General features: G+C 42.2%; 2 protein-coding genes and 1 long non-coding RNA gene across 7 annotated transcripts; 1 reads left to right on the forward strand and 2 right to left on the reverse strand.

Annotated features, from left to right (window-relative positions):
* Positions 1 to 4097: 4097 nt before the first annotated feature.
* BCAS4 (breast carcinoma amplified sequence 4) lies at positions 4098 to 65541 on the reverse strand. Of its 5 annotated transcripts, none has more exons than XR_014713928.1 (6): positions 64819 to 65474; positions 53780 to 53851; positions 43701 to 43802; positions 41696 to 41830; positions 6535 to 6686; positions 4098 to 4859 (listed from the first exon to the last, which is right to left on the reverse strand). XR_014713928.1 is itself a non-coding variant. In XM_084646465.1 (6 exons), the coding sequence occupies exons 1-6, from the start codon at positions 64948 to 64950 to the stop codon at positions 4778 to 4780; spliced, it is 573 nt and encodes a 190-aa protein (XP_084502591.1). In that variant the 5' UTR covers positions 64951 to 65479; the 3' UTR covers positions 4098 to 4777. The 5 variants fall into 5 exon arrangements, 4 of the variants coding, with proteins under 4 accessions (XP_084502591.1, XP_084502594.1, XP_084502592.1 ...); XM_084646465.1 differs by lacking the exon at positions 6535 to 6686 and adding an exon at positions 24028 to 24077 and having other exon boundaries at positions 64819 to 65479; XM_084646468.1 differs by lacking the exons at positions 6535 to 6686; positions 43701 to 43802 and adding an exon at positions 24028 to 24077 and having other exon boundaries at positions 64819 to 65541.
* A 10551-nt stretch (positions 65542 to 76092) lies between these two features.
* Positions 76093 to 106339, reverse strand: PARD6B (par-6 family cell polarity regulator beta). The gene is made up of 3 exons (XM_084645483.1): positions 106097 to 106339; positions 93662 to 93884; positions 76093 to 78504 (listed from the first exon to the last, which is right to left on the reverse strand). Exons 1-3 carry the CDS (start codon positions 106160 to 106162, stop codon positions 77678 to 77680), a joined length of 1116 nt encoding a protein of 371 aa, XP_084501609.1. The 5' UTR covers positions 106163 to 106339; the 3' UTR covers positions 76093 to 77677.
* On the forward strand, positions 104801 to 111717 carry LOC311529518. Its single transcript, XR_014713832.1, has 3 exons — positions 104801 to 104872; positions 108967 to 109064; positions 111551 to 111717. It is a non-coding gene; the product is annotated as an uncharacterized lncRNA (long non-coding RNA).
* The last annotated feature ends 10179 nt before the right edge of the window (positions 111718 to 121896 follow it).

Consider the following 121896-nt stretch of genomic DNA (forward strand, 5'->3'; position numbering starts at 1 on the left):
CTGTTTAGATGCAATTTTACGAAATGTCTGCGCTGATGTAGTATGTTAATGAGTGCAAACAGAAGATGTCTGATACAAGGCTGCATAACTTGGAATCTAGTAAGAGCAGGTACAACTCCTAAGTTTACTTTTGACCAGTACTTGTCCTATTTGTGGTTGAATAATTAGTAATGAAATAGAAACCAGTGACTTTGGGGCCACTAGCAATTTGTATGGCCCCTTAATATTCCACTTGTATTTGTGTTCATGTATGTGTGTAATATCTCTCATTTTTTTTTGAAGATCTCTACATGGGGCACTGATCTACATTGAGCCCACATTAAAAATGTATTGAAGAGGGGCTATAAAAGTTAGTTTTTTAACTCCCTCTCCCTGGAGTGGGGTTTGGATGAAAGTTTGTTGACCGGAACTGAACCATTCTTTTCCAGCAGAGAAGTGTGGGCTACTGGGCTACACTTAAGTGTCTTCCATTAATGGCACATTTGCCAGTCTTCATACATTTTTTTCCTTTGAATGTTGTGCATTAAACTTTTTAAGTACCTCTCTAGTTTCACAAGTGCAAACTGAACACTTTTTTTAATATGCTGTTTCAGAAATGTATGAACTGAAGTTTAACTTCTTTAACAGGCTATTAATACCACTGAAAGCTTAGACAAGATTTAATGCTCACATTCATTGTGATTCTTGGCTTTTCACTTAATCATAGACCAGTGAGGTTATAGGTGCATATTTGGAGATTTAAGATTTCATTTGTGCTAAATTAACTTTGAGAGGAATTGCTATAGTATGCATAATAGCTTCCTAGCAATGTGATGTACCATAACACCCACCCATTCACCCCAGTATTTGCTTGTTCATGCTGGAAACTGTACTGACTTGCTGATGGTGTATATAGTAGGGTAGCATGGCTAAAGCAAAACTCACTTGCAACTGCAGAAAGTTGAACTTTGGGCATGGAAGTATTCTAGAGCCCTACTCTTGTTCAAAGGGCAGCATATACCAGAGGTCATTGGAAAGTTATTTTAAATATTTTACCTACTATTTATTTGTAACATCCAAATCTTCTAACAGATTAGAGAGAAATCTCTCATTTATTTAGTGTACACTTGATAGCTTAAACAGACTAAAGTGCTAACTGGACAGGATGAACGGTGACTGTTTTCCCAGTTCATACAGGTCTTGCATACAGCAGCTGGGCAGGTTGTTTTTTTTTTAAAACAAAAAAACAGTAGGAGAGTGATTATTTTCTTTTTAAAGAGAGTGGCAAACTTAAGGCACATGCAGTACTTGAAACTACTAAATGATGTTTGGTAAATTGAATGTTTCCCTTTAAAGTAGAAGGACCAAATCTTAGTCCCATTATATTAGTGGAAAGCTTGCCCTTGATTGGAGAGTAGGAGACAAGGATTTGGCCTGATGAAAATAGGACTAGAGCAGCCTTAATATTAAGCTGTTACTTGACAGGAGGCACTACATAAGGATGCAGTCACTACAGGGGTGGGTAGGTGAGAAATAATTACTTATCTTCAGATTTTGGGCTTGTCTTTTAGTGCAGAATAAACTAGCGTGTGAACTTAAAGTACAATAACTATTCTCTACTAACTCCCTGTGTGTGGGTCACTTATGGCCCACTAAGAGGGCCTTTGTGCAATTTGGCTTAATCCACAAATCACAGGCCCTTACGGTGGGTGACAGGACATTTCCTGAAAGAGGTCTTTATGACCTGCCAACATAATCTTATTAACAAGTGTACGCTAAAATGAAAAACTATGTGAAAACTTGAACTTCTACCGTCTTCTCTCTACAAAAGATGTTACCTATGATGGCCTATAAAATAGGCTAAACTCTAGCGATCCGGTATCTTATTTCAAGTCAGGCTTTTGCTATTACAGCAGTAAATACAGCTATGATTGGCATTTGGAACATAATTTTGTATATTGTGGATGTTGGGACTTAGCTCATACAATTAGTGTGTAACTGTAATACTCTAATTGTGAATTAAATTGTTTGACCCTTTAACTCATCTTTGAAACAGAGCATAGGTATCTGAATATCTTCTTGTAGCAAGCATCTAAAAAAATTACTCCTTGTTATCAGATTTAATAGGCAATACGTTTACGGTAATGTGAATTTTTTCATACCCTAACTAGACCAGTGTTTCAACATTTAGGTATGTCAAAGGCTACAACAGGCATTTTATAATGCTAATATTTCAAAGAACTATTAGACCAAACTTAGTCAAAGCTGATACCTCAATTTTAAAAAAGTGACAGTAGAGAGACAGGCTTTGGGGTGTATTGAACATTGATGTTTGGATAAAAGCCTGTCAAAAGCAGTCTTGTTACTTAGGGCTCTTGATTAATCGTGCTTAATCGCACTGTTAGGCAATAGAATATCAATTCAAATTTATTAAATGTTTTTCTGCATGTTCAAATATAAATTTCAGTTACAACACAGAATACCAAAGTGTACAGTGTTCACTTTATCTTATTATTTTGATTACAAATACTTGCACTGTAAAAATGTTAAAAAAGGGTATTTTTCAGTTCACCTCGTACAAGTACTGTAGTGCAATCTTTTTCTGTTACATACTGCACTCAAAAACAAAACAATGTAAAACTTTAGTGCCTCCAAGTGCACTCAATCCTACTTCTTGTTCAGCCAGTCGCTAACAAACAAGTTTGTTTACATTTGCAGGAGATAATGTTGCCCGCTTCTTATTTACAGTGTCACCTGAAAGTGAGAACAGGCATTTGCATGGCACTTCTATAGCTGGCACTGCAATGTATTTATGTGCCAGATCTCCTAAACATTTGTATGCTCCTTCATGCTTTGGCCACCATTCCAGAGGACATGCTTTTATGCTGATGAAACTCGGTAAAAAATGTGTTAATTAAATTTGTTAAACATTCCAATGCAGAAACTACAGAACCTGAACCCCCAAAAAAGAAAATCAACCTTCTGCTGGTGGCATCTGACTCATGATGAAAATGAACATGCTTCGGTCCGTTATTGTGCAGAACCATCAGCAAATTCTCACTTTCAGGTGACATTGTAAAGCAGCAGCAAGGCACCATTATCTCCTGTAAATGTAAACAAACTTGTTTATCTGAGCAACAGGCTGAACAACAAGTAGCACTGAGTGGACTTGTAGGCTCTAAAGTTTCTGTACATAATTCTACATTTGTAAGTTCAACTTTCATGATAGAGATTACACTACAGTACTTGTATTAGGTGAATTGAAAAATACTATCTAGTTTTTTACAGTACAAATATTTGTAAGAAAGAAATATAAAGTAAGCACTGTACACTTTGTATTGTTATAACTGAAATGAATATATATCAAAATGTAGAGAACATCCAAAGATATTTAAATAAATGGTATTCTATTATGTAACAGCCTGATTAATTGTGTTTTTTTTAATTGCTTGACAGCCCTATTACAAATATGGTACTCTGCTTCTTGGTAGTACCAGTGTAAGAACTTGATACATCCTCTACAACAGGCTTTGATTGCATGACACACATTCCTTTTGGATATGTGCTGCAGTACTGTAACATCTCATCACTAGTTCCCACTAACCAATATGGAGCAGTGAGGTGACTTAAACACCTACTGCCACCCAAAAGCAGAGGCATTGATGGTCAGATGCATGTAGCTTCACTTAGAATATAAGTCCATATTTACATACAATTGTACCTTCCATCTTTAGTATTTCACTAATAGTTGTGTTCATATACCAGATCTGATAAAGTTGCTATACCTAGATGCCTGTATTGCATTATTTCTTCACATGTACTGCACCTTACAGATAAGTAACTTGCAAATAATCAGAAGTGACATCTGATTTGATACATTCCTTGTCCTCCCCCCTTTCTGCAACTGTGAGACTTTCTATATACCTGGCTAGCCTAAATTTGACCTCTTCTAGCATACACTAGTCACAAATCCTCTTCCTAGCCAAATGCTTATATTTTGTTTCAATAGACTTATGTTGGGTGGGAAGAAAAACAAAACTTTGTGAGAAGATGGCAAACCTTTTGGCCCTAGCTTAGTAGAAGCTTCATGATAAAACTTCACATCAAAGGGTCCATAGTAGCTTTGCAGAAATTTATTTACACCATTCAAGTTACATTACACAACAGCTTTTGAAGCTGATCCTATTTTCAATGAAAGTCTCAGCCATGTGTAACTTACTGAATTTCCAAAATTGTACCACATTGATTTTAGAGGTTTGAGATTTATCTTGTAAATTCAAAACAGTGGGAGGCTATTGATACGAAATATCACCTAAAAACTGTGGTTAATATCTATAATTAACAATTATATCAAACGTGGAAGGAAAATCACATAACATGAAATAGTTTTAATATGCTATCCACACTGCAATCTGCAACCTTATGTTCAAATACGTAAACAAATTGGTTTCCAAAATGTCACTGCAAACAAAATGAGTTTTTATATATTTTTTTCAGCAATAGCATAAACACCTCCATGCTTAAAACCATTATGAACAAATCTATTCTGAACTATACGTACATTTCTTCCCCATGCATACCGTTTAGGCTCCCCTTAAAATAAGGGAGCTGACTGTATATATAATAAATCCGTAAGCTACTCTTACCCCATCACTGCTATACGTTTAGCTCTTAGCAGAATTCTCGAGATGTTATTCGTCAGGACAAAGCATGAATCATGAAAAAATTTCAAGCAACATCTCCCCAAAAAGCTGCTTATAAGATGAAGTCAGCTACTAGTGGCTTTGATACTTTGTACCTACGTAGTTCGTAGGAAAATAATCTTCAGTTCTGTAGAGTTTAGGCAGGTCATATGTATGCTGTGCTGAGGGAGTGTGCTTCTGAAATGAGAAAATGGGAGAAAAATTAACTTTACCACTGAAAAGAATTTAATTGGTAATATGTTTACCTGGGCATATGTGGGATGCTGCAATTTGTCAACATGATCTCTCACATACCTCAGAGTATATATTATGTACCAAACAAGGGGAGAACATTCCCCCTCCAACACACAATGGCTGGGGAAAGACTAGAACTTAAGTGGTTTCCAGGAGTGTCTGTCCCCCTTGATCAGGGAAAAATGAGAAGGCATGGCCTGAGCTGATGCAGCTCCCAGTGAAGTTGTACATCTTGGGTATGTCTAGGTGGTGATAAACAACTCAGCACTGAGTCTCAGAGCACAGGTCAGCTGACGCAGGCTCACAGTGATATAAAATTGCAGTGTAGGCTTCTGGGCTAGGGCTTGGAGCCGGGTCTCAAAGAGGCACCTCAGAGCTTCGGCTCCAGCCCAAGTCCAAACATCTACAGTGCAATTTTTTAGTCCCATGAGCCCCAGTCAGCTGACCCAGGCCAGTGCAGCTCTACCCTACTAAACCACATTTGAATTTGATCCTGCATCATCTTTTGTTACTTTGAGTACTGAAACAGAAAGTGCATCAGGATACAGGTCATTTTCTATCACCACATTGAATCTCAAACCTTTAAGTCAATCCTTTTAGGCTCTGCCGCTAGGAATTCTCACTTCACATTCCATTCCAGATCATGGTGGACACTGATGCCCAGCATTAGAAAGCTCTTAAGACTTGGAGACTTTATTCTTTTTCTGGTGATTTGGGCAAATCATCGTCCGTGCAGTTTTTAGTCAAATTTCCTAGCCTTCATGTCTCAGTGTTAGGAGTTAATGTGCCATTAATGCAATTTATTTCACGTAGAGTCTCCTGGTCTTAAAACCGCATGCAGGGTTCCTATCTTCCCCAAATTGCCATTTTTAGTGAATTTGCTCCTTTATACAAAGCTATTCTCTTGCAGTGATTTGTATTTTCATTATTCCTCTTTTCATTGTTGTGCCAAACAAGCCATTCAAAAATAGTCAAAAGCATCTGGAACTAATATGCAGCAATAGTTAAGCAGCAGTAGAGAACTGTGGTATTATCTTGACTATTGAAATTCCCTCTCTTGCCATCCAGACTAACTTCCAGGGCTCTAAAAAGCTGTGGTAGCTATACCATATCACCTCATAAGATCATACTGGGTCAGACCAAAGGTCCATCCAGCCCAGTATCCTGTCTACCGACAGTGGCCAATGCCAGGTGCCCCAGAGGGAGTGAACCTAACAGGTAATGATCAGTGATCTCTCTCCTGCCATCCATCTCCACCCTCTGATAAACAGAGGCTAGGGATACCATTCCTTACCCATCCTGGCTAATAGCCATTAATGGACTTAGCCTCCATGAATTTATCCAGTTCTCTTTTAAACCCTGTTATAGTCCTAGCCTTCACAACCTCCTCAGGCAAGGAGTTCCACAGGTTGAGTGTGCACTGTGTGAAGAACTTCCTTTTATTTGTTTTAAACCTGCTGCCCATTAATTTCATTTGGTGGCCCCTAGTTCTTATATTATGGGAATTATATTCCCATATATATTCTTATATTACCTTCTTTGCATGTTCCTTACCTACTACCAAATTGAAGTCCCAACCCAACCCATCCATGCACTTACTCCACTTACACCAACTTACCTTCTGTCCACTCATCCAGCAGGCTTCCTCATAGGTCTGGTCTTGTAACTATTCACTCCTGGGGGTTGTTCTCTCTCTAGTAATCCTACTTCAATCTAGACCACTTCCCCTGCTTCTTTTTCTCTTTACATGTTAAGCTCTTTTGCCTGCAACTAAAAGCCTGCTGTGAACATTTTTTCAGTGCTGCGTATTTAGAATCACGGAGATGTAGGACTGGAAGGGACCTTGAGAAGTCATCTAGTCCAGTCCCCTGCACTGAGACAGGACTAAATCATATCTAGACCAGTGAAACTTAGATGGAGGTTCATGAGCTGCAGGTGCCTCTTTAATGTGTCTCCTGCAGCTCTTTGCAGCACATATTAAAACACTGCATGAGTTAATTATTTATCAATCTAAGTTACTAACCAATCAGGATGCTTTTACTATGTTAAAATAATAAGACTTGGTCTGTCATTTTGCTGTGAGATAGATATATAGATTTCCCCCGTCATACTCTTAAAATATGTATATATAGTACTATAGTAAATGAAACAACAAATTCATGCTACTTTGGCTCTTTCGGGTAATGTTGATTGCTAATTTGGCTGCTGAATGACTGAGGCCTGAGTATCACTGATCTAGACCCATCCCTGAGAGTTGTTTGTCTAACCTGTTCTTAAAAACCTCCAATGATGGAGATTTCACAACCTCCCTAGGTAATTTGTTTCAGTGCTTAACTATCCTTAGACATTAGGAAAAACTTAATTGTAACATAAATCTCCCTTACTGCAATTTAAGCACATTACTTCTTGTCCAGTCCTTAGTGGATAAGGAGAACAATTTATCAGCCTCCTGTTTATAAGTCTTTTACATATTTGAAGACTTATATCCCACCTCTGTCTTCTTCTCCAGATTAAACACAATTTTTTCTATTTTCCTTGCAGTTCATGGTTTCTAGACCTTCAGTCATTTTTGTTGATCTCCTCTACACTTTCTCCAGTTTGTCCACATCTTTCCCAAAGTGTGGTGTCCAGAATGGACACAGTGCTGTAGCAAGTGGAAAAGTTACTTCGTTCCTAAGTGTAGTATTTTGCATTTGCCTTTATTGAATTTCATTCTATTTATTTTTAGACCATTTCTCCAGTTTGTCAAGATCATTTTGAATTGTAATCTTGTCCTCCAAAGTGCTTGCCAACCCCTTTCAGCTTGGTATTGTCTGCAAACTTTCTAAGTCTATGCCATTACCAAAAACATTTAACAATATTGAATAGAACCAGATCCAGGACAGATCCCTGCGGGTTGCCACTTAATCTGCCCTTCCAGTTTGACTGTGAACCACTGACAACTACTCCAAATGCTGTTTTTCAATCAGTTGTGCACCCCTCTTCTAGTAGATGCCATGGGGATTAGCTAACTGGTCTAAACTCAGATGTGCAAAATTTAGCATCCCAGCAGGACAGGTTCAGCTCTTAGTGCTTAAAAAGTAGATAAAATTACTTCCTTAGGAATTACTGCATGTGGTTGCCTTTTGACCGAGCCCTTATAAAACAGTGCTTTGCATAAATGCTAAAGATTCCCTGACACTTTTCATAAGAGTTCTCTTTTTTGGCCAAGGATATCAGAGAAATGAGGAGGGAGGGGCCCTGACAGTGAGGGTGGGAAGCTTAAACTTGATTCAGTAGAAAACAGGGATCCAGAGGAAAAAAAGGCACATATGGGTGTGGTTAAAGAAATTGGTCAAGGAATATCACCTTAGTAGCTGCAGTTTCGATAGACCAGAGGAAAGCAATGGGGGTGGTGAAGGTCAGAGGGGAAGCTGCAGTACTCAGGACAGGAGATGTTGAGGGCTTGGACAGTTTAGGAGACTGCATAGAAAGGAAAGCTGGAGTTTAGAAGAGTTAGGGACAATTCAGTATTATGAGGATTAGGATTCAGTGTGGGGCAAGGGAGATGCTTTGATTAGAGGCTAGAGTGAGGGAAGGGGTAGTGAGGTCATCCACCAGAAAGGCAATGGGGTAGGAGGAAAGATGCATTTAGACATAATCAGTCTAACTGGGAAAAATCATCTAGAGTCTACTTTATAATCATTAAGTGGTGAGTCACAGGTAAATGTACTGCAGTTAACACCTAAAGGCTACAACCAAGTTGGGCCCATACTACTAGGGACAGTGCAGAGCCCAATAATAGACAGCTGCTGCCCCAAATTGCTCAGAGTCTAAGACAATACCATAGCCGTCTGACTTCATGGATGTTGCTCATATCATGACAATAGTATCTACTCTGCTTTTTAAAAATTGTTTGGTTTCTTAAACAGATTTACATTCACATTCTAACCAGTTCAAGATGACAAAATTGACCAGGGATAAATTTTTCAAAAGCACCAATGTGATTTAGATGTTAAAGTCCCATTCTCCAGAGTATCTTAAGCACTTGTATCCATTTTTTCAAAGTATTTAACTCTCAGAAATCAATGGGAATTGGGTGCCTAAATCTCTTTGAAAGGCAATGGGTCTTAGGCTTTTAAAAATCTTACACTAGAACTAATTAAGGGTGCAAACTGCCACTCTTATACAGTGAGGAAAGTTAAATCTACCTGGAGTCCCCTATGCTTATGTCTTTGGAGAGCACCCTAATTTATGCTCAGCAGCAGAAAACAGAGAGAGGTGTGGGGGAAAGTTAACAGAAAGGAATTGCAAACAGAGGTAGTAACATTGCAGAAAATGTCCAAGTAGAGAAGAAACTGTCTGGCTGAAAAAGTAACTTAATTCAGATAACGTAAGAATAAGATGAGCTACCCATTCTGCAAGGTAACACGCAGGAGACCACACTTGCTTCTCTGCCATGGTGAAGACCTTAACCCCACCCCAAAAAACAAGGTCTCTCAGGGTATGTCTATAATGTGTAGTAAACCCAGGTCTGTGGGACAAAGGCTTGTGGACGCAGTGTTTCCAAGCCCATGCTTGAGCATCCACACTGCACTGTGAACCTGAATTTACAATTGCTGAACCCAGGTGCCTCAGCCATGCTAACATAGTGATGCTGCACTAAAGAGATTTTCCGAGTTGGGTCTACAGCTTGAGCTGCAGCCACATTGCAGAATGACAGGGCTTGGACCCAAGTCACAGAGGGACTTGGGCTCTGACCCACCCCCTTACCAGGGTTCTAGGACTGGGTCCTGAATGCTTGCTGACCTGAATCAAACTAGTGTGTGTGCATGTGGATGGAAGGGCAGCTTGGGGAATAAGCTGAGTCAGAGGTGGGTTTAGTGTGCAGTGTAGACATACCCAAAGGGAAATTAAGAAACTATCCTCCATGGGATTGAGTGCTCTTAGCAACTCACAACGTCAGGCCCTCAATTCAAAGATATAGACTGTTGGTTAGATGAGATCATTTCACAACTAGCATGCTCTTGATTAATCTGTTTACTTACAGTTAATTGCAGTAGCTCTCTGAAGGTAGCTGTGTGCTTGTTTAGCAGTGTGGAGTATGGGGAACTTACTACATAATTCCCCAGAGTACCCTGACTCTCTATCTGCTTCTTGGGGCAATTCAGTGTGTTGTATTGATTTATAAAGCCCACTATGGCCTAGGTACTCTCTTCCTAAGATGCCAATCCCTCCTCTTCACCACAGCAGATGAGATGAGTTGGGATGGTTCTGCTGACACTCCCCTGGTTTGCACATCTGGGATAAGTGGCAGCACATTCTCAGTGAACTGCCCTCTAAGCCAGTGATCTCCAAAGTGGGGTGCGCAAGACCAGCCGTGGGGGTGCCCGGCAGGAGGAGCGCTCCTGGACCTTGGATTCTTCGGCAGCAGGCCGGCGGCAGCTCGGCTCTCCCTGCTCCGTCTTTGGCGGCAGGCCGGCGGCAGCTTTTTTTTTGCCTCCCCAGAGCTGGCCCTGGAGGTGCGCGATTCAAAAAGTTTGGAGACCCCTGCTCTAAGCCGTTAATGTACACAGGCTGGAGGAGGGTGGTTATAGGAATACTGGACCAGTAAGCCACTCACATCAATGATCATGTTGTTTTAGAGCACCTGTGTGTATACGGACCTGAGGGGGAAGGAGGGATAGGCATCTTTAACACAACAGAAAGTTGCAAAAAATGAAATATAAAAGTAGTAGTATTAGAAAAAATAAATAGTGACAGCAGAAGCAGCTGGTCATCAGTTCCAGCTCTGCACAAGGCCAGGCAGACACTAAACCAGCAAGCCAGGTAGCCCTTGGAAACAGTTGCCAGTGACAAGGTGCAGTAACAGTGCAGAGATGTGAATGCAGTCGTAGTGGAAAGTTGAGAGTTTTGGTGGTTTTACAGAGAACGTGGATAAAAGTCGGAAATAAAAGGAGACAGAAAACACTCTGGCTTTTCAAAGTAAAATCATCTGCCCTTCACTTCAGAGAAATCACTGCCAGTGGTTGATAACACTGATTTAAAACCTCTTAAAAGCAACAATACTACCATAAATGACAGCAGTGAAACTTAAGTAATGAAACTGACAAAGGGCCTGAACAGAGGATTTGCCATACCAGATCACATCATTGGCCAACTTAGTTCAGTATCCAACAGTGGCCAATACTAGATACTTAAAAGAAAGATTATTATTAATAATAATAATTTATGATATAGCAAGTTAGTTATACAATGCTGTACACTAGAGTGAGAGAAGAATTCCTTCCTAACCCCTGCAGTGATCATCTGATGCCTTGAAGTATAAAGATCTGTATACCTGTCTTCCCCTTACCATGCTAAACTACAACTACATAAAGTTATCCCATCCCATCCTAATCCCTATTAATCTATGTTTCTTATGATCTCCTGATGCAATGAATTCTGGCTGACTACATGTTGTGTAATCATGCTGTGAATAACTAAAATTATTTTAAATAATTAAAAAAAATTTAATGTCTGTTTCAAATATACCTGCAATTAACTTTCATTAAGGCTCCCCTCTAGGTCTCAGATGATGTTAAAAAAGGATTGCTCTAGTCTGTTCAGAATCTTCTGGCGCAGCTGCTGAATCCATGCCAACTGCTGAGACAAAGATAACTATCCAGAGGACAGTGCTTCAGGAGGAGCAGTTCACAGGAAAGGATCTTGAACAACTGTACAAGTAAGATACGGAGGTAACACAGATACCAGGATATGAGGAATCTCTATTCATGTCACGCACTCAAGGGATGATATGGCTCTTCTGTGGTCAAGCTACAGTGAAACCCAAAGGAAAAGCAATAGCTCCATGCCAAGAAAAAAACCCTGGGAGAATCTGAATATCCAAAACTACAGGAGAAATCAAAAGGGAAAAAGGTTCAAGTAACAGGATTCTTTTGCCCTAGATCACTTGGTTCACATCTGGGGCAAATTAGTAAAGTGCAAAGGATGTTGTTGTATCATGGTGGTTTGATGTCTTTCAAAATAGGAGCCTTCAGTCCAATTCCCTGCGGGATGGCATCCATGCCACAAAAGATACCACAAGTGGCGCTGGCCCTGTCAGTGAGTATAAGCAGCGAGCCAAAGACCAAGTCAGCCAGACGAATGAATTCTGTTTATGTCTAATCTAGACTATAAGGTCCTCAAGGCAAGGTTTCTACAGTTCTATGCAGACCTATAGCACTTCATAAGTAACTAACTCCTTGTCACTTCTATTAGTGCTTTCTTAGACAGGGCATGGGGTAGGACAGTAGCTTGTACTGTTTCTGCCTGTACTGTATGAGAATTGTTGACAGAGGATTTCAGCCTCTCAGTCTGACACCTTTCACCAGTACTGAGAGCACTTAAAACAAAACAAATCCCTCCACACCAAATCTCAAAACTGAAAATTTAAGACTATGTAAAGTACTATAAGGCAAGGCAGGTGGCTTACCAGATCAGTGATGGCTGTCTAGGAATGCTAGCAGCAGCATTATTCTGATACATTAAAAGCCCTTCAGACAATACTCAGCATGACAGTAATAAAGGCACAAAGTATGCACACAGACTCCAGCTGTATTCGTTCTGAATCTAGTCATCATGTGTGATACACGTAAAGAAAAGAGAGAGAGACAGAGTTGCTCCGGAGTTCCTGAAGGGGAACACTGGAAGTGAAGAAACTACTCGATCCACCTGTAGACAGATCTGAAGTGGGATCCACCCCCCACTCCACTCTCAATTTAGGGAACTGTAACTTACACCTTTCAGTTGAAAGATCCCATAAACAGTGATTAGCTGAGGAAGTGAAGGATAAAAAAATAAGGGGAACTCAACATTCTGTAGCAGGAAACATGGGCCTTGATAAAACTAGACAGGATATTTATGATTTGAAACAAAACCATTAGAATTTGAGGCAACCTTTTGCAAAGTGAAGCACATGCAGCATTCTGTACTTACAGGAAAATTCAAAGGAATGGCATGTAGAATCATGCCTGAAGGATTAAAACCTCTGGTGGCAGCTTTAGAGACTTCAGTAAGTTAAACCTTATCAGGAGGCCAAGTTATCTAGGGAGAGGAGCTCTGTGGTTCTGTGTTTTTGAAGCACTGGGGCCTCTACTTGAGAAATGTACCCCAAATACTGTCCTAGAGAGCTAAAGGAAACGTGAAAGTAACATGAGTGTGACCCACAGATGTGAATACAGTAGTATTATTCTTGACAACTGCAACTCAGCACTAGAACAGTATAACTCAGTCACAAGGTGAGCACTTGTTGGTTGTGTGTTCTGCTCAGGAAACCATCCCCTCAGGGCAGCTTAATCCACAATCACTCAGACTTTACTTTTCATCAAAGGGGGAGGGGGGAGGAGTGCGGGCACGTTCCAAAGCCACACTGCACATAGTAAACGTAAGCCAGCCTGTATTAGTTACTGCATAGCAACATCACATTTATGGTGGGTGCTATAGAAAATACCATGCAGTATTGGTGTGGACAAAAGTTATTTTCCTTCCACCCAATAACTCACTCTGTCCCCACGCACAGACCAGGGATCTGCTGTTACTATAAGGCCTTCCTGTCCAATTCCAAACTATTGGTTTTCATAAGTAACTTGCAGTATGGCTATTTATCAGTGTCACATAATGGTAACTACTTCCAAAGGCTGAAAGAACAGGTAGGCCCTGAGCAAAGAGGGAGGAAGAACATACCTCATACAGGGAATGGAAATTAACCATGTAAGCTCCTCCCCAGTGGAAACGGAGTTTCCCAGTACACAAGTGAAACTCAAACCAAAACCTTGCAGCCACCAGACAGTTTTCTTTCTCTGAACCAAGAAAGAAAACTATCAACCACGACCCCCAGATCTGGACTCTTGCAAAGTAGGTTCCCTGTGAGCCTAGCCAATTTCAGGATTTTGTGCCTCAACTCAGATGTATTAACAGGAACTATATTCGCAAAAAGAAAAGGAGTACTTGTGGCACCTTAGAGACTAACAAATTTATTTGAGCATAAGCTTTCGTGAGCTACAGCTCAGTTCATCGGATGCATTCAGTGGAAAATACAGTGGGGAGATTTATATACACAGAGAACATGAAACAATGGGTGTTACCATACACACTGTAACGAGAGTGATCACTTAAGGTGAGATATTACCAGCGGGGAGCGGGGGACCTTTTGTAGTGATAATCAAGGTGGGCCATTTCCAGCAGTTGACAAGAATGTCTGAGGAACGGTGGGGGGTGGAATAAACATGGGGAAATAGTTTTACTTTGTGTAATGACCCATCCACTCCCAGTCTCTATTCAAGCCTAAGTTAATTGTATGCAGTTTGCAAATTAATTCCAATTCAGCAGTCTCTCATTGGAGTCTGTTTTTGAAGTAGCTCACGAAAGCTTATACTCAAATAAATTTGTTAGTCTCTAAGGTGCCACAAGTACTCCTTTTCTTTTTGCGAATACAGACTAACCCAGCTGCTACTCTGAAACCTGTCAGGAACTATATTGAGTCAATTATCCCTCAGACTTAAAGTTCCTGTCCCACACAACAATTTCAAAACTAAAAAAGTAGTAGTAATAAATATCTTGTCCCTAATGCAGATCCATACTAGATCCTGCTGCTGCCTCGGCCTGCAGCTCTGCTCATGTTCCCAGAGCTCCTGAATCCATTTACTTTTCATCTGCTGTGAGCCCACCCACCTAAACTAGCAATAATGCACCTTCCCCTCAGTCCCCATTGAAGGTTTTGCTCCTGCCTATTACACTAAAGGTTTGTATACTTTACCCGCTGGATTGACGGGCAGCAATCAATCCAGCAGGGGTCGATTTATTGCATCTAGATGCGATAAATGGACCGCTGAGTGCACTCCTGTCCATTCTGGCACTCCCCCAGGGTAAGAGGCACAGGCAGAGTCGACAGAAGAGCGTCAGCCATTGACTTACTGCAGAGAAGACACCACAGTAAGCAGATCTAAGTACATCGACTTCAGCTACATTATTCACGTAGCTGAAGTTGCGTAACTTAGATCCACCCCCAGAGACACGTGCACCACAGAGGTTTGAACTCCAAGGACATGAGGGACTGGAGGTGACCCAATTAGGAAAAAGAGGAATCTGATAGTCTGGTAAGAGGACAGGGTCAGCACTAAGGAGGGATGGGTAAGTGATATTTGGTAGGACTAATTATTCCCAGCACTTGATCGTTTTCACATGTATTTAATGGAGTACAACTCTGAGTAGAGCTGGTCAAAAACGGGAGTTTTTGTTCCACAGGAAATGCTAATTTTTTTAAACAATTGTTTTGAATTGGAATGAAATGCTGAAATTTCTAAATTTCCCACACAAGTGAAAATTTTTAATTCAGACCACTAAAATATTTCATTTAGATAACATTGAAATACAATTTCCTTATGGAGAGAGATTTTGTAATTATCCTCCATAGGGCTGTTTGCACCTTCCCCTGAAGCATCTGGTTCTGGTTGCTGTCGTATTGAATATTAGACCAGTGGCTGGATGACAATAGGCATTGCTATAGCACAGGGGTAGCCAAATCATGGCTCACAAGCTACATGTGGCTCTTTAAAGTGCGACTCACAGCATCTCCAACACCCTCTCCTTTCTCCTCATACCAGACTGGGGAGAGAGCAGCTCAGGGCTTCTGCCCTGCAGTAGGGTGGTGGGGCTAGGAGCTTCTACCAGAGATGACCGGTGCCTGCTGAGAGTGAGGGTCAGCAAACCCTGGCAAAAATCTGAGGGCATATGACCCCACACACTCATCACCTCTGCTTCTGTCTAGTGGGGAGGAGGGCCCTGAGCCCTCCTTCCCCACAGAGCTCAAGCCTCAGCAGGCATGCCTCAGCTCTCAAACTTCTGAAGATTGTTGTGTGTGACTCAGAGGGTCAGTAAGTACCTGACTACAGGTCAGAGTCTGAGGGAACCTAAAGACATTCGGTCCAATTGCCTTCATAAAGCAACAAGGACTCTATGGTATGAATCTTCAGCACATCTAAATTTGTCTTCAACACACCGGATTTTTTTTTTTTTTTTTTAAAGTAGGGGAATACGTCTGTTGTCCAGATTTCCATGGTCTCTCACACACACACTTCACCACTGACAGGTTCTGGATAACAGGAATTCTCATGATCTTCCACCCTGCCTGAAATAATTTGATTTTTCTCTCAGCTGTCCCCTCTACCCACAACACATTATTCTCAACACCAAACACACCAATACCAAGATTCTGCAACCTCCCAGGGACAGTCTCTCACTTTAAAAAAAACCAAACAAAACAAGAAAAACCCCACAAATGGAATCGTGAGTCTTGTCTGCAGCCCATCTAAAGCTTTGAGACCTACCATCTTTCATCAGACAAACTGCTAGTATATACCAAGGAATTCAGTTAATATGGCTCCTTTGAGAAGCGTACAAAGGGGTCCTAAATGCAGCAGCACCATATCTAGAAACACTTCTCCTTAAGTTTGCTCGGACAGTAATTTTCATGTCACAGTTATGGAGCTGGCTCCTCAACTATGCCCAGTACCTTTCTCCCTGATAGAGGCTAGTGGCACCATAGGGCTTGTGTGTGGAAGGCTCCAGCTCCCCCCTCCCCTGAAGACATGGCTCGGAATGTCTCCTAGCATGTGGGAGAGAGTCCTGAGCTGCCTGAGTAAGGAAACTTTACTCTCCTTTGTGCTTCTGGAGCAGCACAAAAGGAATTTAACCAAGGACACGGATCTGCCTTTTCATGAGTTAATATCTGCAAAGCACTTTGAAGATTGATCCCAACACCACCTCTGCAGGTAGGTAAGTACTACAGCCCCCATTTCACAGCTGAGGAAACTGAGGCAAAAGGGTTAAGCGGCTTATCCCAGACACAAGCAAGTCAGTGGCAGAGCCAAGATTAGAATCAGAACTCACACCTCTTTCAAATTATTTTTTTAGGGTGCTACAGGCACACACAGCACTTTGCAGGTAAATATAAAGAGGAGGTTCCCTACCCCCAGACACTTACAATTCAGACTGAGGAAACAATGAAAGACTAACACAGAAAGCACAAAGGCAAATAAAAGGAAAGGGATACAACCCTTGCAGGGTGAAGAGAAAGAGGGAATAGATCTGGTGACATCGTAGGTGGCTTCTTATATTTCTGTAGTGAAGTTTCAGAGGAAAACTATAGGTTAAGAGGCACAGCAGGAAAAGTGAGTTCAAAGCTCTGAATGAGGAAACAGACACTATCACAGCTATGGGGCAAACTGCAAAGACCACAATGAGGAATGAAGAGATGTTTCAGCAGGAGCATGGCTTAAGTTAATGCATGAAGGAAGGTCTGAGCGCTGAGGTATAGGCAGGAGCAGAGATGTGCATGGTAAGAACAATAAGCTTGAATGTAATGAGTAGCCAGCCAAGAGGTTTGAAAACAGGCGTGACAACAGGTGGCTTTGTCTAATATTTGCAGCCATAGAAATTCAAAGATGAGCAGCTGTCAATCCAGATGGTCCCTGGATTATGGGATAAAATGGGGTTGTGCTTGCATTTTTTATCTTGGCATAATGAACATTTCATGGGTGGATTTGCAGAACTGTGACCAGAGACTACGCACCCTTACCTCTGACCTCCAATGAAGTCTATCATTTGCACCAACGGAGCACACTTTTTTATACATATACTCAAGACATGGGAGATGAAAAGCAAAGCAACGTTTATTACATCAGGGCAATTTTTCTGATAACCTTGTTTGAGTTACAGACCCACAGCTTTGCATTTGAAAGAAGCAGAAGGCCCATCTGCCTAAAGAGTTATGCAGAAGACGACACCTGGCTTACATGCTCACTTAGGACCACATGCCCACAGATATACTGAAACAAGGAACAACCAACCTCATTTCTCCTTTAGTGGGAGCAAGGAAGACAAATGATTGAGCATTTGGACTTTAAGCCAAAGTAATAGATTCTAATATAGCTTCACTTTCAAGTCTGTACATAACTCTAACCTTTTGTAATCTCTCTAGAACAGAGGTGGGCAAACTACGGCCCGTGGGCCACATCTAGCCCACAGGACCGTCCTGCCAGCCCCATAGCTCGCATCCGGGGAGGCTAGCCCCAGGCTCCTCCCCTGCTGTCCTCCTCCCCCGCAGCCTCAGCACGCTGCACCTGCCGCTCTGGCCCGCTGCTCCTACCAGGCAGGGCGGCGGAGTGACTGCGAGCTCCTGCCGCTCTGAGCAGCATGGTAAGGGGGCGGGGAGGGGTTGGATAAGGAGCCAGGAGTCCCAGGGGGCAGACAGGGGGCATTTGGATGGGGCAGAGGTTCGGGGGGGCGTCAGGGTATGGGGAGCAGGGGGGGTGGATAGGGGGTGGGGTCCTGGGGGGCAGTCAGGGCGTGGGGGTCTGGATAGGGGTTGGGACACACGGGAGACTGAGAGCAGGGGGGTTGGATAGGGGGTGGGGTCCCGGGAGGGGGGCAGTCAGGGGACAAGGAGCGGGGGGGGAGGGAGGTGTTGGATAGGTGGGGGAGTTCTGAGGGGGGCAGTCAGGGGGCGGAAACTGGGAGGGGACGGATAGGGGGCAGGGTCCAGGCTGTTCGGGGAGGCACAGCCTTCCCTACCTGGCCCTCCATAAAGTTTTGCAACCCCAATGTGGCCCTTGGGCCAAAAAGTTTGCCCACCCCTGCTCTAGAAGGCCACCTGCTCAATACTTTGTATAAGCTTCCTTTGCTTCCCACATTCAAGCACTGGACTCAGTCAGTTGATCTGGGTTCTACTCACAGCTCTGCCACTGAATTACTGTGTGAATGTGGACAAGTCACATTCCCGTGCCTCAGTTTCCCCACCTGTAAAATATAGACAACGATGCTGACCCTCTTTTGCTAAATGCTTTGAGAGTTACATATAAAAGTAGCATAAAAGTGAGCTACAGATTACAATTATGCTTGAAAAAAACTTCCCCATGGATGTTTTCCATGTACCCTCCCCCTCCTTCACAAAAAATAAGAAGATCCAAACTTCTGAAAGCATTCAAGCTGTAAGATGTGCACTCTGCTTTGTGAACATAGGAACTGCCAGACTGGATCAGACCTCAGTATCTGGTCTCTAACTGTGGCCAGAACAAGATGCTTCAGAGGAATGTGTAAGCATCCCAGACAGCAGGCAGACATGAAACTGGTCTCTTATAGAGATTAGTGTAAACTCTGAAGCACAAGGTTTAATACCCCTTCCAAACACACTGTGAATACATTGCTTTCTAGCATTATTTATACAGTGCCCGAAAGTGTGACAGGTGTTTTATACATAGTCAAGACGGGTCCCTGTCTTTAAAGAGTTTACAAAGTAAATAAATGACACACAAAGGAAAGGATGGAATTCTTAGTTTAAAAAAACCCTGTTTTCCACCTGTCACCATCCTGATTTGCAACCCTCAAGGCACATGCATTACTCTCCTCAGTGACATCATGATCATATTGCTTCACGCTCCTCTACAACTACCCCTGTGTTGCTGTCTCTTCCTCTTCTACATTTTTATTGTAAGCACTTCAGAGCAAGGACACTGTCATTCCAACTTTCTCTAAAGCAACACCCACAGCTGTGATGCTACATCAGTCAGTAGCTATCCTCCTCTACTGTTCCCATTTGTGCTTGTAGACTATGTTTTGCAGGGGGTCATCTTTTTGTTCTGCATTTGTACAGAGCCTAGCACAATGGAGGCCTGGTCCATGGCTCCTAAGCACTATATCACACAAATACTGAGTAAAAGATTCATTTTTCAGCCTGTCTTGTTCCCTTTTCTGTAACGCTTTACCCCATACTCAAAAGGGTCAGCATCTTTTGGTTCATTAAGAAGTGTTATAATTATAGTCATTTTACAAGGCAATAATCCTCTTGCCAGGATTCTCAATGCAGGTGGGGTCATGGCAAAATGGGGCTTATTGGCTTTTTAGTGGGGAGAGGGAGAACATGGGGATGGGATGGTCAGCCTAGTCGACATCACAAAGCATGGGCGAGAGTAAAGTGAATCGTATCAGGCATATCAGTATAGCAATAGGCTCCAATTACAGGCAAAGTCACTCAGCTACACTTTCTTGTCTGCATTTAAACATTTGGAGCCTCTCACATATGAAACCTGTGGAAGCCCCCTTAGCCTCTTCCCCCTTATTCATTCTGGAGCAGCGTCACAATGAAAAGCTAAACAAAATAATAAAACTCATGTTAAATATGGAAAGACTCACATTGACTTAATGGGAGTTGGATCAGCTCGCTAATAAGTAAGTGTAGCCCCGTGGACAGGGCCCAGCATAACAAGACAGGATTCCTGGGTTCTAGTTCTGGCTCTGCCAGGGATTCACTTTATGACCTTGAGCAAGACCCTTCACTTCTCTGTGTCTCAAGTTTGCCAGCTGTAAAATGGGAACAGTGATGCTCATCCACATTCATAAAGCACTTTGGAAAAGCCGTTAGTATAAAATGCTATGATTTTATTAGTAAAGTGAAGGGAACTCCTGTGACATTTCACAGAATATGGAAAATATGGATTGTGTCCTGCCTGTCAATTTACCATCTACATTTTCTAGCGGCCATCTGTGAAGAATGTGTGTATGTGTAAAAGTAAAATAGATGCTCCTTGCAAACACCCCAAAATAGTATTCTGGTACATTTAAGAAGATATACAGTATTCAGACAGATGAGTAGATTATGTCATGCTTATATATAACCTAATTTTTCTCTTGATAAACTAAGAAAAGAGGAAGTGTACAGAGTTTATTTTTAGTAATGTTATATTAAGGCATGCTACAGCACAAGACCACATGTGCATAGTACAACTTAAAAACTAGTTCAAAAACATACTTTTAAAAAAAACTGTGTACAGATTGTACCAGGATTTGATTCCAGCCCCAGGGACATGCCAGAACTTTGTAAAAAATCAGGATTTCTTAGGAACATTTTTGGTTTTCATATGAATTTCTGATGATCAGGGTTCCAAAAATATTAATAATTATACTAAACTGGGAGAGGCTGCCAAAAAAACAGCATTGGCTAAGAAATAACATAAAGGGGCATAGGTGCCCTCAATTCCCACCAAAGGCAATGAGGGTAGGGGTCACTCATGCACCTTGCAGGATCAAGCCCCCACACTGATCAGAAATTATAGGTCAAAATGTGAAAAATAAGATTCAGCCTGGGAAAACATCCAACAATACTCTGAACACTGATGGTCAATGGGAGGGAGGTTCTGTGAGAGCAGTACTCAGATTGAGAGAGAGAGAGAGTGCGCCGAGGCAAGAGCAGACAGTAAACTGTGTATGAGCTTCTAGTGGCAGGAAATAAAGTGAGTTGAGATTTGGCACAAATGTAAACTTCAAGTCAGTGGCTGTGGCCTGTCCCATGGTAGCCTGAGGGGAGATGTGGCAGGTTTTGAGCACCTGGATCTCTGGCCCTGCTGGAATCAGCTGGCATAAAGATGAAACCCTCCTCCAGACCCCTCCTGTGGCAGGGAGACTTTAGAGGTACCTCTTTGCAATAGTAACAGACTAATGGAGCCAGTTCTCACCACTCATTCTCCAGCCAGGCCCCCATATCCCATCCATTCGGGAACGTAGCCTGTTAACTGTGGAGCAGAGGCCCAGATGCAGTGCTTAGGTACTCATGCCTGCCCAGCTGCAATGAGATGGGTGGTCCCATCACAGAGGCGTTGCTACAAAAAGAAATACAGGTATTGCCTGATAAAAACTGATACCAAAGGGTCATTAATGTGGCCTGAAAATTACCATGGTTAAAAAGCTCCAAACACATCCATATGCTTACAGGATGGAAGGTGCACTCTGGCAATGAAAGAGTTACACAAAACCTGGGGATTGGGGAGGTGTTAACTAGACTTTTTTGGAACATTCAATATTAGTGAATAGTGCCTGAAAGTTCCTATTCAATATGGCAAAGTTCTGCCTGCTAATGAAGGATAAAAATAGTCTGTGTATGCCTATGTGAAAGAAAACACACACACACACCCACACACACACACCCCCCCCCATGGAACTGGCACTGCAGTATGGTTGGGGGATGGGCAGCTAGAAGAGAAGCTGCAGTAATCGCGGCGACTCCTGCAGGCTGAGCTCTACTGGGTAAACTGCACCGAAACGCTATGTAACAGCAACTGCCAGAGACACAGCAACTGCAATCAGCTAAACCAGAGAGAAAGGACTAGAATTTTCCAGGCAGGCCAGGAAGAATCCTTTATTTCTATTGGCTAGAGGACTGCGCGCACGCACAAATACACACACACACACACTCACTCCTCTCTTTTTCTGGAGACTGTCTTGGTATTTTTGTTGTTGGCAAACCAGACTGTTTCAGAATCAGCTTTAGAAATATTTGCAGGTTAGGGTGCCTCTGAAAAGGAGCAATGTGGCGAAGAGGGATTAACCACCACCAAAGATGATCTTGCAGCAATACTGCTATTACAGAAATACAATCACTACACAATAACTTTTCCCCCCCAAGTGTACCAGCTATGCTTCCTAGAGCACTTAGGTACACAACTGAATTAAAAACCCAGGGCGAATAAATTATTTTTCATGCATCTTCAGACCACATTGACACTTGGACTCTGCGGCAAAATGAATGTTACAAAAAAAAAAAAAGTGTATATGCACTGAATATAAATATATTATGAAATGGCTTTTAAAACTCTGCCCTAGAGAGAGCTTTCTGATTGGTTCCCAATGATGTAAGACATCTATAATGCCTGGTAAAACACATAGGTTAACGAGTCTGATTTCTGCATATAAATTCCAGGTAATAAGAGTATCCATGACACTCCAGGAAACATACTGCAGATTAATTATAGTGCTTCTCAGGTAGTTAAAGTCATTGGACCTCAGACCTCAACGCCATGCAAGCTTACTATTGTCACTCACACTGGACTGTCTTATTGCTTATTCACTGTTTGTTTCTGCTGAGGGAAGCCTTATTTAAGGATATGGTAAATCATTGTCAAATTTAAGTTATGAAAGATATACACAGGCACATCTTAAGCTACTTAGCTTTGTCTGGTATGGCATCCTGTGTGAAGTCAATGATGAGCTAGGTATTGTACCTCTTCAAATGGGAAACAGATTCCGTGCATTTTCACTTCTTATTGAATAAAGGTATTATTAAACTGATCAATGCATTTTTTAAAAAAGAGCCCTATGAAAAGACAAACCTACAGTTTGAGAATCCTACACATAGAAAGGGCTTGTACCAGAGCCATCAATTAAATCCTTCTAAAAACTTTTTTTTTGGTCCCAAGTGGTCAAATAATAGTGAATGGCATTAACTCTTTAAATTCAGTGAAGCTTACAGGTTGTCAGCCAATGGACTGTTTAAGAGGACTGTCTGCAATTGCAGCTTCAGTAGTTTTGATAGACTCCATATTCCAAGTAGAGACAAGGTGGGTGAGGTAATATCTTTTATTGGACCAATTTCTGTGGGTGAGAGACACAAGCTTTTGAGCCACACAGAACTCTTCTTCAGGTCTCTCTAATATCCTGGGACTGACACAGCTACAACTACATTGCATATTCCAAGTGCAAGCTCATTTACATGATTACTGCATGACTGGAGAATTCCGTGTAAAATATTAATCGCACAAGGTTTGCGCCATAGCTTGCAGCTAGTCTTCTTTCTACATTACACGACCCTCAGCTTCCAGATATAAACAGATTTTTTTTGTTTCCCAGCATGAGTACAACTGCAGAAGAAGGCTTAGATTTTTGTGCTAAGTACATAGCAGGGAGCATGTTAGCAAGAAACCTTACACAGGGTCTAGAATATATTGAGTTATATCACGCCCTTCCAAGCACCTTTGCTGCAAAATGCAAGTTAACTTATATGAGACAGCCTATTTAATATTTTGCATTCATAGTTCCAAAACAAGAAAACGGGCTACTCAAAAAAAACAGTATGTTGTCCAATTTGCTACCCAAATTTGCATTTGTTCTTCAAATCCTTGCCTAAGGCTTATGGAGATCCAATACAAATATAAGAGCAAACTCTATAGCATAGGATGGGGTTGCAATTATCCATGGTATCACTTCCAGGTTCATAAGGTCCTACAAGCAACATCACTGAGGTTAAAGAAAAGCTGTGTATTATTACCTAATAAGACTGCTCATTCTGATCCTCTTTTCAGCACCATCGTGAAAATGCTAAAATTCGAAGAAAAAAATACGTCACCCATAACCACAATGCCTAGAAACACACAACATTCCTCGATTACTCCTAAAGGATCCCTTTACCACTGAACCTCTGTACATACCATCAAATATTTCAAGTGGAACAAATTCATTAACTTGTAAACACGACTTAACTAACTGAAAGGCACAGAAACCTAGAGCATTGTTAAATCACTTCTAGCAGGCACTGTATTGTATGTTAATATTTGCCATCTGCTTATGTTGTATCTCTACCACAAGAAAAAATGATGAATGTTGAGGAAAGGCACTTAAAAAAACCCAAGCTTGGCTTCTCATCTATAAGCTGTGGGGTTCATTTATTTATTTTACACACACACGCAGACACATAACTGGAGAAAAGAACCAGGGTGAAACTGTCTTTTCAGCTATTGCTGCTTTATAATAACTACACAGGAAAATTCAAAAGAGGAGAAAGAAAAAGGAAAGCACCCGTGCATGCTTGATACTCCAGACAGCAAGAAATTTGCCTCAGGGAGAAGCACTGTGAAAAGGGGTGGGGGAAGGGCAACTTTCTGGGAGAGAGAGAGCGTATGTATGTGCGCACGTTGGAGGCGGGGGAGAGAACTGCTAGGCATTACGACTCCTACAGGCTGAAGCAGAGCAAGCACCTTTCCTGCAACAACATTACATCATAGGCAGAACTGCTTGCAGACCACAGAAAATGGCCATAATTCCCAGCCAAGAGCAGATTCCAACAGACACAACATTCCTCGTCTCTGGGTGCCTGGAGACTTTAAATAATTTTTCAACTCCTACAATGGGAAACTGTTTTCTTTTTTAAGAAATATATCAGTCAAACTTCTTATCCCTATGGCACATCAAGGTGCTTGGGGACCTTGCTCTCTGTAGCCTGGGCAAGGACGTGGAAGGTATTAGGGTAACAGTGAATCTTGTTTTAATCTCAACAAAAAATGTCCTTTGACGCTTAGCATACTTTATGTGGCCTTCAAAACCTAAATGGAGTGTAGTATCATCAACACTCTGCAAGGGTGATCTCCTGCTAAAACACTTAGGCAGTTAGGTGACACAGTGATAGGCTCTATAGAAAAATGATAGATCAGATACAGAGCTCATCAAGGAGTAAACATTCCTAAAGTTATCTGCCACATGGAGAGATTCTCAAAATGTTTTACCAGCAACAAAATCCTTCGAAACACTCTGACTCCTTCTAAAATCTGTCTATACTAAAGAGCGGCTCATGAAAGTTCTAGACTGACAGTTCTGGAGTCTGAAGTTCTCCATCAGCAGGCCAGGTGCATTATGGGCAGCAGCAGGGTAAACTTCCCCTTATCAATGGGCCATAACCCTGACCCGAAGAGATCACCTCTAAAACATGCCTCTCTGCTGTGGCTGGCTGCCAACGAGGAGGACAACGAGCACAATATATGGTGGTGGTTTCTGTGATGTGGATGCTCATCCACTGGAAACTGGATTATGACCCAACAAGCTCCTTTCATGCAGATCACCAAATGACCACTGGACCCCAACCCTGGCTCCCACACCAGGGGGCTTCCTCCAGGGCCCTGGGGGTGCTCAACCCCCTCCCTGCCCCGCTCTGCTCCCACCCCCACCTCTGCCCCACCTCTTCTCACCCTCACTCCACCACGCCTCTTCCTGCCCAGTTCCACCCTCTCCCCCAAACACACCCTGTGCCTGCTCCTCCCTCCCAGTGCCTCCTGCCCGCCATGGAACAGCTGATATGTCAGCGCCTATGTCCCACATGCTCCCCTGGTTGGTAATTGTGACAGACAGGGCAGCTTCCTGCAAAATCTATGGGAGACCATATTGTATTAAGAGTATAAATGGTTTATGTATCATTGTGGGCAGGGATTATATGCACTCTGAAAATAAAAGGGGATGATTAAGGCAAATCACTCAGGTTATAGCACTTCCAGAGAGTTAACACTTCCTGGGGAGGCTTATATGTTTTGATTCAGAACAGGTTCTCCAGAAACCAAAAAAGACAGAAAAGGGATTTTTGGATAAACAGCCCAAGCTTAAACTGACTGGGGGCCTTTGTTCTGGTTCCTGATATGGGCTTCTAACCACAGGGAAAACCCAACTGTGGGGTTTGAAGGACTGGCACCTACCATAGCCCTGTGTTGGAGTTGAGGGAAATGGGTGGTAAGCTTTTTAGCATGCTTGTAGGTTCTTTTGGTTTTATATGCTTTCTCTGTGTTAATGCTTTTTACCTTCAGAAAAAATGTGCTTGCTTAGAGAGAGCTGTGTGATAATTGTAACTGCTGGCAACACGCTGGTCATAGCCTTTGGCAAGAGAGCAAAGCACAGGCACAGACCTTTTCAGCAGACTGGCTTGCTGGGAATATCACAGGGTAGAAAAGGGAGCTGTAAAGACTTAAAACCCCCAGTCACAAGGAAGTGAGATGGGGGTCTCCACTCAGCAGAGGTGATGGCTAGGAACCAGAAACCTTTAAGTGGGTGCTCTCAAGGGACCAAGGAGGAGGAAATATAGGATATAGCCATTATCTTGAAACTGTGACAGTAGTGACAAAGTCACAGCAGGGAACTTGAACCCGTGACCTATGGCTGAAAAGCTCTATATCCCATTACCAGTCCTCAGGACCCTACTGGTCTCCATAAGACTGCAAAGTAACTTAATTTCTGTGGTGTTCCACAGACATGATAATTCCAAATATTATCCACCACAAAATGAGATGTTGATAAAATGTCATTTATCTGTGATCTTACTCTGAACTACTGGAAAAGTTAATCAAAATAACATCTTGCAAACAAAACAACATAGTACTCACCAAAATAAGGAAGCAAAAGCCAGCCTATGCTAATGACTAAAAAGAGAAGAGGACAATTTCAGAATGTTATTCATGTTACAATTGCTAAAAGGTAAGGACATTTTTGGAAGTAGAAGAGGCTTCCTATTTCTACACCAGATCACTCAATAACCTTTCTTCTCCACAAATAAATTTGGTGTCTCTTGAACTCGTTTAGAGTTTCCACCATTTCAATCACCCTCACTGTTGGGGGATTCCAGGTGTTTATGATCTGGAGAGAAGTCGTCTTATTTCAGTCTCCTCTTTATTGTCCTCTTCCTAATTTTTGACTGGCATATTTTTCTGAACCCCTCTGCCAGTAATGGGGGTAGGGGGGGCGGAGTCTCATTGATTTTGTTACCCCTTTCATAATTTTGAAAATTTAGTACGCAAATTGATTGTTCAGCAGGAGACAATTTTGATTCTAGGAGAAATGAGAAAAGCCAATCGGGATATTTTTCATATTACAAAGAGAAAAGACCTATTTTCAGAAGTACAATGGGCCAAATTCATCCCAGGTATAACTCTACTGATATTAAAGGAGTTACAACAAGGATGATTTTGGCCCAGGTTATAAGGTAAACTAAACCATTCACTTACCTATAATCTTTCTTTGCTTTTAGAGTAATTTCATGTTTCATTCTTAACAAGCCTATAGCCTTTACCAGACAAACTGACTCAAAGAAACAATCTCTATGGAACACAAGGTGGAAAGCCACTGTTAGGATCTAAACTGCAACGAACACATACCAAGTACTGAAAAGAACAGCATTCAAATAGTGTGTACATGTATACTGGGGGGGTGGGGGGGGGGCTGGTTTTTTGGTTTTTCTTTAAACAACTTCTGCAGGAAAGTTTCACCACCACATGATACTCCTCTTCAGAAGGCAGACACCACAATATTGTAAAATCAATTTTTAAATGGATTTCCTGTTTGTTTACTTATCTATCCATGCACTTTTGTATCTTTTTCCTTTAAAATACACACACACAGATTATATATATATAATCTTACATTCACACACAAGAACACAATAATTTTCCAAATCTGGGTCCTGAACAAAAATTAAAAGTGATGGAGGTGTGAACAAATACAGAAAACCAGGAGCAATTATTCAAGTAATTCAGCAACAGAGGAGATGACTGGACCTGAAAAGGAGTCTGTTTGTCTACACCAGAGTCTCCCACTGAGAGCCAGTGACATCAGAAATAAACTGACAAAATGCCTTTAGAAGGTGGTGTGTGCCCAAGAAAAGTCAGAATGTCTAAGTGGCAGCGCTAAGCCACTGGGAAATGGAGGAAATAGTGTGTGGGGAGTTAATTGAACATGTGTGTGAGGTAGGGGGAGGGGAGACAGGAAGGTTGTAAAACTCCATAAACCAGATCATGCCACAGGGTAAAGAAAGAGCCCAGCTTTACTAGGAGCAAAACTATAGAATCCACATTCTCCAGAACATACCTGTGCTGAGATTATATTATCCTTCTATTGCCATAGCTGCCCTCCTTAGCCTAAAGTACAAGAAACCCTGGAAGTGGCTGAACTCAGTGTTGTCTGTGTTTTGTTATATCTATCATTGTTTGTCTTTTTGGTCTTGTGATACGCCCGTTTTTGAGAGAGTATGCTTTATAAATCCAATAATCATTTTGGAGGGTAACATTATTAGCAAACATAAGACGATAATCACACAGCATTAATTATGGATTTCAGTTACATTCTTTATGGGGACCAGGCTACACATGATTTGTACAGTACTTAATTACAACTATGCCCTCTGACTATCCACTATATCTTATGTTTATGATATTTAACTATAAAAATATCCAAATCAATTACTACTGTGAGAGCTCAAATTTAGGGCCTGATACTGAAAATAATAAGACCTTACGAGTAACTTCACTGTCCCAGCTATACATATGCTTAAAGTTACTTTCATTTGAAAGTGTTTACGCAGGGTGAGAGTTATTTTCTCAGGCTTCCCTCACATATGATTCTTCCTAACAAAACAAAAACAAAAACCACACTTCCAGCAAGTGGCCATGGAAAATAAACTGATTTACAAAGGAAGTCACTTCTGTTTGCACATTACTTTAGAATGATATTATAGGCATGGGTGTAATTTGGAAGGGGCAGGCGGGCATTGCCCACCCAAACTGCAAGTCTCAGGCAGGTGCGGAATTTGCCCTCCACTTCCAACCCCACACACGGCGCCATTTGCCTGGCTGGAGCTGCCCCCCCACGCAACTACAGAAGTCAAACTACGCCTTTAGGATAGTTACATAAAACTAGAAGTTCCATTTCAACATTACTTCAATGCATCATGCCAAGTCTGAATATAGAAACTATTGTAAATGGAATATTGAGAGTTAGGATTCCCCAATTTTATTCTCAGCTTTGCCACTAACTCAGTGTTTTCTAGGGCTTAATCTCAGTTCATTTATAAAATGGGTAGAACATTCACCTATTTCACCCAGCTCCTGTATTTAGCTTGTTTATTGTTTGTAAAATGTAAGAGATCCTCAGATGAAAAGTGCAATATATTGGGCCAAGCAGACAACAAGCCTCATCAAAGGAGAATCTTGAAGCTAACGTACTAGACTGAGATTTAGAATCATAGAATCATAGAATATCAGGGTTGGAAGGGACCCCAGAAGGTCATCTAGTCCAACCCCCTGCTCAAAGCAGGACCAATTCCCAGTTAAATCATCCCAGCCAGGGCTTTGTCAAGCCTGACCTTAAAAACCTCTAAGGAAGGAGATTCTACTACCTCCCTAGGTAACGCATTCCAGTGTTTCACCACCCTCTTAGTGAAAAAGTTTTTCCTAATATCCAATCTAAACCTCCCCCACTACAACTTGAGACCATTACTCCTCGTTCTGTCATCTGCTACCATTGAGAACAGTCTAGAGCCATCCTCTTTGGAACCCCCTTTCAGGTAGTTGAAAGCAGCTATCAAATCCCCCCTCATTCTTCTCTTCTGCAGGCTAAACAATCCCAGCTCCCTCAGCCTCTCCTCATAACTCATGTGTTCCAGTCCCCTAATCATTTTTGTTGCCCTTCGCTGGACTCTCTCCAATTTATCCACATCCTTCTTGTAGTGTGGGGCCCAAAACTGGACACAGTACTCCAGATGAGGCCTCACCAATGTCGAATAGAGGGGAACGATCACGTCCCTCGATCTGCTCACTATGCCCCTACTTATACATCCCAAAATGCCATTGGCCTTCTTGGCAACAAGGGCACACTGCTGACTCATATCCAGCTTCTCGTCCACTGTCACCCCTAGGTCCTTTTCTGCAGAACTGCTGCCTAGCCATTCGGTCCCTAGTCTGTAGCTGTACATTGGGTTCTTCCGTCCTAAGTGCAGGACCCTGCACTTATCCTTATTGAACCTCATCAGATTCCTTTTGGCCCAATCTTCCAATTGGTCTAGGTCCTTCTGTATCCTATCCCTCCCCTCCAGCGTATCTACCACTCCTCCCAGTTTAGTATCATCCGCAAATTTGCTGAGAGTGCAATCCACACCATCCTCCAGATCATTTATGAAGATATTGAATAAAACCGGCCCCAGGACCGACCCTTGGGGCACTCCACTTGATACCGGCTGCCAACTAGACATGGAGCCATTGATCACTACCCGTTGAGCCTGACAATTTAGCCAGCTTTCTACCCACCTTATAGTGCATTCATCCAGCCCATACTTCCTTAACTTGCTGACAAGAATACTATGGGAGACCGTGTCAAAAGCTTTGCTAAAGTCAAGAAACAATACATCCACTGCTTTCCCTTCATCCACAGAACCAGATTTAGGATATACATGTTTAATTCCAGGCTTTGCCATAGATTTTTTTGTGACCTGGGGCAAATCGCTAAATCCTTCTGTGCCTCAATTCCTCATCTGCATGGTGGATAACACTTCTCTTCTCTCATCTTTTGTCTCTTTGGTCTATTTATATTGTATGCTCTTTGGGGCAGGGACTATCCCTTACTATGGGTTAATAAATACAGTGTCTAACAAAATAGGGCCCCTATCTTGGTTGGGGCCTTTAGGCCCTAGAGTATTAAAAAAAAATTATTAATAATAATAATCTAGAAATATCTAAAGACATAGAATCTATTCAAAAGTGAAAATTTTGTGCCCATTCAAATTTATGCAAATACATCAATTGGGCACACTTAAAATTATGCCTTTGTAAGATAGAGACCCCAATTTCTATGCACAGTTCTCTGAGAAAACTCCATTATAAAATGTAACAGGAGCTTGTGGAATATTCCATGCTGGGAAGAAAATAAGCCACAGAAATATGGTAAAGCAAAGTTTCCATACAAGTTCACCACTAGCAAGAAAGTTCTCTCAGTGAACTATAACACAATATGTTGGGATGAAAAATCTCAGGTGCGATTTGCAGCACGTTTATGCATATCAACAGGACTTTACTAGCTGGCTCCAGGGAAAAAAGTGGAAATTAATGAAGGAAAATGAAATAACCCAAATAGTGGATATACACATCCCATTTCTAGTACAGCAAAAATACCCATAATTATTTCTGGGAATAACTAAAATGGGATTCTGTTGATTACTACGACAGGTAATGAATATGTACACACTCTAGCTGATGTCAGTATAGTGTAAGGTTTCAGAGTTACAGCCGTGTTAGTCTGTATTCGCAAAAAGAAAAGGAGTACTTGCAAGGTAGCCTATTTCCCCTTGTTTTTTCCTACACCTCCCCCTCCCCCCAGACATTCTGGTTAAACTTGGATAGTGGTCAGTTTGGATGAGCTGTTGCCAGCAGGAGAGTGAGAGTGTGTGTGTGTGTGTGTCCCGGAAAGAGAGGGAGGGTGAGAAAGCCTGGATTTGTGCTGGAAATGGCCCACCTTGATTACTATGCACATTGTAGGGAGAGTGGTCACTTTGGATGAGCTATTACCAGCAGGAGAGTGAGTTTGTGTGTGTATGGGGGTGGGGGGGTGAGAAAACATGAATTTGTGCTGGAAATGGCCCACCTTGATTATCATGCACATTGTAGGGAGAATGGTCACTTTGGATGAGCTATTACCAGCAGGAGAGTGAGTTTGTGTGTGTGGTTTTTGGAGGGGGGTGAGGGAGTGAGAGAACCTGGATTTGTGCAGGAAATGGCCCAACTTGATTATCATACACATTGTGAAGAGAGTTGTCACTTTGGATGGGCTATTACCAGCAGGAGAGTGAGTTTGTGTGTGTGGGGGGGGGGGGGGGGGGCGAAGGGTGAGAAAACCTGGATTTGTGCTGGAAATGGCCCAACTTGATGATCACTTTAGATAAGCTATTACCAGCAGGACAGTGGGGTGGGAGGAGGTATTGTTTCATGGTCTCTGTGTGTATATAATGTCTTCTGCAGTTTCCACGGTATGCATCCGATGAAGTGAGCTGTAGCTCACGAAAGCTCATGCTCAAATAAATTAGTATAGTGTAAGTTATGTTACTCAGGGGGGTCAATAAGTCACCCCCTAAGCGAAATAAGTTGCACTGACCTAAGCACCAGTGTGGACAGTGCTATGTCAGCGGGAGAGCTTCTCCCAACAACATAGCTATCGGCGCTTGCGGGGGTTGGCATAATTAAGTAGACGGAAGAGCTCTCTCCTGTCAGCTTACGGCATCTGCACAAGCAGCCCTGCAAGCTCTGTAGCGTAGCCATAGCCTAACTTAACGGCACCTCTTCTCAACATGCTGCTCTCTGCTCTGAGGGAGCTCAAACTGAAGACACAGCAGTCCGGTTTTGGTTGGGTTTGTTTGTTTGGGTTTTTTTAAGTAAGTAGGGCAGCACAGGTTTCATGAGTCAGGGCCTAACCATTAGAGAAGCAAGAGCTAAGGGAGTATTTTATACCTGTAGTTTTAGAACGTAGAGAGTAGCTAGCCTATTTAACAATAGAAATAGAGGTTAGATCCCCAGATGAAGAGAGGAAACGTAACTGATAGGAGAAGAGGAATCAGATATAGTTCAAGGCACCACCTTCTATTTCCCCCAGAAGGCACGCATGTGCACAGCTGAAATGTATAACACGCAGATGCTTAGTCAATAGTGCAGCAGTAGCCACTGCTTGCTGCATTCCTCACAGCAGCAGCCAATAGGAACCCAAGGCAAGGGGGAATATCCACCTCTTACTTTCCCTGGAACCAGCTATGTCTCTTCTCTGCAGCAGCAGCTAATTCAATTTAATTCTACACAGAGCAATGTTCTAAGTGGAATTTATAAACCCACAAAAAATCATCATCAAAGCCTAGTGAACCACTCACTGTGAAGCCTATTTAAAGCTCAACAATAAACACCAATAGATTAACTGATACAGAGCACCTTCAGAACTCAGTAAGTGCAGAAGTGGGGTTTCCACCTTCTGGTACAGATCATACTTGTTTATTTGTTTTAATCAGTCTCATAAAAGCTATATATGTAGCCAGAAGTTCAGGACTTTCTTAGGTAATACACAAATACAGAGCAGAGCAGGGTGCTAACCTAGACAGCATTCACCTAGACTAAGAATTTTTCTACCAGTTTTTATTTATTCATTATATTTCAGTGCCTGCATTTTGCTGCAGTAACTGTCTAGGCCTTTAGGTTAAGATTTTCAGAACTAGGAGCCTAAAGCTAAATTTCTAAATCCATATTTAGGCATCTGTCTGATTTTCAAAAGTGCTGAGCACCCAACACCTCCAGTGGGTTCAGTAAGAGCTGACAGGTGCTTAGCATTTTTGAAAGTCGGGCAGCTACCTAAATATGGACACAGGAGCTTAACTTTAGGGTTCTAGTTTAGAAAATCTTGGCCTTACTTGCTCTCTCTGTGCCCCTTTCCCCTGTGCTATGTAATACAAATGAAGGAAAAAGATTAATAAATACTTTGCCCTTTCCACCCAAGGATCTCTCAGCCCTTTACAGACAAATAATTATGCCTTGCAATATCCCAGGAGATCCGGATCATTATCTTCAGAAATTAAACCAGGGCACAAGAAGTGAAGTGTCTTACCCCAGGATACACAGAGAGTCAGTGGCAAAAGCAGGGGTAGAACACAAGCCTCTTGACTCCCAGTCTTAACTTAAACCATACCTCCTGTGAGTCTAGTATGAGGGGAAAGGACACTGGAAAATGTGATCCTGACATATATTAAATACACACCATCCAGTTACATTTTAAAGGTGATCTACAGAGATTATGACATAACAAGTACCAACGGGGTGAAATGTGAGCAACTGAAAGGGGAAGGGCTACTTATTCAGGCAGTTTATAACCTTGTTTTTGTTAATATTAATTCCCCAGGAAATCAATCAGAACTTCAACCCTGACATGGGGAGAAAACTCTCCTTGACAGACAGAAGAGTTCAATCTCCTGATCCATTTGAGCAGTGGCCTTTCTGTTCAAAGGAGCATATTACTGCCACTGGTAACTACCTTTGTGGATACTTGCCAGCCAGAATCTGGACTGAGCCCACCAACCCACGTCACACAGGCAACCACAAAAAGAACTGTATCCCTGGGATCTCTATCTTAGACACTTAAATAATTGCAGTGGCAATGACTTGTACGCACTAGCAAGGTGGGCTGAGCTTGACCTAATGATGTAGCACAAAGTAAGCTTCATCTCCCATTATCAATCCCCCGAGCCACTTTTCCAACAATGGCATTTAGAAAACCATTCTCTCCCTTAGGCATCAGAAAAAAGTTGGTTAGCCATCAGTTGAAGCAGATGAATGAAGACTAAGTTAAGCAGCTGCTGCTCAAGAGCTAACATTACAATTTTAATGGAAAGGAAACTGCCTATTTTATCCTACCCAGTCTAATAAGAAATTCTGATAATTCATAGAAGGAAAGCATCGTCAATAATTATCATGCTCCTGACAATTGGCATAAATATATCTTTAATATTAACTTGAAAGCTGTTATTACAAAGAAAATGAAAGAGCATTCATTCCTGCAAATGGAATGCAAAGCGAAATACTAATGATGTTGTAGGCATGGAGTTATGAGTAAGTGAGAAGAAAGGAAAAGTGGGAATGTTCCTCTCTCTATATTTTAAAGGGACACTATCAACTAAATCAGGTAAACATGTTTGCTTACAATGTCATTAACATAACCGTATATTACGAAAGATGACCTGTAAAGGGAAGGAGGACTTGTGGCACCTTAGAGACTAACAAATTTATTTCAGCATAAGCTTTCGTGAGCTTTCATGATGCATCCGATGAAGTGAGCTGTAGCTCACAAAAGCTTATGCTCAAATAAATTTGTTAGTCTCTAAGGTGCCAGAAGTCCTCCTTTTCTTTTTGCAGATACAAACTAACACGGCTGCTACTCTGAGACCTGTAAAGGATTATTTTTAAATGGGTTTGTGCCTGTTTTGCTTCTTTATGATGGATAATAAAATCTTGAAAGGAGTTCTTAATTATTTTTTTTAACTTTAGAAATATTATGAATGTCAACTCCAGTCTTCCCAGGTTTTACCTGAGGACCTCTGGGATGTTAATGGAGAGATCTCACACCCTAAAGGGCTGGCGGCCTCAGATCTTTAACAAGAGCTTTATTTATTTAAAATGTTAGACACTGGAGTTTAGTAGGTCTTAACACAACACACAATTCTATTGAAAGAAGTTTTAAAATCCAATATACTTTCTAATATTTTATGCTTTTTTCCTTTTCTGCATTTGTCTCAGCTTTGACTATACACATTGATCAAATTCATTTAACTTTTAAAAAATATATAGTTGGTTTCACTTTCAGATTCCCAATGCTGCAATATTTGGACACAAGAGAGCATTTACTGTTTTTTTTAAAAAGCAATTATCTCCATGGAATTTAATAAAAAGTCATGGAAACATTTCTATTGGTTTTAGATCTTACAGAGAACAGGGGATATTGTGAAGGCCAAAAGAATAACTGGGTTAAAAAAAGAATTAGATATGTTCATGGAGGGTAGGTCCACCAATGGCTATTAGCCCTAACCCTCAGACTGCTAGAAGCTGGGCATGGATGGAAGAGAATGGATCGCTCAATAAATTGCCGTGTTTTGTTCATTCCCTCTGAAGCATCTGGCATTGGCGACTGCCGGAAGACAGGATACTGGACTGGATGGACCACTGGTCTGATCCAGAATAGCTATTCTTATGTTCTTAATTGTTTTACAATTAAGCTGAATCTGAACTGAAGTTTCCCTTTAAAAAGGTGAGTTTTGGTTTTTTAAAGTCAGAGTGATAAGGAATTGCATCAAATGCAAATATTGTAGCCAATGGCTTTTTCTTTCCTTCAATATATTTGCAAAATTACTTTTATCCTTGTTTCCACATGCTGAATGTGGTTTTGGTTGTGAGAGAAGGAATATATTTGGTATCAAAGCTCTAGCGGCTGTAGTGTGGTTTTGAATTTCCACAGTATTGCTCTGGCAGGCCAGATACTAATAGAATCACAGGCTGGAGAGGGTTTTCAGTATTGCCAACCCCAAACATTCAAAAATAATGAGTCAGGCCCCCCAGAATAATATTGGCTTAAAAACCTAAGATTTTAAAAAATAGTAAGTGTTGGCTTCTTTATATTTGACTACTGAGGTTTGGGGACCTTTAGGGTAACAATTTCAAACTTTTCTCTACAACCATAAAGTCTCAAAACTTACAGCTTTCATCAAAAAAAAAAAAAAGTAATTCTCACATAATCACATGAATTCAGGAGCAAGGGCTTTTAGAAAGACATCAAATACCACGAGATCCTTGATAAAAGTGTGAGAGTTGGCAATACAGGGTTTTGATCCACTGAAAGAAAGAGATGGTATTGATTCTTTATAACCAGAACTCTGGTATTTTCTAAACTACAATTCTCCAGTCTCCTCTGGATGGTGGAAGAGCCCCATTCAGCCAAGGGCACGGGTGAAATCTTTAGATAAAAGGTATGAAATGTATCAAAAACCAGCCAGCTTCTCCCTTACAGCCCAAACTCTATTTTTCTTCTGCAGAGTATATGGACTTCACAGGAGAAGGCATTTCTTTTGCTTTGCAATTTCCGAGTGATCTCTTTCGGTGTGACATTATATTTTGTAATCTGTCAGTTTTGTACAGCAATGCATATTTACAATTGGTGTAAAATTGTTTACACGGATGCCTGCAAGATATGTTCTATAAATTGCTAAATGGAGAACTATTGAAAATTATACGTAATGGACAGTTTAAAGAAGCAGGGAAAAAAAAGGAATGGAAAACACAAAGAACTAAGAGTACTGTTCAGATAAGAGTGCTCAAAATTTTGGGAGTGTTTTAACACTCTCTGAAATCACTAGCAAAACTATTTCCTACACTGTGAGAGAGAGAGATATTGCACATATACACCCAGATAACATGATAGAAGAAGAAAAGAAAATGGAGCAAATTTAACTCCATTTTTGACATAGCCATCGGAGATACTATACTGCTATTCACTGAGAAGAACCTGCACATATAGGACTGAAATTTAGAGTAATAAAAAGCTCTGAAGCTACAGAAGTCTGCAAGGAACAACTGATCTCTGCTTTAGCAATTCTGAAAATTCAATAGGATTTCAATACTCCATACAAATACTTAGGGTCACAAACAAATGGCTTCAGATTGTTTTTCTGAAGGTTCATAAAGCAAAAATAAAGAAGCAGCTTCTATATTCATCCTGCTTAGAGGGAAGGATTATAATAAATCCTGTAAAACAGTAACAAAAACTAGTATGCAGTCAAACACCTACTGCTCCTAACCGTATGACCAGAGCTCTGTCCTTGTAGAGCTTTTCAGCTTATGGTGATAGAAGGAGTACTTGTGGCACCTTAGAGACTAACCAATTTATTTGAGCATGAGCTTTCGTGAGCTACAGCTCACTTCATCGGATGCATACCGTGGAAACTGCAGCAGACTTTATATACACACAGAGATCATGAAACAATACCATGATCTCTGTGTGTATATAAAGTCTGCTGTAGTTTCCACGGTATGCATCCGATGAAGTGAGCTGTAGCTCACGAAAGCTCATGCTCAAATAAATTGGTTAGTCTCTAAGGTGCCACAAGTACTCCTTTTCTTTTTGCGAATACAGACTAACACGGCTGTTACTCTGAAATCTGTCATTATGGTGATACAGATGCTTTACGGTTGAGCGGGGCCAGAGCGACACACCTGAAGAGTTCTTACATGCCATACAGGCAAGAACCCAGATTGCCCATACTTCCCACCTATAAAGAACTTGGGTACAAATTCTTATCTCCCAGCTGTTACTTTCATCCTCCAGCTCCAACCCAGACACAGGTCCCTGTTCCTGAAGGAGGAGGATAATCTTATGCTTAAGGCACTAGGCTGGAACGCCAAACACCTGGGCTCAATTTCCAGCTGTGCCAGTATATTCTTGGGAAAATTACTTAACCTCTCTATGCATCAGTTCCTAGCCTATGAAATAGGGAAAGTGAGACCTCTCTATGCAACACTGATGCTGAGAGGATAAATTCATTAATATTTGTGAAGGGCTCAAATAATATGGTGATGGGGCCCATAAAATCCCTATAAAAATGGAGAGGAATCTCTATCTCCCACTCTCCTACTACCTATACAGAAGCTCTGTTTTCCCACAGTTACTAGCATCACCCTGGTGCAGTGCAAGTTACATTGTAAAGTGCTGACAATAATATGCATGAAATTAAGAAGTTCTATCACATTTCGGGGGGAGGGCGGGCGCAGAATACGTCAGCAAGTCTCCATCCATTTCCTGGCTAGCCATGCTGCCCTTCCTCTCCAACAACCCCCTACATGTTCCTAACATGAGGAGAGAACTGTATCAGTGCCCATTTCTACCACAGATTTTACACTTTGCTCAACAAGGCCCTGAATAGACAACTATGAAACTAACCACTCAATGCCCAAAATGCAGAACCACAGATGCAAAAGACCAACAACTTAACAAGTTGCCATGCAGCGAATGGTACCAGTCCTGGATGGGAGAGCCTAAACTAATAGTATGCATGGAGGAACCAAAACTCTGTTTCTGCAGCTGCACCTTGGGATATAGTAACAAAGAACGAGAATGAGATTTTCCCTGCACTTTTCAGTGTGTATATTTAATTTAAAAGCAGGGAAACAATAGGTGGAATGCACCGTCTATTCCAGCCCAGAGAAAGAGGAAAAGCCTGATTTCATTTTAGAGAAATGTAGTCAGTGCAACTCCCGCTCTTTTTCTTCCTGGGTCAAAGTCTAGGCAGCCTGCCATTTCAGAACCAGCCAAACATGTTAAACCTGCCTGTGACACCCACCCACGTTGCAGGATCCCACCTTTGCTATCCTTGAAAGTCTCATCACAGGATTCAGCCACTCAGGATGCTCCCCTCTTGTGCCTTAGCTGCTCAAGATTCAAGTCTCACTCAGTGTGGGCATGGGGGGGAAGGGGGAGGTGGTAATCCCAGACCATGCACAGTTGTCATTTAGTGGCAACAGGCCCCCCAGCACAGAGAACTGCCAAATTTGCTGAGGCACTGCAATGGGATCTTTCAGAATGAAGGAGAGGGAGTGATGAACCATTGGAAGGTGGGGGGTGATACGGGAAGCTGCCGAAGTGCAGGAAAAGGGAAGTGGCAGTTTGGAGCCTTGCGTTTCAGACAAGGGTCGAAATGGAAAAAAAAGTGGTACTCTCTGAAATTCCCACTTGAGACACCAAAACAAGACTCCACTGACAGCTCATCTTCATAGTAAGACGGTCCCTATCCTTTCCTGCATGCTTCAATCAAAGTTATTTATTTTATACAGATGTCAATTACTGACATTAGGATTCAGAGTTAACAACCCATCTGAAATAAACCGGGCGGTTCTCAAAGCTGTTGTTCCACGCTGTCTGCAAACTCAAGCAGGTATCACTATATCAGTTACACTCACTTCATATTTTGAAAGTCTTTGCAACCACAAGAGAGCTAGGGACTTTTCATTTAGTGTATGCTTTCATTTTTTTAAAATGTGCCCAGATAAAAGAACAAGTTCGCCATGACCCAGCCCAGTTCGACTTCTGGATGCAGAAAGAGAGAACCTCAATGTTTTCCCAGCTATGTATATTGTGCTGAAAGTTCATGTTTCCCTACCACTAATATCATCATCATCATTATTATTGTTATAGGTGGAGCTGATAGCGTCACCTATAGTTAAGGTTGCCCAACACTTCCCATTATAAGAACCTGTTGCCAGTTGCTTAAAACTTTACCAAATTTTAACCATTCGGACAGAAATTTTCCAGGCTGGTTATCTGCATCAGGCTGAAATTATTTTTTGTGTGGAAAATAATAGCAAAAACGGTTTGGCCATTTCAGCAAATGAAATCAAAGCAAAAGATGTTGCTTTGCCCATGTTAAAAAAAAAATGCTTAGAACCATTGAGAAGCTCTTGTGCCTCCATGCTTTGGAGGAGGGATTTGAAATTTGGCTGGGGGGTCATGCTGGTGTCAGGGATGTTCCCGTGAGAATCTGATCAAGTTATAATCCTCTGAACAATCACAGTTCAGTCGTTAGAATTTGGCATGCTCTGTCCCCTGAGAGCTCCTATGTGCTGACCGGACTGGGTACATGCCATTCCCACAGCACGATTGGGCATGCTCCATCCCAACATGGCAGGGGGTAAGCAGGACTTTCCCTGTTACTGCAGCTGCCAGGGGCTGCTGCGGCACTGAGCCCAGAAACTGAAAGCCGGCAGATTGTCCCTCTTGTGCTCTCAGTGCTGACCTGGCTGACACACAGGCAGCATGGAGAAGGAGGAGGAAGCAGCCTTTCTGCTGAGGATACAAACTGGACCACAAGGAGAGGTAGATTGAGCAGATTAGGACAAGGAGCCTGATGGAGGAAGACTGGGAGGGCAGGGGATACTGGGACAGGCTGACAAGGAGACTGGATGCTGGAGGGAGGGAACTGGGATAGGGAGGGACTGAGAGCGTGCGGGGCATGGGAGGACAGATCAAATGAGGAGCCAGAGAGGATGGAGACTGGAACTAGCTGGGCAAGGAGACTGTGATATAGACCCAGGGGAAAGAGACTGGGCGCTAGAGTGGTGGTGTTGGTGCGGGGCGGGAAGTGAGAATTGGATAACGAGCTGGGGGAGAAGGATGAAGACTGGAACTAGCTAGGGGAGGAGACTGGGATGAGGAGCTGGAGGGGGAAGAGGAAAAGAGAGGAACAAGACAGCACTGGCCCAGAGACAGGTTTGGAGGGGAGGAGAGAAGAGGGTGCCCACTACAGCACAATTCCTTCCAGAACCTGGAAAGGAAATCCAGCGTCCTGAGTCTCAACATTCCTCTGTTGTCAGTAAATATCACTGAAATCCACCGGCAAAGAGCATGTGCCTCATCCCCCTGTAGTGCTGGTTCACAGAAGATGACAAGTCTATGGAGAGGATGTAATTTCAACACAAGATGCTTATAGAGCATCTTTCATCCCAAGATGATGTACGGATTCTACAAACAATATATGTGTGCGCGCACACACACAGGGGAATTGTTCCATTCATCCCCCCACCAAATGTGGACATCTCTCAGATTTAACACAAAAGCTATTTAACTCACAGCAACACCACATAACAGCTTAGAAAAGGACTTCTTAGCTACTCACTTTCACTACAAGAAATAATATTCTTCTCTTGCACTGGTTAGTTACAATCAATTATCCAGTGTAATGTTTACAACACTTCCCAGAAATATCAAACCTATTGTCTAGGCCCATGCTGGTAGTAGGAGGGAGGAGTATTTGTTACATCACTTTCCCCATGTGCTATAAATAGCTTTCAAACACTTACATTTTTAAAAGAAGGTATAGCTGCAGACTGAAGTAGTTTGCGAACAGCGTGAGACACAGTGTTGTGGTTCCCCTCAGCTTGAAGCACTTGTTCTTCTAGAAAAGAGACATGGCGTCCAACCATTTTAACAAATGCCTGTGGGGGGGGGGGGGGGGACAGAAAAAAATCTAATGAGAATTACCAGCATCTGCACACTGGTTTTCAATACTATCCTGGCTACTGATCCAGAGTCAAATCAATGGCTTCAGCAAGATACCAGAATGCACTATTATTAATAGGAGTCGCAAACGGGATGCATTTTCAAACCTGGACTCTAATTTTCCACCTATAACCAGTAAGATGAGTAATTACTCACGGGGGCAAATGATTTAGTGCCATTTTTTTCAATACACCTCAAATGCACAATTTTGCTCCTTGTTTGCACACAGACTAGATGAGCACTTGCACACTGGCTGAAAATCTGACCACAGACATCCAACTACACTATTTGCTTACACCTAAAAACTGGGTGGCTAGAAGACTAAACTCATTTGCACTCATAATTGGTTGTGGGTAGAAAACAGCAGAAGCAAAATTATTATTAGTCTTAGTGACTAGACAGAGGTCTCTGAACTTCTGGCCTATGACATCCTCTGACTTCTTGTTGAGCCCTGTTGTAAGAAGAGTTGGACACTGGAGTGTTCTAGCTGAACGATCACCAGGTTCAGATCCACAGAACAGTGACACGCCAAATCAATCACAAGCAGAGAAACGGAGTCTCCATCTCGCAAGGACGGCACGAGTCCCGCTAGACATCCTAGAATGCCAAGTCAGGGCAGCCAGGATAAAAATAGCTCCCACTAACTTTTTTTTTTTTTACCTGCAGCCGAGTGACACTCAAAGGTGCGAAATTCTTTTCTACCTTTGTAAACATCAAATAAAATAATACATCACTTCCCATATGATCCTTTCAGCTGAATGCCCCTCACTGGTCAGCACAAGCTTCAGACACACATTGGAACTGGCTTTTGGAAAAAAACTGATCCATGTATCCAAATGTTCACAATAGAGTGATCACTAAAACCCAGATTCCACTGTAATACTCTCCCATGTACACACAAATTGCTACAAGGCAGAGTTTATAGGACTGTCTTAATTGTGAGCTCTCTGCAGCAGGTACTCTCTTACTTTATCTTTCTACAGAACCCACTTTGTACTTTGCTGAATCAAGGCTTTGAAGAGTAGCTCTAGTCTGAAAATAAATCTTGTACAAACGACACCACCTTATTCAACAGATCGGTATCAGGGACAGGGAGAGTTATTTTGCTACTTTGTAAAGGGGCTGAGCTCAAAGCTTGAGAAATGCCCACCTGGAATTGATGCCATGAACATTTAGCTTCTTCCACTTCTCTGAGTCAGTTAAAAGTGATATTAAACATTATGTGATTTATCTTGTCATGTTTTAATTATATTCATCCCAGAGGCAACCTTGCCCTGAGCTGACACTGTAATTTTAATATACTGCTTACTAAATATGGTGAGGACATCATTTTAGTGAGTCGTACTGGCTTCCCTCATTCAGGATACAGCAAACACTAAAATGCTGCTGAAGAGGGGAGCACAGAGATATCTTTTACACAGTTACACAAGACTATTATCAACAAGCTGAAACTGATGGACATGAGACCTGACTTTCTTTTTTTTAAAACAGTAAACACCGTGGCATAAATCTCCCTACAAGTCACCAAGACCCTGATCATTATGAATACCTTAAATCTAATACTCGGAGTTGGTGAATCAGAAAAATAAATTATTCTTTAAGGCCCCAATCCCACAAGCACTTATACAAGTGCTATATTTTAGGCAAGAGTCCCACTGTTTTAAAACAAACAAGCAAACAAAAAACATACAGCCAAAGGGAACAAAATTAGTTGCAAATATGTGAGCACTCTGCACAAATCCAGAGAGAGGGCAACCTCAGAAGCACATTTCCCCCCCCAGGAACGCAAAATTCAATGTAACAAACCTCTAATTTATCAACTTTGGCATAGATGTTGTTCATTTCTACCACCTTGGCTTTAATGAGTGGAATGGTCTCGTCCAGGATCTGGGATGTATCGCTTCTAATCTGCACAGAAAACAAAGTATCTCACAGCAGAAAGCATCATCGTGATAAATACACAGCACCTCAACAGCAACTTTCACCTGACCGTTTCAAAGCACAAGCATTAGTAGGCCAAGACATAATGGGCTTAATCTGCAGCAAGGGAGATTTAGGTTAGATATTAGGAAAAACTTTCTACCTCTAAGGGTAGTTAAGTTTTAGAATAGGCTTCCAAGGGAGGTTTTTAAGAATAGGTTGGACAAACACCTGTCAGGGATAGTCTGGAACTCTAGGTTTATTTGGTCCTGGTTCTCCGCAGGGTGCTGGGCTTGATAACCTATTGGCGATTGTTCCAGCCCAACATTTCTATGATTCTGTGATTAATTAGGCAAATTACAAAACACCCCATTGAAACAGCTAGTGTTCTACCCAGGATACAAATGAGGAAACTGAAGTTATATGACTTTCCTAAGTCATTCAGGGAGTCAGTGGAAGAGCCAGGAGTAGAACCCATGATCCTGAGTGCAAGCCCTTGCCTCCTCCCAGTCTAACAACTAGACCCAAACTACTTCCCCACAAATCTTTTCTCAAAAGAGCTTTTCATTTTCCGTTCAGCAGTTCTGCTGTCAATACAACTAACAATGGTTAAAAATGTATTTATTTTCCTTCCATCCCCTGACTTTGATTTGATCAGAGAGGAATTGATTCATATTGGGAGGAATACAATTTCAAACAGTTTTTGATAAGGATAGCCTGTAGTTTAGCCTACAGCTATCAGCCCTGGTAGCCGATGGGGAAAAAAAAAAAAAGGTTGATTTTTAGAGCTTGTGTACAATTAAAACGCCGTGCCACTGCATTGCTTCAGTGCAGACACTACCTACGCTGACAGGAGGAGTTCTCCAACTGGTGTAGGTAATCCACCTTCCTGAGAGGCGGTAGGTCTTCCACTGACCTAGCGCTGTGTACACAGGGAGTTAGGTCAGTTTATCTAAACCGCTCAGGGGGGTGGATTTGTCACACCCCTGACAAACGTAAACTGACCTAATTTTCTAGTGTAGACCATGCCTTAGCTGTCATCAAATCCAATAAGAAAGGCAGAGACAGTTTACACTTAACTAACATTGTTCGATTTGTGCTGTAGACAGGCACAAAGCACAGAAATGTAGGAACTGTCATCCTGAATCAGACCTGTGGTCCATCTAGTACAGTATTTTGTCTGTAACAGTGGGCTATATCTAGGGTTACCAGATAGCAACTGCGATAAAACGGGACAGGGAGTAGGGGGTAATAGGCACCTATATAAGAAAAAGTCCCAAAAACCGGGACCGTCCCTTTAAAAACAGGACATCTAGTCACCCTAGCTGTATCAGATGTTTTAAAGAAGTGAGAATATCCATCATGCACAATGATGGCATAATCTGCACAGAGGAAGTTCCTTCCTAACTCCTGTCAAGTTAGTGGTAATTTGTGCCCTGAAGCAGGAGGGTTTATACCCCTTACATACATTTTTATATTATCTAATGGGAACTGTGGGTGTTTGTATTAACATTATTTGTATTACTGTAGGGCTGAGGAGACTCAGCCAGAGATCAGGACCCCATTGTGCTAGGTGCTGTACAAACGCAAGAGACAGACCCTGGTTACAAAGACCTTACTGTCTAAGTATGAAAGATAAGAGACAGCAACTGGATACAGAGAGATGGGGAGTACAAGAAAACGACGTCATATTGGCCATCATGATCAGCAGTGATATCAGCACACCAGCGGCCTAACCATTTTCAAGTTTTTTGGAGGCGTCATCTATATAAATGTCTGATCCTTATTTGGAGTTCTGTGAAGTGTGAAGTTAGTGGTATATAAACAGCCTTAAGCGATTAGCTTATTGAGAACTAGTCAGATACCATACCTGTCCTCCAATTTTGGGCCCGCAAGCAGAACAGAGAATACAAAATAAAGTGAGGGATAAGGAAGGAATTGAGAAACAGCTATTCCTACAGGTTTCAGAGTAACAGCCGTGTTAGTCTGTCTTTGCAAAAAGAAAAGGAGTACTTGTGGCACCTTAGAGACTAACCAATTTATTTGAGCATGAGCTTTCGTGAGCTACAGCTCACTTCATCGGATGCAGTGAGCTGTAGCTCACGAAAGCTCATGCTCAAATAAATTGGTTAGTCTCTAAGGTGCCACAAGTACTCCTTTTCTTTTAGCTATTCCTACTGCTCTCCACTTCTAAGATCTAATGTATGATGACTTCTGACTAGTATATTAGAACATGACTCTACAAAATTGTACACTGCACCAAATCACTTTTATTATTATGCAGATTAGGGACCTGACCCTGCATCCTTACTCAGGCAGAGCCCCCCACACCTCGAACTGTCATCAGTGGGAGTTTTGCCTAAGTAAGGACTGCTGGATTGAGCCAGTAGAGTGTGGAGGTTTGTATAGGCAGCAGCATATTCTTAAAAGTATGATGCTTGTTTCATTTTAAAGTATCCGAGCAAACCTGCCCCTCTCTGTGTGCTAACGGGTTCTGCCATAAAAAAGATTGCAAGCACTTCCAGAAAGACTGTACAGTAGCAGTGAAGAGGCTGTAATTAGTGCTTCTCTGCTTCTGCTGACTTCTCCCCTCCTAAATTATTAACAATGGAAGCATCAAAGGTAGCAGCAAAGGAACCAAAAAATAAGGGGCCCTTACACAACAAGTGACACCCCAAACAACTGCTGCAAAGCCATTCATTCAAAAGGAAACAGTGCTGTGGAAGAGGGCTCCTGATGGGACTCTCTCCAACAGGCTTTAACTTCTATCCAGCAAAGAAGTGGCTTCTTTTAAGTGAATATGAGTGTTAAAGAAATTCCAGTTAACTTCAGGCCTTAATTTAACAAAAACAAAACAGCAAAGCACCCAAGCAAACAATGAGATTAGATAAATGGCGCACAGTGGCAACACGTGAACCAAAGGAACAAAGAGGGCGTCTGGATCTACTTATATAAGGAATCTTGTTGGGCCTAAGTGGGATGGAGCAGAGGAGGGTTTACATAACCCGTGGGCTGTCACGGCTCTGCCAAGAATTATAATTGCCTCGCTCTGGGAGCTCAGGGAAGCCTTCCCCAGAGGCATTTTCTGGCAGCCGTTTTGCCCCAGAGGCTGAGGATATTTTCCTCCCCCAGGCCCTTTTCAGACTACTGGCAAACAAGGTTTTATTGGAACTGACTAGACTGGAATTGGGGTCTTTCAGCTGAGGTGAAAAGGGAATGAAGCTGTGCTGGCAGACCCTGGGTTTGCTGTGCATTTTGAGATTTTCCCTTTTCCTTGAGAACCCAATTTAAACGTGCCTACAGGAAAGGAACTTACACAGTGCTTTCTGAGGTGATGGACACTGGAAAAACTTTTAAGTGTAACTATTTTGGTGAAGGGTGTGATTTAACAAAATAGTTATACTGGCACAACTTGTAACGTGGACAAATTAAAATCAAGACGTTTCCTTGTATGGATAAACACTTATGCGTGCGATGTCTTACCATTTGGTCTGGTATGATGGTATGCATCCACACACGCACCCATATGTACACACTTGGATAAGAACAACATATTGTGCACATTATATCTGACAGAAAACCAGCTCAGACAGTGAGATCCCCTCAAAAGGGAACCAGATTCTCTCATTTCCCTTTTTAAAAGAAAGGTATTTCTGTTAAACAAAAATACAGAATGAGACAGTTAATACAGAGGAGCCTGGGAATCGTTTGGTTAGTGCCCGTTAGGCCAGGGGCAGATAGAACACTCTGCTACACAATATTTACAAAACACTGATTGGTGACAAGTTTGGGGTAAGTCATTTAATTTGCTTGACCCTCGTATTATCCAAGATAAGGCAGCAAACAGTGCTTTCCAGTGTTGGTTAAAAAGGAGCTGGGGAGAAACCACTCAGAGAGCCTACCACTAGATAACTACAATACACACAAACACAGTTTGGGGAGGTAGCCAAAACAACTAAGAAGTTATTCAGACCATGTACAGTGAGGGTAAAAATTATCGCTACAGCAAGGTCAAAGCAGCCATGGAATAAAATCTAAATTGTCTCTGAGGGCAAAAACAAACCACTAGTACAAGATGCAGGAGAGCAAATTTTCCAGCAAGCAGTCAGTGATGAAAGGAAATGATATGCAAATATGATTCAAGAAGAGTCATTCTGCAGCAGTCTGCAGAACCACAGCGACAGAAGAGTTCAAGAGGAGTCAGCCCATAACAAAGAAGGGAAGTACTTCTCTTGGTATAGTAACCTTTTTCCAACCAGAGAAAGCATGAGTGGTTTGGAAATTCCACATGATAAAACAAGATTAATTTCCCCTTCATGCAATTTGTTATACTTTACCTTATTGAAGATTAAACTGGGTGCTCAGCACAAGTACCAGAGCACAATGGTCCCTGGGGAAAATCTGCATTCCCATTACTGAGCTTTGCTATGTTAACTTGGAAGATTAAAACATTTTGAGCTTTGTTTAACAACGATTCGAGTCAGCAAGACTAATCTCAGGGAGGGAACAGACTGAGAGCAAAAGCCTAACATAGAGAGTAAACCGAGTAATAACGGAGACCTAAAACACAAGCCAGAAATGGCATGCAAGCTCCAAGTAGGACAGATATCCAGACACAGCAAAACCTAATGCTGCACATCAAATGGCATCCTTGAAGGGAAGAGCCTTATGTATCAAGGTCAAACCCTTAGAACCAAAACATGCAGTAGAGTTCTAGCAGCATCAGTTAAATAAGAACGGTGCCAATGGCAGAACCTTAGAACCAAAGCACACACTGGAATTTAAATGGTGCCAATTAAACATGGATAGATTTTTGATATATTAATATTTTTAAACAAACTTAGAGTTAATAAACGAAGTGATATTCAACACAACAGAATCCATGTGTGTGGCTGGAACAATAACTGGAAGTCAAAGAATATGTCCAAAATCTGGTAATCCCAGAGATGTATTTATTTGAAATTAGAAGATATATCTGTAGGTTGCCGTCCTCTGCTCTGGGCACCCAACCCGTGGGTTAAAACACACAAAATAACACAAAACGGACTGTCCATAAACATAGCCACTTCAGCCCTCAGTTTACTTTCTCCCAAATTGCTGGAAAAAACAGAGAGCAAAGGTGGGCTTGGAAATGTTGCCGCAAAGGTTAGCAAATGCAGGTTTGGAAAGATCAATGAGGGGAGTGAGTTCTGAAAGAAGTTGCCCCCACCCTAACAAAGAAACACAGAAAGAATGGACTTCCTTTCTTTTAGATCAAGGACATTCCAGCCTGACATTTCAAATGTGGCAGTAGGGCGGGGGGGGGGGGGGGGGGGGGAGACGGCAGGATGTTGTTGGAGCGGGGAATCTGTCACATAACAAGGTTCCAAAACATCTAGGTTTTATAGGTTAAAAACCAACACCATGCCAGCAAGATTCTAGCTGGAATTCAAGCCTACCTCAAATTCATGCCTAGAGTCTTTGAATCACACACCTAATTTGCATGCAGAGTTACCACTGCTGTGCTGCTAAACCAGGTGATTGTGTGCAGCTATGCACAATTAGCCAATTGCACACGATCTCACAAAATTTTGGGTAACATCATGGTAATGGCCTGAGCACTTTAGACACAAATTGTGAGTGCACAGTTGTGTGCCTAATATGCTCATTAAAAAACAAATTCATCACAATTCAACAATGAAAACACAATTGAAATGGCAAAATAAGATTTCTGTCTTACGAATCTTTAGTTATAGAATTTTAGCACATGCTTTACTGTGGTGTCATTTATTGAAAAACAGAAGCCAAGATCCTCAGAGATTACACACAATAAACAAAACCTCTTACCTCAACTGAAAACATATTATAGAACTCTTGATATTTATTAGCTAGATGGATCTGGTATACAGTTAGACAAATACACCTAAAGATAATGTTTGCTGTGGACTGTAATGCAATACTGAACCAATGCACACAATGAGAAAGACAAAAGAATTAACGACGGGAGTCTGCATCCTTAGAAATGGGTGGGGTGGAGAACAAAGTCAAATGAAATTTGAACAAAATGCAAAGCTGTCTGCAAGAAGAGCTCTGTGAAGAACTCAGGATTTGTACCCAATGAGGGACAAAACTACCTTCAGTAGCACATAAGCTAAGACAGCACTGAAATCTCCTCTAAGCCTAAGCCTGATCCAAAAATCTTCAAGTGCATCATGCCATTCATGATTTATTCACTTTATTTTTTAATATAACACTTTATGTGGCCATTGTCATGTACGAAGGGTTAAACACAGCACAGAGCTGTCTAAACCAGTGATACTCAGATCTCAGTGGTTCCGCAGCCAAATTAGCAATCATCATTACCCAAAAGAGCCACAGTCGTGTGAATTCGTTTCATTTATTTTTTTTATATATACTTACATATATTATTCTCACAGCAAAATGACTGACCAAGTGTTCTACCATTGGTTAATAACATAGTAAAAGCATCCTGATTGGTTAATAGTTTAGACTGGTTAATAATTATATCACACAGTGTTTTAATATCATGTGCTGCAGAAGACACACTGAAGAGCCACTTGTAGCTCCTGAGCCTCAGTCTGAGTATCACTGGTCTAAAAAGACAAGTGGGTGCAATAAAATAGAGAAAAGATACAGCTATAACATCTCACATCCCTTTTGGGGTATTCTGCTTTCAGAGCCTCCCATGTGCTGACATCTCAGTGTCTGTACTTTATTTCTAGGAAAGATTATCCAGCTCTGGAGGACCGTAATAGATATTCTACTTGATGGGAAATATCCCATTACAAGAGATTACACCAGCAGAGATGTCCAGGTGTCCATGCATTCCCTTCAAGGATTAGAAATCAGAGCAAAGTTGTGAATTTTCACATCTGACTAAGCTAGTAGGTAGTGGGGCAGAGGGGTTGTTTTTAAGAGGAGAGAAGAGCAGCAAGTATAAAGACCCCAGCAATGAGAAGAAGAAAATGAAAAGAGTAGAATTAGATTGTTTATAGGATATCAGCATTTCACTAATTCAAATCTGGACCAGCTCAGAACTTGTTAATTATACTTGGCTTGCTGTGAAATTAGTGGCTTTTGTGAAATTAATTTGCTAGGTCCAAGTCCATGTGCTACATTTGAAAAAACAGCTCCACAATTGGCACCCATGCTGGCAGTCTCCGAGGGAGGCCAAACACTGTCTAACCCTCCACCGCGATGTGTTCAAGGCAGAGCTGAAGAACAATGAAACGTGCATTTCTCAACTGCGGCCACCAGCAGATTGTTTTTGCTGCCACGACAGCCTCCGAAGCATGGGTGGAGATTGGTGGGGGAGCAGGGGGGGCCACAAAGTGGCAGCCTCTCCCTGCAGCACCCAGCTGTTGCTCTTAAATAGCTGTTACCAAGGGCAGCGAGATGTGCTGCATTGGTGTTTGTGCTGTCACTGCCAGCAGGGATCGGTGCCCTGTACCACGCAGCCTCCTCGGGGGCTCCAGGTAGCACCTCTGGAGACACGTGGGGCTAGTGTGCACAGCGCCGGAGGCGGCAATGGTGTTTGGTTGTTGGGATGCTCCCCAGGGCAGCTCTCCCGCTCCTGCTTGGCCAGGGCACCGGGAGCCTGGGACTCCACAGGTGTCCGGCGAGTTCCCGACCCACCATCCCTGAGGCAGGTTCTCGCTGAAGGGCCACAGGAGGCAAGGATAGAGAGACTGGCCACACTCTCAGGCCACCAAAAATGTTGTTATGAGAACGCTGCTCTGCCCATGTTACCTGTTCTACAGATAAACAGAAGAGTTCCATTTTCTTGGTTAAAGTACTATACCTCCCAAGGTACACCATCTGTGGTCCGAACATGGAAGCTCTCATACACTACGTCTTCCATATGGCTGGATCCACGCCTCGTACTACTTTACTATTAGAACCTGTGTGTCAAGAGCACTTACTGGTGAGGACAAGCAGCATGCTCAAAGCAGAAAAAAAAATTACCCTTATGTAAACGCTTTATGGAACACCTGATTGAAACACACAAAAAATTCCCCTTGCCTCTTGTTGGCATGTCAAAAGGCCAAATTATTGTTAAATACAAAAATTGGAGTCAATCCAAAGATTACATGATATCAGATTCTCAGACACCGTTTAATGTGCAGTTGCAAGGAACCTGTCACTGCAGGTACTGCATTGCAAGGCACAAAACCAGCACATGAAGTGCTCTTTGATATTCCCAGATAAGGTCAATCATCTGTATACAAGCTAATTATTCATAGCCTGCAGGTTGTGGAAAAATGTTTTCATGAGTAAAGCAAAGATGAAACATGGAAACTAGGTTAGTGTTTGCTGTAGAGGAGGTTGGAAAGACAGAAAGTCTCATGGGAGCTCTGAAAGCTCACAGACCCCTCACCTGAGGAAGCTATGATTTCCTACAGGATGCAGCCAACAGCGTCAGGTGTGCTCCTGACCAACAGGCAGAAGGACCCAATGCTTACAGAAGCTTTAATGAAAATCCCCCATAGGACAAATCCAGATGAGAGATGGACTATTTCTTTGGTTGTCCTTCATTTCATTTGATATAAAAACACCAGCAGGTACATTTAATACTTACTCAATATCGCTTTCCCATGTAAACAACTGATGTAATTGCCACAGGGATGTATGCAGTAGTGCAAGTGAGTAGGGAGGAGGAATGTGTGTGGCTGCTAACAGATGGGGAGATGGTGTGCATATTAGGGAACAGGAAGGAAGACAATCCCTCTATTCAGACATGGTCCACACTATGAAACTGTAAGAGAACCCCTGAAATAGTGTCCTACCCTCTAATGTGTAAGGAAGACGCACGCTGTAGCTTTGGATTGCCCTAGCCAGTTTGAACTCTTCCACATTAGGGGGAGGAAGGAAGAGGTAAAGTTGTCTGAAAAATGACATTTTCTTTATCGTGAACACCACCTCCAATTAGCCTGCATGCAGCTGGATCTCTCTGTGTAGGAGACCACAGAGCAGCAAAGCAATATCGTTCCTTGGTCCAACTGTATCTCATCCATTCTCCTGCTGTTCTCAAGTTCGTCACAAATGATTAGGGACTGACAATCACTGGGGAGCTTGTATGGTACAACTGCTGCTCATCACACAAGCATAATCACCCCTGTGTTACTTTGCGCTCCCCCAGTTTGTCTGTTGCACCCATCCCTGTTGTCTCTCACCTTACACGTGGACGGCAAGCTCTTTGGAGCAGGGATTGGTTTTGTTATGTCTGTGCAGCACCTAGCACAAAACCAGGCCTCCAGGGCCTCTAGCTGCTACCACAATGCAAAAAGTAATAATATTAAATAAATGATGCCCACATGAGCCAGCCTGGTACCACGCCCTGGAAGTGATCCAAATATTGAGACACTACTAGAGCATGGAGTCTTTGAAGAATTTTCCATAAAACTCCTCTTAAATAAAGGGAAGCTTCCCAAGAGAAATAAAGTCTTCTGAAAAAAACCCATTCAATTCTCCGGTATGTCATTAGGGTTTATTTTACTATATCTAGAGGGGAAAATATAGCATGATACTAACCAAGCTGGGGAAAGGACTAAAAAAAAAAAAAAGCAAAAAGTAAAAGTTATGCGTGTTGTGCTTTCACGTGTACAAAGAACAGCAGATCAGGAGATCTCCTAGATGCCTGTACAGTGAACTGTATGGAGCTTGTGAAAGTTAAATATAGTGCTCCATTCTAGGGTCTTAAATATTAATGCACGAGACTGCCACCTTGTGGCTCAACCGTCACTGCTTTGTGTAATAAAACCATCTCAGGGGATGGAAGAGTTATCAAGATGGCTGCCTCAGGAAATACTTGTGTGTGTTTTTTTCCCCTCCCCACTGCTGACTGCTGCCCTGTTTGAACTGCATGGTTTCAAATCACTACCAACATGGCCTCCTCAGAAACCTACTGGAGAGAGCTGATAATAGTGTCAGTAGGGATGAATCAGAGTTATAAGCTAAACACATACCACATCAGTCATGCCACAGAACTCATCCAGCCGTATTAACATCTCTTCTATGGTTTCTTCCACTTCTTTTACCTGAAAAACAAATATATTATATGTACGTACGTATGTATTTAGTTGCTTCTGTGAATTAAAGGCAGCGCAGCCTTCTCAGAATGAACAACAATGTGAGCCAAATCCTGTTTTGATCAAAAGTATGTTTATTTGTCAAAAGCTAAGTCTGGGAATGGAAGGAAGTGTTTTGATTTCAGGTTATCCATAAGATATGGTACATCGTTCTTTCCTGCTCGGAAATACAGAATCTAGGTCAACCTGAGGAATTTTCAAGCAACCACAGTATAGCCAAATCCAAGAGTTCAAAAATCATGAGTTGGGTGCCCAAAATCATGGGATTGTTCTAAAAATCATGAGATTTTAAATAATTTTAGGTTCTTTTTATAATCCACTTTTTGAGCTTTTGGGTTTCATGTTTTCAAAAACTTACTTCCTCAGTCAGGAGGGCCTGATACTTACCTTGACTTTCATTTATAAAAAAAAAAGTAAGATCTCTTATATAACAAGATTCCAGGAACTGGGGCTTCATGAAAAGCTCCAAAAATAAAAAGACTTGAGATAATGACATAAGAGCTGGCAACACTGCAATCAGCCAGATTCTCTTCCAAGCCTGGCATCTTCTGGGTACACCACTATCTAAGATGTCTCCATTGCACATGTAATAGGTGTTTTAAGGTCCTGAACCTGCAATAAGTTCTCTGTATCACCCCACTTGATTTTAATGGCAGTTCACCCAGAGATGGCTCGTTGCAGGAACAGCCCTTACTGTTTAAAAGCTCTGCCTGTGTTTCAAAGAGAGAATAAATCATTCCATTCCAAAACCACCACTAACACTTGGATACAAATAATACCAAAGTGTGATTTAAAACTCAAAACACCTGTTATAGCCCATGTTATTTTTACTGACAGAATTTTTTTTTAAATCCATTAAAAGACCTACAACATACCTAGAAAAAAACACTTTGAATATATTAATGCACAACTCACTTGAAGAAAAGCCAAAAATTCTTGGAATAAATTTTTCGGGAGGGTCGCTTTACTGTTTTCTCATAAATTTATCAAGGATGAAGCAAAAATTCAGAAATACTGCAGATCTCAACAGAAGAGTTGCGCGTGTGGCTGTCTGAAGCAAAGACCTTCAACATACCCTCTGTCTGCAGAGAGACAGGAAACCTGCCGAATTGTTGCTATTTATAGGAAATCTGGCAGTAAAAAGCTGTGATAATAGAAGATCTCAGTAAAGTGGTGTGACCTATAAGGCAGACAGAACTATCCATAGCCTGAAAATTCATTCTGGTCATATTTTCAAAAATAAATTAAATCATTGGGATATTAAAAATAGAGAGATTGTAAACAGAAAAGGTATATTTACAGTATAATTTGTCCCTCAACTTTAATCAGTTTTTGAATCCTGGATCCAACCTTCTGCCTCTGACTGGGACATGCAGTGAACACGTGATTTCTAACTTGGCCTCAGCTCTCCCCACACAATCCACAGCATGAAAATACTGCAACTGAAGAAAGTTTTACAGATCAAAGGGAAATTATCCCATTTGTTAAGGTTAGTTTGCTTAAATGTTCATTGAGAAAGCCAACTAAAGAGAGAAACAAGAGTAAAGGTGTCTAAGTAAGGTCCTTCATCATTCCAACTCATACTAACAATGATTTCTTCAGCTTTTATCCTAAATTTACTATTATTTTGCCTGGATAAAAGAAGATGAATCTAAGTTGCCAAAATGCGCTTCAGATTGGGTAGATATCAATACAGCACTCAGCAGGGTACCAGTGCCTCCCAATACAGATAAGAAAATCCCTGTCCCAGGGAGCTTACATGCTAATATCAGATGTTACATAATAAAGGAAAGGTACAAGATGGAAGAGAGGGGGTTGGAGGAGGAGGGATGGGGTAATAACAATGACGTTTCTTAGTGAGGGCTTATGCACAGCTTGGTGGAGTACAAACTTTGTTTTTATTAATAGAATAAAATACAGTAGCTTGAACTTGATACAGTGGAGGAGCAGGTGCCAATGAAAGGGTGTGATGTGGTCAAGGAAATAGGCAAGGAAGATGATCTTGGAGGTTATGTTTTGAATGGACTGAAGGTGGGTTCCATGCCATGCAATTCATCATCCAGTTTTACTTTGCAAAGTGTCATTTGTACAAACAATACAATCGAAATACTTCACATAGTTAGACTCAATATCCCAGCAAAGGGTCAAAGGACTTCAGAAGCATAAAAGCAATTTGCAGTTGAGATTGATAGTGAAACAGTCACAGCAGCACAGTGAGGCAGGGAGTCTGTTCCAGATGTCAGGAGTTGCAGAGGAGACAAGTCCTGCACCAACAGTGATAAGATTACATGGAAGGAAGGGGGAAAGCCTAATGCCAGAAGCGTGGGGGAGAGGAAGAAAGGAAAGACAAGCACTGCACAAACATCAACTCTGCCTTCTCAGTACTCGGGGAAGGGCTGCCACTGGAAGTAGCCCAAGGAGAGACCACAGGACTACATGCATTCAGTGGAACAACCCTCCTTGTAAACTGTGGACACTATTCCAGACTACAGCCTTCTTGCAGGTTGTAGGGACTGGATTCTATCGCCTCCTAAACCCCAAGGGTTGGGAAGGAAGGGGGTATCTGCATTTCACCCCAGTGAACAAAGATTCACATTGTTTAAAATACTTGTGAATGAATAGTTTGAGTGATATCCAGACATGGATAGGAAACTTGCTTCTTATGGAGTGAGGATGATATTTAGGCAGCACCAGCTCGCTCGTTGCACATGTGGATGAGCCAAAGAGAAAAGGTCAACTGTATAATCTTAGCAGCAGAAAATTACAACACACTCTGGATTAAAGATTTTGACCCCATTCACACTAAAAACTAAAAGTGTGTAAGGTAAATTCACTTCCCATGGCTGGGGCTCCTAGGCACTATCGCAAAAGACATAATTAATAAAGCAAATAAATACTATTGCAGTATTTCTCAACCTATTCTATAGCAGGACCCCTCCAATTTAGCAACAAGGAAAGGATAGGGTGTCATGACCCGACCCTCCCCCCCCCCCATCTGAGAACCCGTGAACTAATGAGATGTCTTTACGCAGCTACAGCAAGATTACTACAGAAGGCAGGAGCAGATCAGTGGCTAAGGAAAGAGAACGCAGTCTGGATGGAATGCAAGGGCAGCAACTGCAGCTAAGGAGGAGTAGGAGGGGAAAAGTTCAGGAGAGCAACACTCAGAGGCCAGGAAGGGAAAACCATGAAATCACAAAATGGGTGGAGGGGAGGAGCAGAACAAGGCACCAAACACATGGAGGCAGGACATAATCCGTTACCGGACATCTGTTTTCACAAGAGCAGCAACACCACAATAAGCTGCACAAATGGAACAAGATCAATTTAACCTGCAAACACACGTATTAATAGTGCTAATATTTTGCACCTCAGTGACATTTCACTCTTTGCAAACATTAAGAAACTAAGCTTCAAACACCACCTCCATTTTACAGATGGTTAAACTGAGCCACAGAGTAGCAGAATGACTTGCCTTAGAGCACGCAGTGAGTCTGTGGTACTAAACCAGCAGGAGACATCTCAGGCACCTGCTCAAGTTTATGAAAGGAATCTAAGACTCATACATCTACCTAGCTGGTGAGACCAAAGCTTTGGCAAAAGAACTCAGCCATGGCAATATTACCAGAGGGGGGACTGGATGCAGTGTGTGTTTGCACAGGAAATATATATGTACCATTTACTGAGTGGTGTGGATTCTTGGTCAGATATTGTATATGAAGTTCCGCCAAAAACTTATTAGTTTTATTTCACTAACCAATGAGGCAAGGTTTAAAAAAAAAAAAAACCTGAGCATGTTTAGTCTGAGAAAAGACAACTGAGAGAGGACCTGATAACAATCTTCAGATATGTTAAGGGCTATTATAAAGAAGACTGTGATCAGTAGACATGGAGAACAATTGAAGGTAGGACAAGAAGTAATGGGCTTAATCTGCAGCAAGGGAGATTTAGGTTAGATATTAGGAAAAACTTTCTAACTGTAGGGATAGTTAAGTTCTGGAATAGACTTTCAAGGGAGGTTGCGGAATCCTCATCATTGTAGGTTTTTAAGAACAGGTTGGACAAACATCCGTCAGGCATGATCTAGGTTTATCTGGTCCTGCCTCAGCATAGGCTGGACATAATGACTTGTTAGGTCTCTTCCAGCCTTACGTTTCCACAATTCTATGAAATAAGTGTATTGCTCATACAACACCATAAACAGGCCTGGCAAAGGAGAGACAGAATCCCTACTTTAGCTTACTTTCTAAGGGCTCTGATTCCCCTCCCATTGGCATCAGTGGAAGTTTTGCCAAGGACTTCAACAGGAAGAAGACCAGATTGCATGACAACAGAAGATAAGCATTTGGCAAGCAAGGCCAGGGAAAACAAGCAGGACTCGTGCTACTAATAAGATCACGTGTTTCTTTTGTTAGATGCATCTTGTAGGTTCTACAATTGCTTTATTCTTAAGATGTTACTGCTTTGAAGGGAAGGCTAAAGTTTAAAGGCCACAATAAATGAGATGCAAATATCCCCATTTTTTTTATAGGTCTTTGATATGCTTAACCTTGTCCCTAGAGTTTCCACCTCCTTCATAGACCAAGCACTGTAACAGGAAGGAAGAATGGAAGGAAATTTGGCTATCTTTAGAAAGCCTCAGCAACAGTCAGAAGAGTGCCTGTACAAAGGAGACAAGTAGCCAGCTGGCTAATGACATCTAGAGGCAGTTGGAGACAAACAATATTTACGTATTTATATATAAAAAGCAAATGTACACATAAGCCCGTATGTTTGATTGCATCCCTCCTTCACCCTCTGTATATTGCTTGCCTTCTTAGGTGGCAAACACTTTACTTTGGGCCTGAAACGATGTCGTCTTCTGTGCTTGTACAGCACCTAGGACAAAGGGGTCCTGATTCTGATCAAGGCCTCTAGGTATTACTGCAATATAAACATATAATATATAAAATAATACAATAACAACAGCATCTTGAATGCTCTAAATACTTTTTCCTCACCAATTTATTTAATGATCAGATTTGCTCAGTTTACAAGTCAGGGCAGAAATTTTCTAAGTCTCAGCACTTACAGGCTTAACCTGGTGTCTGGAAACCAAGCTGTTTTTTATCCACTTGAGAAAGTGCCACCAGTAATAAAGATCATGGAATCCAAATTCAGGAGGGAATTTTGAGGAAGATATACAAGATTACAGAATGGAGCTTTACCATTCCACAGCCTTGCAGCACTGCCAGCAGCAAAAGCTCTCTCTCCTCATAAGCTAATAACTTGATTCATGAGAGAGGCACCCTGCATTTTCAAAGCACAGTAGGAAAGATTTAAGTGCATAACTCCCATTAATATCACATGGCCCTATCTACATGCACACATAAATATGGGCAGGAAGTCTCAGAAATGCACTTGCAGATTTGTACACTTTATTTCCTAATGTGATTTGCATGGTTGTGGATGACAATTGCACATGCAAATAGATAAATCATCTGTTTGAGCAATTACCGAGTGTGCGCTTATAGTTACTACTTGTAAATCTGTGACACAGTCACGTAACATCAAGTAGCCATTTAATTATAGTCACGCATCAAGGCCTAGATTTCCTGAACTGTGTGTGAAGTCTCTGATAGCATAGGCTATCATGCTATTTGCACATACAAGTTTTGCCCACAGAATGCTAAAACCTGGCCCTAAATGTCTAAATGGTAGTTGTCTCAATCAGAAGGATCTTCTGTCCAGCTGCAGACAGAGATTAAAAATATTAATATACTACACCCTCTGTCTCCTTCCCTTTTCGATAGGAGGAGACTCTCCAAGAGTCGTCACAGCCCTGTGGACTCTTTGAAGAATCATGGTGAAGATTCCAACTTAACAAGACTTATCAGTATGCAGTGTAGCCCTGAAAAAGAGCTCTGTGTGTGGCTTGAAAGCTTGTTTCTCACCCCAACAGAAATTGGTCCAATAAAAAATATTACCCCACCCATCTTATCTCTCTAAGACTTACCAGAACAGATTTTCAGCTGTTGTAAACTGGCATAATTATGTCAGGGGAGCTATGTCAATTTACACCTGCTGATGATCTGGCCCATCATGTCCATCAGAAGGTAAGTGCAATTCCCTAGCATACTTATAACTTTTACCACAATGAGGTGGAACCTGAGTCCCTACTCCCTATTCCAGAAGAGAGGGGAGAAATGTTCCCCCTTGGCAGGCACTGTACATGATAGCACTGGAGAAGACCACTGCTGGGGGAAAAAAACACAATTTACTTTCTTCAAATAAAGACTACAACTGTTCCCCGTGAGCTCACACTACTAAAGGACACGTTTAGCATGTGGATATGTGTGTGCGTTTAATTCCTGAGAATTTTTGTTTCTTGTACTGAAGCCCTGTAAGGGATTCAAAAAAGTCACACTCAGCTATTTTTCCCAGCATGCATCAAGTTATAGCTTACCAGGAATGATGGGGCCACACAATTTCTAGCCTTTTTGCAAACAGTACATTTTACAGTATAAGCAGTAATGATTAACACACTAGCAACTGAGACACAGCGAAAGCAAAGTATGTGTCATTCCACCAACTTCAGTGGAAGCTGCATCCATGGACTGAAACTGCATTTGGCTCCTGTCCTGCTTTGACTAAGGGCATGTCTACACTACCGTGCTACACAGGCGCCTCTGCACCGCTGTAGCGCATCTGTTGAAGAATGACTCCACCTCTGCGAGAAACAGAAGCTATGTCGGCGGGAAAGCGTCTCCCGCCGACCTAGCATGGTTTGGACAGCGCTTAAGTCAATGGAATTTACGTTGCTCAGGGTGGTGTCTTTTCCCACCCCCTGAGCAACGTAAATTACATCGACTTAAGAGGTCATGTAGACCAGCCCAAAGTCTACCAGGCACACAAGGAGAGGGCATTTGTCAACATCACTAACCCTCCCATGATCGGCAGTCTTTGGTCACAAGGACTGGAATAAGAAAGGATACAGGACAGGAGTGATGTTTATGTTCATTAAAAAATAGCTTAAGCCAATTCCAGCCAGACTGACATTATTTAATGCTTTACTGTTGGAAGCATTAGTTACCATTGTGCACTCCATATGAGGGCATAATAAAAATAAAAAAAAGAGAAGAGATAAAAACTCTAAGAGATTACTTGACACTGTCTTTTTAAAATACCCCAATGGGATGGCAAAGCAGGCTTAGACAAAGCCAACATCCTGTTTTTACACTGGACTCAGCTGCATGTGTTCAACTGTTTCATAGCAATTGTGAAAACAGGGAAAAGTAGACTGAGCCCCTAATTATGTATTTACTGCACTTTCTGTAAAGGCTCAGAGGGGCCTATAACAAACTGCAGCATAAATCACACTCGTTTTCAATCACCTGTAATTAAGCACTTACTGAGCAGACTGCAACAAGCTCCTTTCAGGTGATTACAGAAATTATCACATTTATATGACAGACACCTGAAGCATCTCAGCATTAAGGGTCTGAGAGAAAACCCACTCAGAAAATTTCAGAGCTATGAAAACAACACAGGGTGGCATTTGATCCTTTAAGGCACCAAGAGCACCAGTTCAGGTTGGCATTAGTCCGCCTCTGTCCCCTTTTGGGACTGCAGTCATATTTAACTTGAAGTGTTTAATTAATAAAGACCTCTGAAGTTCTCAATGCTTTTTGTTGTAAAGAAATAAAAGTGAAATGAAAACAATCACTATTTCACTTCTCAACTTAAGATGAAAAAAATACATGTGGGGTCTGGCCTTGAGAGTTTTCCTTTCTGTTTATTCCTTCATGCAAAACCACTGACCACAACACAAGGCCTGCCACATTTTCTGCAACTTGGTTCTCTCTTCTCTGCCCTTCTCCCACCTATTTAAAGCCACTTTCCTCTCTTACCACTCCCCTGTGAACCCCTGCACTGGCTTCCTGTTTCTCACCACACCAAGTTCAAACTCCTCCTCCTCTCCTTCAAAGTCCTATATAATCTCAGACCTGCCTAAGCATCATTCATTTACTCCCAGGTTCAACATTATGCCCCTATTCATCCCTGCGCCATTTTCTAGTTCTTGTGCTTCAAGAGTCCTCTCTATCTCTTCTTTAAAACACTCCTCTTCAGGAAACCTACCTTCCTTACTCTCCACACCAGTAACCACTCCCTCCTTTACACAAACTGCTGTCCTGGATCTGGTGTATCTTAGCCTGTAACCATTTCAGGGCAGGGAATGTAAGTAAAGTGCCATGTTAATTTGTTACAGCAGGCAATATCACTAATATTAATTTACAATAGGGAATATTAAGAAACAATATCAAGTTTCTTCTACAAGGTTTTCCTCCAAGCTCTTATCTCCCACTCAAAAGTTAAACTTCCTTTGTCAGAACCTGAAGGACTCCCTGGGAAGTTAATGGAGACCAAATGAAACAGATGACTCTTCAAAATAATTGAACTGAAGAACTACACATCTCTAAAAAATACTGCAAGTGCATACAGAAACATTCCAATATTTCTTGAAATTAACTGATTCTTCAGTAAGATGCCCTCCAATGTCAGGTTCAGGATATTACAAGAAGAAAACAGTAGAGAGGGAGAGGGGAAACATTCAAAACATAACAGGAAACAAGAGCACGGAATTTTGTAAATGAGACAAATAGATATCTTTAGATCAAAACAAAAAATAAATCAGAGTCTCTTGCAACTCTAGAGGATATATTTGGACCAGATAAAGTTATTTACTCCCATGGAGCATGGGCCTAGCAGTCACAACTTAGACTGTGATGTAACTTTGAGTTTGTTAAATGTTCTTCTGGACTCCACAATGCCTTTGTCATGCTTCTATAGGTTCGTTCTTCATCCAGCCTCAGATGTTTCAATTATCATGACCAGTCAATGAACATAATTTAAAGTTATCTTCTCCATGAAGAAGATTGCATATGTTGTACATTAACTTTTCCTTCTAATTTTTTTAATAAGTAGTAGCATGAGTTTTAGATGGTTGCTGGTGTTTACTGGGTGTTTTAAGTTTAAATTCAATTCTTGCTGCTGATGATGATAGAGCATAGAGCTGAGCTAGCAAGGGCAGGCCCCCTGGAAAGAAACATTTAAGAATATCCCACACATGCCATAGTTAATTTGTAAATAGAGATTGGATTATTCTGTCATATCATCTATATTGAACAGGATACAAGGGTATGCAAGAGCAAACAGAGAACAGTGTTAAAAAAAGTGGTTAATTTCACATGGAGAGGCAGGACGGAAAGTTACAAATAACAAAGTTCATATGTTGTTTTTTAATATTCCTATAGGATCAAACAGGCTGGGTGCTCAGCTGCAACTTGGAAGATGTAGCCAATTTCAATGTGGGATAGTGAATATTATAGTCCAGCGGTTCTCAGAGTGTGGATTGGGACCCCAAAGTGGGTCACAACCCTGTTTTAATGGGGTCACCAGGGCTGGTTTAGACTTGCTGGGGCCAGGGACCGAGGCCAAAGCCTGAGCCCCACTGTCTGCGCTGAAGCCTAAGGGCTTCAGCCTTGGGCAGTGGGGCCCAGATTATAGGCCCCTGCCAGAGGCTGAAGCCCTTAGGCTTTGGCTCCTTCTCCCCCAGAGCAGTGGGGCTTTGGCTTTGACACCCCGCCCCCTCCCCCCAGGGTGGCAGGGCTTGGGCAGGCTCAGGCTTCAGTTCCCCCTCCTGGGGTCATGTAACAATTTTTGTTGTCAGAAGGGGATCACGGCACAATGACATTTGAGAACCCCTGTTCTAGTCTTACATATTATTATGTATTACTTATGTTGTTTATGTTTATATTTATTATATTATGTATATATTTACTTATGTTGCAAGACAGATAAAGATGGAGTTCCTGCTCCAAAGAGTTTACACTCTAAGTAACACTGCAATAAAACTTATTTCTATAACAAATGGCTCTAAATCTGAGTCTGATAGCACAAAACACCAAAAGTGGATAGCTAGTCAAGTTTCAGAACTTCTCATTTTGCATTTTAGGCAAAATTCCCTCCACTCTTGTTTATAGGTTGTATTATTAAAAATATGCTTGCCCCTGGTCCACTTAAACAGCTTTGAAGAATTCAGCTAATCAAATTCTGGATCTGATAACTGGTCTCAATGGTACAATGAGTGTGGAAATTCTTTGGGGATCTTGGTGACAGGGAAACTGCATGGATTTACACCTTGAGTAGGTACAGGGGGGAAAGATCTCAAAGCTGTGGGCTCAGCTAAGTAGCCTGGTTAAATGCACAGTACAGAGAAAAACACATGGGGAGATGAAAGGGGATGAGCAGGAGGAGGGGAGGGGAAGGCAGGGGTTGAAACAAACGCACACAGGGGAGGTGACAGGGGATACTACACTTTCTGGCTTGGGAAGCGTTTGAACAATTAGAGCAGCCTAAAGAATCACCTGGCTCCACACCACTACCTCTGACCTAGATAATAAATAAGCAGGGAACTGTACTGCCAACAAAGGGGCGAGGAAGAGGAGCTGGCATAGGAGGAGCAGCAATGATCCAGGGGGAATTTTCCCACGTCAGGGGACAAGTTTAACCATCTTGCCTGGCCTGGGGACAAGGTCCGGCGCCAAGGCACAGAAGAGAGTCACCCCTTATCACATCCACACCCGCTATCGGGCGGGAGCGAGCTACAGGTCAGAGGGGAGCGACCCTCAGTCACCTCCGCTCCTCCCACGCCTGCCGCAGAGCGAGCTATTCCCCTCCCTCCGCTGAAAGTGGGGGGCAAAGAAAAGCCAGGGACGTGCCCGCAACATCCTCCCCGAGCACCGGGGGAACCTTCCCCCCCCCACGCCCCACACACGCCACCCAGCCCCCTAGTGCCCCCAGGCTGCCAGGGACCCCCGCAAGCTAACGCCCCCACTGCCTCCGCGCCCCGCTGAGACCGGCCGGCCCGCGCCTACCTCCTCCTCCCCAGGGGGCAGGCAGAGGGCGAAGCGCTGAGCCCCGCTCTCCTCCGCCTGGGGCTCCGGTTGCTCGCGGAGCAGCTGCAGCATCGCGGCGGCTCCCTCCTCCCGGCCCCCGCCTGCGCTCATGGCAGCCCCGGCTCCTCCCGGCCCAGGCCCGGCGGCTGCCCAGCGAGCGCCGCCCGAGCGCTTCCCCCAGCCCGGCTGCCCGGATGCGCCCGGCAGCTACAGCCGAGCTAACGGGGCAGCCTCCCGCTGCGGCCGCTCTGGCGCCCGGCAACCGAGCTCGGGGCGCCACCTAGCGGGGCGAAGCGGGAACGGGGGCCGCCGGCTGCGCTGCGCTGCCCCCGGGGGCAGGAGGCCGACTGCCCTCAGGCCTGGAGCTGGGCCCCGGCGAACGCGAACGCGCCGCCCTCCCGCCTTGCCGGCCGCTGGGGGGCGCTTCCCGCCCCGCGCGGGGGCTCGGTGGGGACCCCCCGGCTGGGCCGCGGCTCTGCTCCTAGGGCAGCCCTGGCGGCAGCAGCCGCAGCCGACGCCCGCCCCTCTCCGGTGGCGGGGCAGCTCGTTCCGTGCAGCCGCGCGTGGCTGAGGGGGGCCGCCCACGCGGCAGCCTCCGGCCCAGGGGGTGGGGTGGTGCTTTGCCGCCGCCGCCCTCCTGCTGCAGCCCCGGGAGCGCTCCCCCCCCACCCCCAGGCTGGGGGTTGGAAACCTTGGTTAATTGTTCCTATAAAGGGGAGCTCCCCCCACCCCCCCGGGGAGCCCCCGGTGCCCAGCCCGCCCCTAGCTATCACCCAGTCCCCTGCAACAGACCCGGGGGCATCTGCCCCGCCCGTTGCTACAGCAAGAATGGGCCTTGCCCTGGAGCCGAGCGTCTCCGAGCCCGGCTCGTTCGGAGGGAGAGCGGGGACCAGCCGCTTTCGGAGCTGGGGCTGCCCCGCTGGCAGATCTGTTGCCGTGTAAAAGCATGACGCGGCAGCGGAGGGAGGTTGGCTCTTCTCCTTGCCTGGTTACGTTAGACATTCAGCGCTCGTCCACCTGGGAGAAGGCGCTGCGGCCGCGGGCTGGAGAAGCAGTGAAATTACAACTTCAGGAAAACTGAGCTAGGGGAAGGCCCTGGGCTCAGCCAGTTTGAGTGTGGGGGAGGATTCACCCTTCTTTAACTCCAAGGCGTAGCAACCCCGCAGGAGACAGGACAGCCTTCCTAAAGATTCACTCCCAACTTTCCAGTTAAGACGAGGTACACATCTGGAAAGACCAGACTCGACATACCTGATACATCTAAGGTATAGGCTGTCTGGCTTTATGTTAAAGATGATTAGAGTATGGAGAGGTATAAAATATAATGTGTTAAAGGCTGTTTTAGCAACCAACCCCCCCCCTCCAACAAGGGACATTTCATTAACATTTCTGTTGTGTAGAAAGAATAATTTTTTGTCAAAAATATTTCAATAGAAAACGTTCAGCCAGCTCTAATGGTGTTTGCCGGGGAGAAGGTGAAAATCCACTACTTCTTTGCAAGGCTATCCAACCCATGACTCATAGAACAAGACATTTAATTGGGCATCATACAGAAAACCCTTCTTCTGATAAGAGTTAAACTGCTTTCTTCAAAGTAATTTGATTCTTAAGACTAAAGAAGTTGCCACATAACTTTGTTGCAGAATTTCTTGCTCTAGTGGAATGTGGATAACTAACACAGTATTTCTCATTTCAGAATAGCAGCCCTTTTAGTCTGTATCTGTAAAAAGAAAAGGAGTACTTGTGGCAGCTTAGAGACTAACAAATGTATTTGAGTGTGAGCTACAGCTCACTTCATCGGATGCATCTGATGAAGCGAGCTGTAGCTCACACTCAAATACATTTGTTAGTCTCTAAGGTGCCACACGTACTCTTCTTTTTACAGTATTTCTTGTGTTAGCACAAGGCACAAACACCATTTCCTTCCTAGTATTTTTCTTCAAAATGTAATCCTATTTTTCTAATAGTATCTCTGCTTTTTAATAGTATAATGTGGCCTGGAGTACGGAGGAGTTAAAATAGTCCACACTCTAATCCCTGCCCCACCACCATCTCTGCATGCCCTTAAGCAAGTCATTTTCAAAAGCAGCCCTTCTTTACAGCTGCTCCTTAACCTGTTGTTTCAGTTTCCTCACCTGAGAAAAGGGGATGTTGTCTACCACAGAGGAGTACTATCAGCATTCAGTTAATATTTGTAACACTTTGTGAGGTGTAATTATTAAAATGCCAACATAAGGCTATGAATTCCATGACCCCCTACAGATATACTGTCTGATCAAATTTAACATGCACACACTATAAACTGGCATAAAGCAATATAACAGGAAACTAAATTGAACACTAACACACATTTATAGTATGATCCCTTCCAGGATCTCAAAAGATTGTGCAGACAGCGTATGCAGGTGGGCTGCCTAATAAAACCCTCCAAAGTAGAGCAATATTAAGCTAAATATACAGATAGGGAAACTGAGGCACTTCATAGGTAAGTGAGTTGTCAAAGGTCACAGAAAGTCAATGATAGAACCAAACTAGAACCCATATCTCCTGAGTCTCAGACCTGTGTTTTAACTCCCAAAGCACCCATTCTTCACTCTTACATCACAGTGAGGACCAGTATAAGAGAATTTCTTTTAAGCGTGCAGTTAACTTGCATTGTTGTACACACACACACAAAAAACAAGAAAAGATCCCTTTTATAAAGGCAGCAGCTCTGTGAAATGGGGAAACTATGGGCAGCAGTTACTTGTGCGTGTACTTGTCCAAGCCTGATTCTGTCAACTTTGGCTGAGATTTGGAACTGTTAAGTGAAAAGCTTTAAAAAACACCGAAGGAAATACCTTTTTTCCCCCTCTCCTGTGAATCTCACAGATTCAGTCTTTAAGTAGCTTTGTGTCATAGGCGCATATATAAGATAGGAGGAGGAGGAAGTGCTTAGAGGGAAAATAGGAAGGAAATTAAAAAGAAAAACAGTTAGGCCGAGTATAAGAAAAAGGTTATTAATAGTGACATCTATTAGATTGTGGAGTAGTCCCCCAAGGGAAATTGAAGCCACACTGAACACACACACTTGACAGTCAACTGTAGGAAACAGTCATGCATTGATAAGATCATCTAATCAGTTTACCTAACAGATCTTCATTTATAACTTCCAGGAACTTTACTTTTAATGAAAGAAAACAACACCTAACTGGCCTAGCTTTAAGTTCAGTTTTATGCATATAAGAAGAAATATTGACTGAGTCAGCACACTAACCAACCATTCTGGCAACCAGGGATCACCACTAATTTAGATTAGAAGCATACAATAAGTGACCATCCACATTGCTTTGTATGCTTTTACAATATTTAAAAATCCAAATGTCAAACTTAGTACCAAGGGGAGAATACCCCCACCCCCAGAATTCATCTCTGCATTGTACTTCAAGTTCACCATATGTAGGGTCCTCCTAAATTCATGGTCCATTTTGGTCAATTTCATGGTCATAGGATTTTAAAAAACAAATTTCATGATTTCAGCTATTTAAATCTGAAATGTCATGGTGTTGTAATTTTAGGGGCCCTGACCCAAAAAGGAGTTGCGGGGGGCAGTACTGCTACCCTTAGTTCTGCACTGCTGCTGGTGGGACACTGTCTTCAGAGCTGGGCGCCCCGTTAACAGCCGTTGCTATTCAGCTGTCTGGCTTTGAAGGCAGCACAGAAATAAGGGTAGCAATACCACAACCCCCTTAAAATAACCATGTGAACCCCCTGGGAGCCAGGAGATCTGAGTTCTGTTCCCATGTACATTACTGACTGGCTTTAAGATTTTGGGCAAGTCACAACCTCCCTGTGTCTCAATTTCCCATTCTGTAAAACTGGGATATACTTCTACCATCGCTATCACGAGTAATATTTTTAGTGTCTATAAAGCATGATCAAATCCTAGAAAGAAGAACCCTATGCAGCAGAAGTGCAGTGTCATTTTAGTTCAGTAACTGACTTAGCATAATTTTATTTTGCATATGGGACCTAAACCATCTGTTGTTTTCGATCATACATTGGTCTCATGCAATGACTACCTGAAAAATTGTTAGTTTCTTTTGAAAAAAGATGGCAGAATTTTAAGAATACAACTGGATGAGATTTTTCCTCCCTTACAGAATAAGTCCAAATTAGTCTTTAATAGTTTTAGCACTAGACTTTTAGAAACTAAATTACATTTAAACATGCAAAAGGTTATTTGCTTGGATCCTTTGCATTTTTACCTTACATCATGGAAGAGAAGGAAGAAATGTAGTCTAATGTCTAGAACAGGGGACTAGGAGTTAGCAGTACTTGGTTCTAGTATCAACTCTCCCATGCACTCATTGTGTGACCTTGGACAAATCAGATCAGTCTACCTGCCTGTGCAATGGTTAGTATATAATTTGCAGAGATATAGTAAGGTTGGATAGTCAAGCGCTTTGTGATCCCCAGCTGAAGGAAAGGATATAGGTGTGCAGGTTTTATTAGGACAGTAGGGACAGGAATGGTCAATAATAGATTCAGTAGTTTCTCAGTGTCAGCCCTAATGGGTCCATTGTGTCCCCCATTATCATCCTTTCCACTATTCTGTTTCTGTCTCACTTCTTTCACGGTTCCACATTTACCTTCTGTTCGCTTAATTTCTCTCATGCCCCCACAACTGGCCAGCCTCTCTGGAGATCTGAAAGGACACCTGCAGATTTAGCTTTGCTTGGCATTTCTGCCTGGTGGCTACACAAGATTTGCCTCCTAGGTAAAAACTTTTGATTGATATGGCCCTCTATTTTCTGTGAGGCAACATCCCTCTATTTGCTGGTACTACGGCCTTTTCTTTTCTCTCCATTTTCACCTACCATCCCCAGCTCCTTCCCACACACCCTATTCTCAAAGTGACTGGAGAGGAGAGGAATTTCAGTTGTTTGCATATGAGTCAGAAGTTTGTGACTATGTAAATGAAGCAAAACAAAACAGTTTTCATAGCAGCAGCTGGGTGTTCAAAAGAAAATGTCATTACACAGTGCAAGGGAAAGGACAGCAAGTGTTTTCATGTGGAAATCAAACATGGGTGCAGTGTATACACTGTTATATAAGCTTTGTACTTACGGTTATGTAGAACATGCTCCAGGCATTAGTCATTATCCAAGCTCCTGAAGAAATATATGCTATTTCCTTGTTCTTCAGGCATTGAGGTAACTGCATAGGATCTGGAGGTTATATGGTATAAGTAAAGTTTCTAATGTAGTATGTTATAACTATATTAGGCTAATGAGATAATACACCACTTTTCTAAATCTCAGCACTTCACATTTCCAAAACACTGTACAATCTCTGCTCAACCCCCTGCGAGACAGATTTTTATCTCCCATTTCACAAAATAAATTAGCAAAAACAACGAGGAGTCCTTGTGGCACCTTAGAGACTAACAAATTTATTGGGGCATAAGCTTTTGTGGGCTAGAAGCCACTTTATCGGATGTATGGAGTGAAAATACAGGAGCAGGTATAAATACATGAAAGGTTGGGGGGTTGCTTTACCAAGTTTGAGGTCAGTCTAACGAGATAAATCAATTAACAGCAGGATACCAAGGGAAGAAAAATAACTTTTGAAGTGGTAAGAGAGTGGCCCCATTACAGACAGTTGACAAAAAGGTGTCAGTAACAGTAGGGAGAAATTAGTATTGGGGAAATTAAGTTTAGGTTTTGTAATGACTCAACCACTCCCAGTCTCTATTCAGGCCTAATCTGATGGTATCCAGTTTGCAAATTAATGCCAGTTCTTAATGCCAGTTCTGCAGCTTCACCTTGGAGTCTGTTTTTGAAGTTTTTTGGTTGAAGAATTGCCACTTTTAGGTCTGTTACTGAATGACCAGAGAGATTGAAGTGTTCTCCTACCGGTTTTTGAATGTTATGATTCCTGATGTCAGATTTGTGTCCATTTATTCTTTTGCGTAAAGACTGTCCGGTTTGGCCAATGTAAATGGCAGAGGGGCATTGCTGGCACATATCACATTGGTAGATGTTCAGGTGAATGAGCCATTGATGGTGTGGCTGATGTTGTTAGGTCCTATGATGGTGTCCCTTGAATAGATATGTGGACAGAGTTGGCACTGGGGGTTGTAGCAGGGTTTGGTTTCCAGGTTGGTGTTTTGTTGTGTGGTGCGTAGTTGCTGGTGAGTATTTGCTTCAGGTTGGGGGACTGTCTGTAAGCGAGGACTGGCCTGTCTCCCAAGGTCTGTGAAAGTGAGGGATCATCCTTCAGGATAGGTTGTAGATCTTTGATGATGCGCTGGAGAGGTTTTAGTTGGGGGCTGTAAGTGACAGCTAGTGGCGTTCTGTTACTTTCTTTGTAAACCCCACTCTACCAGAAACCTACTGACCGCTATACTTACCTACATGCCTCCAGCTTTCATCCAGACCGTATCACACAATCCGTTGTCTACAGCCAAGTTCTAAGATACAACTGCATTTGCTCCGATCCCTCAGACAGAGACAAACACCTACAGAATCTCTATCAAGCGTTCTTAAAACTGTAATACCCACCTGGTGAAGTGAAGAAACAAATTGACAGAGCCAGAAGGGTACTGAGAAGTCACCTACTACAAGACAGGCCCAATAAAGAAAGTAACAGAACACTTGGTAAAGGAACCCCCCCATCCTTTCATGTATTTATACCTGTTTCTATATTTTCACTCCATGCACCCGATGAAGTGGGTTCTAGCCCACAAAAGTTTATGCCCAAATAAATTTGTTCGTCTCTAAGGTGCCACAAGGACTCCTTGTTGTTTTTGCTGATACAGACTAACACTGCTACCACTCTGAAACCTGTCAAAATAAATTACTTGCCCAGGGCTGCACAATAAGGGATTAGAGTTCTGAGGTCTTGGCTAGCATATCAAGCACTCAACTATGCTACCTCATATACCTGGTTATTAATCTAATCCAACTACTAGCCAAGAACATAACATCTTTATTACATAATGTATTTCTTTATGCTAATAATTATAGGCTAACACAAATATCTCCGACTGAAGTTAATAGATCTTCCATTGACTTCAAATAGGAATAGAATTAGGCCAACACTGGCAAGTTCTGAAAATCCTAATAAGTTTGCATATCTGCGGAGTTACCATATAAAACTTTGAATCCTGTATCTCAGTGTGATCATGTCATCTCATGCTAAGCATGGGTGAGTTCAATTGCTATTTGGAGGGAAGAATAAGTAGTAATGGATATTGATGATACAATACATGGCACTTTTCCCTTGAATGGAAGTTTGTCATGCAAGATGTAAAATCCACTGTAGGTGCAGAATCTTCACATCCACATGGAGTCATCAGAAGGATGTAGATTTGGGCATCATAACAGTTAAGGGCTCTTTGTAGATGGATGGCTGTATGGTCTAGGAAAACAGGGGCCTGAGAGACTAATCTCAGCATATATATAAAAGAGATATTGACCACTGTCATTGGAAATATCCTTGTACTGTTTTATAAGCATAGAGGCTTAAATTCCCTCTGCAGTTTTGGTTGGATACTTCCCCTGCCCCTCTTTTCTTAACTGTTGCACAGTGTTGCTATGTACTCAACAGCTGTGTTCCACCCTAGAAGTGGCTTTAGTGATGAGACACATGCTTTTACCTTCCTTTCTCAAACTAAATGAGATTCCACTATTGGAAAAAGTACAATTTTTGTTTAGTCAGTTCTGCTATATGTCTGTGTACAATTCAGCTGCTTCTATCTATCACATTCTGGGGGAGTGGATGTTTTTCTCTCCTGGCAAGTGCCTCTGACAAGAATCTAAAATGTCGTCACTAGTTAGCCCAGGAGACTAGCACCCAGGTTAGCCTAGCTCACGTGAGAACAGCCACACCGCAAAGCCTTATCTTAGTTATTGTGTCTTCAGTGGTGTTCAGAAAATAACTCATCCCAATTACAATTAAACATAAACAGCCAATAATGAGAAAAACCTCCTCCTCTAGAGACCCCATCCCCCAAAAATCTCCAAACCCATCACTTTGACAATTCAAACATTCTCCAAAATTTTCAGGTACATAGGAATTGCAACATTCTGAAGCTTAAAAAATAAGGTTAATTTAGGTATGTAGTGAATTCTAAGCTTAATGTCTTCATCATAATTCTTGTTCCAGGCAGTTGGGTTAGCACGGCTCTTGGAAACAAAGGGGGTCTGCATAGACAGGTCCCATGCCAAGTAAAGAAATGTATTTTCCCACTACCAGGTCTACAAACTTGATCTGGAATCCAAGAGTTAAATTGCGTTTTTTCCAGCCTGTACATCAATAATAATAGATACCATCAGCCAAATTTCACCATCAGTTATGCTTGTGAAACCCTGTCTTCACATTAAAGGGCTGTACAGGTGTGAGGGGAATAGCAGCCCAGGTGAGGGAACAAGTGAATGTGGACATCTTCTTGCACCTTGGTCAGTTTTCTCCATCCTAACAGGGTTATAGAAGTACTTGATATTCTGGTGGTAAAGAAAAGCATGTACACAGTAAGAGTCCTTTGAGAACTGTGCCTGAAATGTATCCATGTTTTCATGTTTTAGAACAATACAAATTCTCTTGATTCTCTGACTTGCCAAAGTAATTAAAAAAGCAATTATATATATTTCTATATCTATTTATTATTCCAGTCTGTAAAAATATAAGACTAATATACAGCTAAAGCTAGTTTGATTTTGTAAAATCAAAGTTCATTTAGTGAGATATCAATGTACATTATACATTAAAGTTGTAAGAAAAATACTGATATTTGACATTTTAAACAAATTTTCATTTGCGTAAAAATCAAGTTGCAAGTAAAATTTAATTAGAAAATACAGAATATTCACAAAAGTACATGTTGCAGACAGCTCACGAGGACATTGTCCTAAATTTATTGAGGCTGTGGAAGAACATGATTCACAGTTAAGCTTGACTTTTACTGATACCATAACAGAGATCCAAAGTGAATGTACCTTAATTCCAGCAACATTTGCTCTCTTCTCATAAGGTGCACTTAAAAGGTTAATCTGTTTTCAGACTGCCAGCAGAGAAGAGGGACAGATTGCTTTTATTGTGCATGTACACATCCATATAAACACTATTCAAAGGAATTTTGGTATTCCAATGCATTTTGCAATAATTTGGATATAAATTAGTTTATAAAATCTGGATTAAAATATAATTTATGTGCATTAGGATACTGAATACATAAAGAATGTGCATTGACAGCAGCTTGATATTTTAAGTCATGCATAATTTTAGATTTTACAGTTAAAATCAGTACAAAATAGTCAAGCCTTGAATTTTCTTCTCCCCACAGGGAGAAATTTTGAAAGATGTTAACTGTTAAAAAAACTAACTTTAAGAGGTAGTGTATAAAAGGCTAATATATGTATCATCTTTTAAAAATAATATACTGAACCCAGTACCATTTTATATATAAAGTTAAATGTAACCATTTATTTCAAAAGTTGATTATCCTGGAATAGTGATTTTTAAAATGTTTAGTAATAATTTGTCGAGTGGTATGATGCAGATAGAAGATATTTAGAAAATCTCTCTTATGGTAACTGCAGTGTTATGCAACTGCATATTGTGCAGTCTGTCATTTTAATTACAAAAACTTTTGTTAATCCTTCATGATGGAAATTCATGAGCACTTACATACTATATGCCCTTTTTAAGATTTAAGTTATTATCAGCATATATACCCAAAATGCGTATGCTATGAGTAAAAAAACCTTCAAAATTAGGTAATGGACAAAAGTTTAGCAGCATACTACCTTGAAGTGTTTGTGTTTAAGCAATAAATTAGTATCTTGTAACTTGTTTTCAGGTGCCAGGCTCATGTGTAAGTTAATAGCTTATTCTACATCCAAGCTGCAACACTACTAATGTACCATATTAGATCCATAAAACAATTCCACTGAACGAAAGCGTTACACCTCTACATAAAAAAAAGTGTGGTACTAGTTTATCTTCATCTGTATCCGTGGATCTCATTCTCTTCTCTTAATCCAAGTGCATTTTACCACTTTGATTATTCACAATACATTCAAGTAAATAAAAAGGCATGTGAATGCACACTAACACGATACAGGAAAGTCGTCCCACTGCTGAAGGAATAAAAACCAAACCCAATTTTAAAGTAAGCCACATGCCCTAAATAAAAAGGGAGCAGCATGGATAAAAAATAAGTTTAAAAAAAGAATCAGTTTTTAAATTTATATGTTTACTCCTGGGGGAATTCTGCACTTGATGTCCCCAGCAGATTTTAACAGGGAGGCAAAGGGAAGCTGCAATTACACCTTTCACTCACCAGGTGGCAAAAGGAGAGGGCAGCAGGCTCACAGGCTAGAGCAGCCAGCCATGGAGAGGGAAACTGTTTTCCTCACAGGCTCCTGCTGGCAGGGCCATGTGAAGAGGCATGGGATGGGGGAGAGGGAGGAGGAGTGGAGCTAGTGGGGTGACCGCACTGAACCAGGGGCTGAATGGAAGTGGGGATGCAGGGCCACATGCGGATGGGGGGTGGCTGAGCGAGGGTGACAGGACACAAGGAGACAGGGCAGCTATGCCTGGCTGAATGGGGAGTGGGGATGCAAGGCCGGATGGGGGAGTGGGCATGTAGGGACACATGGAGACAGGTGAGCTAGGCCGGGCTGATGGAGGGTGCCAGGACACACGGGGATGTGCAGATATGCCTGACTGAATGGGGAATCGGGGTGCAGGGACACACCCGGGCAGATGTGTCTGATTAAATGGGAGAGGCAAGGAGTCAGCCAGCATCTGCATGAGGGAGACTCCCCAACTCCCTAACAATCACGCCCCCCTCCCTGCAAAACAATCTGTTCCATACTTCTCCCACCCACACTTAACAACCCTCCAGGTTTGTTCCCAGACTCCTTCCCAGCAATTACTCCCTTGCCATAGCTCCTCCATTACCCCTGACATCCCTCAGCAACAGTGCAGAGGCCTGGGGGCATTGAAATACACTTTCATATTGTACTTTAAATCAATTACTCAAAGTTCTGTATTAATACTCATGGTAAGGAATCTGTCAAAAAAACATTTCCTGAACCCTTTTTTGTTGTCTATATTGTTAGACATACTTGCTGACAAGTATTTTGAAATAAATTACCAAAATAACTGAAACTGGCATGATAGTATGTTATTTTGATAAGTAAAATATGCAGAATTTTTATTTTTTTGGTGGAGAATTTCTGCAGGAGTACCTGTTGCTAATTCTTACTTTTATTCCCATTTAAAGTCAAACTGTTAAGTGCATGTTTTGTTTTTTTTCTTTAGAAATCATAGAAATAAGGGCTGGAAAGAACCTCAAGAGGTTCGTTTCCTAACTGTAAATTTCACATCTTACAGAAATTTGTTCTACTAAGAAGCTACATCCTTACTGAGATAAATACAAAATTGATAAGGAAATTGCAAATGTAGCCTGGGCTAACACCACTTTCCATTAGACTGAATTTTCACAAGTCAGGAAGGCTGAAATACTTTAACCAGGCTATTTCTATCTGGGCTTGCAGTATGAAGGAACTTTGGAACACCTGAAAATTCCACCTTTAGAAGGCTATTTTTCAAAATTTTAGCTTGTATGTATAAAAAGTTAACTGTGTTAATGTATTAAAAGTTAATAGATTTTCATTATTAGCAGTGAACTAATTTTGTTTTGAAGACAATTTTAGGTCTTAAATTTATTTCTTAAATACAAACACAATTTTAGCCCTTGATGCTGCAAGCAAACCACATGAGTAGTTCTACTGAAGTCAATGAACTATTCAGCTATTCATGAGAGTCAATTTACACTCCTGCTTAAGAGTTTGTAGCATCAGGATTTTAGTTTTCAATATTTTTGTTTTTTGCCTATAGCAGTTTTGTAATATTCAAAGAAGATACCCTACCAAGGGGTGGTATATTAAAAAAACCCCAGCATTTATAATTTAGTTCATTATAAATTCTGAAGTGGTAACAGCATAAGTTTGCAAGTTAGTTTTACAAAGCCTAAAGTTGTGGATTTTTTTAAAAAAAAATCAAGTGATATAAGTTGTGCTGGATAATAATTTTTTTTTTTATAGTTAAGACAGAACTGTTCATTATCATCAACTTCAAATAACTCTCCTCCCATTTGTAAGAATCTTTATATCTTTTAACGTGACCATTTTTGGAGCATGAAATGGTAATCAGGTAAAATGTTATTTTCATCCTATTAATTTTGTATTTGATTTCTTTAGACATTTATCTAATGTAATTTACTACAATTAGTGTCTAAGCCTAGCATAAAACAACAACCTTATACAATACTGTAAACTAAGAGAAGAGAAGAGAACTGGTCCTCAAGGTACAAGAGGAGGAGGAGTAAGACTTTCACATTAGAATTTTAAGATCATTGTTAATTGTGTCATTAAGGGGTAAACTCACATGACCATAAATTCAGATTAGACATGCAGCTTCACTATCTGATCCACCTCACATGGTAATGGAAATTTACTCTTTAAAACCAGTAGTATAAGTACCTCTGGAAGTAAACATGCGGTCAATACCTCTCAACTATCCTTCATTTTACCGCCATCCCATCACAGCCAGGGTCATCTACCTTCTATCCTTACAAAATATTTACATGGAATTACAGAATTATAAAACTGACATTAATCAGCCCACATAATTTTAAGTTTCCTGCATGTACTGTTTTTCCTTACATTTGTTTGCAGGTCTTAAAGACTGGTAGGTTGAGAGGTATAAATTGCATTATACATCAAGCAAAATTAAAAGTTGTATGGCATCTTCAGTTAATGTAAAATACACCATTGAGGCAGTTTCATAATGTTATAATTGTCCCATCTTCTAAGGACTTTTTGTCTGGATCGTGTATTTCATACTCCATGTTAATGTTGCCTGCTGAATGGCATAAGTTTACTTCACTAAAAGGAATGAAACCATTTTGTGTTGACTCATGAAGGAGTTCAATTTGTGTTAATGATTCCAGACTCTCACTGGTAGGGACAGCTTTTGGAATCTGCTGTGGCTCACCATTATCCTCAATAATGATGTCTTCTTCATCACTGTCATCTTCTTCTGGATGGAAGTTCTGCACACTATGTGGTGTGTAACCTGGAAGACTAGTATCAGTAGATTGACCTGAGCTCCCAGAAGTCCTACTGTTCCTAACAACATTGTTTCTCTGATTTGCTGGTCTCACTGTAATGATCAGGTTACGGCTGTTTGCAATCATCATGTCTGTAACTTGATCAAGGCTCTTCCCTGAGACTTCTATGCCATTTACCTCCAGTACTTCATCATTAACTGCCAGTAAGCCTGTGCTTTGAGCCAGGCCTCCAGGAACAAGCCTGGATATGAAAATCCCAGGTACTTTCTCCAATCCATGTGGTGTTACTCTGACACTAGAGCCATCCCGTATATAGAATCCAAGTGGTTTGTCAGTTCCATATTTGTAAAGTCGCACCCTGCGATGGGTTTCTGGGAGAATGTCCACATCAATAATAGATGACACTGGTCTGAAGTCTTGCGGCATGCTAATGACAATATGTGGTTTCTTTCTGTGGTTATCCGGACGCAACACATTTGATAAGACATTTTTCTTCCTTGTCATAGTATCTGTACCAAAGGCACTGTAGTCTGCATCTTCTGTAAAAAGACAGCATATGTTGGTAATTAGTACAGTGTGAACCACTCTGTTCTGCATAGCATGGCTGTCAGTAAAGAAAGTTTTAGGCTGACAAGGTGCAACATGTCTAGTAAAAAGTTCTCAGCATTCTGTACCAGCAACAATTTTCTCTGTCAGGGAGGTAATTATTTCTAACATTAACAAAATAAACTATCTTGATTTAAAGTCACTTCACTTTACAATCACCAAAGAAAAAAGCTATTGTAAGTATTTCAAAAAAATTAAGCAAAATTAATAGTGTATTGGAGGAGGCAAGAATGAGAATCCAGCTGTTTTAAAACAAGATGTTTATCAAAAATAGTCAGAGTCTCTCTCTCTCTCCACACACACACACACACACACCCCCCCAAAATTCTTATACAGAAAGTGATTCAATTTATTAAAATTTCTCCCTTCCCCCTAAGTTTCAGTTCACTGGAACAGAAAGCATGAAAAGGGTTCACTGGCTGCTTTCCCTTTTATTGTCAAGTATCTGGATGTTAGCCAATTGACCTGGATTCAATCTCCAGAAAGTTTAGTTCATTCCACACAATATTGTCCCCTGCTCCTACATGGTGTAGGTAAAAATCGCTGGTAATAAACTAAAAATAGACCCTGCACAGCAGGAAATACTTAAGGCAAGTGATGTAGCCAATACTATAACTTCCATAATTTGGTTTCAGAGGGGTAGCCGTGTTAGTCTGTATCAGTAAAAACAACGACTTAATCTCTAAGGTACCACAAGGACTCCTAGTTGTTTTTCCATAATTTGGAGTGACAAAAGTGTCTGAATAGTTTATATTTGCTCAAGAGGTTTTTTTTGTTTTTTTCCCAGAGTAACAGCCGTGTCAGTCTGTTTCGCAAAAAGAAAAGGAGTACTTGTGGCACCTTACAGACTAACCAATTTATTTGAGCATAAGCTTTCATGAGCTACAGCTCACTTCATTGGATGCAACTTATGAAAGCTTATGCTCAAATAAATTTGTTAGTCTCTAAGGTGCCACAAGTACTCCTTTTCTTTTTGTTTGTTGTTCTTGTTGGTTTTTTGGATGGGGGAAGCCTACAAAGCATAAGATGCACCAACTGTTTTTTATGGAAAAGAAAATTAGCTAGCTATAGAACACTCTAAAATTACTTGTTAGTTCAGAAATACAAATGCAGTGTTCTTATAGCCATGTTGGTCCCAGGATATTAGACACACAAGGTGAATGAAGTGAAACATACTGCCTCACCCATTTTCCTCCAACTTTAAACGTTGCTAAATATGCATTTCAAAGACAACTTCTATGGTTATATCTTTGCGCAGCATAATTCTCAATAAATGTTTTGATATTTCACAACAATCTTATTTCACTAGGCTTACTTGAATTAACATTAGGACTTCTTCAATGTTATGCTATAGTTTTGCCTCATCTTAAATACAAACATTGTATTCCCTTTATAGAAAAACTGACACCACTACATTGCTTTTCCACTTAGCATATGACCTTCTGGGACTAACTAGCCCTTTGATCCAGGGAGCTAGAATTTCTTTGTACACGCTGTTGGTGCCCTAATTATCAATTATGCCATATAGTCAGAAGGGTTCAAAGGATAAATATTAATCCAAACGGTACATGAAAAGAGTATTTCCATAATTTCGGTAAAATTTGAGCAAACTTTATGAAGTTTCTGCATGGGACTTTGAAAGTAAATTGGATGAACTAAAAAAATATGTAGTGCACTGCAATGCTCCATATATGGGATTCATAAGATACACGTACCAGAAAAACATGTCAGAGTAAACTAGCAAACATCTTCCTCACCCCTTAAAAAGTGAACTGTACTGATTGTGTTTACTTAGAACATTAATAGCTGCAAAGGAACCACAGTAGTGCAAGATACTACAATGTGCTTTGGAAATCTAAATACCGAGTTCAGTAACCAAGATGGCAAATTCTAAATAGTTAACCTAACTAATTTCTTTCAAATTTAAATACTAAAAAATGTAAACATTAAAGTGGTTGTTTGAAAGCGGGAAATACAAAACATAATAATGATGGTCTGAAAAAAGGGGTTCTGGAATGTAACAGTTGGAAAATACTAAGTGCCCCAGACAAAGAAATATCAAAGGCACAGATGGACCTTCAGTGTACTAAACAAAATGGTTTACAATGTCACAAGCTTTGCACATTCAAAAATTATCGACAAAATGCCTTTAAATTAAGTGAGACACAAGACCTGAAGTATCCTCTTGGTTACCCATAAATACTATGCATCCCATTTAAAGCCCTCTACTGCAGGCCTATTGGAGACACAGTAAATCTGTGGCCTATAGTTTTGTGAAATAATGCAATGAAATTTAACAGTGCATGTTTTAGACAAGGGAAAAGAAATATATAAATCTTACCAGTTGATTATCTGGTATACCATGGCTTCATATAGAGTCACGGTAATATAAATGTTAAATATTTAACAATAACTGGTCAATGCAATGTAAGGTTGAGAATTTAAGTGAACAAGAGAGCTAGGAAATTTAAAGTTAGCTGCTATGGTAACTAATATACCCCCTTAAACATGCACTATTTTATACTACACAAAGAAAACTAATTTACATTAAGGCTGCTCAAGAGCATTTTCAATCAATCGAGACACTACAAATCTAAGGAAGTCTCTAGTTAAATCAATACTTCCATACTACATCCAATACTACTTCTTGCCTTTATCTGGACTCCTATATAACTCCCACTGGGAAGGCCATGGTGTCTCCCCAAAATATCCACTCACCCCTCCGATCACCACTTACTCAACCCTGCCAATGCCAGCCTCCATGCTATTGCTCCCTGAAGAGCTGAGGGAGCTATGGTAGGACCACCATGGATAGTCCCACATATGCCACTGCTTCAAGTGCAAAGAAAATATTTTTGTGGTGCTGCTGCTTGAGGTATGCCAAGAATTTAAATCAGCAATGCTCTGGGGAGTGTCCTCCCATGCTATAGCCTCTTCCTCTCCCTCCCCCCCTCACTGCCTCCCCAACTTCCCAAGATCAGGAGTGGTAAGAGTTAAAGCAACACAGCTAACACAGCAAGAAAAAAAACTGGGAAGTGTAAAAAATGGGAAGGAACTAGAAGAACTTGACAATTCCAGGTTTCAGAGTAGCAGCCGTGTTAGTCTGTATTCGCAAAAAGAAAAGGAGGACTTGTGGCACCTTAGACTAACAAATTTATTTGAGCATAAGCTTTCGTGAGCTACAGCTCACTTCCTCGGATGCATTCAGTGGAATAATTCCATTGGCTACATTTCAGGGAGTTTAGTTAGGTTATAACAAGATTCACTTTGTTTTATTTAAAATTTAAAAAGCAGCCTGTTAGAGAAGTTTGGAGCTATTGTGGTTCTTTACTTAGAGAACGAAAAAAAAAAAAAAAAAGGCAAGAATTGGGGCCAAATTTTTAAAAAACTTAGGTTGTATATCAATAAGGGCTCATTTTTAAGTGTTCCCTGTGCTAAATCTTTGTTGTAACCTTTGACAAAAAAAGTTACAGAAAATCCATTTGCTTCCTGAAGAGTTTGCATGAAATTTGGTGACTAAATTCAACTGCTCAAATGTGAAAGATGATTTTAGTTCACTGTAAATACAAACCTCAAAAGCAACACTAACTATGGAGTCACTTCCAATACTTCTAATTACTATGTTAAATATGCACAGTGCTTAATTTGTCATGAAAGAGGTGCTGAGGCTCAAGCATTTTTTTTTTTTTATATTTATAACTGATGCAACAAGCCCAGAGGTGTTGGGGCTATGAACTGCCAAGTCTAGAGGTGCTGGGGCTCAGCCCTGGCACAAATTAAGCATTGTATATGCACCTTAAATAATAAATATGCAACATGGCAGAGTTCAGATTGCTGTGGATACTTAATTTCTTCTGCTCAGAGTAAGAAAAAAATTATGCAAAAAATTGATGCAAAGTTAGGAAAATTAAATGTGTTATATATTGGAAAATGTAATCTAGGGACAGTACATTCAAAGTCCACAACTGCACTTTTAAGTTCAGGGTGCAAGGTGCAAAGCGTGTAACTTTAAACTGAATGTGTAAGCCAATGATTACACATTCAACAGGGGCAGAGAGGTGATGGGAAGGTCCACAGAGATCAAAGTTAAGATGGGCTTGTCAGTCTCAGTCCAATTTGTCCACCCACCATATCAGACATCCTTGAGAACTCAATTTGGTATTGCGCAGTCCTAGGAATCAAGAATTTTAAGTTTTCATTAAATAAAATGTTATAAACTCATTTGCAGCATTATTGTAGCTCTGTTGGCTCCAGGATATTAGAGAGATAAGGTAGGTAAAGCAGTATCTTTTACTGGACCAACTTCTACTGGGGAAAGAGAACCTTGTGAGCTACACAGAGTTCTTCAGCTTTATAACGTCAAACAGCTGTAGCATAAAATCAACAATATTCATCTGGAATACGAGCATGTGTTAGTTGAAAATCAGTAAATAATGGATAAAATGCTGACTATTTTCAGCCCAAAAAAGGAAAGGGGGTAAAATCAAGGTTTGGATTTTTAGGGTTTGGGCTCACAATACTGTGAATTTACATACTTGAACAATTGATTAAAAGTGGCCATTTGCACACAATCACAGCAATTGTGGTCTTAAGGTTTTGAAAATTCTGGCCTTAAGTAATCATTCTGAATGTTACAAAAAAAATCTATAATCAATTTTACTTATCCTTCTGGACATTGGTCACTCAGGGAGCATGAGCCTTGATCGTCTAAAAAACTAGCAAGCTCTGAATCATCAGATTATTACAAACTTAGGTGCTCCCAATCCTTATGGAGAGCCTACACGTTAGGTTGCCAGTTTTCTTGAATAGAAAGGTCCCCATTAAATTAAGAGGCCAGCAAACATCACACACAAAACTGACAGGTCCTTCGGAAGGAGACTGGGCATGTTCTAAATAGCACTGTATCTTGGTGAAAGTTAAATAGGGAGAAAGGACAGAGCAACAAGCTTGGCCTCTTTCCTGAGCCAGGTAACGTCCACTAGAACGACTACCTTCCAGGACAGTAGAGGCAAGAACTTCCATAGGCCTCCATTTCTGCTTCAGTTATTTTCTAAAAAAAAAAGTGCACTCTGTTGATATAACCATTAAAAAACATGTTGACTTACATTAAATTTGGTATATCTTTTTGCTATTTAGGAAGGAGTTCTATAACTACATATATTTAAGCAATTATATAGCTTAATGTTTTTAGATTCTCAATTGCATATTTTAGTAGGTTAGAAAATGGTTAATACATTACTTATTTACTAGATAATTAACTTTTGCTCATGATTGTCAAGCTGCATTAGGATAGTAAATGGAATTAAATTAAAACAAAACAATAAGCAGTTTTTATTATTAAACAAAACAACCTTAAGTGTTTTGGATTCCTAAACACCTCTTATCAAAACATGTTTCACATTTAATACAAAATGATTTAAACTGATTAACTGAATTAAACTGATTTCAGGTCTGCCTGGGAAAACTTTCAAATTACTCCTGGAGGAATTCTGCACCAAAAAATAAAAAATTCTGTGCACAATATTTTAAAATTCTGCATATTTTATTTGTTAAAATAATGCAATATAATCACACTGGTTTCAATTATTTTGGTAATTTATTTAAACTACAATACAATGGGTGAAGAATGGGTGTGGGGAGCACTGGAGAAAATCCCCCAAACACGCTCTGTTTAATAGTAATGTAACGAGTATTGACCCTTTACTTCGGTTATTAGTCAACAAATATATGCAGCCATATGCTCAGTGTTACATCATAGGCAACTGAAGAGTAAGCGAGGGCTGGGGACTCAAACTCACAATTTATATGGGCTACCATCTCCAAAAAAAGTCAGGCAGGCTGCTACATTCTGCTCTACCTGAGGGGACACACCTACCTCCCCAGAAACACCCCAAAGCCACGCCCCTTCATGCCAAGCATGCCGCAATAGCGGGAGAGGACAGAGTGTCTCTCTCTGCCTCAAACGCATGACTGCCCCTCCTGTCCATGCAGTAGTTTATGTCTCTACCGGCTGCCCCAGGCGCCTGAACCGACCTGCCTGCGCCACAGGGAGGGCCGTGTGACCGCTTTTGCAGCTTTCCTTTGCTTCCCCCCATCAGAAGTCATTTTTCTGTGGAGAAGCAAAGAAATCCGTGGGGGGCCATGAATTCTGCGCATGCGCAGTTGTTGGATCATATTAAAGACGTTCTGTATTAAAATCACAAATGAGTTTGATTCCCCATAGTTCAAATTCCAGGGTATTACTAATTAAGAGGTCTCTTGGTTTTTGGTACTGTTTCTCTCCCTCTATGTGTGAAACTTGCAAGCTGCTAACTGTGTTAGTACATTCTAAGACAGAGTCTGTTCTCAAAGCAATTCACAGAGAGAGAGACTCAAAGCAATACTCTAAGAACAGAAACAGCACCCAGAGACTCCCCGCCCTTTTGTTGTATTAACAATTGTGATTAAAATAGAGATAGAGGATGTATGTGGATGGATGCTTGGTGTGGATAATAAGTGAATGATCAGGGAGGTGCCAGCCTAAGAATCCAGTGTCCATCGGCTGAAGAAGGCGTCAAGTGGAATTAACCAGAGGACCCCCCGGAGGGCAGACTGGAATCCACCCAACAGCCTCAAGAATGGGAGAACCAAAGAACAAGATAACATCTTGGAGCCGTCAGGAATGTGCTATCTGCGATTGATTCAGCAACAGCATGATGAAGCAATTCCCATAGACTGGCATAGGAAGAAATTCCTATAAAAATAGTCTCTAAAAAGTGAGAACTTTGGGGTCTGATTCTGCAAACCAACTTCCAGGAGCATCAGATGAGCATCTGACAAGGCCCTGCTCCCTCCTCATGTCCAGGCCACCTGGCCAGTGGCTTGGCATGAGCAACTCTAAGGCTGGTAACTATGATAACAACCTTGCAGAACGTGTGTGTGTGTGTGAATGTGTGAATAAATATGAGATTGAATGGAATGTTATAACTAGAACTAACTGCTTACTATGATTCTTTCTGTATTCACAATAAACGTGATATTTTGCCTTTTTCCCTTTAATAAGATCCTGCTGGTTTTTATTTTATTGGTATAACACAGTTATGCAGAAGTCCCCCAGGAATATCAAATATGTCTAAGTGAAAGTGACTAGAGTTTAAGTTCCTACTCATCTAAGTCTCTTAAAAATGAGAGTCTCCTAAAGGGATCGTCTACCCTACAAAGTTAAGTTGGCTTAACTACAATGCTCAGGGCTACCAAAAATTGCACTCCCTGTGCGACGTAGTTAAGCCAACTTAAACCCCAATGTGTAGACTTTGCTAGGTCAATGGAAAACTTCTGTTGACCCTAGCTACACCTCTAAGAACTACTTCTGTTGCTGTAGTAAGTGTCTCTACTACACAGTGCTACAGAGGCTCAGTTGTAGTACTACGGCTGTGCCACTGTAGTGTTTCTAGTTTAGATGTACCCTAAGACAAGTTACTTCAGCTGACCTATCATGCCATATTTACAAAGCTTGACCTCAAAAGTTAGAATAATCTTTCTTTACATAGGAAAAGATCTTTATATAGAAACACAGCCTTTAATTCACTTGGTTTTTGATAGAGGCTCATGGATTCCGCATATTTATTTTTATTTAAATGAAAGAGATTACAATAAGTTTAGGCCTTATATTTTGTATTAAATTCAAATTTCATTTTAAAACAGGTTTATTTTTAAAAAGAAAATCATTTAAACATTTTTTAAAATAGATTTTATCCACTCTGCATACATGGTTGTAAACCAGAAGTTTGTAAACTTTTAAATATCACCATGTATTTTTTCTGAAGCTTTGACATCAATTAAGACCATTTTTTAAAAAAATCATACCCCTAGAATAAATACCTGGAGAAGTGTCTATCTTTTTCCAGAGATGGTTAATCCAAACAAGAGCACCACATAGCACCACAAGAATTCGCTACAGCACTAAAGGTACTGTAAGCTGAATGTGAAATTTAACTACTGAAAGAAACACAAACTATGAAAAGCTCTCAAAACAGGTCAGAGAATTTGTAACCCTTCTAGTTAAAAATCTGTGATTATAAATGCCATTTTTCTGGAGTTTAATTTTAGGCTGAAAGTTCACGTGTTGATTTTCAACTGATACTGATTTAAGTGATAGCTGCACAATTACTGTAGGTAAAGGGAGAAACTATTGTAGGTATAAACAATAGGTTACACAGCCTTGGACATTAGAACCTGTTTTATTAAGAAAATGTTAGCTGGGGCAAGGGATTTAGTTTTAGTCATGGGATCTTTAATTTCTGCCTCTCTCACTGATTGTTTATGCAGAAAAGGCCTTGTAATGATGTAGAAATATTTACAGGGCTTACTGTTACATATAAATAGAAATTTAGAAATTATCTAAATACCTAAGATTTTAGAAGTCTAGTTTTAAGATTGTACAATCAAGGCCAAATTCAGCTAAACTGGTGAAAGGCAGTATGCGTCTCCCCACGAGTTCCTCTGCCCCTTGGAAAGTCCACCCTTGCAGAGGTGAGGCAGTGCCACCACCCTTCATGAGTTTACTACTGGGTATGCAAGAGAGTATGCAAGAAGGTTTAACTCACTGTTGCTCAAAAGGTCAATTAGTGGGGGATTTTTTTTTTTTTTTTTTTTTTTTAAGAGTCACTGAATGCGCTGTGTAAATCTGTCAGGATGTATACTGTTTGAATGGGCCCCTCCTCTGTCAAACCTAAACACAGACTTCAGTTTTCATAATATTTATTCTATTTTCTGTAGAGTAGACCCATTTTAAAGCAAGCATCAGAGGTGAGTTGCACATGCACTGTATTTTTGCTTCATTACTTATTAATGATAAAATTTGGACTGCTGATAACATATCTAGAGTGCTCATTTTATGCAGTTCTCACTCCAATGCTCATGTTTTCCTTTTAAAATAGCCTGGTAACTTTTACTGTCGAAGTAGTTGTAACTTGGTATTTTAATAAAAAAGATGTGGAAAAATCACCTGTTTATTATAGCATTGGTAGTAAATATGGTTGAGAGTAAAATGCTGTCAGTTACAACTCTGTTTCCAGGTGCTCATCACTTTCCAAAGGAAATCTCTTCAGCTGAAACAGTTTTCCTTACTTTGTCTCATCAAAAGGTAAATTTTCTAGGAAAATCTGAGCCATTTATGATGAGCTGTTTTGAAGTTAAAACTACAGAAATAAACTTTGTTCTTGAGACTGAAGAAAATTAGCTTTAAGAAGCCTCAGGGGAGAAATTGCACATCCAGCTATCAGACCATGGAGTGTTACCCAGTATTAACAGGCATCAGCTAGTCTTTGGCTTACCAGTGCCCTTTAGGTGTGAAAATAAGACAGGCTGAGAATTATATTGCTTAGCCTTAGCGTAACTGTTGATTGTGGACTTCAGGGTTATGTTTGTTTGTTTTTTCATTAAAAACTGAGGGGTAGATAAGAACAGCCATATTGGGTCAGACCAAAGGTCCATTTAGCCTAGTATCCTGTCTGCCAACAATGGCCAATGCCAGGTGCCCCAGAGGGAATGAACAGAACAGGTAATCATCAAGTGATCCATCCCCCGTCACCCATTCCCAGCTTCTGGCAAACAGAGGCTAGGGACACCATCCCTCCCATCCTGGATAATAGCCATTGATGGACCTATCCTCTAAAAAAAAAAACTAGATAAATTCGTGAACCCTGTTATAGTCTTGGCCTTCACAACATCCTCTGGCAAGGAGTTTCACAGGTTGACTGTATGTTATGTGAAAATTCCTTTTGTTTGTTTTAAACCTGATGCCTATTAATTTCATTTGGTGGCCCCTAGTCCTTGTGTTATGAGGAGTAAACAACACTTCCTTATTTACTTTCTCCACACCAGTCATGATTTTATAGACCTCTATCATATCCCCCCTTAGTAGTTTCTTTTCAAAGCTGAAAAGTCCGTCTTATTAATCTCTGCTCATATGACAGCCGTTCCATACCTCTAATTATTTTTGTTGCCCTTTTCTGAACCTTTTCCCAAGTCCAGTATATCTTTTCTGAGATGGGGTGACCACATCTGCACACAGTATTCAAGAAGTGACCCATGGATTTATATAGAGGCAATATGATACTTTCGGTCTTATTATCTATCCCTTTCTGAATGATTCCCAACATTCTGTTCACTTAGACTGCTGCTGCATATTGAGTAGATGTTTTCAGAGAACTATCCACAATGACTCCAAGATCTTTCTTGAGTGGTAACACTTAATTTAGACCCCATCATTTTATATGTATAGTTGGGATTATGTTTTCCACTGTGCATTACTTTGCATTTATCAACATTGAATTCCATCTGCCATTTTGTTGCCCAGTCACCCAGTTTTGAGAGATCCTTTTGTAGCTCTTCGCAATCTGCCTGGGATTTAACTATCTTGAGTAGTTTTGCATCATCTGCAAATTTTGCAGCTTCACTATTTACCCCTTTGTCCAGATCATTTATAATATGTTGAATAGGACTGGGCCCGGTACAGACCCCTGGGGGACACCACTATTTACCTCTCTCCATTCTGAGAACTGACCATTTATTCCTACCCTTTGTTTCTTATCTTTTAACCAGTTACCAATCCATGAGAGAACCTTCCCTCTTATTCCATGACTGCTTACTTTGCTTAAGAGCCTTTGGTGAGGGACCTTGTCAAAGGCTTTCTGAACATCTAAATACACTATATCCACTGGATCCCCCTTGTCCACATGCTTGTCGACCCCCTCAAAGAATTCTAGTACATTGGGGAGGCATGATTTCCCTTTACAAAAACCATATTGACTATTCCCCAACAAATTATGTTCATCTATGTGTCTGACAATTTTATCCTTTACTATAGTTTCAACCAGTTTGCCCAGTACTGAAGTAATTGCCAGAGTCACCTCTGGAGCCCTTGTTAAAAACTGGTGTCACATTAGCTATCCTCCAGTCATTTGGTACAGAAGCTGATTTAAATGATAGGTTACAGACGACAGTTAGTAGTCCTGCCGTTTCATATGTGACTTCCTTCAGAACTCTTGGGTGAATACCATCTGGTCCTGGTGTCTTATTACTTAGTTTATCAATTTGTTCCAAAACCTCCTCTGACGACACCTCAATCTGGGACAGTTCCTCAGATTTGTCACCTAAAAAGAATGCCTCAGGTTTGGGAATCTCCCTCACATCCTCAACCGTTAAGACCAATGCAAAAAAATTCATTTAGTTTCTCCGCAATGGCCTTATCCTTCAGTGCTCCTTTAGCATCTCGATCGTCCAGTGGCCCCACTGGTTGTTTAGCAGGCTTCCTGCTTCTGATGTACTTAAAAAAACTTTGCTATTACTTTTTAAGTCTTTGGCTAGCTGTTCTTCAAATTCTTTTTTGGCCCTCCTAATTATTTTTACACTTCATTCACCAGAATTTATGCTCCTTTCAATTTTCCTCACTAGCATTTAACTTCCACTTTTTAAAGGATGCCTTTTTGCCTCTCACTGCTTCTTTTACTTTGTTGTTTAGCCATGGTGGCTCTTTTTTGGTTCTCTTACTATGTTTTTTAATTTGGGGTATACATTTAAGTTGAGCCTCTATTATGGTGTTTTTAAAAAGTTTCCATGCAGCTTGCAGGGATTTTACTTTTGGTGCTGTATCTTTTAATTTCTGTTTAACTAACCTCCTCATTTTTGTATAGTTCCCCTTTCTGAAATTAAATGCTACAGTACATAAGAAGCATGTATTGCAACATTCAAGAATGTACAGTATACATTAAACAGAAAATGCAAGAGTTAGGACTCTAACAGTAACATAGCACAACTGTAGTATGCACTCCTTTGTTCATTCTTTCCTTGTAAAATGTACACCACAGAACCAAGTTAACGTTAACTTTTGCATTTTCTGATTTTACATTTAAGCTGCAACTTGCATGCAAATTGTGTACTTGCAACATTAATTGTTTTAAGATCTGTAATCTTGACATAATGGGGTTTGCAAATAGAGTTTAGCAGAACTAAGATTTTTTTCCCCCCAGTTTAAGTCAGACTTATTGAAGTCACCATAGGAACCTAAACACCAGTTACAAAAGCAGGTTTCTTAAACTCATTTTTGCAACTAGAACTTAAAGAATACCACAAAAGACACCTCCATTTGAACACATGCCTGAAAATGCAAGAAAGGGCCATTTAAAAGAAAATTAAGATTTTGGAAACTGCCTCTGTTAGAAAAGATCTGAACTTCAAGAGTACCCTATCCTACAACACAAAACAGCCCCCTCCCCCACCAAAAGAAAACCTCAAAACACAGTAAATGTAACTCTCTCAGAAATCTCTATTACTGAGCTGGTGTTTTACTTTTTAAAATCCATTTCTTAAAGCTCAATGATGCACAGTGCGGGACACACACACACACAAAACAGTATTCATGAACTTACAAGTCAGAATGCTACCACATTTCCAGATCAACAGACTATACAAACCATTAGGGTTTTTTGGGATACTAATTAGCTTTGGATGTTGTCTAAAGATTCTAAAATAGCACAAAATTTAAGGTAGAAAATTAGAGTTACATAATTTGGAGAAGTAGGGAAAGCTTGAAGAAAACTAATTCCCATAACTCTGCCAGGCAGCAAGATTCTGTTTAACCTCTTCTAGATCCCCGAACAAATTTTCTAAAACAATATCCTTGAGTACAAAGACACCTTTGTACCGACATCAAGCTAATCAGTTTATAGTTACAGTGACAAATATTTTGGCAGAACGCCAAAGAACAAGGTGTTAACAACAAAGATGTAAAGGTGAATGTCAACTTGGTATAAAAACTTCCTGTTTTAATGGTCTCAAACTCACTGGTTATACTAATTTTATGTGTATGTGATGTATCATTTAAAAAAAAGAAAGTGTTCAACTGTTGAAACTTAGTTTCAACCCGATATTCTTCAACACCTGGAATTGCACAATTTGTTGACAAGCCCTCTGATATGCTTCCAAAGGAATGGACTTATTGGTAAAATTATCCTTCAAGCATCAAGTTTCCAGAGATAAACAGAACCATCTGAAGACATTTGATAAGAGTACCACAATACTGGGGGGAAAACTGTAATTTAATGAGATTAAAAAAAATAAATAAAAAAGGTCACATTGAACCTAACATTAGTATTTAACATTTATGAAAAGAATGGAGATCTAAATATTGATTAGAGGCATTTCAAAACTCAATTGGGAAAACTTTTACAGGTGTTTTAAAACACTGGAAGCATGGGAAAACATCTAGAGACATTCTTCAGACCCAGCTCTTCTTTCATTCCACCAGTTATCAAGCAGGACCAAAATTAATTGCATAGAGGATTAATGGGGTGCCAGAAACAATTAGATGGTTTTTCTGCAAACTAGTGACTAAACAGTTCTCGTTTTAAAAAGCAATGGTGAGCATTAGGACTGTTACTGCTTTTGTCTATCCTCAGAATCTCTCTCTCAGCCACCCTGTATCTACCTCTACAGGGAAGCATTAAGCTGAAGCAAAGTAGTATTACACTTGCAGCTGGTCACATAATGGAAGTGATTAGAATCACACAGTCCAGCTTTGTTGTGGGGTAATTTGTTCATGACATTAGCTGCCTATTAGTCTATGTCCTGAAGCATGAAGATTGATTACACCTGTAAAATCTTATAGCCAGTGTAACTGCAGGCTACCTTTATTATGCTATGGAATAGTCATCCACAGGTAAAAAAAGAAAGCCCCATACTGCAGGACACAAATGCCAGAAAGTGCTGCAGTGAACAAGCTTACATTAGCGAGGAAGAATTAAGTGATTTCCTAAGTCTCTCTTCACCTTTAGATGTCAAATTTATTATTTTCACTTTGCTGCTTTAATATTCTGTGACAGTGAGTTCTACAAGTTAAGTAAAGTAGTATTAAAAAACCCAGTATTTCCCTGTATCTTTTGTTTCATTGAGTACCCTGTGTTCTTATATTGTGGAAGAGGGCAAAAAGATATGCCCAGCTGGCCTTCACATTTGTTTCACCCCTAGGTCAGGTTTCTCTTGCAGACAGACTCCCATATATCTTGACTGAATTAAAGCCATGTTAGTTCAGCCTTTGAATTCCCTTTTACCCCTTCCAACACATCAACAATACCTGTTAATCTGTTATGAAAGGAACTTCAGGATGCAGACAGGAGTGAGCTACTGTCTCTTAATCTAGGTGATAATGTTATACTTAACCTAGACAATATTCATCTCTGGGGAAATTTAACTTTTATTCTAGCACAGCCATAGTATAATGAACTCTTTATAAAGCTAACAAATTAGAAAGAAGTAAAAATAATCACCACCCTGCTAGGGTGTGTCCACAGTAGGAGAAAAAGTGTTCTCTTACCACATCATAAAATTCCAGTGAAGACAAGGCAGTCTCTAGTTTTCACCTGTTCACAAGTTGAGGTAAACACTAGCAGGAATGCAATGTTTACCTCGACCTGCTAATAGTGTTAAAACTACAAACTGCCTTGCCTTCATTTGAACTTAACCTCATGTTGGTTAACGTGTGACCAGGCCACCTGTTTTCCTGACGAATGCATGATACTGTTAAGCTTTCAGTGGAAACAAAGGGAGACATGAGCAACTGCCTTTAAACAATATACAAAAAGTTCACTGGAGAATGCTGATTCAGCTTTAATGTTTCTATCCAATTTGAGTAAACTAAGCATTGAATATGTTCATAAATGAAGACTTCATATAAAAGCAGTATTTCTACTGAAGTGAGGATGGATTTTTGATGGAGCGAATGGGGTTTAAATCAATGTATTACAGACATTCCCAAATGTAAAAAGAAAAAAGAGAAAAGTAGCTTAGTAGCAGAGGTATAGGACAGAGGGGAATCTCGAGCCCTACAGCAATGGTGCACAATATGTTTCCAAACAGCTTGCTGCAAAGGATAGTTGGGAGTTCCCAGTGAAGATCAGTAAGAAGTCAGTACATGTCAACATGGAGAAACAGGATAATGTCTAATTGGGACTTTTAAAAAAAAAATTAGACTAGTGCAAATATGTGACCGTGTGCATGGATACTGCTTTATACATAGTAGACACGACCAACGCACAAAATTAGTGAACTTACCTTTTCTTTGAATAAAAATCCTGAGCAGAGGATTGGCTGTGGAAACTGCTTTATGATAATTGTCATCATTGTTGATAGGCAGCAGATCTCCATGAATGTCTATATACCCAACTAAAACTTCAACATTGGGGATCTTGTGCACATGCTGCAATAATCCATAGAACTCCTCAAACTTTCCAGGTTTGGATCTTTCCAGAGAAAACCGTCGAAATTCAGCTCCAAACTACAAGACAGACATCTGATTTTAGTAAGACAGAAATCACCATGTACCCCAAGACAACAGGACAACTTGAAAGTTACAGTAAGTGCTCACCAGATCAAAAATTTAATTTACAAAAATATGATAAATATGATAAACTTATTGCATAGCCAAAAGGTTCTAAAGATTTGAGTGAAAAGGTGACCTTTTAGATGTACTAATATCAGAGGCCATGCCACATAGTTCAGAATATGTATACAATTATTTCTGTCTTGAAGTAATCTGCTCCAATGCGAAGTCTTGATCAGAATGTGTTTACTTTTGATTCTGTGCAAATATTTTTGTTTTTACTGTTATTTCACTCAGAGCCCAAATAACCACATGTAAAGTTAAAGCCTGGTCTACACCTAAAAAATCAGATCAACCTAGCTACACTGCTCAGGGCTCTGAAAAATTCTGCACCCTGTGCGATGTAGCTATATAAACATATGCCCCAACTGTACATTAAGTTGGTAGTGATTGCACGTCTAACAGTGAATGCCAGTGAAAATGAGGTAAGATCAGAGGCTAAAATAGGAAAAGAACAAGTTAAAAATTACTTAGACAAGTTAAATGTTTTCAGGTCAGAGCCTGATGAAATGCAACCTAGAATACTCAAGGAGCTGACTGAGGAGATAACTGAGCCATTAGCGATTATCTTGGAAAATTAATGGAAGACTGGAGAGCTTCCAGAAGACTGGAAAAGGGCAAATATAGTGAGAATCTACAAAAAGGGAAATAAGGACAACCCAGGGAATTACAGACCAATCAGCTTAACTTCTGTACCAGGAAAGATAATGGAGCAAATAATTAAACAATCAATTGCAAACATCTAGAACATAAGGTGATTAACAGTCCAAATGGCATTTTGGGCTGTATAAGTAGGGGCATTGCTAGCCGATCGAGGGACGTGATCGTTCCCCTCTCTTCAACATTGGTGAGCCCTCATCTGGAGTACTGTGTCCAGTTTTGGGCCCCACACTACAAGAAGGATGTGGAAAAATTGGAAAACATCCAGCGGAGGGCAACAAAAATGATCAGGGGACTGGAACACATGACTTATGAGGAGAGGCTGAGGGAACTGGGATTGTTTAGTCTGCAGAAGAGAAGAATGAGGGGGGGATTTGATAGCTGCTTTCAACTACCTGAAAGGGCGTTCCAAAGAGGATGGATCTAGACTGTTCTCAATGGTAGCAGATGACAGAACGAGGAGTAATGGTCTCAAGTTGCAGTGGGGGAGGTTTAGGTTGGATATTAGGAAAAACTTTTTCACTAAGAGGGTGGTGAAGCACTGGAATGTGTTACCTAGGGAGGTTGTGGAATCTCCTTCCTTTGAAGTTTTTAAGGTCAGGCTTGACAAAGCCCCGGCTGGGATGATTTAGTTGGGGATTGGTCCTGCTTTGAGCAGGGGGTTGGACTAGATATTCTATGAACAGTCAGGGTGGATTTATCAAGAACAAAACTTGTCAAAACTTTCTGTGACAGCGTCAGGCCAGATGACAGGAGAGTGATTTGGGGGGGGGGGGTCCAATGTGTTTTATTGGGCAGGAACCAATTCCAGACTAGACACAAAGGGACACAGATCACGACCTGGCCTGGGGGGGCTCTCCGCAGGACACGCCACCCCCCCAAGGCAGATATATTAGTCACAGGTTAATTAGGTCCCTTTTCCCTGGGTAAGGTAACAGGGAAGGTTCCAGAACAATCAGGAAATTTCTGGAAACAATTAAGGCAGACTGGCTGATTAGAACACCTGCAGCCAATCAAGAAGCTGCCAGAATCAATTAAGACAGGCAGGCTAATCAGAGCACCTGGGTTTAAAAAGGCTCTCACTTCAGTTTGCAGCACACATGCAAGGAGCTGGGAGCAAGAGGCATAAGAAGCTGAGAGTGAGAAGTACAAGCATTATCAGACATCAGGAGGAAGGTCCTCTGGTAAGAATAAAGAAGGTGTTGGGAGGAGGCCATAGGGAAGTAGCCCAGGGAGTTGTAGCTGTCACGCAGCTGTTACAGGAGCCACTGTAGACAGCTGCAATCCACAGGGCCCTGGGCTAGAACCCGGAGTAGAGGGCAGGCCCAGGTTCCCTCCATTCCCCCAACTCGATACCGGAGGAGTTGAACCGGACTGTGGGTTTCACTAGAGGGGAAGGTCTCCAGCCTGTTCCCCGATCCACTAGGTGGATCAGCAGAGACTGTGGGGATTGTTCTTCCTTTCCACATGCTCGCCAGTGATGAGGCTAACTGAGCGAACAGCAGATTTGAGCCATGAAAGTGGCCAAACTGAGGGCTGCTGTGAACCTCTGAGGCGAGCAAATCCGTCAATAAGCGCAGGACCCACTAAGGCAGAGGAGGAACTTTGTCTCACAGGGTAACAAGCCTTGTGGATGGGGGGGGGAAAGTGGTAGACATGGTATATCTTGACTTTAGTAAAGCTTTTGGTACTGTCTCCCATGACCATCTCATAAACTAGGGAAATGCAACCTAGATGGAGTTACTAGTGGGGACATAACTGGTTGGAAAACCATTCCCAGAGAATAGTTATCAGTGGTTCACAGTCATGCTGGAAGGGCATAACAAGGGGGGTCCTGCAGGGATCAGTTCTGGGTCCAGTTCTGTTCAATATCTTCATCAATATTTTAGATAATGGCATAGAGTACACTTATAAAGTTTGAGGATGATGCCAAGCTGGGAAGGGTTGCAAGTGCTTTGGAGAATAGGATTAAAATTCAAAATGATCTGGACAAACTGGAGAAATGGTCTGAAGTAAATAGGATGAAATTCAATAAGGACAAATGCAAAGTATTCCACTTAGGAAGGAACAACCAGTTGCATACATACAAAATGGGAAATGACTGACTAGGAAGGAGTAATGCGGAAAGGGATCTGGGGGTCATAGTGGACTACAAGCTAAATATGAGTCAACAGTGTAACACTATTGCAAAAAAAAAGGCGAATATCATTCTGGGATGTATTAGCAGGAGTGGTGTAAGCAAGACATAAGTAGTAATTCTTCTGCTCTACTCCACGCTGATTAGGTCTCAACTGCAGTAGTGTGTCCAGTTCTGGGAGCCACATTTCAGGAAAGATGGACAAATTGGAGAAAGTCCACAGAAAAGCAACAAATGATTAAAGATCTAGAAAACATGACCTATGAAGGAAGATTGAAAAATTTGGGCTTGTTTAGTTTGGAAAAGAGAAGATGGAGAGGGAACGTGATAACTGTTTTCAAGTACATAAAAGGTTGCTACAAGGAGGAGAAAAATTCTTAACGTCTGAGGATAGGATAAGAAGCAATAGGCTTAAATTGCAGTAAGGGAGGTTCAGGATGGACATTACCACAAAATTCCTGTCAGGATGGTTAAGCACTGGAATAAATTGCCTAGGGAGGTTGTGGAATCTTCATCATTGGAGATTTTTAAGAGCAGGTTAGACAAACCTTTCAGGGATGGTCTAGATCAGGGCGGCCAACCTGAGCCTCTGAAGGAGCCAGAATTTACCAATGTACATTGCCAAAGAGCCACAATAATACATCAGCAGCCCACCATCAGCTCCCCAACCCCACTCCCAGCGCCTCCCATGCACCAGCAGCCCTGCTGATCAGCACCTCCCACTCCCTTCCCACACCTCTCAGTCACCTGTTTTGTGGCATGCAGGAGGCTTGGGAGCTAGGGGTGACGAAGAGAGGAGCAAGGCCACTGCAGGCTCAGGGGAGGGGGCGGGAAGGGGTGGAGTGGGAGCAGGGCCTGTGGCAGAGTCAGGGGTTGAGTAGTGAGCACCCTCTGGCACACTGGAAAGTTGGCACCTGTAGCTCCAGCCCCAGAGTCGGTGCCTATACAAGGAGCTGCATATTAACTTCTGAAGAGCTGCATGTAGCTCCAGAGCCACATGTTGGCCACCCCGGTCTACAGAATACTTAGTCCTGCCATGGATGCAGGGGACTGGACTAGATGACCTCTTGTGGTCCCTTCCAGTCCTATGATTCTAGATGCAGCTAGTTGACAGAAGAATTCTTCCATTTACCTATGTCTAGGTTCCTCCCCCACTCTGAACTCTAGGGTACAGATGTGGGGACCTGCATGAAAAACCTCCTAAGCTTACTTTTACCAGCTTAGGTTAAAACTTCCCCAAGGTACAAAATATTCCACCCGTTGTCTTTGGACTGGCCGCTACCTCCACCAAACTAATACTGGTTACTGGGGAAGAGCTGTTTGGACGCGTCCTTCCCCCCCAAAATACTTCCCAAAACCTTGCACCCCACTTCCTGGACAAGGTTTGGTAAAAAGCCTCACCAATTTGCCTAGGTGACTACAGACCCAGACCCTTGGATCTTAAGAACAATGAACAATCCTCCCAACACTTGCACCCCCCCTTTCCTGGGAAATGTTGGATAAAAAGCCTCACCAATTTGCATAGGTGACCACAGACCCAAACCCTTGGATCTGAGAACAATGAAAAAGCATTCAGTTTTCTTACAAGACGACTTTTAATAAAAATAGGAGTAAATAGAAATAAAGAAATCCCCCCTGTAAAATCAGGATGGTAGATATCTTACAGGGTAATTAGCTTCAAAACATAGAGAACCCCTCTAGGCAAAACCTTAAGTTACAAAAAAGATACACAGACAGAAATAGTTATTCTATTCAGCACAATTCTTTTCTCAGCCATTTAAAGAAATCATAACCTAACACATACCTAGCTAGATTACTTACTAAAAGTTCTAAGACTCCATCCCTGGTCTATCCCCAGTAAAGATCAGCATATAGACAGACACACAGACCCTTTGTTTCTCTCCCTCCTCCCAGCTTTTGAAAGTATCTCGTCTCCTCATTGGTCATTTTGGTCAGGTGCCAGCGAGGTTACCTTTAGCTTCTTAACCCTTTACAGGTGAGAGAAGCTTTCCCCTGGCCAGGAGGGATTTCAAAGGGGTTTACCCTTCCCTTTATATTTATGACAACCTAGCTACCATCTGTCAGAGGTGATTTTCCTACACCAACAAAAAAAACCCTTCCCTTGATATAGGAAGTGTCCATGCTACAGCTGCAGTGCCATAGATGTGCCACTGTAGTGTAGATGTACCCTGAGATGACACCAAACAATCTGTAAGACTGACTGGCAACTATATATGAATAGCTAAGATGAGCAATTAAAAGCATCAGTCATTTAGGATCTGGGTCACTCCAGAATATGACATCCGATTTTATATATGCATAAGAATCTAAGCAACAAAAACGTTACATACTGCCAACTCATGTTGTTTAAACTTCTGTACTTGAAGGCAAAACTTAAAATTTCAAAGCTATTACAGAGTGAGATTTTTCACACCATTTATCTGTATTATTGAAACTGGTTTTGTCTCATCTTAATCTAGGTTTAAAAAATTTTGCTGGTATCCAAGATTTTGCTTTCAGGACCCAATACAGTCACAAAAAGGCCAGCAACCCATTACCAGTCTAAGACCAAGCTTTAGCTTTAAAAAACTCCATTTCATCCTAATGGTTGAGAAGAAACTCATCAATATATGAAGAAAACTTAAAACCATGCAGTGACTGTATGCTGCAAGTCTGTATGCAACCTTGAAATAATACCTCAGAGGTATGAACCGACCCATTCATCTGAAAAGGGCAATACTAAAATCAGAGCAGAGGACACGTATCAATATTATTAAAGCAGAACCATCAAGTTAATCATATAGTTTATGATTCTGGTTTTGGATGCAGTGGCAGATATTGTGGTGGGGTGCCAGGGTGAAGTTAGTTACTTTCAAGGGTTGTTGGCATGAAGGAAATGAATTCATATTTCCGCCCTCCCTAATTTTAAGTCCCTTCTGCTCCTACCTAAAAAGGAGAGGCAAAGAGGGGATACAACCCCATTCCTCAAAAACTTCATAGGCCTGTTCACGCTAGCAAGATTCAGATTTTTATTTCACCACCAGTTCAGCCCTAATGACAGAAATGCTTTACAGCAGTAGTTCTCAACCTTTTTCTTTCTGAGTCTCCCCCCCCCCCACAACATGCTATAAAAACTCCATAGCACACCTTTGCCAAAACAACTAGTTTTCTGCATAACGCCAGGAATGGCATTAGGGGCTAGCAATCAGGACAACTGTCTGGGGCCCCAGGCCACAGGGACACCCGTGAAGCGAAGTTGCTCAGGCTTCGGCTTCAGTCCCAGGTGGAAGGGCTCAGGGTCCTGGGCTTCAGCTTTCTGGCCTGGGCCTCAGCAAGTCTAACAATGGCCCTGCTTGGCAGACCCCCTGAAACCTGCTTGCAGACCCCTGGTTGAGAACCACTGCTCTACAGTGCAGCTCTACTGATAGTGAATCTACCTTGTACCAGCTTGCGCCACTCCTCCTGTATGGACCCTACTGATGTGCTTTAACAGTTCACTAATGCACTTTGCAGTAGTCCTGTTTCAAAGCAGACTGTCCCTTACTCAGTTCCCCAAACTTCAAGACTTCTCTCCCTCCTACATTATACTATTTATATTACAACAGTACCTAGAGACCATAACCAGCAAAGTGCCCCACTGTGCTAAGCACTGTTCAGACTGTATGAGTGAATGTAAGCTTTGGGGGCAGAGACTGAAGTCTACACGAGGAAAAAGGTATGTTTTTAAAATGTGATAGCTAACATAATCCCTTACATGAAACAAACAAGAAGGCAGGTTCAGGGGATGCAGGGGAGAAAAAGTCAGCAATAAAACTAGCCTGTTTTTGCATAGTCTGGGTATACAATTTGTAGGTGTAATAAGTCATCAATTTGCCACCTGCCTAGTCATTAGTTGATTGTTGGAAATATTTTTGTATATTCTGTAGCTGATCAGTAATGAACATGAGGTTGAACTGGATTTTTCATAATCAAGATAGGGAGTCCAAACTGACTGCTATATTCCAAATAGTTTGAAAGCTGTCAAATAGATCAAAATAAATATCCCTTAAAATGAACATCACAATGAGATGACACCCAAAAGTTTCCAGCAATTTCTATAATACAGTCACTTAGCAAAGCAAGACTTGTACAATTTAAGATTTTGGGAGCCATAAATGTAATAAATTGTATAAAACAGTTTGAGTGGATCAGGGAAGGATTAAAGAGACAGCACCACATTTCTTGGGTTCATGTTGCATAGTTTAGGTCTAATGTGCCAATTAGGAAATGGGGCCTTTGCTATTGTTGTAACCAATTCTGTGTCTTCCTCATATTACTTTCAAAAATAATATCAGAAGTTTTATTTGCATTCAACTTGGGAGTCTGAAAACCCAGTAGAGACAAGGACCCTATCGTTTGCTCATTAGTAATGACACCAAGTCATCCAGTTAGCACACAAATTAAGAATTCTATACCTTCTGAACTCCAACACTCCTCCCTCCCCTAAAGATTTTTAAATAAAGGATTCACTGCAAATACTCTTCTATAGATACTCTAAGTACTGTAACATTAGTCAACAATAAGGCAGAATGAATGACTCACATACTGATTTCAGTCACACCTGTGCATAAGTAAATAAAACCTGCAGGAGGAACTCCCTTTAGTCAAGAGCAGTGTGCTTTATTATGACATCAATAAAAGAACTTCTCCTTTGTTCCCATTAACTGTTTCCCCAAGAACTTGAAATATGCAACATCCAAGGAATTTCCCACATATGTATATTGCAACTTTTTGTATATTACTTATAATTTTCCAGTAGTGCTGTAGTTTAATGTGACAGACATCAAATAAAATTTGACATGAGCTAAAAAGGACAGCATGTTTGAAGTTACAATATTGTAACAGGGCCAGCTTTTCAGAAATAATTGCACAGTTTCATGCATATGCTACAAGCATATTTATTGTGTCTGCATGCTTGTGCAGGTACTGCAATCATGCAAGTGAGAGTCTCAATCTGGCCCATATTTTTTCCAATGTAGTGCTTGTTGTTTCCACTTCAAAACAAATATTCTACTTTCATTGTAGTTTGTGTTCTTTCCCAAAACATAATTTTTGCAATTGTACATCACGTATTTACTCTTAAAGAGACAAGCTGCACTATGCAAAACACAGAACAAGAAAGTTATGGGGGATTATTCAGACAGGAGAGAGTGCTTGAAGAGGTGGATTTCAGAATAGAGTAGAATATTTATCCAACAGTGGGCTGGTCTACACTGGCACTTTACAGTGCTGCAACTTTCTCGCTCAGGGGTGTGAAAAAACACACCCCTGAGCGCTGCGAGTTTCAGTGCTGTAACATGCCAGTATAGACTGCGCCCCCAGCACTGGTAGCTATGCCCCTCATGGAGGTGGGTTTTTTTTTAGAGGAAGAGCGCTCTCCCAGCGCTCTGCCATGACTACACAAGCCAAGTTAAAGCACTGCCATGGCAGCACTTTAACATTGCCAGTGAAGATGTGCCCTGTAGCACTTCAAAAAGCACAAATCTCTTCTCTATGCTAGGAAATTGTCAGATCTACACTGATAGTTACTGTTTTGAGAAAAGATAACCCTGATTTTCAGCATGCATTGTTACAGAGAACAGACTAATGCTGACTGGTCTTGTGCTGGCTGTAGCATCCTGCCTCTATTACTTGATAACTTCTTGCAGTAATGATCTGAAGTAATGCAGACATACCTATCCATGTGTCTAGAATACTAGAACCAGTTTGACACAGAATTTGTCATACCAGATTGAACCCCATGCCTCTAGGAAGAGGAACCTCAATACACTGCTTATTGTGCAGCTCTGTATTAAAGGGGGAAATGTCCCCATGACCTAAACAGCAATTTAAATATCATTATTTGGGATATAAGTTGTTACCCTTATTTCAGCAAATACAAACTACAAACATATCTTAGTGATAAAATTATCCAGTCTTTAAAAAAAAGACCTACCTACAACATTTGTTGCAAAGAATTCCAGGGTGTGGTAAAGAGTAAAGCTTTACCATAAGTATATCTCTCTCCTCAACCCCAACCAGGGAAGATGATCATTATGACAAAAGATGTGCTGAATCAAAGCATTTCTACTGCAGTAGCATAAAGGCGCTCCAATCATGGTCCAGGAACCATCCCACTATGCTAGCTTGTACAAACACTTTACAAAAAAGACTGTCCTTCTCACTAAGAACTTACAGCCTCTTCTATCTATGTTGATATCAAACAGGCATGAACCTATAAAAATCTCTGGTTCCATGATATACTTTCAGCCTGTTTTCGAACACCCACATTTGTCTGGGGATTTTTGAGACCTAGAAGTCTGGGATGAAATAGGGTTTGTTTTTAAATATATACTCATGTGTTGCTTTAGCTATTTACAATGAAGAGAGTTAGAATAAAACTTCAGAGCAACTATAGTTTCACTCATGCTTAACTACTACTTGGAGTCATGGTCAGCAGGTGCCACCATCCTTTAGCTTCTGTTCACACAAATCTTCTGAAATTCTCCCATGGTTCCTCACTTGCTCTAGCACCAATACAACCTACAGCAGAAGATACTGGTATATTTTTACCACCATGTCACAACCCTTAAAAATGCATATTCCCTGTCCACACTAAAGCTACCAGTTATTGTAAACTAAAATGGAATCTATAGAATAGACAGGACGCAGGATTTAAGGATTAGGCTTCACACTGGTAAAAATGTTTATAACCAGTCTGCATTACAGCTTCCACTAGTGGAGAAACACACAAGTTTCCTCAGTGTATGTGCACTCTTAAGCCTTGCCTAGACAAGGGGAAAATATGCTTTTTAGATCAGCATGAATTAAACTAAACCAAATTACAGCCATATTAATTCTGAACAACAGCATTCACACTGGGATTTAATGTCATTTAATGTTGCATCCGATGAAGTGAGCTGTAGCTCACGAAAGCTTATGCTCAAATAAATTGGTTAGTCTCTAAGGTGCCACAAGTCCTCCCTTTCTTTTTACGAATACAGACTAACACAGCTGTTACTCTGAAAACTGGTCCAATAAAAGATATTACCTCATCCACCTTGTCTCTAAGTCAATTTAGTTAAAATGACATGAAACACTCCTTAACACCCCGTTTAGACACAGTTCAACACCTTGACAATTGTGGGTTATATGAGCAGATAAGATTCCAGAGCTGTTGTACTGCATCTAAATTAGGATCTTGTATAGACTAGGATAAAAGATTTTTTTTCCCCCAAAAAACATGTTAGGAAGGCAACTTATTTTTGTTCTGTTCACACAAGATCCTTAAATCATGTTAACATGTTAGCTAGCATGTTTTTAAAAATACACTTATCCTAGTCTAGTCAAAAAGCATAGTATCAGGGGCATTTCAAAACATGTTAGCTAAACTGATTTTTGAGCACCTTTTTTTCCTAGTAACTTTCTTATATAGTCTCCATTTGTTTTTTTATATAGTTTGCATTCTGTTAGTCTGCATTCAGTTTCAGGGGGAACCTTTTCAGTCTTGTTTTACAGCAGGACAGTGGGGTGGGAGGAGGTATTGGTTCATATTCTCTGTGTATATATAAAGTCTGCTGCAGTTTCCACGATATGCATCTGATGAAGTGAGCTGTAGCTCACGAAAGCTTATGCTCTAATAAATTGGTTAGTCTCTAAGGTGCCACAAGTACTCCTTTTCTTTTTGTAGGGAAAGCAGTGTGCCTGCCCAATTAGTAAAGTCCTACTGTAACTTTTGTTAAAGAATATCAAGTTTTGCAGTGGATAATCATCTACAACCCTGTTGGGGATAGAGGGGGGGAAAAAAGTGAAGAGTGATCTGACAAGGGGGCTAGTGCTGAGAGAAGGCTACAGGGACAATACCCAGCATTAATTATTACTAGTGTCAACCCTATGGTGATAGCTGTTTGACTAATACCACATCTTGCTCCTAGGCCATGGCACAGGGACCAAGCAAAAGGAACAGCCCTAGATCCCTTGAAAACATGGAGATGCACCCCTCTACCCTTAGGCAACCTGGATCTTCCTTGCAGACATACTCCCCACCCTGGCAAGGTGCCATCTGCAGGTGAGTCAGCAGCTCTCCCAGCTCCCCCTCACCCCATACAGTATCCACCCAGTGCAGAACCAGCCCAGCCCCATGCCGGGACAACTCACAGGCAGCCCTGGGTGTGCTCCCACAAGAGATTCCCTGAGCCCAGATGGCCCCCTTCCTCAACAATCCCCTCCTGCTGGGGCCCCAATTTTCACTGGGGCTAGGGCTCGCCCTGCCCCCGGCGGCCCCTCACGGAGCGGACGCCCCCCCCCCACAGCCTCCACTGGGGCTCGCCCTGCCCCCGGCGGCCCCTCACGGAGCGGACGCCCCCCCCCCACAGCCTCCACTGGGGCTCGCCCTGCCCCCGGCGGCCCCTCACGGAGCGGACGCCCCCCCCCCCCCCACAGCCTCCACTGGGGCTCGCCCTGCCCCCGGCGGCCCCTCACGGAGCGGACGCCCCCCCCCCCCACAGCCTCCACTGGGGCTCGCCCTGCCCCCGGCGGCCCCTCACGGAGCGGACGCCCCCCCCCCCCCACAGCCTCCACTGGGGCTCGCCCTGCCCCCGGCGGCCCCTCACGGAGCGGACGCCCCCCCCCCCACAGCCTCCACTGGGGCTCGCCCTGCCCCCGGCGGCCCCTCACGGAGCGGACGCCCCCCCCCCACAGCCTCCACTGGGGCTCGCCCTGCCCCCGGCGGCCCCTCACGGAGCGGACGCCCCCCCCCACAGCCTCCACTGGGGCTCGCCCTGCCCCCGGCGGCCCCTCACGGAGCGGACGCCCCCCCCCCACAGCCTCCACTGGGGCTCGCCCTGCCCCCGGCGGCCCCTCACGGAGCGGACGCCCCCCCCCCACAGCCTCCACTGGGGCTCGCCCTGCCCCCGGCGGCCCCTCACGGAGCGGACGCCCCCCCCCCCCACAGCCTCCACTGGGGCTCGCCCTGCCCCCGGCGGCCCCTCACGGAGCGGACGCCCCCCCCCCCCACAGCCTCCACTGGGGCTCGCCCTGCCCCCGGCAGCCCCTCACGGAGCGGACGTCCGTCCCCCCCTACAGCCTCCACTGGGGCTCGCCCTGCCCCCGGCGGCCCCTCACGGAGCGGACGCCCCCCCCCACAGCCTCCACTGGGGCTCGCCCTGCCCCCGGCGGCCCCTCACGGAGCGGACGCCCCCGCCCTGCCCCTTCTCCTGGGGTCTCGCCCTCCAAAGGGTCGGTCCGCCCTCTGCGGCCCCTCACGGATCGTCGCCCTAGGCCCGCTACCCACCTTGCTCTTCACTTCCATGGTGCACAGGCCCCGGCTACCCCCAGCGCTGCGGTGGGTCCGGTTCATTCCGCCAGACGGTCCGTGTCCCCGGGCGCGCTGTGGGGGAAGGGGGAGAACCCGGGCAGCTCCGAGCCCAGCCTCCCAGCCACAACCTGCCGCCGAGCCGCCTCCTCACACGCACCCAGGCCGGGGGAAGAGCCGCCCCACAGAACGCCTAGCTGCGCCTAGCACCTGCCGCTCCCAGGAGAGGGCTAGGGGCAGGTAGCGCATGCGCGCCTGACACTCACAAAAGGGAGGGGGAGTCTCGGTGCACCTGCAGCGAGCGCGCATGCGCACCTGTCGCCCGGCGAACGAGAGGGAAAGAGCGCGTTGGCGCACCTGCAGCCAGTGCGCGTGCGTCCAACGTGAGCCCCTGCTCGCCTGCTTTCCAAAGTGGAGGGCGCACGCGAGGCGGGGGGTTGGGAGGTGTCAGTCCCCTCCTGCTACTGAGGTTATTGTGGGTAAAGACCCACGCTCAGAACTGGGATTGTGTGGGGGACTCGGCACACCGCCCGATTAATCCTGGCATTGCAGCGGCGCAATAACTGCCAGTGCTGGGATTGTGGGGGGCACAGTAACTCCCGGTGCTTAGATTGCAGGGAGCACAATAACCCCCCGGTGCTGGGATTGTGGGGGGCACAGTAACCTCCGGTGCTGGGATTGTGGGGGGCATAGTACCCCACCCGGTACTGGGATTGTGGGGGGCATAGTACCCCACCCGGTACGGGGATTAAAGAAGCACTCATCCCCACAATTCTGGGATTATGAGGGCCACAGTGCATCACCTATAGTGGGATCATGGGGGTGGGGGGTGAAAGTACCCCTGTGAGGCTGGGAATATGTGGACGGGGACAGAATACGCCTCCTCTTGGTGCTGTGAGACTGTGTTCAAGGAAATAAGGGCTGTAGTATCGCACCAAAGATCAGGATTGGCTTCAACTACAAATAAACATAATCAGCTTTGTGAGGCCCTGCACTTTTAGGGATTCCTGCACATAGTTTTCTGGAGTTTATGTCCAGAAAGGACCATTAAATCATAACCATTAAATCCTGCACATCAGAAGCCATCAAATTTCTCTCAGATAGCCCTGTTGGGCCCAATTACTTCAGTCAGACTAAAGCCTTTCAGTCCTCAGAAAAATAGACTGACTTGTGCCACAGGCAGAGGACAGACTGCTGCCAATGCCCTGAGAGGCCCATCCAATGCTGGGAATTGATTAGGTGAGACATGCCAAGATGATCCTGGGAAGTGATCCATGCCCCATGCTGCAGAGGAAGGTGAAGAACTCCCAAGATCCCTGCCAATGTGACCGGGGGTAAATTTCTTCCGAGCCCCAAATCTGAGGATCACCTGAGCATGTGAGCGGGGCAAACCAGCCAGGCATCTAAAACACAATTCCTGATACCACCTCAGATGATCACTGATCTACCCCAACCAGTATCCTTCCTCTCCCAGATTATAATTGTACATTGGGAGGAAAAAATCCTTCTCATCCCCTTCAGGCAACCAGCTGAAGCCATGGAGCATGAGATTAGTTTATAGTCATTATTACAGAACAGAGCTACATATTTGGAATTTATGGGCCACTCTTCTCTGTCACCTTAGAGACTAACAAATTTATCTGAGCATAACCTTTCATGAGCTACAGCTCACTTCATCGGATGCAGTGAGCTGTAGCTCACGGATGCTTATGCCCTAATAAATTTGTTAGTCTCTAAAGTGCCACAAGTACTCCTTTTTGCGAATACAGACTAACACGGCTGCTACTCTGAAACCTATCTTCTCTGTCAGCGGCAGGCCCAGAAAAGGAACCAACTCACAGACTGATCCATCTCTCAAACATCTCAGCGTCATGCAAGTTCTAAAGCTTTGTATACTCAAAGAAGTTGCACCAGTTTGATTTAAATTGGTTTAAAATTATTTAGTGTAACTGGTGCAACTCACTGGGCACATTTAAAAAGTTCATTTGGTTTTAGAGATATTACCAGATCCAGCAATATTCCCTATACTTAAAAGGGGGAATTCTATTAAAACCAGTAATAGAATGAACTTTGTAAGTGTGATGGCTATATATTGGTTTACTCCTGGTTTGTATTTATATTTGGATATAAATCAGGATTAAACCAATAAAAGAGCATCCACACACAAAGTTGCACTAATTTAACTAAATCAGTTCAAAATCACACCTTTAGTTAAACCAGCGCAATTTTGCATGTAGTAGATCATGTAGGTCCAAGTCCAGCCCTACCAAAGGCAAAGAAACTGCAGCTCTCACTCTGGTTCAACTCAGCCAGACAAGTGCTGATTAGTACAGACAGAGGTTGTTGTCCAGTGAGTATTTGCCAGCAAATCAGTTGGTATCCAGTTCAAGTCTTATGCCTTCTCTGGTCTATGTTTTCTTTACACTGGCAAAAGAGAATGCTTACATGACTTGCTAGTTCTTATCTATGTCTGGAGCCTTTTTCTTTTCTCACATTGATGTAAATAGAAGTCAGTGAAATTACATTGTGTGAGCAGGGTGGAATCAAACCTCTAATTCTATCAGTTTACTAATTACCAAAAACTAGAGATGGGCAGCGGCTCAACTTGTTTTTCTAAGCCTGCCATCTTCTACAAGCAAGTTGCTCAGCTCTGCCAGACCATGGTGGGAAGGTGCAGAGGAGAACACAGCCTTCCCAAGGATTTGCAGAGCAATTGAATTGGCCTTCTTCTGATGTGAAAAAGCCTGGAGGAAGGTCCCAGCACTTGAAACAACCATGCAGGTGATATTATTGCTACATATTTATTAGGATTCTTTTAAGGACTTTTTTTTTCTTCTCTTGCATTCCAGGAGTCGTTGGAGTTCCTCACAATGGGGTGTGGTCTCATGCTTTCTGAGACAGCCATGGTGATATAATCTCAAGTCACTGGAACCAACCTCATAAAAAGGTATTAATCACTAGCTAGCTTGCATCACAATGAACTAGTGTTGTGTAAGGAAGGAATGTGAGGAACAGTTTGATTTCAGATAAAGGTAAGGAGAGGGGAAGGACTTCCATGCCAGGCGGAGCACAAGATTACAGAGCTATTTTAGTCACAAATTCCATAAAACCTGTGATTCAGACTTACTCAAACTATTCACTGCCCCCAAAGAAAGGAATGTTTAGTTTCTACTGACCTATTTATAGCCGGAAGAAATGGTTGTTAATTTTTTGTTGTTTTTTAACTCCCTCTCACCCACATTTACCACCAAGGTCAGAACTCCAATACCATCAAGTATTCCCCCATAATGTAGCTTTCTCATCCCACGAGTTACTACTTTTTAAATAGTGTGTTATTCCACACACCCAGTAGCTGAAAGGTTGCATTGAGGGATAAAATTCAGATTGAAGGGCAGGAGGAAGGTTTGGCTCATACACTCAATGCTTAGTTACTGTGGTGATTGGCACTGCATCTATACTATATGTAGATCTTGATTCTGATCACACTTATAGGCCAGGTCTACATTAGAAAAGATTTGCTGATATAGCTATATTGGTATAGTTGTACTGGCAAACTTTCCTTGTGTAACTACAATACACAGTTTATACCAGAAAAGAAATGCTTTTACTGGTATAGTTTATATTGATTCCCCAAGTGAAATAAGCCATACCAGCAAAAACACTTTTATGCCGTTAAAACTGCAGTTACACTATGGCTTTAGCTCGAATAGAAATCTCATAAATAATCATCCTCTTAACTGACATTACAATAACAGCAAATGTTTGTAGTGTAGAACTAGGCCTGTATTTAGCACCATGTTGGTGATTGCATCTGAAGTGGGGGGTTTTACCCATGAAAGCTTATGCCCAAATAAATCTGTTAGTCTTTAAGGTGCCACCGGTCTCCTCGTTGGTTTTGTTGACAACAGTGTGGTTCAGAAGTGGTAAAATGTTCTATTGTAGACCAGGGCTGGCACTGTTTTTACATTTCAATTAAGTTACTCTTCATTTAAAGTGTCAGATCAGAATAGGGCCCAGTAGATTAGATAGATTTGGTTTAATCAGGAACCCATTGAAACCAATGGTAGTTTTGTTCAATATTAGCAAATAAGTGGAAAAAAATATCAGTGGGAGTTGTATAGAAAAGAGAAAGATAGACATAGGAAGGTCATAACATAGGTTCTTACACTTTCTTTTCATAAAAGGATTTGAAGTTTGTAAACCATCATGTTTGGCATCATTAACAGCTTTTATTTGACACATCACCCATTCACCCTACTTCGTACTGAAGCTTCTCCCTTCCAAAAATGCAATGTAGTTATTCATTACTCTTACAGAGAAAAAAATAAAAGGAATTTAACACTCTCTTTCTCTCTGCCTCAGATAAATGCAGCTTTGTCAGAACGCTACATAAGCTTGTGTGACCAGATTGCTTCCCTCTTGCACACATAGTACAGTGATCATACAGATAAACAACACATTTTCTATGGCATTTAATGTTCATGAAATCTAGCTCAAGGTCCACTCATAGTCCTGTACATGCACTTCATTCCTTCCATAACATTCCTGATGCTGTCCATGATATATAAACCTATATACCACACATTAGATTCTTTAGGGCAAGGACTTTGTTTTATTTTATATATGTAAAGTATCAGGCACACCTGTGGTAATATATAAATAATAATATGCCACACTGGGTTTGTCCTAAGCAAAGCCTGCCAATTAACCCCAATTGCCTGATGATTTGGTTTATGTGCTAATAATAATAATATTAAAGCAAATAACAAGGGCAAATATTTGCTGTGGAATGGGCTGAGATGATAAATCACATTTCTTAATGTCCTAAATCAGATCCAAACAGTTTTCCATCAAAGCTAAAAGTTAAAGTTCCGATCATGCAGTGCCAGCTGCTGTGGAAGGCTTTTCCTGCATCAGACCTGCAAGCCCAGGCTGCTTTACATGGTTTTTATACAGATTTTTTCAGTTAAGGGGTGTGATTTTTTTTACCAAAATAGTTATACCAATACAACTCCTGGTGGGGATGCAGCTATAGGGGTATAAAGGTATCTTATACTAGAATACCTTATTGTCTTTCTGTACAGAAATAAGTATAATTGTGTCCACACTTGAAGGTTGTACAGATATAACTATATCTCTATATTTAAAGCAGTACAACTTCTGTGCATAGCTAATCCCTAAATGACCTTACTCCGTCAACTCATGAGCACTACTCCTCTGCCAATTAGGTTTTTACAGTGTTTTTCTATAGGTAACTGGGAAGGCTTAACAAATGTATTTCCATATCTGTAAAAAATTGAAAAGGGAATTTACCAGCTTGTTTATAAAATATTGAAGAAGAAATGTATGGATCCAAAGATGATGTATTTAAAACTGTTCATTGGTTCAGTAAGCCGGTATTGTACATTATCTGTCTTGTCTATTTTTCTTAAGAACGCCTATTATCTCACGTATGGAAAGATGGCATAGTTTGGAGGAGTGACCAGAGCAGAGGTGCGCAAACTATGGCCCATGGGCCACATCCTGCCCACGGGACCATCCTGCCCGACCCCTGAGCTCTCTGCCGGGGAGGCTAGCCCCCAGCCCCTCCCCTGCTGTTCCCCCTCCCCTGCAGCCATGCTGCTGTGCTGGCAGCGCTCTGGGTGGCGGGGCTGCACGCTCGTGCAGGGCAGCGTGTCTGGCTCTGGCTGGGTGGCACAGCTCCAGACATGCTGCTCTGAGCAGCATGGTAAAGGGGCCGGGGCTGGGGGGTTGGATATGGAGCAGGGGATCCTGGGGGGGCAGTCAGGGGGCAGTTGGATGGGGCGGACGTTCAGGGAAGGGGCGGTCAGGGGACGGGGGTAGGGGGTGGGCTCCCAGGGGGCAGTTAGGGGTGGGGGGTCCTGGAAGGGGGCAGTCAAGGGACAAGGAGGGGGGGATTCTGAGGGGGGCAGTCGGGGGCAGGAAGTGGGAAGGGGCAGGGACCAAGCTGTTTGGGGAGGCACAGTCTTCCCTACCTGGTCCTCCATACAGTTTCACACCCCGATGTGGCCCTTGGGCCAAAAAGTTTGCCCACCCCTGGACCAGAGGGATGGGACACAAGAATTCCAATCCTGGTTCTACCACTGACTCACTGTATGGTCTCCACTCCAGCAAATCATTTAATCTCTGCTTTGGCTACCCTCACTATAATATGAGGATAACAATATTTATCTACCTACTTGGGATGTTGTGAAGATTAATTGATTAGTAAATGTTTATTCAGTGATTTATAATGTTTTATATATGTGTTATTTTCTGTAATAAAATATGCTAATTTGCCAGTGAGGTGATTTTTTTTGTAACATTGATTTTGTCCAGCTTTTTAAAAGTGTAAAATTGTCTTGACATCATGCCAGCTAATGAATAAATATCTGCTTATGATGCTGTATGAATTATGACCTTGATTTTGCAAATACTTGCACACATGCTTAAATTTAATCACATGAGCAGTCACATTGAGTTAAGATTAAGCACATGCAGAACTGTTTGCAGGATTGGGGCCCAAGTCAAATTCTTGCACATATGTATTTGTCAGAGGACTCAGGAGGGAGAATTGAGAACAGCCGTTTTGTGGTAGGGCCTATAGGACAGATGTGATGCACATGTTTATGTGAGTGTGTGTCTGGCCTGGCAGTGGTGGGTCCGAAACATACTTCTGTGATTATTCCTGGGCACGGGCTGCTGTTGGCTAGAATACAGGCTTTTGCATCTATGTGTGCTTGTTTTGGATGCATCTTTATTATGAGCCTAAAACTGAGCGATGGCCCTAATTTATTGATTTGTTCTATTGGGGGGTGTTGCAACTAAGTAATCCGATTTGTCTTTTTTAAAAACGGTTTTTATCCTTTTTAACCTTGGACTCCCCCTTGCATAAAACAACTCTGGATTTGTTTAAAAGGAAAGTAATTAACTGAACAAAGTAGTGCTAATCACAGTGCTCTCGTCCCAGCTATGTTTATAGCTTAATGATTTATTATTTCTTTTTATTTCTAAATTGGCTTGAAGAAAACAGTAGATAATATTTAATCCTTTCCATCTTCAGAGTACTTTACAAACATTAATTACTTAATCCTCACATGTGGGTGTGTACTATTATCCCAATTTTACAGGTGGAAAAATTGAGACCCAGGGGGATTAAGGCTGTATCTGTACAAGACTTTTTCTCTTACCATTTCCCATTGCTGCAGGTCCACCCGCAGTAGTGCTAGTGTAGTCTGTTCATTGGTCAGAACTTCAGTTTGTCTCATTCCCAGCGACAGAATTTAGACTGAAAACTCCACAGTAAGTTGTTTGATGACTTTTTCTTCGTACCTGATGGGGAAAAGCACCTTGCACATTGATAGCAGTATATAAATAATACTCACTCCAGGAGAGCCTTTTTGACTCTTCTATAGAACAGCATTAATCCAGAGGAAAGACTGTTAGCTACTGAGTCATCAGCACTTCTTGCAACTCTCAGACTGTGTCCACACTGCAACTGATGGTGTAATTTACAGCTTGTGTAGATGTACCTGCACTAGTTTTAACCTAGGCCTTGTCTACACTACCAATTTTTGTCACCAAAACTGCCAGTTGTCGACCCAAACAGTGAGTGCATACACACTGCTAGGCAACTTTTGTTGGGAAAAAGGCCCGGTTTTGGCAACAGAATACATCCACCCTCATGAAAGATTTACATCTTTTTCCTCTATATTTTGGTCGACAAAGTGCAAGTGTAGACACCACGCTTCATTTCATTGCTTTAATTGGCCTCCAGGAGGTGTCCCACAATGCCCATCCTGACCGCTCTGGTCAGCAGTTTGAATCCACTGCCCTGCAGCCAGGTAAACAACCATCCATCCTCTCTCCCTCCCCCTTAGAAGCCCTGGGAATTTTTGAAATTCCATTTCCTGTTTGCTTGGCCTGGAGAGGTCTCATTGCATCTTCCCAGATGACCATGGCGGGTTAACGCAGCAAACACTCTCCCGCTTGGACCACTGCAGAGCTGTTCTATGATGATCGCCTTCTATGATGAGATTACTGGTTCTGTGGATGAAGGGAAAGCAGTGGATGTATTGTATCTTGACTTTAGCAAAGCTTTTGACACTGTCTCCCACAGTATTCTTGTCAGCAAGTTAAAGAAGTATGGGCTGGATGAATGCACTATAAGGTGGGTAGAAAGTTGGCTAGATTGTCAGGCTCAACGGGTAGTGATCAATGGCTCCATGTCTAGTTGGCAGCCGGTGTCAAGTGGAGTGCCCCAGGGGTCGGTCCTGGGGCCGGTTTTGTTCAATATCTTCATAAATGATCTGGACGATGGTGTGGATTGCACTCTCAGCAAATTTGCGGATGATACTAAACTGGGAGGAGTGGTAGATACGCTGGAGGGGAGGGATAGGATACAGAGGGACCTAGACAAATTGGAGGATGGGGCCAAAAGAAATCTGATGAGGTTCAATAAGGATAAGTGCAGGGTCCTGCACTTAGGACGGAAGAACCCAATGCACAGCTACAGACTAGGGACCGAATAGCTGGGCAGCAGTTCTGCGGAAAAGGACCTAGGGGTGACAGTGGACGAGAAGCTGGATATGAGTCAGCAGTGTGCCCTTGTTGCCAAGAAGGCCAATGGCATTTTGGGATGTATAAGTAGGGGCATAGTGAGCAGATCGAGGGACGTGATCGTCCCCCTCTATTCGACATTGGTGAGGCCTCATCTGGAGTACTGTGTCCAGTTTTGGGCCCCACACTACAAGAAGGATGTGGATAAATTGGAAAGAGTCCAGCGAAGGGCAACAAAAATGATTAGGGGTCTGGAACACATGACTCATGAGGAGAGGCTGAGGGGACTGGGATTGTTTAGTCTGCGGAAGAGAAGAAAGAGGGGGGATTTGATAGCTGCTTTCAACTACCTGAAAGGTGGTTCCAGAGAGGATGGTTCTAGACTATTCTCAGTGGTGGAAGAGGACAGGACAAGGAGTAATGGTCTCAAGTTGCAGTGGGGGAGGTTTAGGTTGGATATTAGGAAAAACTTTTTCACTAGGAGGGTGGTGAAACACTGGAATGCGTTGCCTAGGGAGGTGGTGGAATCTCCTTCCTTAGAAGTTTTTAAGGTCAGGCTTGACAAAGTCCTGGCTGGGATGATTTAATTGGGGATGAGCCCTGCTTTTGAGCAGGGGGTTGGACTAGATGACCTCCTGAGGTCCCTTCCAACCCTGATATTCTATGATTCTATGTTGGATCTGCTCAGTATATGGGGAGAGGAGGCTGTGAAGTCCCAGCTGCGCTTGAGCCATAGGAATTGGGATACCAATGGGGAGATTTCTTGAAGCTTGTGCGAAAAGGGCTATGATTGGGACACACTGCAGTGCAGAGCAAAGATAAAGGAGCTGAGGCAGGAGTACCATAAGGCGAGGGAGGCAAACTGTCGCTCAGTTGCTTTACCTAAGACCAGCCAGTTCTATAAGGAGCTGGATGCTATCCTTGGTGGCGACCCCACCTCCATCGCCAAGAGCCCTATGGATACTTCAGCGCGCACGGAGGCAGCAGAAAGAGGACCTAACCCGGAGGACAAAGTTATTGATCAAGAGGTGGAGTTAGATAAGGATGTGCAGCTCCCAGCGGGGTCACCTGATGGGGCAGGCAGCCAGGAACTGTTCTCCACTCCAGAGGTGTCTAGCCAGTCTCAGCAGTTGCTCTCAAGCGAACAAGAAGCAGGAGATGAAACTCCTGGTAAGTGGCTGTGGCTTGTCTAGTGCAAAGGTGGGTTTGGGGTATAGAAATGTGGGAGGCTGGCTGTGTTTCTGTGAGGTGGACATTTCCCTGTGTAGCTAATTGGTGCGGCAGAACAGGGTGTTGATGCACGCCGAGATCGAGAGAGATCTCCAGGAAAGTTTCCTGGGAGTACTGGGCAATCCTCTGCCAAGGGTTCCGTGGCAGAGCAGCTTTGTTCCTTCCCCCACTGTAGGAAACTTTCCCACGCCATTCAGCAATCACTTGTGCAGGGACCAAAGTGGCACATAGGCGAGCAGCATAGGGAACAGGGTGGAAGCCACAAGCATGGAGTAGATGTATCCGTGTTTCCCTGCTTACCCTTAGCAGTGAGATGTCTGCTAGAATTACCCCTGCCTGTGGAAAAGTGTGGGAGAATTTTAGAATTTGTTCCGCAGAGTGCTGCGCCACAACCCTTTCAAAAAGCGTGTGCTCTTTTCCCCATGTAGAGCGCCCCCACCGCCGCCAACACTCACCAGGCTTTGAGTGTTCGCAGAGATGTGTGCCTTGCTAGGGTCAGTGAGAAAGTGATGGCAATGTTGCAAAAGGTGTATTTAACAGAAATGTTTCAATGCAGTGCGTGAATTTAACAATCCCACTTCTGTGCATTGTCCCCTGTGTTTCACCAGATGTAGCCTTCAGGAACACCCCACGCACCCCGGCTGAGCGTCTCCACCAGATAAGAAAGCGCCCAAGACGCAGCAAAGAAGATATGTTCCAGGAGGTCCTGCAGTGCTGCAATGCAGAAAAAAGGTTGTGAAAGGAGTGCTGGGAAGCCGAACGGCAGGACAGAAAAGAGAATCACGCATTTGTTAAGGATGCTACTAAGTGGATGCTTAAAGTCATGGAGGAGCAAACGCAGATGCTGAAGTCCTTAATAATGCTGCAGACTGAGGAGATCAGTGCTTGACCTCCATTGCAGCACATTCAGAACTCTTTTCCATGCCCCCTTGTAGGGGGAGAATTTCCATATTTCTGTTTTTGTTGTTAATATCCATACACCATTTTGAATTCCTGACAACAACAACAACTAGGAATCCATCTTTGCTGCCTTTCTTCCTCCTCCTCAGGGTTAGTTTCCCGCCCTTTTTTGCCAAAAGGCGGGAAACTGGGCAACCATGTGACATGCAATCTGTCCAGTAACAGTAGGGCATATAAGGGCTAGCATGTCTGAGGGAGGGTGCTGCCCGTCTAAGTGGCAGAGTGCTGTACTCAGGTGTGTATGCCAGAGCACCGTGCCTTAGGGTTGTGGGAGGGTTTAACATACTTGCATGCAGAAGATCTCATCCAGATCTTACTTGCACCCATGATGCTGCAGGGAAGAAGGAAGAAAAATCACAGTTACCACTTATCAGTTGCCTGGGGTCCACTTCTCACCCTGCCGAGTCATCTGGTCAGTTCCGGACCCGCTTTGTGCCATGAGGTCAGGATGCTCCAGATAAGCTGTAAGAAATGGTAGAGACCTTTTAAGTCCTTCATATCCCTTACCTGACATCCGTCTTGGGGAGGGAGTAAACCCTTTTGGACACAGTCAGTATAGTTATAATGTCACTTTTACCAGTTTGTTTTACTTACCTGTTTTGGGAGTCCCTTAAAGTATACCCAGTTTTCTTACCTTGTTGAACTGTTGTTAGTCTAATAAACATACCTGAGTTTTACTCCTGCACTTCCTTGTTAGTTTTTACTTTGGGCAATCTTAAAACGCCGATGATAGAGGTGGGTAGGGAGACGAATCTCTTGACTGGTCTCCGGCCATTCTAAATCCAGTCAACACCCCCCCCCCCAACTCCGCCCACACATTCCTTTCCACCTTCTGGGACTTCTCGGTTTCCGCTTCACTTCACCCCCTCAGACAACTTTCACAATGACAGCTGGACCTACACACAGCTGTGAAAGTCTGCCCTTTACTGGTTCTTCCTTTCCCACCAAGCATCTGTGTGTTTGTGTGTGCTATTTCCTGTGCAATAAAAGCAAACTTTTATAATGGTAAATCATCTTTAATTTTTTTCTACAAGGTGAGATTGCAGGCACCGCCAATACATGCCCAGGCATTTAAATCACTTTATTACAGGAATATAAGGCCACAAATGTCACCATTGCCCCCTAGGAAAGCTACATGTAATGTAACATTGAACCAACTCAGACAGAGATATATGTTACTGGTGGTCATTGTCAAAGTGCTGCCTCAAAGCGTCCCTGATTGGAATAGCTCCCTTCTGGGCTCCTCTGACAGCCCTGGTATCTGGCGGCTCAAAATCAGTAACCAAGTGGTCTGCCTCAGCACTCCACTCCTGAGCAAACCTTTCACCCTTAGCTTCACAGAGATTATGCAACATACAGCAGGCGGCTAAGACCATAGGAATATTATCCTCAGTGAGGTCCAACCTGCCATAAGGGCATCACCAGCGCACCTTTAATCTGCCAAAGGCACATTCAATTGTCATCTGGCTCCTACTGAGCCTGTTGTTGAACTGCTCCTTAGTGCTGTCCAGGTGTCTCGTGTAAGGTTTCATGAGCCAGGGCTGTAAGGGATACCCAGTGCCCCCCCACACTGTAATCTTCTGGTTAGGAAAGAAAGTCCCCCCTTGCAGCTTTCTATACAGGCCAGTGTTCCTGAAGATGTGTGCATCATGCACCTTCCCAGACCACCTGCTTTGATGTCAGTGAAATGCCCATGGTGATCCACAAGTGCCTGCACCATGGAGAAGTACCCCTTCCTATTGATGTACTCTGTCGCAAGGTGGTCTGGTGCCAAAATTGGAATATGTGTGTCATCTATCGCCCCATCACAGTTAGGGAAACCCATTTCTGCAAAGCCATCCACTATTTCACACACATTTCCCAGAGTCCTTTGTAGCAGGATGCGATTTATTGCCCTGCACACTTGCATTGACGCAGCCACAACAGTCGACTTCCCCACTCCAGATTGATTTGCGACCGACTGGTAGTAGTCTGGAGTTGCCAGCTTCCACACAGCAATTGCCACACGCTTCTCTACTGAGAGGGCAGCTCTCATTCTGGTGTCCTTGTGCCGCAGGTCTGAGGCAAGCTCCACAGACAGTTACAGGAAGGTGGCTTTCCGCAAGTTCGCAAGTTCTGTAGTCACTGCTCATCAGTCCACACCTGCGTGACGGTAAGATCCCACCTTTCAGCGCTTGTTTCCTGAACCCCAAAGCGACAGTCTACCCTGTGCACCTGCTCTGTGAATGCCCAAAGCAATCTCAAGTTGCTCCTATCCATGTCATGCAGAACGTCAGGCGCCTGCAAGTCTTCTTCAGTTAGGAACTTCACAATAAACTACACTGCCATCCGCGATGTCTTCATGACAGTTAACAGAGCATAGGAGAGCCGTGCAGGATCAATCCCTTCTCACAGATATGCCGGGGTGCACAGCAAAGAAGGGCCATTGAAAAAATGCCGTGAAAGAAAGCCAGAAGCCCATGGAGTGCTGGGACAGAAAGCAATGCATCACGGGACATTTAGCACTGTACCAAGATGTGCTGTGTTCTGCTCCGTCGTCCCATAACTCCTAGTGACAGAAGAACTGTGGGATAGGTACCCACAGTGCATTGCTCACACTGTTGATAGTGGTGTCCCCACTGTGAATGCGATCTGCTGACAGAGGGAGCAAGTGTGAACACAAAATCGTGATTTTTAACATGTTGACTTTTGGGTGTCAACGTCATTTTTGTCTACACAGATGTGTAGTGTAGACATGGCCCTAGTTAGCTTGCTGCAAATAGCAATAGGGAAGTGTTACCATGGGTTGTCAAAGCCCACCTGGCCCCCTGGTTACATATGCGCATTGCTAACCTGCACTTAAGCCAATGCTGCTGCGTCCTCACTCCTATTTTTAGTGAGCTAGATATTAAAGCTAGCCTGGCTATGTCTACAGAAGCTGCAAATTACACCCCCACTGGCAGTGTAGATGTAGCCTCAGTTATTTGTTTGAGGTCTATCCAAGTACTGACCCAGCACAGCATGTGTATTCTAATAGTATCACAACACAAAGTGACATGGCTGCTGCCAAGGTATACACAAGATATACGCAAGCTCCAGTAGACACTGTCCTCAGTACTGGTTCCAAGGGATCCAGAGTATGTTGTCAATGAAATATGGATTCAAGGCTCCACTGTTCAGCTCAAAAGGAAATAGTGTGGGTTACTGTGTCCATCTGCAAATTCTTCATACACTTTCACTGACATTTTATGGCCCCCAGGATCCATTAATAATATACATATTAAGAAAAATAATGGTTCCATTAAATTTCCGTCACATTGAAGACGCTGCAAAACTCAAATGTCGTTGGTGTAACTGAGTTCAGAATCTGACCCTGTATCCTTAACACAGTCTTATGTGTCTAAGGTATTACAGTGCATATGTGATATATGAGCTTTCACACAAGATTAAGGATGGAACATAATAAATCTCATATAAGCCATAGGTCTGAGATTTGTAATGTCTCACTGCAAACACAAAGAAAAATCCTTCTGCATAAGAGGGATATGCTTTTAAACTCCCTTTAAATTAATGCAAAACAAAGGAGTCTCCCTTCAGATTAAATTTGGCAGGTCTGTTTAACATTACTTAAACAATGTCCCCCTCAGCCTCCAATAATGTATTACATTGAATTGTACAGGGAATTCAAAAAGTATCCAGTAGAGGGCAATATGCACATTACTTTTACATCTGGTATTTTCAAATAGATTTACTAGGATGAAATCATACATGTAATCTATTCAGAATGAATGTTAAACATATTTGGATTATGTGAGTAGTTATTATGATTGATGTTAAATATAATTTTACTTTGTAATGATAGCATTAGCCTATGTCTATAAAAACAATTGTTTCATTGTACAATAACTAACCTTATAATTAAGATTGTTTAATAATTTATCTGCTTGTTATTTAAATCATAAGCCAAGGAAGCTAATAACTTTTAAAAAGACTACATAAAACCATGGATTATAAATTTTTAGTTCAGATCTGTGAAGAGTTTATTTCTCAGTGTAATTTATAAATATACATCAAAGGTCATACCCATTTTGAAACAAGTGAATTTAAATGTGGGAATACACATTTTTACACTGAAATAAACTTTTACTATTTACTAACCACTTTGTAACCACAATAAATTCTCTCTTTTTCTCCATATGTATCTATATCTATCTCATACAAAACACAATCCCATTTTCCCCTGCAGGTCACTTTTAAGACACATTTGGTTTATGGGAGTTCAGCCATTGTTGCAGCCCCCTTGGGCTTTCAAAAGATATCCTGACCTTCCCTCTGCTCCAACTCATCCCTTTCCATATAGTCCAACTCCCAAGAAAAGACATGAGCATACAAAGGCTCCGATTCAGGAAGGTACATAAGCAAGTGGGATTTTTCATGTAGTTCTGGATGTGCTTAACTACCTTCCTGGATCTGAAAGTCAGGATCCCTGTCTTTATGTTTAAGATTTGGTACCATCTCCCCTTCTGCCTACATTTCAGCACAAATATCTTCCTCCTACTTTCCATACCCCTTCAGCCCTTGAGCTCTTTTCTCAACCAGAACCTCCTGCCTTTCTGCTTTCTCTTCCCACTCTTATTTCCATGGCTTCCCTCATGCATTTCCTTGTGCCTGAAATGCCCTCCATAGCCAACTTCACAAGAAGAACCACCCCTCTCCTATTTCAATTCCTTCCTCAAAACACACATCTCTCTGCCATAAAGATTGACATGAAGAGAGTATTAATCTTCTCCTCAGGGAAGCTTGTAAGAAAACAAATAACGTTGTCCTACTAGGTTCTTTTTACTGGGCCTGTCCTCACTAGGTGCTTTGAGAGTCTTCCTTGGTGGATTTTTATTTTTTTAAGGTTTTAAACTCTGGAAGACAGGATGAAACATCTCCTGTTTGTTCTGAATGGTGCTGAGCCCACCAGCAGGGCTGAACAAATTGAGAAGGCCCAAACTTGGCAGGTACTGAGCAGCCACATCTCCCATGAAAGGCAACTCAGTTACCTC

Source organism: Lepidochelys olivacea, assembly GCF_965140295.1.
Source record: "Lepidochelys olivacea isolate rLepOli2 genome assembly, chromosome: 13".
NCBI classification, from domain to species: domain Eukaryota; kingdom Metazoa; phylum Chordata; order Testudines; family Cheloniidae; genus Lepidochelys; species Lepidochelys olivacea.

Excerpts from the sequence above, each read along its gene's own strand:
- PARD6B (XM_084645483.1), bottom strand. The coding sequence starts at position 106,162 with ATGAACCGGACCCACCGCAGCGCTGGGGGTAGCCGGGGCCTGTGCACC. Across the intron at positions 93,885-106,096 it reads CCATGGAAGTGAAGAGCAAG|TTTGGAGCTGAATTTCGACG; the intron begins GTGGGTAGCGGG and ends TCTGTCTTGTAG. Across the intron at positions 78,505-93,661 it reads GATTTTTATTCAAAGAAAAG|AAGATGCAGACTACAGTGCC; the intron begins GTAAGTTCACTA and ends GTCTTTTTACAG.
- BCAS4 (XM_084646465.1), bottom strand. The coding sequence starts at position 64,950 with ATGAGCGCAGGCGGGGGCCGGGAGGAGGGAGCCGCCGCGATGCTGCAG. Across the intron at positions 43,803-53,779 it reads TCTGTGGCATGACTGATGTG|ATTAGAAGCGATACATCCCA; the intron begins GTATGTGTTTAG and ends TTTTCTGTGCAG. Across the intron at positions 4,860-24,027 it reads AGAATGAGCAGTCTTATTAG|AAGCACACTCCCTCAGCACA; the intron begins GTAATAATACAC and ends TTCTCATTTCAG.